The sequence below is a fragment of the Panthera onca genome, chromosome A1 (genome assembly GCF_046562875.1).
Source record: "Panthera onca isolate mPanOnc1 chromosome A1, mPanOnc1 haplotype 2, whole genome shotgun sequence".
NCBI classification, from domain to species: Eukaryota; Metazoa; Chordata; class Mammalia; order Carnivora; family Felidae; genus Panthera; species Panthera onca.
Genome location: NC_138339.1, coordinates 63,718,607 through 63,862,785, shown reverse-complemented (window position 1 = coordinate 63,862,785; position 144,179 = coordinate 63,718,607). Strand labels below are relative to the sequence as shown.

General features: G+C 48.7%; 1 protein-coding gene across 2 annotated transcripts; it reads right to left on the bottom strand.

Annotated features, from left to right (window-relative positions):
* Positions 1–82,127: 82,127 nt before the first annotated feature.
* NSG2 (neuronal vesicle trafficking associated 2) lies at positions 82,128–138,681 on the bottom strand. Of its 2 annotated transcripts, XR_013555645.2 has the most exons (6): positions 138,516–138,681; positions 137,460–137,610; positions 121,187–121,270; positions 84,892–85,002; positions 82,998–83,973; positions 82,128–82,966 (listed from the first exon to the last, which is right to left on the bottom strand). XR_013555645.2 is itself a non-coding variant. In XM_060635057.3 (5 exons), the coding sequence occupies exons 2-5, from the start codon at positions 137,586–137,588 to the stop codon at positions 83,782–83,784; spliced, it is 516 nt and encodes a 171-aa protein (XP_060491040.1). In that variant the 5' UTR covers positions 137,589–137,610; positions 138,516–138,681; the 3' UTR covers positions 82,128–83,781. The 2 variants fall into 2 exon arrangements, 1 of the variants encoding a protein (XP_060491040.1); XM_060635057.3 differs by having other exon boundaries at positions 82,128–83,973.
* Between the last annotated feature and the right edge of the window lie 5,498 nt (positions 138,682–144,179).

Sequence of the window (144,179 nt, the reverse complement as noted above, 5' to 3'; positions counted from 1 at the left end):
CTCACTGGCCGTGGAGAATTTCTGCTGACAACCACCTCCCTCCATCACCTGTACTCTTCACTGCCACTCTCTCCCTTTCCTCCTGAGCTGCTCTGAAAACGCAAAAATCTTCTCCCTCCGGTAAGCAGAATAATTCACTTCTCTCCAGCCCTTGCTTCATCTAACAGGACTCATTCCACTTCTCTCCAGCTTCATTTACCCAGACCCATTCTTTTCCCTTGTTTTCCTTTTCGTTCTCCTTGGAAAGAATGTGTGAATATAAACAGAAAGCAAAGTTCTTTTATATAGTTATTTGTAGTCTCAGAACTTCATTTTAATATCTTCCTTATGGATCTTTGTTTTTGAAGAGAAATGCTATAGGAAAGAGAAATTTGTCCGTGACTTTATCTGCGTATATCTTGGGATCTTAAAACCAAAGGATGAGTGATTATCAAAGGAAAAAGGGTCTTTCCCCTTTTCTAGAGGTTTTGGACCGTTGGATTTGGGAGAGTGTTGGTGGGGAGGAGAATAACCATTAACAATAGATATGAGTTCCTTGCCTAACTGAATTGTTCAGTGTCACCTTCAGGAGAGGCATGATCCAGCCACTCTGATAATGCAGCCTAACATCTTACATTTCTGCCTTCCCAGAATGGTTTCAGTCACATAGGCTCAGGACTGCACGTTGCTTGCCAGCAATTTCCCGGGTCATGTGTTTCCATATTTGAATCCAGTAATTAAGAAAGAAAATCTGCCTTACTAATGAATCGGAGCCAATAACCTAAAGGTAAGCCATGTTGGCTCTGATTGGCCTGAGTTAGGTTATAAGTCTGTCCTTGAACCTATCACCGTGGCCAGACTCAATCCAAGAAGAGCTGAACCTTAGAGCTATGGGTGGAGTCAATCTCACCTAAAATTCAACAGCCAGGAAATTTAGGTGTACCTGGGAAAGGGGATCAGATACTGGAGATTTATCCAATCTATGGGTCTCCACAGAAGATGTGTCTTTGGAATGCATCACACATGGAATTACATGGCCAAAGTCACAGAGGTGAGAAAGCAGAAATCCCGAGGTAAAGGAGGGTTTGGATAATTTGTCTTCTTTCCCAATCCCCTGACTTTTCAGCTCAGTCCCTCCGGTACCCCAAACGCCCAGCCTTCCATCCCACAGGGCCTACAGTCTTATCAACTTGTCATTGTCCCTTACCCCTTCACCTCCCCTCTTCCCTTTGCCTAAATGTCATGGTTAATCATGACCACCCTTCCTTTACAACATCCTCGACCCCCTTGCCTTGAGGTCTGTGGTTCACTTCCGGGTTGTTGCAGCCTGAAGATTACCCAGAAGGCAAAAAACTGCCTGGATTTCATCATGTGGCTGATTCCGTAGTAAAGGCGTTTGTTGGCTTGATGAGTATACCTGTTTCCTATTACTTCTGACATCAATGACCACAACCTCAGTGGCTCAAAACCATCTAACTTTGTTCTGTTACAGTTACAGAAGTATGAGTTCAGTCTCACTGGGCTAAAAGTCAAAATGTCAGCAGAACCTGGTCCTTCCGGAGGGTCTAAGGGGAGAAGCTGGTTCCCGACTTTTCGGCCTGTAGGGGCCACCTGCGTTTCTCAGCGGCTGCCTTCTGGCCGCATCTTCAAAGCACGTCGCTCAGGTCTCCGTTTCTAGCTTCAGCAGGTTTTCTCCTCTGACCAATTCCTCCTGCACCCCTTTTATAAGGAGCACGGGGAGCACGTCAGGCTCCTAGCATCATCTCCCATCTCAAGATCCCTCACTTCTGCAGATCTGCAACACCCTTTTGTCATATAAGGTAATAATCACAGGTTTCAGAGATCAGAGTGTGAACGTCTCTGTGGCGGGGGCGGGGGGGGGGGGCATTTGTCAACCTGCCACGAGGGCCAAACAATCACTAACATTCTTATGGATCAGGAAGTTGCTTTCTAGTCCTCATGCAGTTGCTGGGAAGGCAGATGGTCTGGCCAGCCCCCAGGCTGGGGTCTGCATAGCTGGTTGCTGGACCCTAGGTGGGGTCGATGTAAAGCCCATGCAGCCTAGCGCTTGGGGAAAATGAAGGAAATCTGGCTTTGGCATGCAGCCTTCAGTCCAGATCAGCTAGGTTACACTGATGTCCTTCACAGTGCCCCAAATCTCAGAGATTCAAGACAACAATGCTTTTCGCCAAGTCCAGTGGGATCTGGGCATCTTTCTAGGGGCACTGATCTGCAACTCAGCAGTTCTCGCCTCTTTGAGCTGTGGCTTCCCCATCCTAACGCGAGGTCCCCTCCACGTCTGCTACGTGCCAAGAAGAAAGAGACCGAGAAGGACTTTTCGGTATCTTGGCCCGGAAGTGGTACTGTCACTTGCGTTTAAGTTTCTCTGGCTAAGACTGGTCATATGACCCCAGCCGCCAGCAGGGGACTGAGAAAGGCAGGGTTCTGGGCTTTGAAAGGGAAGCAGAGCCGACATCGGTGAGTGCCGGCCACCATGCTAAGGGTGCTGATCAGTGGACAGGTATTTATGGGAGGCGAATCTGGGCAAGACGCTGAGATGTCCCGAGGGCACTCTAAGAGCAGGTGTAGGTACCCAGCGTTCTCCTGCTCCTCCCCCAACGACCCATTGTTTTGACATCCACCAGGAATGCCAAACTTAGACCCAGGAGGGAGAAAGAGAATTTGCCTTTATCTTCAGATTTCACGGTTCTAATTAAGCTCCTGCCTTCCTCTGCCAGGGGCATGAGCACAAATCAGAATTATCTAAAGAACTCAAAGAGGAATTTAGCCTTCAGACTCTAAATATGTAGCGTTCTTGGATTCCCACTTCAACAAGGCAGAGATGATTAAAAAAAAATGAATTTTGCTTTATGTCAGAAAGTTCAAAACAAGTGAATTCACAGAGAGAGCTCTTGGCAAAGGCTCCAGACTCGGAATTAGACAGACCTAGGGTAGAGAATTTTAGCTCTTGCCCTGCCACTGTGGGATCTCTGTAAGAGGAGCTCCCCCCACCCCCCCCCACCCCCCCGGTCTATAATATGAAGCGATAACACATGTCCTGCAGGGGAGTGAAGACTGGATGAAATGTGCATGTCCCCCCGGCCCCTGCCTGCACCGCTTAAGGTGTATGCCATCTCTCCTCCCTCTTCGGGGAGTTACCAGCCAACGGAGATTGTATTGGTGATACTCCAGACACGTGGGTAGGACACGATGGAACTTGGCAGAATCATACGCCGAAGGATTAACTGAGATTTTTCTTGTCCTTGCATTTCCTTGCAGCCCTGGTCCCCACTCAATCCAAACAGCCCGGGGTGGGGTGGTGTCCTGCGCTCCCCACCTCCTAGAAGGAATGCCAAGCAGAAGCCCTTCGGTTTTAGAAGTTGAGGCCTTACGGAGAACGTGCAAAAATTCCAGACCACACAATAAACGCAGGAGAATACATCGGTATGGATGAACTCGACCCCCACCAGCAAAGCCAGACCCATATTGTCCAGGGGGTGGAAGGAGGAGTTCAGGCAGAAGAGAGGAGAGGTTAGAAGTCAACGGGTCCCTTAGAGGGCTTGCTGTGGGTTCTCTCCGGAGAGGACCAGAAGTAGAATCCCCAAATCTGATAGCGGTGGGTGCCCTGACCGATTTTCCAGGTAGAGCCCTGGGAGGTGATGGCCCCCACGGCTGGGAAGCGATGTGGTGTATTCTCAGGGGTGGCTATGAGTAACTCAGAGATGCGTAGAGCTTTTAATCGAGAGTGGTGGGTGACAGTGGCCGCAGTCTCCCCCCTCGCTGCCGGGTTCAGCCTCTACCATAGGCCAGGCTTGCAAGATGGCACCCATTGTACCCTGCTGATTTGTAGGTGGCAGGGCACCAAAGAAGGCCTTTGGTGGTGGGAGGGCGTACCCAGTGGCAAGAAGGGCTGGGGACGGGTCCGCTTCTTCCAGGGCAGCCGTGAGGAGATTTACAGGTTCCGGTCCCCACACCGCGGGGCCATGTGGCAGGCGGCATGGACAGTCGTCCATTTCCACTGCGTGAGTCCTAGGGTGGTCAGGATTTCTGCTGGCTGTGTTGCACCCGGATGTGAGGCACCTAACTGGGTTCTCAGGTCTTCCTAGAGATCGTGTGCAAAGGTATCCCTTCTGATAAATCCCTCTCGGCTTGAAATGCTAGAGTGGATTCTGTCCCGGGGGGCAACTGGGACCCTGACTGGCACCATGACTAAGCGGGAGCTGATGTGACCGACAGTGAGAACAAGGACGTCCCAGTAAGTGCCAGCAGAGGCCAACGTGAGGACCAGAGGAGCACTTCGTTGTCACACCGTTCCCCCTCTCCGCTGTGACATGACTCCAGGGCGAGGAACGGCTGCTGCATTTCCTGTGGTCGCCTTTCCCCCACCCGTCAGACTGGTAACTCCAAGGAGACAGCAAAGGGTCACACACGATTATAGGAAGCCGTGTTCAGCTACTGCTCCATCAGTGGTCTGAGATCTAGACCCCAAAATGATGCTCGGGTTCACAAAGAACAGGCTAAGTAAAGATTTCTACATCTCTGCCTCACACCCTTAAGGTGGCGTCTATTAAACACAAAAACAAAGCAAAACACAGAACATAAAAGGTAATGGCAAAAAATGGGGAGAAACTGGAATCTTTGGGCATCGCTGGGAGGACCATAAAATGGTGCAGCTGCTGTGGACTTCGGCATCGTCATTCCTCAAACAATTAAAGATAGAACCACCATATGGTCCAGCAACCCCACTTCTGGGTATGTGTCCAAAAGAATTAAAAGCAGGATTTTAAAGAGATGTTCGTACACCCCATGTGCATAGCGGCGTTACGCACAACGGCCAAGAGGTCAAAGCCGCCCAAGCGTCCGGTGACAGAGAACTAGCTAAAGAAAAGGTGGCAGATACGTGCAAAAATGGAATATTATTTAGCATCGAAGAAAAAAAAAAAAAAAGAAGGCATTCTGCCACCTGCCACAGCTTGGATGAACCTTGAGGACGTTATGCTGAGTGAAACAAGCCAGACACAAAGAGGCGGATGTCGCATGATGGCTCTTGGAAGAGAGAGAGGAGCCACACTCAGAGAGGCAGGAAGCACAGCAGTGGTTTCCAGGGCAGGGGGGGTGAGACTGGGGAGACGTTGAACGGGCACAGTTTCCGTTTTACAAGGTGGAGAGTGTGCTGGGGACGGGTGCGGGTGACAGCTGCACAGCAGTGTGAATACACTTAATAACCACTGAACTGGGTACTGAAAAATAGTGAAGATGGTAAGTGTTATGTTACGTGTATTTCCCCACAAATAAAACCGAAAGAAAAAAAGGATATCTAAACTGTCCGTCGAGAGTGGCTAGTTATGGGGCGCCTGGGTGGCTCAGTTGGTTAAGCATCGGACTCTCCTTTTTAATGTTTATTTTTGAGAGAGAGAGAGATCGCACAGGATGGGCAGAGAGAGAGAGACACACACACGGAATCGGAAGCAGGCTCCAGGCTCTGAGCAAGCGGTCAGCACAGAGCCTGATGTGGGGCTCGAACCCACAAACTGTGAGATCATGACCTGAGCCGAGGTCAGACACTTAACCAGCTGAGCCACCCAGGCGCCCCACATGTGACATCTTGATGATGGCTCGGGTCATGATCTCACAGTTCGTGAATTCAAGGCCCCAGGTCAGGCTCTGCACTGAGCATAGAGCCTGCTTGGGATTCCCTCTCTCTCTCTCTCTGACCCCCTCTTGCTCACACACACTCTTTATCTCTCTCTCTCTCTCTCTCTCTCTCTCTCTCAAAATAAATAAATATTCAAAAAGCGAGACAGAGAGAGCCGCTAGCTAGAATCCCAGAGTACTGACACTGACCAAGGCATCAGAGGTCACCTCTATCCCCAGAGGGGAGATCTGAGGCACAGAGAAGGGAGGGGACAGACATTATCATTCAGGCCTGTGCTCCTTCTCCTCTCCCTCTCTCGCCCCTGCAGTGTGACAGACACCCAGGGGACTGACATGCTGTCCCCACCCTGGGATGCTCTCTTCTGCCTTGCCAGGCTCTGCTCTGGCCCCTGGCTGCTGCGTAGTTGACGATGACTCACGGACCAGGCCAGAACTGGAAGCAGCAGGCCCAGGCACTAATTAGATCTTCTCAGTCCTGAAAGGATGGGTCGGAGCCCTGTTCTTCAGACGGTCGCCTGCGAAGACACGCCATCGTGCAAATGAAACAGCCACCTCTACCAAGCTCTTACTGCGTGCCAGATCTGTAGGCCCACTGTCACCTCTACTCCCACCCTGCCCTGTGAAGCAGATGCTGTTATTACGTCATTCCAGAAACATGGAGCAACTCATCCAAAGCCTCACGGCGGGCGTGGAACACGGCCGGGTACTCTGCGGGGTCAGAGCGACTCCCTGTATGGGTGCGATCCCCTGAGACCCACTAGGTGCCTGATAGACATTTGTTGAACTAACTCGACATTTTCAGCTATGCAGGGCTTGAGAGAAATATTGCCGTGTCGTAACCCACCCGCCAGGTAGTAGAATGCAAGGACAGTGGTAGTAAATACAGCAGGTCTAGGTAAGCAACTGATGTATTTTTTTTTTTGGACAGAGCGGTTTATCTATACAGATAAATGTATGGGCTTCTTCTTTCCAAGTCATCCCTCTGGGAATCTCTTTCCGGGGAAGCATCAGCTTTCGGAAAATTTGTGGACTTCTCTGTATGGAACTGTTCGCCGAGAATGAATATATTTGTCTGGTTATCTTCCCCAAAGCAAAGTACAGAATGTTAGAGTCAGAGTATCCTTAGAGATCACTGTATCCACTCTTCTCCCCATTTGAGGCCAAGAAAGGTTGAGAAGCCTCCAATTTATGGCGGAAGTGAGAGAGAACCCAGGCATCAGACCATCCGCTCTGCTGAATGGCCTTGGCCTTAGATATATAAGACACTGGGAAAATCTCCTTGGTGGCTCAAGTCAGTTCCTTCTTAGGATCCAAACTGAGGTCTTCTGGATCTGCCAGGGAATACCCTCAAATCTCTCAGACTTGCCTCAAGCCGCTGACAATAGCTAAGTACTTACAGTCATGTGCGAAGAAGGGCTCATTACCTCTATTTTGCAGATGTGGCAACAGGTCTCTGAGAGGTGACCCCCCCCCCCCTTCCCAGGACGCCAGCCAGTGGACGCGTGTATTTTGCTAGGGCGGCTGTAGCAAAGTACCATAGACTTGGTGGCTGAAAACAACAGAAATTTATCTTATTTATAGTTCTGGAGGTTATAAGTCCAGAATCAAGATGTAGGCAGGTTGTTTCTTCCTGAGGTTTATGATGGAAAATCCATTCCAGACTTCTCTCCTCGGCTTTATAGATGGCTGTCCTCCCTCTGCACATACCTCTGTGTCCAAGTTTCCCCTTTTATAAGGACACCAGACATATTGAATGAGGGTCCACACCGATGGCCCCGTTTTAATTGTATCACCTCTTTAAAAACCCTATCTCCAAATACAGTCCCATTCTGAGATACTGGAGGTTATATGACGTTGAGGAAAACACAATTCAACCCCTAACGGTGAGACCGCTTTGGAGGCCAGGTACGGGAACTGTGAAAGCCTGGGCTCTCTCCTCCACCACCTACAGCCTCCATGCCAAAGTCAAGGCCAGTGGTTGATCTCCCACAAAGGTTTCACCGATGAGTTATGAGCGGAACCTGACCGCTCTTCCCAGAAGCACAGAAAAGGCAACCATCCAAATGGGTGACACCCCATCTACCTCTGCAGCTCCTCTCAAACCTCATCACCAAGTAACAGAGAGATCCACAGAGAAAGGAGCTCAGATAATTCTAAAAAAAAAAAAAAAAAAGGCGAAAACATTCTGGATCTTACTTGTGGTAAAAGACAAAAAAAAGCTCGACAAGCTATTTTCACCAAACAAATTGAAAAAAATCAAGAAGCTAGAAGTTAGATAATACCCGGTGCTGGTGATGCTGGGGGGAGACAGACACACACGTGTATCGCTGGTGGGAGTATATAACGGTACACCCTCTAGGGAGTGACTTTTGGCTCTACCTGCTGACATCACAAATTCATGCTCCAAACGTATCCAGAAATTACACTTGTAAGGATCTATCTACAGCTCTGCCACCGCACTTACACGAAACAAAACGGGTACACGGTGTTGGATTTCAGCATTGTGCTAGCAGAGGGTTCCCCCAACCTAAGTGCCCATTAAGAGGATACCGTTTAAATCAATTGTGGGTACAGCCGTACAATGGACTACAACTTTAAAGGAGAATAAGCAAATTATTTATGAACTGACGTGAACAAAAAAAGTAGAAAAGGAAAAAAGCCACAGCGTAGGAGAGAATGCAAAATATGCTATCATTTGTGTGCAAACCTAATGTATATTTATACGTTTGCACGCACACAGAGCACGTGTGGATTGTCACACACAAAAAGCCAGTGAGAATTGTTACTTTCTGGGAAGGAAGCGGGATGGCTGGGGAGGGGGAGGGGGGGCAGGGAACGGGCCTGAAAGGCACATTTTAAATCCGTTCTGCAGGCAAGAATTAGTTATCTTAAAACATATGCAATCACAAAGAAATGTCTTACCATCAAACTATGGGCCCCATTTGGTGGTTTATTCCTCCAGGCAGGACTTGAGCCTTTTAATAGTTTCCCAAATAAATTCAATTAATTTTTATTCGCATTTAATGAATCCAAATTAAACCAGTACCGGCATGGGGAGAGAGAGGGGGGAAAGCTTAGTACAAAGAAGCCACACAGATCAAAAGTCATTCCCGGCTTACTTTCCTTTTCCCAGCCCTCTCCCTGCAGGAGGCAGAGTTAACCCTTCCATCTCCAGCACACCGCGATCTGGACCATAGAGAGTGACAGCCATTCGTCAGCGGGTCTCAGAGGCAATGTGGCTCTCAGACAGACTTTGGCACTGGACAAACACGGCTTGGAATCCTGGTCTGGTTGTGCCCAAGCTGTGTGCCTCTGGGGGTCTGCCCGCCTCTCTGTTGCTCCCTTTCCTACGTGGTGGGGAGGGGGACATCATCGCTTGCTTTCTGTGCTTGTTGTCAGGTGGAGTCAGGGAAGGGCCAAGTACAAGGCCAGCCACCAACTGGGCCTTCTGTCAGGACTATTTCTGCTCAAAGTTTTCACCTGCTCTGACCACCTGTGCTGTACCAGGTGCTGGGAGACACCAGAGCAAGGCGAGTCCTGGCTGTCACAGAGCTTGCATTTGAGACCCTTGGTGGCTAACCTTACTGCCATCATTGCTTTCTTGTGCATGCACAGCCTCTGCGGCACTCCATTTCCTGCTCTGGCCTTTCTACTGACTCTCTGATGTCAGCACAGGCTCTGGACCTGGCACAGGGTCCCTGCTCAGAAAGGCCTGCTGAGAACAGCGGTAAGAAGCACATGGGACACCTGCTTCCCCCTTGGCCCTCCTCTCCAGGTTGCAAAACGACACAGCAGAACGGAACCCCAGCAAGCTCCCTCCACACCCCATCGGGCAGCTGGAGCAGGAGGCCTGAGAGGTCTGGGGTCATGATTTCTTGGTAAGTGCTGGTGTAGACTCCTCAGATGGAGAAAACTGGCTTCTCAGCCCATGAGCCTCCAGTAAGAGAAGACAAAGGAGCCCCCCCCACCCCCCCCACCCCCGCCCCGGCTTCTGAGCGCCACGGGAGGTCCTGCACCATCCACCATCAGTGCTCTGATGGAGCACTGGGGCTTTTGGCATTTGTAAAAAATCTCCAAAGTCTATAATTCCGTAATTAAGAGTTCCCTCCCACACGTTATGACGTCTCTAAGACAATGCAGACAGAACGGAGACGCTGGGCCCAGTTAGAGGCTCGGTAGACGTCAGGAGGAGTGGTTTGAGTACTGAGCAAACCCCTGTCGGCCCTTCCATATCTATCCACATGGGACTGTGGGGGTCGTAGTCGCAGAACTGGCTGGCCGATCTGCAGAGACTCGGGCCAGAATAATGAAAGCTTTCATATTAATGCAGCTCATATTTACGTGAAAGAAAGAAAAGTGACCATGAGACAGATCGAGAAAAGAAACCTACATTTTGGGTACCTATCATTTGTCAGGTGCGTTATTTATTTATTTATTTAAAAAAATTTTTTTAAATGTTTATTTATTTTTGAGACAGAGAGACAAAGCATGAGCAAGGGAGGGGCAGAGAGAGAGGGAGACACAGAATCTGAAACAGGCTCCAGGCTCTGAGCTGTCAGCACAGAGCCCAACGCGGGGCTCAAACTCACGAACTGTGAGATCATGACCTGAGCCGAAGTCGGACGCTTAACCGACTGAGCCACCCAGGCGCCCCTGTCAGGTGCTTTAAAAGCATCCCTCTCATTGACGCAAAATCACGCTCTCATTTTAGACTTGGGGATACCAAAGCTTGGAAAAATAGGGCAAATGAGCCCAGTTCCACAGGGAGGAATGGAGGTCGCAGCCGAAGGGCCATATCAGCTGCAGGAGCCCAGGATCATCTCAGGGGGACACGGGCAGCTGTGTTCCCTCTGTGCATTCAGACCCCACTGAGGGGTTTGCCTCCTACTGACGAGGACACGGAGTTCTGATGTCCTGGTGGCTCTGAAATTGCTTGTTTTTTGCCTATTCTCCTCCTCCTCCTCTTCTTCCTCCCCCTCCTCCTCCCCTTCTCTTCCTACTTCTTTTCTTCTCCTTGTCTTCTCCTCCTTCTCCTTCTCCTCCTTCTCCTTCTTCTCCTTCTTTTCTTCTCCTTCTTCTCCTTCTCCTCCCCCTTCTCCTCTCCCTTCTCCTTCTTCTTCTTCTTCTTCTTCTTCTTCTTCTTCTTCTTCTTCAAGATTTTATTAAGTAATCTCTACACCCAACATGGGACTCGAACCCACAACCCCGAGATCAAGACTTGCATGTTCTACCGACTGAACCAGCCAGGAACCTCTATTCTTGGATGATAAAGTGCATCTTGCCTGGCAGGCTGTGTCATCCAAGAGGGACAGGACACTCTCTTGTGCCGGGGCCCTGAACCAGGCATCGAGGAGGCAGAGATGAAGAAGCAGCAGCCTCGGCCCTCAATGGACTGGGCGGGTGGGCCGAATTGGTCTCGGAACCAAGAAGACCCAGGTCTGATCCCACCCTGGGCACCAGCGGCCATGTGACCCTGGGCCAACTCCCTTATTCCTTCATGCCCACGTTGCCTACAGACATCGGGTATAATAATATCCTGTGAGGTTGCTTCAAGGGTTAAATGAGATGGTGTACTTAGAGTTCTGGCATACAGTGAGTGCTTAATCTTAATCTTACCATATTGCCGGTGGCCAGTCTTACCATTAAAAAGATATGCTTGCCTAGCCTCCCAACAGTGTCGAACTTTAGAAAATACACTGTGTTATAGGGGAACAGAAATTCAGATTCTGGGCTGGTGACACCCAGGGGTAAGACATTCAACCCAGAGGCAGGGTGGGAAGGAAGAGGGGAGAAATCAGATTATTCCTGTTCTCCCGAATTCATGTGCTGGAACCTCACTCCCAATGTGATGGTTGTAGGGGGTGGAGCTTTGGGAGGTGATGGACGGCAGAGCCCTCCGGAACAGGGTTAGTTCCATTAGGAAATTATAAGCCACCCGGTCTATGGTCTCTGGTACAACAGCTGGAACGGAGACAAGTCTCAACATGTCTTTAATATTTGATTTGACCAATTTGTCTGGAAGCTTGGGATCTGGCGTGTTACGTCGCCTGAAGCTCATGATCATCAGTGAGGTGGGAATCGTTATCTTGTCCATTTGACAGGTGGAGGGACTGAGGCTCGGACACATAAAAGTCACCCAGCCGTCAGCGGCACAATTGTTCAGTGATGCATTCGCCCATTCGATCAACAAATACTGAGTGGGGCCCCTCCTATGTGCCAGGCTCTGTGCTAATGGCCGGTGTGCCAAACTCTCTTCATTACAAGAAAGACCCAGCGCCTGCCCTCAGCATACAGCCTAGTGAGGGAGACAGACGTGTACGGGATACTCATGGAGGATCACATAGTTGCAAACTGTGAGAAGTACCCTAAAAGCAAAGCAGATGTTGGCACTCATCAGAACAGAATTGGAGTCACCAGGGAAAGGGGCCGGGTGGGGAGATACTTCCAAAGAGGAGGGAACCCTGGCACAAGGTCTTATCTGATCAAGAATGAATCTCTTGGGGACGTCTGGGGAGCTCAGTCGGTTAAGCGTTCCACTCTTGACTTCGGCTCAGATCATGATCTCCGGTTTCATGAGATCGAGCCCCACGTCGGGCTCTGCGCTGGGCGTGGAGCCTGCTGGGGATTCTCTCTCTCTTTCTCTCTCTCTCTCTCTATGCCCCTCCCCTGCTTGTGCACGCGCACATGAGCTCGCTCTTGAGAAAAGGAAAAGAATGAATCTTCTGGTTCCCAAGGTGGAACTGATGGCCTCTGCCCACAGGCCTCCCAGCTGCCTGTAAGATCTCATACAGCCTCCCAGCCGCCTCAGACTTCCTGGGGAGGAAGATGGGGGTTCCTAGCCGAAGAGGTGAGTCTCTCCCTCTGCAGGCAGCAAGATGTCTCTCGGCGGCCAGAGTCCCTTGGGGGGACAGGTTTTCCACGTCAGCAAAGAGGTGTGGAGGCCACATTAAGGGGGGTGCGTCTAATTGCTTTAGGCCACGCATGAGTGATGCCATCAGCCAGTGAACATTCTGAGATTTTCACAGAGGCTAGGCGGCGATGAGAGCACAAATGACCTTTCACCCTCGTAAAAACACACGTCAAAAGTCAGTCAACCCCAGCCCCGTGGCCATATTCAAACAGCTGGAGGTGCCTCAGCACCTGAGTTCTGTTGGTTTCAACTACTTTAGAAGCCTGGCAACTGGAGAAAGAAGGTATCATTTACTTGGGGCGGAGGCGGTGCTGGCTCCCAAAGCAAGGAGAAGGTTCCTGAATTCTTGTACCAAGGGGACCAGCGCGGGAGACACCCGAGTTATCTCAGACCGAAAGTCAGGTTCAGGTAGGATCGGGAGACACCAGCAGGAGCCGGCCATGCAGTGAACGGAAGATTCTGATCTTTACCCTAAAACTGCTGGGGCGACTGAAGGCATTTAAGGGGAAGTGACATGGTCCGGTGCCTGCTTTGAGAAGAGATCTCTGCAGCTCTGGGAAGTCGTACCGGGCAGGGGCGTGTGGGGAGCAGAATGTGGGCGCAGGAAGAGGGCACTGGCGGTGAAATGAAGGATCTACGGGAGCGGGGGTGGAAAACACCACGGGCAGGCCACAGGATCTGGCCCGCTTCCTCTCCCAAGCGGGCCGCGCCGAGCCACATTTTCTCATAGGGTCCAAGTATCCGGGCAGAGCATCTTAACTGCTGAGAACAGGACCGAGAGCTTTGTTTGAACACTGGGCACTGACTAGAGGAGCTGATGACCGTGAACAGATTTTGAAACCTAAGTGTCTCCAAGATGAAACAGGCCGGAAGCAGAGACATGGGGGTGGGTGGGGGGCGGGGAGGGAGCCTCCAAGAGGGGCCAAAGCTGCGTGTGTTTCCCTCTGTGCATTATAAACCTCAAGCAGTAGAGTGGAAGTAATAATCAAACTCGGGTTTTATAATCAGAGCGCCCCCTTCTTTCTTCTGTTATGGAGGTGCCTGCCCACCCCCCCCGCCCCGTCATACAATTTGATGTGAACATCCCTTAACTGATCACCGGACAGCTCATCACGAGAGAACAGAGGACACATGCATCCAATTCTTGGCTTTTGAATTTCTAAATAACAAATCTATAAAATAAAGATGAACGGTCAGGGCCCGTTGCCCCCCTCCCAAAGCTTCCACACCAGTGGCAGGAGGTGACAGGCAAGGAAAACAAAGGACACAGGTTGAAAGAGAGACGAGGACAGGAAGGCCAACCCAGGGGTCGCTGGCAGAAGTTGGGTCAGCCTGGGAGGCCACTTACTTGCACTCCCCTGGGGCTTGCTCTCCACGACAGCCTGCCCAGTTTCTGGAGCAGAGGGCACCATTGGAAGTCACCATCAAGAAGCTGCTCATGAGACCGAAAAGTGCCCGTCACCCGCAGCCCTCACAGCGCCCATGAACACCTGCGTCGGCCCCCACCTGACTCGCCTGGGCAGGCCACTACCCCTGCGACCTCCTGGACCCCCCCCCCCCCCGCCGAGCACCCCTCCCAAGATGAAGGAGGTTGTGCTAAGGACCCAAAAGTCCCTCCTTCCATGCACAGGAACCATCAGGGGCCTCCTCTCCACACAGAACTGACTTCCTAACTCATCGGGCTTGGGGGCTTGGGGGTTTTTTGCATCGTGGAGTCAAATTACATCTGTTGACCTGAGACGGGGCTTCCCCCCCCCCCCCCCCCCCCCGCCCCACCTCCTGCTTCACAACACACCTTAGAGGTCTTTCCTTGTCGGGACACAGAAGAGTACTTTGTTCTTTTTAGCAGCCGCAAAAGAATTCATAACATGGAAACAGCGAAAGTTGTGAACACCCTCTACGGTGAACATTGCATTGTTTCTGTTCCCCACTGTTATAAAACGGATCCAAGAACTTGTGCCTTCCTGTGTGTGTGTGTGTGTGTGTGTGTGTGTGTCTTTGTGCTTTTCGAGTGTGGAATTTCTGCATCAAATTTTGATAACTTCTGGCCTTTCGCCTTACAGAAAGGCAGCATCATTAGATCCCCATGTTGTAAATGACTGGACAGAGACTTAGAGGGAAAGAGACGTGGCCCAGATCCCTGACTGCTGGAGTGGAAGAGGCAGGATGTGAATCCAGGTCCGCAACTCCCAGCCCCAGGGAGCAGGTACACGGCAGCCTAGGCTGGAAGAAGTCTCTACTGCCGGGACAAAGTGGGGGCTGCGATGGGTTGGGAGGCACCGGGCATCTTACGGGTCCAGCCAGGTGTGTTCCCGGGCCCAAAGGAACCTGTGCCAGTTGTGTTCCTGTGTTCATCCCTGTCTCTGCCCCAGCCCGAGTGTCACCACCAGCTTCTTGAGGGCAGTCCCAGCCCCAGAGGCGGGAACTGCCAGATCAACATCGGCCTGGAGTCAAGGTTACCAAACAAAACTAATGTGCCGTTGGGCCCCCCTGACAGACGTATGACTGAGCCTGTCTTTCTCTTCCAAGCCCCCTGGCGGATCTATCTGGGTGGCAGATGTGTTGGGGACAAAGTGGCTTCCCCGGCACTCAGCAAATTCTCCGACCCAGCCCCAAACACAATCCCTGTTCGTGAGGTCTAATGAATGTCCCGCTCGGGTTTACTTGGAGACCTCAGTTAATAAAGAGCGAGCCATGACAGATCTTGGGGCTTTATTCCATTTCTCCTTCTGAAGTTGAGAAAAGGGCAATTTCTTTCTCCAAACTGTATTATTTAAGGGCAGTATTTCGAGCGAGAGGGTCAGAGATCAAGAGAAGTTCAGCACTAATTGGCAAGCAGTCCGAGTAATTTCATTAATCTCCCTTCCCCTCAGTAGGCCAGGCATGCAGCCCGTTCCTGGAACCGGTGGTTAATTCACTGTAGTCCACACAGACTTCCATCACTCCTATTCATTTATCAAGCCAGTGGCAGGTGTCTACCTGCCTTTTTTTCCTAGAACGCAAGCTGCTGACCGTCCCTGGATGCAGGCACCGCATCACATTCCCCGCCCCCCTGTGCCCTACACAAGGTCAAACACGGAGTAAGTGTTCCATAACCGTCTGGAGCATGGAGGCCGGATTCATTCATTCACTTGATAAATATTCCACAGCTACGACGTGCCGTGCTCTGTGCTACACTTTGAGTTTGCCTGATTGGGTGGCCAGTTCCTAAGCAAACTACCACTACTGATGGCACAAAGCAAGAGCCCTGGACTAAAAGCCAGAGATATGGGTTCGGCCTTGACCAATCCCTTTCTTGGGTGTTAGCTTCCTGCGCTATGTGGGGAGGGGTCCTGGAGGGCCGCCTTGTCCCTCCAACGAGCCAGCTTTGAGGAGGAATTGATCATCTTTATCGGAGTGCGTCGTTCTTTAAAGAAACAGATGTGCTGCTCACTGAGTACCAGATGTTAGACGAAAGCGATCAGTCCTGGGGAAATTAACCATTTGTCTACACTGTTCATGGATGGAAGGCATGGATCAGTATTGCTGGGTAAGCCTGTGGCCATTGGTAGGCAAATGGCAGAGGCTGAGGCCACGACGGGGCGGGCCAGGAAGGTCTGTGGCCCCGGACTCAGGTAGACCGGGGCTTGAAGCCTTGAGCAACTGCTTCCTAGCTGTGGCCTCTCTTGGCAACTGGAGAGAATCTTTAGACTCCATGCTCGGCAGGGAGCCCAACTCCGGGCTTGGTCCCACGACGCTGCTGTCATGACCTGAGCCCAAATCAAGAGTTGGACGCTCAACTGACCCAGCCACCCAGCCGCCCCTCTATCATAACACCTCTACATGGAGACCTTGGGCAAATCATTCATCGTCAGTTTTTTCATGTAAATAATAAGTTATTATTTAAGACTTTAAAAAAATATTTTATAATTTTATTATTATTTATTAAATTATATAAATTATTTATTAAGAGAATTATTTTATTATTTTATAATAAACTCGCAATCAAGGGCAGCTATTAACACGTAATGCCCTGGTACACAGTAAGTGGTAAATAGAGCCCTTGGTGGGGGGGGGGGGGTTCATTTGAACAATCGACTTTGGTGCTCCCAGTGGCTCAGGAAGAGTCCGTGGGAGCATAACGTGCTGTTCAGCTCTGTAGGCGTGGGTGTGTGGCAACGTGCAGTGAGTGAGGGTCAGTCCGACTCTTAGCGGGCTGGGGGGGGGGGGGGACCCTGGCTTTAGACTTGGGCAGGACCATCCCACTCAGCAGTAGAGTCAGAATCAAGACCCTTCCGGGACCCTAAGGGTCAGAGAAGACCATTTGTATTCAGGTGGGGTTCAAGAACCCCAGCTCCTCGCTCAGAACCTGCTATTTAGGGCAGGGACCCAAGAGGAGCCACTGTGACCCACAAATAGTATTTCAAGGTTTATAATGTGGCTTATGATGCTTGGGGATGTGTTTTGGTTCTGCGTGTGTGTGTGTGTGTGTGTGTGTGTGTGTGTGTGAGGAAAATCAACTAATAGCATGTCAGCCTAGCACCCAGATGTTTCCGACCTGCGCTTGCTGTCCTCGTGGTGATTATTGTCCCAGGTGGGGAAAGGAAGTCTCCTGTCCCCATTATATTAATGCCAACATGAGACCGGATTCGTTCCAGCTTTGGCTTTCCACGCTTTCCCTCGGGAAATCACGTATGACATTTCCCTCTAGGCAGGCAGAAGCTGTTTTCCCACCTTCAGCACTGAAAGGCCATCCGCCAGTGGGAGCCCCTCTGTGGCAAGGGTCCTGCAGGGCCTGCTGACTCGCAGAGGTTCTACAAGCACAACAGGGAACGAGAGGGGAGCAGGAGGGGCTGGGAGCCCCCCAGGCGGCCTCCTTCTCCACCCATGATGCTGCAACGTGTCCCAGCCACGGTGGCATCTCAGCAAGTTCTTGCACAATGGTTTGAAAACTCTGGATTCCTTCCACCTGGAAACGTGCACACCCCTAGCCTGGTCTTGCCCCCCTACCAGCAGACTGGCTTCTGCCTTCAAAGCAGGAGGGAGCAGGCCCAGCTCTCCGACCCCCTTCCTCCCCCTTGGACTTGTGGATCTCTCAGAAATATTAATGGCCATCACAAATCTCCGCCACTTAAACAAAGATAGAACAGCAATGGAGTGCCTGGGGGGCTCAGTCGGTTAAACGTCAGAATCTGGGTTTTGGCTCAGGTCATGATCTCATGGTTCGTGGGTTCGAGCCCCGCGTCAGGCTTGCTTCTGTCAGCGTGGAGCCTGCTTCGGGTCCTCCGTCCCCTCTGTCTGCCCCTCCCTTGCTCACGTGTGCACTCTCTATCTCAAAATAAGTAAACAACAAACTTTAAATAACAGAACAGCGTAGACAGACATATACAGGAAGAGACAACCGCGGTCCAGGGTGGCTTTGGTCAACCAGGAGGAACTAGCCCTCACCTTCGTCTTGCCATCACCACAGCATTCTCTGGGGCCTGTGATCTAGGCTTGGAGGCCAGCTGAGAAGGGTCCCTGTCAATGCTCTGACAACGGTCAAGGACATACAGGGCTGTTGCCTAGGCCCCCGGGGCTCCCACGGTTCATCTGATTCCATATTTTTGGTTTGGGTGAAGTAGAAGGGTACCACCAGGCAAGTCCAAGTGACGAGGGAAACAAAGGCAAGAAAAATGCAGTTTAAATTAAATTCCCATTCAGCCTGCAGCCTGAATGGATAGATGTCAGAGACCCGCAGCCTGTAAGTCTCCCCCAGAAGTTTATGGCTGCCTTAATGCCTTAATGTCTATACTTCCTTAAAAACTAAAAGGAACCTTGGGGCATCTGGGTACCTCAGTCAGTTAAGTGGTTAAGCATCCAACTTGGGCTCAGGTCATGATCTCATGATTCATGAGTTCGGGCCCCGCATCAGGCTCTGTGCTGACAGTTCAGAGCTTGGAAACCGCTTCAGATTCTGTGTGCCCCTCTCTCTCTGCCCCTCTCCGGCTCACGCTCTGTCTCTCCCTCTCTCTCTCTCTCTCTCTCAAATATAAACAAACATTAAAAAAATAATAGTAACAAAAGCAACCTTATCTTGACAGTAGCTAAATCTTCAGGGTCCTGTGAGACTGTGCTTTCAGCATCCAGAAACTCCTTAAAAACGAACTTTATCTCTACTCCCCCCGCCCCCCAGCCTCAAAGTATATAATCAGTCCCTCCTGGAAACCCCAGTGCAGCTCTTTCTGCCCACGGGTCCTGTCCCTGTGCTTTAATAAAATCATCTTTTTGCACCAAAGATGTCTCAAGAATTCCCTCCTAGCCTTTGGCTCGCGTGCCCCATTTCACGTGCCGTCAGAAGCGTGGGACACAGTTGTCCCTCCAATCGCTGGCCTGCCGCTGCGGAGGGGAAGCTGGCTGCGTCTAGAGCTGGGGTTGGCCGCGGCCCCTGCTCCAACACTGGACCGAGAAGGCAAAGCACGGGGTTAACAGAAGGACAGACGTTTTAAAAGAACCATACGGCTTTGATCTTGATCTTTTAGGGAAGCAACTGAGACGGCGCCCATTTTCCTTGCGATAAAAAGCCCACTTCTAAAACCAAGAGCACGATGGGTACGTTCATTTCTTAGAGCGGCTGTAACAAATGACTATAGACCTGGCTGCTTCAAACTCAAATTTATTGTCTCAGCGTTCTGGAGGTCAGAAGTCCAAAGTCAGGGTTCCGGGGCTAACCTCAAGGTGTTGGCAGGGCTGGCTCATCTAGAGGCTCTGGGGGCGAATCTGTTCCCCTCTCTTCAGGCTTCTAGAAGCCACTCTCATTCCTCAGCTTGTGGCCACGTCGCTCCAGTCTGCCTCTGTCACCACACCCCTGTGGGTCCTCCCAAGAATTACCATGGGCCCACCGGGATAACCCAAGGTCCCCTGGGGAAATGGAAGTGAAAACACCCCACCGTATATGATGGGGTTCGGGACATGCTACCACAAAGTATGGGACCTTTGAATATTGAATGTCTTAAGTTGAAGGAGTTTGAGAGACTGGCGGAAGCAAGAAGCTCACTCTGACATCCCCGACCCCCTGCCCTTCTTCCCTGAAACAGGTCATGAAACTCCCCCGGGAGAGGCGGATTCCCTGCTCCAGGAGGAAAGAAGACACACGCCCACCTCCAGAAACAGGGGACTTGGGGCCGAGAAATCTCAACGCTCATCTTCCCTAGCTCCTTCCTCACCATCCACTCCTCTAACCCAAACCCCTTGGTCTTGTCGATTCTTCAGTTGTGCCTTGGTCTAAAAGGCTCTGGTCACGTCTCCGAGTGTCCGTCCTCTTACGAAGGCTCCCGAGTCCATGTGCACGTTCAACACGGTTCGTCTGCTTTTCCCCCGTTGATCTGTGTTTGCCAGCTTACTTTTCAGGGACGCTAAGAGGGTCAAGGAGAACGTCTTCCTCCCCTGCACGGTCTGATATGGGCAGCATCAGGTCAGGTCAACCAGGTAGATCAGGGCCCGTCTGGCGGCTGATACTTTCGGGCTCTGCGAGTGAATCGTGGGCACAAGGGACAACGGCGTGGCGGGGCCCACGGTGTGGTAGGCTTGGGGGCTTCAGGGAGCTAATCCACTCGCCCCCCACACACCCGGCCCTCCAGGTTGCATGCAGATAAGACGGGGTGACATGTGGAAGCGTTTCATGACCCACAGGGCCCTGTGCAAATGGCGGAGACCTGTGGAACCTGGGGCTTCCTCCCCCACCCATGGGCCCACGGCACCTCTTCTTCGCTCTGGTTTCGATCAGTGCAACAGAGGCGATAATCTTGAAGTGACCTCAGGAGGTTGGTGAGGGACAGAGGAAGCAAAGTGACAGGGCTGTGGAAAAAAAAAAAAATTCGTTAAATGCTAACACGTCATCTCATGGTCACTCTCCAGGTTAAAAGCCTCCGGTCGCTGCCATCGCTCTACAACAGAAGCCAAAATCCCTCCTGCGGGGACCCCGGGACCCAGCTCAGGCCCTTGCCACTCGGCTGGAGCTATCTGACTCCTCCAACTCCCTCCCTCACCACCCCCCAAGGCCTCCTTCTCACATGCCCCCCTTCTCTCTGTTCCCTCAAGACCCCAACACGCCCGCCTTAGGCTAGAATTTATAAAGATTTCCAGTACACACGACCTCATTGTTTCTTTCTGTGGTGCCCCCACGTGTGAGCTGATATTTCCTCATTTTATTTTTTTTATTTAAATTTTTTTTAACGTTTATTTATTTTTGAGACAGAGAGAGACAGAGCATGAACAGGGGAGGGGCAGAGAGAGAGGGAGACACAGAATCGGAAACAGGCTCCAGGCTCCGAGCCATCAGCCCAGAGCCTGACGCGGGGCTCGAACTCACGGACCGCGAGATCGTGACCTGGCTGAAGTCGGACGCTTAACCGACTGAGCCACCCAGGCGCCCCTGATATTTCCTCATTTTAACAGAGGCACAGAGAGGCTCAGACTTGCCTGAAACCACACAGCTCAGTCCTGGTGGCCCCAGGCTCCTAGGGAAAACTATGTAAATACCCTACTCGGGGCCCCTGTCTCTGAGAACACTGATATCGGTCTTTTGTTCTGCAAAAAGTTTCTTATTAACACACTCCCTTGGTCCTTCCACATTCGGTGGAACCAAATCCTGTGCTGGGTCCCTAGACTCAGGCACTGCCCTGCGGTATTCACGGCTGGGCGGGGGAAGCGAACTCTGAGGGGCACCTCGTTGTCACGGTTGCTACTGGTGTTCCATTGTGTTCTAGCAATCCCACCCTCCTTCCTTTGGTCACTGCCCTTGATTTCCCATTGAGAAATCTCCCTGGGGTAGGCATGTGTCCTTTGCCTGGCCGGTTCGAGGCATGGTGACTAAGTCCGCTGAGGCACCTGACCCAAGCCAGGATGGCAAGCACACAGTCTTGGGAATTTTCTGGAAGGTTTAGGAAAAAGAGTTTTCTTTTCCCAAAGGCACTGCTTATCTGATGAAAAATGAGCTGAAGGTTACTGATGTTTATGTGAGAATGGACCCAACACGATGAAGCGATTTCTCATCCGTTTCCCATCAGTACCTGGATCAAGCCATGCCTGAAGGTACAACTTTCTTGTTAAGGCCAGTCAGAGCTGGGCTTCTGATGCTGGCAACTGAAAGAATCCTGGCAAATACAAGATGTGTGAATCATTACCATCCCATGCAGTAGGAACACACAGCACCAAGGCTCACCATTTGGTGGCCAGGGAAAGTCTCTTGAAGAGGGGACATTTGAGATGGAACTTGAAGGAAGGGTAGGCGTTCTTGGGCAGAGCTCTAGGTGATGGGAATAGTATGTACAACATTATGGTCATGGGGTCAGGCAGGCCTAGTGTTGCTGGACCACAGAACGAGAGGGTAGCATGGGGAAGGGCAGAAAGGGGATCTGGAGCCCCCTCACAAAGGCTTGGAATGCCACCCCAGAGTTTGAACTTTATTCTGGGGGCAGTAAGTTCTCATCTAAGAACGTTCAAAAGGGGAGGTTGGGTTTCTGAATGAGCAAACTGTTCAGAAACGCTCCCGGAACAGGGGACCCTGGCCTCCTCCTTCCTGGAATCCTGTCATCTCTTCTGTGGGTGGATTAGCCACCCCCGGGCCCACTGCACTTCAACAGCTGAACGGCGTAATTAAGCCAAGCTGGGCATAATTCCAGAAGGGACCCAGCCAAGGCCAACGAAAACTGTGATTCTCTTAGAGTCTCAGATTTCTTTCAGACTCAGAAATTCTGCTTTTCCTCATGTTCGCCTCAGAAACAAACCACAGTCAGCCTGTAAGTGCGCTGGGCGTGTTGTGGGGTGTGGGGTTCTCAGGGGCTACAATGACTTCTCTGGTAGCTTCCTTGCAGGATGCCGCCTGAATGCTTTAAAGAGAGGGTGCTTCCCCCCCACAGCTGTCCCCTCTTTCCAAAGGAAGACTCTGGACAGAGGATGAAGTAGGCAGTGGGCAGGAATGGGGAGGAGGGCTCAGGCCAGATTCCCCTCAAGGCAAACGATGTCTTCCTTAGCATCTTAATGGTGCATGATGGGCAGAGAGAATGAGGGTTCAGCCTCCTGATCTGCCCTTGGGTCAAAGGCCTGGGCTAGCCTTGGCTTCTGTGGGTGGAGGAGACTACCAGTGGGGAGAGTCCCCCTGGATCCTCTGAGGGTGTCAGGATAACCTCGGCCTCTTTGAGCATGATGTCCGCAAAGAGATGCCTGGGAGTTACTTGGCGGGGTCATGATGGCAAAGCCAGAAGCAGGGTGATAATGCAATGCTACCCCGATCCCCCACCTACCTGCTGTTGTCCACCCTTGCTCCCACCGTGCAGGTCCACTGCCCCCTTCACCAGCTCGCTGTGCTGCTCTCTGCACCTGCCAGGGCCCACAGGCTGGCTGGGGGCCCAAGCAGCCACTGAGCTTGCGAAGGAAATTACCCAGGATGCTGGGGCTGGATGTAGCCCCGGGGGCTTGGAGATGGTGCAGGAGGGTCCGGGGAAGATTCCAATCCAATCTGTCAAACCTGGCTACACTACCGTTTCTCAGCTTACTGTTCTCTCTGCCCCAGACCATTCCCTCCCAGAAATCCATACACTTCCTCCTCCCCTCCTCCCCATCTCCTTCCCTATTCCCCATCCTCCCCATTCCTTTCCCTACTCCTACTCCTTCTTCCCTCCCCTCCTCCTCCTCCTCCTCCCCTTCATTCCTCCTGCTCCACTTCCTCTACTCTCCTTCTCTTTCCGATCATGACGCAAATGTTCCCTTCTCGGTAAAATGACCACCCTATTCAAAAATGGACACGCCCCCCACCAAAAAAATGGACACCCCCCTTCACTCACACACACACATGCACACACAAGCATGCACACGCTCCCAAGAACTCTCCATCACTGCCTTTCCTGCTTTAGTTTTCTTCTTGGCACTTATTGGCAATATATGGACACACATATATCATGTATATTTCATGACAAATATCATGTATATTTCTAGCCCCTTTAGGGAGCACTCTGTGTGCAGATTGTTCCCCTAACAACCTCAAGAGGTAGCTACCGTGACTACATTAGCTGTCCACTGCTACATCCCGAATTATTTACAAGTCTGTAGGGCAGAGGTGGGGCCCAGCCTAGCTGGAGATTCTGCTCGGGGTCTCCGTGTAAGCTGGGGTCTGATCAGAGGCCTGTGGCTGTTAAGGCAATTCATTTCCTTGTGACCGTGGGACCAAGGTCCCCATTTCCTTGCTGGCCAGTGGCTGGAGGCTGCTTTCAGCTCCTAGGGGCCATTCTCACATCCTTGCCACGTGACCCTCCACAGATGCTCTCACAACACAAACGTAAACATTGTCAAACTCACTCATGAATGCTACCCACTCCCCCCAACTCCCAGGACACAGATTCTGTGGGGGCAAAGATTTGTGTTGGTTTTGTTCGCTGCCATATTCCCTAGCACTTAAACCAGCACCTGATACATAGTAGAAGCTTAACACATGTTGATTGAATAAATGGCCACAGGGATAAAGAATGTAGACTCTAGTGACAGGCGGGGTTCAAGTTCTAGCCAAAGCGTTTACTAGTTGTATGGCGAGGGTCAGCATGCTTAGCCTCTCTGGGCTCAGCTTTCCCATCTATAGAACAGGGGCAGTTGTAATAACAGTCCTTTCCCCCCAGAATTGGTGAGAGGATTTGAGCACATGACAGGTGCCTTACCCCAAGTGAGCATAGTGTGTTAACCACTGTTGTTATGATTTCCTTCTAGAGTGTTGGACAACTGGCCGTTCTCTTATCGGAGCTCTCAACGTGTAGATAAGGAAAGCAGTACTTCAGAAAGGTCCAGAAGTTTGCTGAAGGTGGGGGAGTGCCCCCAAGAACTTGAACCCAGGACTGTGTTGCTCAGGGAAAGACACCAAGAAGTAGGGAGAGTAGGGAGGTAGGGTGTGAGGGGCAATGGGAAGCAGTGAGGCTGTCGCAAGAGACTGGGGAGGAGAGGTGACCTTGATCCCACAGGCATGGTTCAGGGGATCCTGAAGCTTGGAAGGTGGGCTCTTCCCTCACATCCTCAGTGGGAGAAAGTACACACCAGAATGTTCTTGCACAATTGTCTACACGTGTAACTAACTGTACCAGTTCTGCTTCCATGCACTGTGCGAACATCTGTCTCTGCCTGCCCAGTGTCCACTCCCTTCTCCTCCAGTCCCAGGGGCCTGATTTCACTTTGGAAACCAGCCCTGCCCCGTCCTCAGTCCATGTGGTTCTTGTGACACTGACCACACCTCTCTGCTCTAAGAGTGGACCTTGACAGTGATTGGGTCAAAGACAGTCATGTGATCCAGCCAGTGCAGTGAAAGTCAGTCCTGGGGCTTTTGGCTTGGAGTTTTGAAAAACAGGCTCTCTTAGGGTTGCTAAGCCAACAGGATGTGAGCAGGAGATGTGCAGGGTCCCCATATGGAAAGAATGAGTCCCTGGATCCAGCTGTGCCTGAAGCTAGCACTACCCCTGTGCTTTTCATTGCATAAGTCAGTACATTTCTTCTTTGCTACTTCAGTCGGCATTGAGCTGCTATCACTTACTGCCAAGAACCTTCTGATTAATGCACCTTCTCCTCACCCTGACTTAGCTATTGAGCAGCTTGTAGTGTTTCAGAGGTTTGAGAAGACTAGGGAGAAGAAAACTACCATCTCACCTTTCCCAAACCCTAGGAGCGAGAAATTATCATCCCAACATTACCAATGGAGGGACTGAGGCTCAGGAAAGTGATTTCCAGAGCCAGGCTGCAAAGCAGAGCTTCAAATCCTGCACTTTTCCTCTTTCCAATGCAGGCTTCCATGGATTAGGGAGGAAGAGCCTTTAAAAGATGGACTTTAAAGGCTGGTCATGAAGAATGAACATGGTCCTATTAGGCCAAGACTGAGTAGGAAGGGAGATCTAAGCAGAGGGAGCAACATAAGCCAAGCTCAGAAGCAGGGCCACTGAGAGATGTTTTAGAAAACAGCATGGAGTCCAAATGGACTGGAGGCTGGAGCTCACGTAGGGACCAGGCGGGAGAAGAGATCTGAGAGACGGGCAGTGACCTCATTGTAGAGGCCTGGAATGTTACCTTAAAGTATTTGATTGTAAGATTGTAAAGAAAAACATATCCATACATCTGACAACTGATGGACTGGAAAGAGGAAACAGAGAGACCTCAGGTTTGGAGTTATTTACAGGAAACACAATGAGGTTTTTCAGACATCAGGAAGTCAGGTACGATCAGGCAGCAAAGTTGGTGATCTCCGTACCCCCCACCCCCACCCGCCGGCAGGGCTAAGAGTCTGGGAGTCAGACTGTCAGGCTAGTCGTGGGATGGGTAGCTGGTGAACAGCTGGACCCAGGAAGGAAGGTCAAGGGCCATGGAGACAGTCCTGGGAGACCAATGACATAAACGTGTTCTCATGACCCCTCTCCCATCCCACGTCACTGGCAGACTGAAGAAGACAGTATCGAGAGAGGAACCCGGGGGTACCCTGTCCTCAGGGTCAGGTAGCAGGGAAAGGCTCCAGCCCTCCCACTAGTGAGCACATCTCAATTCCGGTCCTACTGTGTGGTGTCCCAGCTGTATGATTCTGGACAAGTCACTTCCCCTCTGTGAGTCTCAGTTTCCTCCTCTGCAAAATGGGAATCAGAGCCACCACCTCCAAGGGTTGCTCTAAAAAGAGACGAGCACCGAGTGCCTTCACGGCTCTTTGAAGAGGGTTCCTCTTTCACCATTGTCCCTGAGGAAGGAAGGGATGTTTATTCAGGGTCTGAAATTTACCTGCAGACTTAGTCTGGTTGGAACAGCATTTTTATGGCCTCATTCCTCTTGCCGCCAGGACAGGAAAGGCACTTTATGGTGCAAGAACATTTTTGCTCAGTTCTTTTAAATCTTCCTTGCAACGCTCTGCACAAAATCACTCAGACCGTAAACAGAATGGGACAAATGACTGAGGTGATTTCCTCTGACACCCTGGGCCTCCCACCTACCTCTGCACGGTGTTCACATTTCTCTGACAACCCATGGAGTACTGTTTCTGGAAGCCCGAGGTCCTGGATGGTCCATCCCATGGGGACTGATGCATATCTGGTAAGAAAAAAAAAAATCACCAATAATTTGCACAGGGTTTGTTTCTTTTGTCTTTTATTTTAAGATTTATTTATTTTTGAGAGACAGAGAGAGTCAGAGCACAAGCAGGGGAGGGGCAGAGAGAGAGGGAGACACAGAATCCGAAGCCGGCTCCAGGCTCCGAGCTGTCAGCACAGAGCCCGACGAGGGGCTCGAACCCATGAACCGCAAGATCATGACCTGAGCTGAAGTCGGACGCTTCACCCAGGCCCCCCGCACAGGGTTTGTTTCTGACCAAATAGTTATCGGTCAGTGTGGCTTTAACCTTCCAAGGAGCTGCTGTATGTGGCCAGCTCTGCCCACTTAATATGTCAATTTCAAAATACGTTTCTTATTGTCCTTGCGATTTAAGCCCTAAAGCAGGAGTCACAAATTCCAATTTCTGCGGCGACCACGTGGAGAAGTGAACAGTGAAGCTTGCTGGGTGTGAGATGATAGGGCAGAGTGGGGCCTCTGGTGAAGTACTGAGCCCAGGCCTCCCTAAAGGGCACGACTGCCCTTTGGCATCACCTTATCGCCACGTGCAAAAGTACTTCCAGCTTCCCCAGGGTGTTCCAGTTTTCCAGAGAAACTGGAAACCAGTGTTTTCACTTGACTAAGTGCTGCTCGGTTCTGCGTCAGGTTAAATTCATGCTTATAACAGCCCTAGGAAGTGACTGCTATCATTAAGCCCATTGGACAGGTAAGGAAACTGAGGCTTAAGGAAGTGAAGTGACTGGACTCGCCCACCGGGAAGCAGAGGGACCAGGATTCAAACCTAGGATGTCTGGTTAAAGGGTGGGGGGGGGGGGGGGGGGAGTGCTCTCAGCCACCACATTTGACAGACTCCCAGGACCAAGGCCTAAGCCAAAGGAGACCGGAATAGCCCTGGGAGGCCTACAGAAGAGCAGCAGTGTGGCTCTGATGTCAGCAGATCTGTGTTTGAGTCCCCGGGGTGGGGCCTCGAGCCAGTCACTACACCTCTCTGATGTTCAGGTGTCTCTTCTAAGAGATGGGAAAACGCTGTCAATGCTGTTTGAGAGATTCAGCCAGTCAGGGCGCACCTAGTCCCGTTTCTGGAACATAGGACGCCCCCAGAAAAGGGCAGCCGTTGTCACACATCGAGAGAATGTAGCCATTCAGCCTGTGTGACTTGAGTAAGTCCTTCCTTCCCAGGTGGGAAGTCAGCCTTCAGAGCTTTCACTAAGAGCCACCCCGATCTTTTAGAGCCTTGGAAGGACGTTAGATAGATCCTCTGCCGCGCAGGGGTCGTCTGTCAGCCGTGAAAGGTCTTTCTTTCCTCCTGACTTTGTGCTTGCAGGACGGACAGCTGGCGAGGAGCTGGGTCTGTCAGATGTAAGCAGTTCAAGTGAAAGCCTTGTCTACCCTAAACCCGAATCCCTCGTCCTCATCTGGGGATGCCTGCGCAAGGGAGCTACCGAAAGTAAATTCGCAGAACGCGTTTTCTTTTCATCGTATAGCTGTTTCCTTTTGGCTTCTGTCGGAGTTGGCAGAATCGCCTCGGGTTTCCGGGCCAGAATCGTAGAGCAGTTATCACGCACGAGCATACACATATACGGCTTTAGCTGCTGGGTCGTTTTAACCACTCTGCTTATAAGTGTCCCCTCCTTTTAACTCTGTACCACCTGCTCCCTTCCCACCCACAAGTAAGCTCTGAGTCCAGCTGAGTTCAATGGATGCTCCGAGCACCTATCCAAACGTGGTCTCTGGGTGGCACAGGCAATTTCAGGGGCATCTCTGAACAAGCCCACCCTTGAGGAGTGACCAGTTCTGGGGGGAGGGGGGCAGGTCAGATCCGGTCACTCTTCTGCTTGAAACCTCCCAGGGTGTAATGGAGGCAGCTGACTGTGGACGAAGCCAGTTTCTTGGTTTTGCGGGCACACAACTGAACCACATTTCCCAGCCTCCTTTGCAATTAGGTATTACTTTGTGCTAAGTGTTGAACTGCATCCCAGAAAAATTCATATGTGGAAGTCTTAACTCCCAGTATCTCGGAGTGTGACCTTATTTGGAAATAGGGTCTTTACAGGGGTGCCTGGGTGGCTCAGTCGGTTGAGCGTCTGACTTCAGCTCAGGTCATGATCTCGTGGTTTGTGAGTTCGAGCCCCGCGTCGGGTGCTGTGCTGACAGCTCAGGGCCTGGAGCCTGTTTCGGATTCTGTGTCTCCCTCTGTCTCTGCCCCTCCCCCGTTCATGTGGCGTCTCTCTCTTTCTCTGTCTCTTAAAACGAAATAAACATTAAAAAAAATTTTTTTTAAGGAAATAGGGTCCTTACCGATGTAAGTAGTTAAAATGATGACGTCAGACTGAAGTAGGGTGGATCCCTAATACGATCCGACAGGTGTCCTTATGAAAAGGGGAAATTTGGACACATCACACTTGGGGAGAAGGCCACATAGAGATGAGGGCAGGGACTGGGTGGTGCTTCCACAGGGAAGGCAATGCCAAGGATGCCGGTGAACCACCGGAAGCTAGGAAACAGGAGCTGTGGCCCACAAGTCATGGAACATGGACAGGGGCATGGAAGACATCCTCCATCAGAGCCTGAGGAAGACCCAACATGCCAACTCCTTGGCCTTGGACTTCCAGGCTCTGCAAGACAGTACTCTTCCTCCTCCTCCTTCTTCTTCTTCTTCTTCTTCTTCTTCTTCTTCTTCTTCTTCATCTTCTTCTTCTTCTTCCTCTTCTTCTTTTAATTTTTTAATGTTTATTTTTGAGAGAGAGAGACAGACAGACAGAGCGTGAGTGGGGAAGGGGCAGAGAGAGAGGGAGACACCGAATCCAAAGCAGACTCCAGGCTCCGAGCTGTCAGCACAGAGCCTGACGCGGGGCTTGAGCTCATGAACCGCGAGGTCATGACCTGAGCTGAAGTCAGGTGCTTAACCGACTGAGCCACCCAGGCGCCCCCAAAATATCTTGTACTTTTGATTCTATCCCATACTATGTATTTTTAAATGTGGATCTCAGGACACCTGGGTGGCTCAATCGGTTGGGCGTCCTACTTCGGCTCAGGTCATGATCTCCCGGTTCGTGGATTCCAGCCCCTCCTCGGGCTCTGTGCTGACAGCTGGGAGCCGGGAGCCTGCTTCAGATTCTGTGTCTCCCTCTGTCTCTGCCCCTCCCCTGCTCACGCTCTGTCTCTCTCTCTCTTTCAAAAATGAATAAACATTTAAAAACATAAAAATAAACTGCTGATCTCTTATGCTAAATGGATTTCATGGTAACTGTTGGGTTGTGACCTAGAACTTGAACATCTCTGCTGCCAGGGCATGCCATTCAGAGCCAGGGAGGGGGCCGTTGAGAGGACAGAGCAAGAGAGGGAGGGCAGGGCAGCCAGCGTCGCAGCAGAGGGCAGCGGCCCAGGCCAAGGGGGCTCTGCACAGGGCAGTGGTTATAGCAGGTGGGATGGCGGGTGAGATCTCATAAGCAGATGGGTGCTTGGGGATTGGCAGGAACCCAAGTACAGGAGACGGCACTAGCTCTTTCCAAGGGCTTGGCGGAGCACTGAGGAGTGAGTCCCAGACCAAGGTGGGGGCCTTGCTGGCTGATGCTTGGACGGCTTATTTGGAGAGGAGGGTCTTCAGAGGGGCTGGGAGTTAGAGCCAGAGGGGCACGGAGAAAGGAGGGTGTCCAGGGGGTGTGGGCGCATACGAACCTCAAGAGTGGCCGGGAAGCCTCAGGGCCACCGTCAGCACCACGGGCAAACCCAAACAGGGCTGCGTGTGTGAGTGGGTGAGCGAGGTGTGCATGAGCATGAGTATGTATGTACAAGAGCGCTGTGAGAGTTGTATGCGAGCGTGTAGGAGTGCACACGTATGAACGTGTGTGTGTGCGTGCGCGTGCATGAGAGAGCGTGAGAGTGTATGAGAGTGTGCGTGAGAGACGGAGTGCTGGCGTGCAGGGGTCCCCCTCCGGTCACAGGGTGTCAGCCTCGGGTCTCCCCTCTTCACCCCTCGGGTGGTGGCCTATACCCAGGGTGTAGAGTCAGACAGAACCCTCAGTCACATCTGGACTGCTCCTGCTCCCAGGTTCCGTGAGCCAAATTGCTTCTCTGGGCCTCAGTTCCCACCCCTGTAAAGTGGGTATAGAAAACCCATCCCTGGGGCGCCTGGGTGGCTCAGTCGCTTAAGCGTCTGACTTCGGCTCAGATCATGGTCTCGCGGTCCGTGAGTTCGAGCCCCGCGTCGGGCTCTGTGCTGACAGCTTAGAGCCTGGAGCCTGTTTCAGATTCTGTGTCTCCCCCTCTCTGACCCTCCCCCGTTCATGCTCTGTCTCTCTCTGTCTCAAAAATAAATAAACGTTAAAAAAAAAAAAGAAAGAAAGAAAACCTATCCCTGCCAGGTGGTTTTGTGAGGCCTTTCAAGGTGACATGTGGAGACTTCCTGGCACGGGGCTCGCATGTAAAGCATAATCGCTCATTTCAGGTGGCAGAGCGTTCTGGACTTTACTTCATCTCCCCTGGGAACTTCTGGTCAAATACCCGAGGCAATTTGCCTCCTTCTAAACCTCTCTCACTGTGGAGGCTGCTGCGTTATTTGCTACCTTATAAGCCTTTCTCCGCTCTCCCTGTGGCCCCCACCCCCCTACCCTGGAGACTGACGGATCCCTGAGCGACCGGGACTAAGGGCTCACCTCTGCGTTCCTGAGCAAGGCTTCTCTAAGCCTTCCCGTCTGTATCGGTGCAATGGGCGCACGACTCAACCCTCCCTTTGCGGGGCTGTTTTGAAAAGCTGATGAATTACACATTTGAAAGGGCTTTGTCAACTGCGAAGACGCTTAGGTGGTGATGAGATAATCGGCGATCGTGGGGATGTTGGCATCTCAGACAAGCCCCTGGCAAAGTCCCCGTGGAGAGCTGGGAGCCCAGAACAATCTGGGTCTGCTCAGGATGCCGGGTGTGGGTGCAGGCTGCCAGAGGCTGTACAGAGAATTCCCTCCTTCCTCCCCTCCTCCCTGCTCCTCCCCCATCTCCTGCTTATATTTGGGTTTGGATGGGATTCAAAGGAAGGGGAGCAGAGATGGCTCCGAAGAGGGTCCTGGGTCCTCCCAGACTACAGCTTGGGCCTCCTAGTACCTCCACTGCCCCACGGGGGCCCTGTGGAAAGACCTAAAGCATCATCTCCACCGCCCCCACCCCCAATCTTCGCAGCCAGCCCTGCTTCCTGGGCAACAGGGATAAATGTGCAGCCTTCAAGGGCTAGAATTCTCGGGTTCTCACTGGCACCCGGTTCCCATGGCAACCCGAAGCTCTCCTTTGCCACCCTCAGGAATGCAATTAGGCTGCGAGGGGGAGCAGCAAACAAAGGGAGACATGTCAGGCTTCCACTGAGTCTGCGAGGGCCCTGCTGCTGAGCACAAGCCCTTTGTGTAACAGGGGCGTTTTCTTCCCTCGCAAATAAAACACACACACCGTTTCATGACATCAAATCCACGAAGGCTTTGCTTTTCTAAGGGGAAAAGGCAACAAAACTAATAAAACGTCCCTCACGGCCTAGGTGGAGCATTGGAAAATCTATACTGATGCTCGAACCACAACGACAGCGCGGTAACAGTAAGGACTTCACATTCAACGCACCGAACCGCCTCTTGGCAGATGGGGAAACTGAGCTCAAGACAGGAGGGGCAGGGATGCAGGCCCCGTCTGGGGAGGGGCCCTGCTCAGCACTAGATGACTCGCCCCCCCCCCCCAACAAGCCCTCCTGGGCCAAAGCAATTATGTCATCAGCATCTGTTTTAGGAGCCAGGGGGCTGTGGCAGAAGGGAAGGGTTGGAGGATGCCTTCTTTGCTCTCCACCCCCAGGGGTGCTGATGCAAACCTGGCATTAGCCCAGATTCCAGAGGTCTCTGGAGTCCACTTTCCTGCCCTCTTCCAGCTGGGCCACTTGAGTGCTTTGGTCTACCTAACTTCCGCCTCTTCATCCCGATCCCCCCTTCCCCGAGGCCTCAGAATCTATGCAAACACGCTCAGGCCTTGTCCTCCCACCTCTGCCCGGACAGCACAAGATGAAATCCAATCTCCTTAGCGTCAGCCTGTGGGCCCAGTATCAGCCCTCCGAAATGAGCCCAATGCTCCAGCCAGACTGACTCCGTCTGGCTGACCAAACAGTCCCTGTTCCTTTTGACCTCTTTTCCCCTACGTACGTTGACTCCCCTGCCTGGAACAGTACCCTTCCCTGTGAACCGCATGAACTCCTGTTTGAATATGCAGTTTCAGCCTGTGTCATCTCCCCCTGGAAGGTCTTTCCTAATTTCTGGTCTCCTCCACCTCCATGCAGACTGAAGTCCATCCCCCCCCCACTGAGCCCTTAAAATATTTATTTTTTTTTTTAATTTTTTTTAACGTTTTATTTATTTTTGAGACAGAGAGAGACAGAGCATGAACGGGGGAGGGGCAGAGAGAGAGGGAGACACAGAATCAGAAGCAGGCTCCAGGCTCTGAGCCGTCAGCCCAGAGCCCGACGCAGGGCTCGAACTCACGGACCGTGAGATCGTGACCTGAGCCGAAGTCGGACGCCCAACCGACTGAGCCACCCAGGCGCCCCAAAATATTTAGACTTCTAGCACTTTCTTGGTTTGCTGAGATTACCTACTCAGATATCTACCCCCTTGCCCCTGGACTGTGAACACTTCGAGGACAGGGACTACAGCTGGTGCGTGACTGTGGTCTCAGCACGCGGGACCTGCTCAGGGATTTTTAGGTGGCTCACTGGCTCGTGCACACACAAACACACAGACGGACGGTGGAAAGAGGCGAGTGGGCAGATGTGACTAAAACGTGTTTTGAACTAAACCAGCAAGAGGCGGTCCTGGAATGAGCTACTTTCCCGTATGAAACTCTCTTTGGAGTTGTTGGAACACGATTTGCGTGACATAAACAAGTCTGATCTAATGTTGGACCAATGACCAGGCTCCCGGCATGGTTATCCAGTCAGGCTCAAAAATTAGCAGGATTAGTCTTATCTTGTTTGGGATCATTGACATCTCCGGCCAGTCGACCCACTTAAAGAAAAATCTATGGCTAAAGCACTTTTATTAAGAACCACAAAGGTTGACAGGAAAAGCTTACATCTAAAAAAGGCAGAAAAGAACAAAATAACCCACTCTCTAAACTGGATAAAGCAATTAAGAAAGATGACAGCAGAAATTAATAAAATAGAATACAAGCAAAACAAGCTCAGTAGATTTGATCAATACAACCCAACACCATCTTTTGAAAAGACCAATATAGTAGACAAATTTCTGGCAACTCTTATCGAGAAAATCAGAGAGAAGATATTACAAAATATCTTTGGAAATGAAAGAAGTCAAAGAACTATAAATGAGAGTGATCATAAAAATGTATTTAAGAATGCTAGGAAGGGGAGCTCGGGTGGCTCAGTTGGTTGAGTGTCTGACTTCGGCTCGGGTCATGATTCATGATTCATGAGTTCAAGCCCTGCGTTAGGCTCTGTGCTGACAGCTCAGAGCCTGGAGCCTGCTTCAGATTCTGTGTCTCCCTCTCTCTGCCTCTGCCCCACTCATGCTCTCTCTCTCTCTCTCTCTCTTTCAAAAATAAACATTAAAAAAAATGAATACTAGGAAAAGTTCATGGCAATGAAGGTAAGTATCTCCATGAAATGAATGACTTTTTAGGAAAATATAGATTATTAAAATTGATTCAAGAAGAGTTAGAAAACCTAAATAGATCAATAAACAGAAGAAAATTTTAATGTAACCAAAGATCTGTCCCTTAAAAAGAAAATAAACTCAAGTGTTTATGATGAGTATTGCCAAATTTTCAAAAAACCAAAAATTATCTATGATCTATAAACTGTTCCAAAACATAGACTAAGATAGAAATTATTTCTCCTTAGTCTCTGAGCAAATCCTGACCATATTAAAAAAAGAAATAGTAGGCCATGCTGAATACTTATAGATGTGCTGAATGAAATATTAACAAGTCAAATCTAGTATATTAGTATCATAATTCCAAGGATACTTTTACTATTCAATACTTATTCAATGCTAGAAACATCTGTTAATATATTTTACCAGTTTAACAGATAAGAGAAGAAAAGCACATATGACTATTTTAATAGGTGCCACAAAAGCACAATAAAATTAAATACCTGTTTCTGCTGAAATAAAACAATAACGGAATAGTTGATATTTAACAAACATCAAAATTCTAAACAAAGAAAATTGTCATCATTTGTAGGCAATATTATTATCTCCCTAGAAAATTAGCCAACAAAATAAGAGAACAACAAGACACATCAAAGAAGGGGGAGTAGGTAGAGATTAGACAACACTTAAAAATTAAGAATTTCCTTTACTTACATAAAAATCAACTCTAAAATGTAACTAAGGTTTCCATTCATAACAAAAAAAAACAAAAAAATATACATACAACATCTAAGAATAAACCTGACAAGACTGTGCAAAACCTACATGAAGAAAATTATTAACCCTACTTAAATGAATGCTAGCAACTGCGAAATGTCCTATATAAGGGAGATTCATGCCATAATCCTGGATGGCAGACAAATGATAAGATGTCTTTTCTCTCCACATAATCTTCGGATGTAATGTAATCTCAATCATAAATTCAGCCTGATGTTTAATGAAACTTGGGAAGTAGATTCTGAACTTGACATCAAAACTGTCATAAGAATTATAAGGAACCTTCCAAAAAGAACAATGAGATAGAACTTTTGCTATACCACATATTAAAACATACTGTAAAGCTACAGTAGTTAAAACAATGAGTTCAGCACCTCTGAAATAGACAACCCATTACTACAACAAAATAGAGAATATGAAAACCAACCAATAGAGCCTTTAGAATTTATTTCATGATAACACGTGGACGACTCAATAAACAAGAGGTCTTTCTCAGTAGGTGAAAGGGAGGATGGTATTTAAAAATTTACAGGTGGTAATCATTTAAAAATAATGAAAAACATACTCACAAACATGGAAGATTTCCAATACATATTGTAAAGTGAAACAAGGTAAGTCATGGAACAATATGCCTACTGTAATTCCATTTCTGATTTAAGGTGCAGGACATTTTGGAACATAAAAGCACAGCAGAGTTCAGAAGATGGATGTGAGCCTGTTCGCAGTGGATACTTCAGGGGAGGAAATTAGAATGGGGAGGGCGGGTGAGAAAATTTAGCATTTTGTTCTGTATTCTAGATTACTTTAATCTTTCATGCTGAAAATGTATTTGTGCATTTCTTGATTTTACGCATTCAATAATAATTGTTCAGGAAAAAAAAAGAAGAATTCCATCGTCCACCATAGAAAAGACCTTGGATGCCAGTAAAATAGATGTGGAGCTATGGGGAGTTAAACAAGCTGTCCCCACCCCAGCCTGTCTGTTGTGCCCGGGCACAGTCCATTCCCTCAGGAGACAGTTCCAAGTCTCTGTCTGGCCCCCTTGAACTTGGTCCTCACTCCGATGACCCCCGTCTCTGGGATAGCCTTCACCTCTGGGCTCTAGTCTTCTGATATTCCTTAGCTGTATTTACCACTGCTCCTGATTCATCCAGCCCAACTGGGGAATCAGAACACCCCCCCCCACCTAAAGTGTGTGCAAAGTGCATACCGAGGCCACTGAACCTCAGGCACCATCCCCCCCAGGGAAAAGCAAAAGGCACACAGCAAGCTCTGAGCACCCATTTACTGTGTCCTTCCCGCTCCTCGGTTCTTAAGGCATTATTTTATACACCAAACTCTCTGCTGCTGGAATGGGGGAGGGCAAGGACCACACTTTGTTCCCTGTCGGTCCTGTCCGCAGCACCTAGAAGCCTGCCTGGTCCCACAGGCACTCATTAGTCACCGGATGACTATTCCTGGTTAAGATGGCCGTTGTGGACACTTCCTTCTGATTTGTGACCTCCCAGGGTCAGGGGCAGACTCCCTTCTCCCTCCTGTGAGACAAGTCTCATTTCTTCTCCCCGGAAGTTTTCAACAATTCAGCCACCTTGCTGGTGGGCCTTGGGCCATTTTTCTCCTCTGGGCCTTCAGTTGGCATTTCCTGAATAATGTAATCCGCCAACTGCCATGTCAAGGACAAGTCAGGCCTCTTCCGCCAGCACTGTTTGTGGCTTCTGGGACAGCAGTCACGGAATTTGCATTTTTTCCGCAAGCTTGATCTCATACATTCCCCCTGCACACCCTTGGCTGAAGATTCGTCAGACTAAAGATTTTCTCTATCTCTGTTCCACAACCAAACTCAAGGAGAATTTCTAATTTCCTGCAGAGTTCCAGGGCTCAGGGAGTTTCTTCCCCGGGGTTTGGTCTCACCAAAAGTATTGATTTTGATTTCTTGAGGAAAAGCCACGGTTGCTCCAGCCTTCCCAAAGGTGCTAATGAGAAGTGCTTCTGCCAACCTGAGTCACTGTCATCCTGTGTCCCAGCAGGAATTTAGGAGAACTTTGTCACAGGATCTGACCAAATACAGTCGCCCAGGAGGGAGACTGATTAATTGGCCCCCTTTGCACTGAGGTGACAACTCTGGTCAAGGCGGCTTTGAAGCATGGAAAACAAAGTGTGTGTAAGAAGAAGAAAAGAAAAGCAGTCCCTGCGTGATCGGTGGGATCCAGGGAACAAGAACTAACTTTCCCGGGCCTCGGTCTCCTCATCTTTGAAATGGCCATAACCACGCCCTGCGGCTGCAATTCTGGGATGGTGAGGAGACATGAGTCAGCCTGCCCAGCAAAGCCCGGGTGCCCATCAACCGTCCTTTCCCTCTGGACTTCTAGAACCCTGTGACTAATCCCTCCACTAAGGAAACAAGCCTCGCCGACAGTTTTTGGTAATTGTGTGGAAACATCAATGCAAAGGCTCGTTTTGAGCATGGGTTTTGTGCTTAGTACTAGGTCAAAGCAGCTTGGGGATGATAAAGACATGCTTGGGAGAGTCTATCATTTGCCTGATGATTTAAAAAGGGGAATATTTGCTGGAGATGGACGCTCCAGTTGAGGCCCCAGTTTGGCTTTCAGGCCAAAGCCCTGGGGACAGAGACCAGGGGAGACCAGCACTCAGGCCCACGGCCACCAGCTGTGCCACATGGACCCTTACTTAGCGCCGCGGAGCCTCCTTCTCTATCTGTACAATTGGCTCTTTAACATCCACCTTCTGAGGTTGTTGTGGGATTTTACAAAAGCAGATATTTTTTTAACGGTTTTTTTTTTTTTGAGACAGAGAGAGACAGAGCATGAACGGGGGAGGGTCAGAGAAAGGGAGACACAGAATCCGAAACAGGCTCCAGGCTCCAAGCGGTCAGCACAGAGCCCGACGCGGGGCTCGAACTCACGGACTGCGAGATCATGACCTGAGCCGAGGTCGGCCGCTTAACCGACTGAGCCACCCAGGCGCCCCCTAAAGCAGACGTTAAATGAGGTAGGTAAAACATTTAGTTTTGTGCCAGGCGTGTCGCCGACACTCCAAAAATGCTTTTGGAATTTTACAACCAGCTAATCAGGGAATAATGAAGTGCGATGCAGCCGACATCCAGTGGAGCTGCCGGAGATGAAAGGGAATGGAAAACGGTTGAGTCAGTATGGACACCGGCTCCCATGTCTTGATTCACTGTGGCTGTTACTGTGGCCCTAGATTCCTTCCCAGCCGGGAGGCAGGGTGCATGGGTAAGCAGGTGGATGTGTGCTGGGAGCAGGACAGGTTCAAAGTCACCTGCTGGGCGACCCTGGCTATGTCTTCCTAGAAATAGATCTCCTAGATCTCAGGCTTCCATGTCTGTAGGATGGCAGTGATGTCCGTCCCTCCCGCACGGGGTGGAACAGGATGAAACAGTGCAGGCTGCACGGGACTGGACCATGGTGAGGGACAGCAGATGGGAGCCAGTCCCAATCCCAGGAGAGGCTCCGATCCTGTCTCTCTTTAGGGTTGGGGCTTCCTGGGGTGCTGGGGAGGAGCAGGGGAGAAAGGCAGGGAGGGAAGGAAGGGAGAGAGATACAGGACCCTTGCACATGCAGTATGAAAGGGTCTGGGAAGGGAGTCAGCATCACACCAGGAAGAAAGAGAAGGGAAATGAGGTCCTGTGAACCCCAGAGACCCCTCAGTCCCAGATAAGCCAGGGCAGTTGGTCACCCTAAAAGTGTGACTGAAGGAGTGGCACAGGGAGAAGCTGGGCCCAGCCAAGAGGATGGTACAGGAGAAAAAGGGGAGCCCTCCGGGGGTCCAGGCATGAGGGCTAAGCCCCAAGCAGAGCGTTTCGCAGATGTCCCAGCCACTGCTCAGAGCAGGAGCTCAATAGAGGAATATTCACCTGTAAGGACACCTTGTCAAGTACCTCCCTTGCCCTACACACCCCCCAGCACCCCACCTGCTGGCCGGCTTGCATGGACATTGTTTCCCCAAATGGTGAATGCCCTTCACGGCACTGTCAGCACGAGAGGAGGACGCTGGGAAAGCCACTGGCCCTTTAGCCCAACTTGTGAGAGGCTGAAGGAAAACGGACACTGAGAAGAAGGCCAGGCACTACGATTAGAGGACAGAATGAGGAGGCTGAGGCATGCACCCAGCCCCCAGGCAAGGAGCACTGATGGCTGAAATCTTCAGAGGGGTTCGTAAGAACCTACGTGCGTCTAACAGTTTCAAGAATAGGCCTTAATTTCATAAACCATGCTAAGCGGTAAAAATCATGATCATAGCTACCATTTCTGAGCATTTGCTGCATGCCGGGCGTTGACGAGTTTTATCATTCTTAGCCCTCCCAGTAGTTCCGCTGTGCGGGCATGATCACCTTGCCCACTGCATGGATTCAGAACCTGAGGCCAGCTTGCTTGCCCAGATCACCTGCTATGTCCCAGGCTCTTCACACCCAAAGAACTTTGAGTAGGGGAGGGGTGTGCCCCCACATGAAGCTCTATTACCTGAAGAAGGTGGGGCACCTGCTGGGGAGAGCAGCACCCAGGCCCACAGCCCAGTGTACCCCGAGCCACAGTGTAACCCAACGCCTGCCTTTAGCACCAAACTGGATTCGGTGAAATCCAGTCTAAAATTAAGCCTCGCCGAAGCCTTTTTGTGTTTCAGTTATAGTCACTAAACGTGAAAAAAACAAACAAAAAAAACCCAGCAACGACAAAGAAAACAACCTTCTAGATGTAAAATCATTGGCCACACGCTCCCGGTACTCCAGCCCTCGAAGGCATATTTTCACATTTTGCATCTTCCCAGTTTGGTTAAAATAGTTGTTTCTGACAATGGGTAAAGAGCTTTCCCTCAGCCTAAGAGACCCATTTTGTTTCCCCCTTTGTATCTCCGTGAAAACAGGGTGTGTAATTACAGCAACGTAATTATCAGCTCTTTCAAAAAGTGGGGCTGCTTGGGCTGTGTTTATGGTGTCGGACTTGACTGCCCTGAAAACTTAACTTGCACAATATTATAATTATCATAATCAATACTCTCGAAGCACTAAGTGGGGAGGGACCTCTTTCTGGAAGAAAACAAAGCAAAGTCTTTCTCAGCCACAAATATGTAGCAGAACGAGAGGCAGTAGCCTAGCGGTCTGGGTCACCCAGATGACAGTTCCAGTCCAGTCCTGTCCTGACTAGCTTTGTGACCTCGGACAAGTCACCTAACATCTGAGTCTCAGTTTCCTCATCTGTAGAATGGGGATGAAATGGCTTCTCTCCCACCATCCGATGAGGTTAACGACAACAACAAAATAAAAATGCACGGCAAAGCAGGTCCCAGAGAGTCTGGCACAAAATAGACAGTCACTAAATGGTAGCATGATTTCAATTTCATGTCTTTGTATTTGTATTATTTCATCAAATTAAGATGATAAATTATGCATGCTCTTTGTCCATTGTCAACTCCTCTCCGTGTGTTCTCGCTCATTGTCCAGATAGGAAGGTCACCCCCTCAGGCCTGGAAGTCACTCCCCTTGCCTGGGAGAAGCCCAGATCAGAAAGCTCAAAGAGATAAGAAAAGGCCATCAGCCTAGGCTCCCGGGCCTCAGTTTTCCATCGTAAAATTGGCCGGTCGTCTCTACCTCACTGGTTTGTTGTGCCTATTGATGAAAGTATATGAAATGTCCTCCTCGATGCCCAGCACATGGTAACTGTTCCATAAATGAATTTTCTCCCTTCCAGTCCCCACTAAGCCATGCACTGTGCACTTCTAGGAGGGAAGCAGGGGAAGGATCTGTGTTCCCATTGGAGCAGAGAGAGAAACTGGCCTGTGTGAGGTCATTCGGCCAGAGAAGGCTGGAGTATAAACTCAGTCTCTGGTTCCACTCCGGTACTCTTTCCAATGTTCCACATTGAGCCATCGCATTCATTCACCCAATAAAAGTCTGCTGAGAGCTTCCCCTGGGCCAGGCCGTGGGCTGGGCTACTGCACCAGTCCAGGCTTGATGTAAACAGGGCCTGCTCGAGGCCAGAGCAGGAGAGAAGGATGGGGGGATGGGCCATTTCTGTGCCTCTCCACTTCTCTTTTCCTCATTTATTCCCCTCTTATTTTCTTCTCTCCAGGGATTCGCCACCCACACAGGCAGCCACATTCTGATGAAGTTAATAATCAGGGTGTCAGCTTTAAATACCAGTTAACTCAAGGGAGAGAGCCTATTTGCCAGAAAAAAAAAAATCCAAAAACTTAACAAGAGGAAAATTCCGGTTAAGCTAACCCATTACCACAGTCCATGGTGCCCAAGCTATAGGATATGGTTATATTGCATTCGTTCATTCGTTCATTCATTCATTCTTTTTTTTTTATTTTTTTAATGTTTATTTATTTCTGAGACAGAGAGAGACAGAGCATGAGTGGGGGAGGGGCAGAGAGAGAGGGAGACACAGATTCAGAAGCAGGCTGTAGGCTCTGAGCTGTCAGCACACAGCCCGATGCAGGGCTCGAAATCCCGAACCGCGAGATCATGACCTGAGCCGAAGTCGGCCGCTCAACCGACTGAGCCACCCAGGCGCCCCCATTCATTCTTTTTTTTAATATTTTTTATGTTTATTTTTATTTTGGGGAGAGAGAGAGAGAGAGAGGGAAGTGGGGAGAGAGGGGAAGAGAGAAGGAGACACAGAATCTGAAGCAGGCTCCAGGCTCCGAGCCGTCAGCACAGAGCCCGACGCGGGGCTCGAACCCACGGAATGCGAGATCATGACCTGAGCCAAAAAGTAGGACGCCCAGCCAACTGAGCCACCCAGGCACCCCCATTTATTCACTCTTGAAAAGTATTTATGAGCACCTAGCTATTAGGTGTTAGCATTGTTCTGGGACAGAAGTCAGCAAACTTTTCCTGTAAATGGCAAGACTGTGAATAATATTTAAGGCTTTGTGGGTCGTACGGTTTCTGCTACAACTACTCAATGCTGCTGTTGTGGCAGAGACAACACATACACAAACGGGGGTGGCCGTGTTCCGGTGAAACTTTATTTGTAGAAACCGGAGGCAGGCTGGAGAGTGTTCCCTCCTGCTCCGGACATCGGGCCACGATGCAGAAGACCCAAGTACCCTCTTGGGGGCCCGGGTGTGGACGTGAAGACCGAAGGTGGTAGCACACTGTGAGAAGAAGGAGCACAAAGGAGGCGATCGTAATAACGAGGACTGGTCCATTATATATGGAGCACCTACCGTGTGCCAGAAACTTCGCCTAACTTATTTCCTGTCTTTCCCAACAGCCCCGAGAAGGAGGCGTTTGTGCCTGTTCAGCTGCACAAAACGAGGCTCTGATGGGCGGGACCGCAGGGCAGTGACCAAGCAGGGGGCCAAGAATTGAAGGCAAACACATCTGACTCCCAAGCTGGCACTCCTGGGTGCTGCCTTTCTGTGGAGGGTCCAAGGACACAGGAAGCTGCTTGATTTGGGGAGGTCATGGGAAGCTCAGCCGGAGAGGTGATGCTTCACATTTTCAAGGAGTTGTTGAATGTCCCCAGACAGGAGGGCACAGTGGGTAGGGAGAGTGGACAGGGCCTCCATTACTGAGGTATTTTTCTCAATGTCACCTACACGTACCAGGCATTGTTCAAAGGACAATACAGCAGTGAGCCAGACGAAGTCCCTGCCCTCGTGGAGCTAATGTTCTTGTGGGGAGAGACATACAATGAACAAATAAAAATAAAATAGGTCACAGGTTGACAAGTGCTTGGAAGGCGAAACAAAACTGGGAAGGAGGGAGAAAGTAGTCAGGAGAGGGCCTCCATGAAGAGCTGACACTGGAGAGATGAGATGAGAGGATGAGACTCCTAACCCAAGGCAGTGAAGACAGCATGTGCAAATGTCCTGAGGTAGAAGCATGCTTGGGTACTTGAGTGGCCAAGAAGGGTCAGAGATGAGCCTGAACTTCGCAGCCCAGAGTGTTACCACTAAACAATGCCGCATCCACCTCACAGACCCGGGGACACGCTGGCTGAAATGGACACAGCCAGGAACGGCATGTGGCCCCAACACCTCCATGCCCATCCCTCCACTGCCCACAGGGTGCCGAGAGGGGAGCAGCCTCCATGGAAGCCCACGGAGTACCCTGTGTACCTTGCCTTCAGGGCCGAAGGCCACATGCTGGGCTCCTGTTGAGAGAGAGAGGCCAGGAGCCGGGCATGTAACCTACGTAGGTCTCTGCAGTCTTAGTACCAGCTGTCACAGGAAGAGGTTAGGGAGGGAAAGGAGACACACACACACACACACACACACACACACACACACACACACCCCACTCATCTCCTAGGAAATCCTAACTGGTAAAAGCAAAGTCAGCCAACACTTCCATAAATAAAACATCACGTTCGTCTTCTGTGAATCCATTCTGACTTCACTCGTCCCCAATACTACAGGCGGATGTGTGTGGAGTAGAAACAACCAGCTAGGTTTACTTCTTCCTTTACTTTTAAAAAAATGAGCAGAAAGAGTAACCCATTTTTTTTTTTTACCCATTAAAAATTTAGCCTTCAGAAGTATTTTAATGAAGGTCAGAAATGCATGAGTCAGGTGAAATTAACTGGTTTTTTTATTTCTGCTTTTCACTCTGCCGTGGCACGTTTGCGAGCTTTCTGGGGATGAAATATAACAGCCTCTGGTCACATTTCCAGCCCACGGCATCGATTACGGGGGAGACCGCTTTCCTGAGGCGGGTGCCATGTTGGGGTGGGTGGAGAGATGTGGGGGAGGGGGGTGGTCCAAAGAGGGCCGCATTTTCATCTCAATCATTGACTTTGAGCTTGCCGCCATCCTGTTTCTGGATAAACGCGTGTACATGTCACGGGAGTCTGCAAGGAATTTTAAAGAGACAGAAAACGATGTATTCCTTTTGATAGTATCCGGGTGCCAGAAATAAATTTCTGGACCTTGTCTCAAGCGATGGGCCCGGAACGCATCATTACCCTGCAGGGCTCCCGGCTAACAGACTGTGCACAAGAGCGTGCATGCGGTGGAACGGAGAAGAATTTAATGCATTCATTATCTCAATTCTTCTCTCTAGGGGAAAAGCAGGCTGTAGTGATGCCAAAACCTAGCTGTATCTGCTTGGGAGCCTTTTCTCTTGTATGTGGATCCAAGGAAAGCCGTTGTAAGGGAGACCTGAGCCCGTCACATTTGCTACCTCCGTCCCTTTGTACCTGCGGACGCTTTTCCCTTCAATGTCCTTTCCCTCTACTTGTCCATAAGGAACTTTTTCTTTCCCTTTAAAACGCAGCTCATTAGCCTGTTTAGAGTATGGTGAGTTAACTGCTAGCGGGCGTCAGTCCTCTGGCTCAGTCGGTTAAGTGTCCAACTTCGGCTCAGGTCACGAACTTGCGGTTCAGGAGTTTGAGCCCCACGTCGGGCTCTGTGCTGACAGCTCGGAGCCTGGAGTCTGCTGCGGGTTCTGTGTCTCCCTCTCTTCTGTTCCTCCCCCCCTTGCACTCTGTCTCTCTCTCTGTCTAAAAAATAAATAAAGATTTAAAACAATTTAAAAAGAAAAGAAACAATAAGCACAGACAAGGGACACAAGACGAAAGGGACTCTCCACCGAAGGTAAAGCCGCTCCCAGGACTCTGGAGGTGGGGTGGCGGGGGGGGGGGGGTGGGGGGTCAAGGCAGCCAGTTTGGGAGGGAGCCAAACCGTAGAAAGGACTAGCACACCGTCACGTCTGCAGCCTTGGTCTGAAGACGGGCTGTGAACTTGGAGTGGTCTGAGGTAACCATAGCTCTGATTCAAAGAAGCAAGCAAACAAAAAACACCATCTTCATGGCCTGAGGAACGAGAGGGCAGAACCCAGGGCGGCCACAGCCACCAGGAAGTGAGGGGAGAAGGCTAGAAATGCAGGGAGCCAGGGAAGGGGGGGGGGTCCCAGGTTCCGTGTGTAACTGGATCAACCAAGTGCCCGCCCAACCCCGTGGGAGCACGGGGAAGAGTCGAAGCAGCCCAGATGAGGATCGAATCCTAACCCGAGGATCCAGCAACCTCTGCTCCGGACAAGCCCCCCCCGAATCCCCCCACACACCCCCGTGTGTGTGTGTGCACACGTGTATGCACAGGTCAGAGGCCTTGCCTCAGCTTGGCAAGACCAGAAGCACGAGCTGGTGAGGACACCTGCAGCTGCCTGGGCTGGAATCCGCCAGACTCACCAGGGCTGGATGCGTAGACCACAAGCCACTCCTGTCGTTCCCTGAGGCAGAGGGGCTGGGCCACTTGTGAGGAGACTCTTGGGGGCCATCAGAAGCCCACTTAAGGCAGAGCAGGGCCAGGGAACGGACCGATCTCAGCCGCAGAGCAAGGGGAGCGAAGGGACGAGAAGAGTAGACAGGCGTTGAAGCTGTCCCGTGGCCGGAGCGTGCTGCATAGACTTTCTCGTTGTACCCTCACTACGACCGCGGGAGGCGATGCTGTTTTTGTCAATGTCCCCGTGCACAGGTGAGGAGTCCGGGGCTCCGAGAGCTATGTCATGCTTCCCACCAAGTGGCCCAGGTGGGGTCGGGGTGTGCCGAGACGGCACCCACGCCCTCAGTGCTGGCGATAGTCCGAGTCCGTGACCGGGCGCAAACTCATCTGTCCTCTCCAGGATGACAGACACATCGGAGATTTCTCTGCGTGGCCTCGCTACGGAAACGGTAGAAAGAGGCAGTTTGCTCATTCGAGGCCACTCACTGGGCAGGGGTGGAGGGGATTCAAACCCTGCAGCTGGGCTCCCAGGTCCCCCCTCCAGGTGCACACCCCCAACCCCGGGCTCTCCCCCCACGACCACCCAAGCCTCCTCGCCTCCCACAGGATACGGTCAGCCATGACCCCCTCAACCCTCCCACAGGCAGCAGATATGAGCCCCCCAACTGCGCAGACAAGGAAACTGGGGTGAGGGCATCCCCTCTTTCCACACGTAGAACCTTGTCCTGTGCCTTGTCTGCCTCCCTGGGGCAGGGGCGGTGGGGTTGGGATAGCGGATGCTTGGTTCCAGAACTTTCTGGGGCCTTCAGGCAGCAGCTCCTTTGTAGTCAGTGACCACCTCCTCACCCAGTCTTCCAGGTGAGGCTCAAATATCACCCCTTTGTCCCACCCCAGAAAGAGCTAGTCAGTCTCTCCTCATGCCCACGGGCCCCCTTCCAGCAGCTCCTCCTGGAGTCATAGCTGGCTCACCCCCTCGAAGGAACTTTGGAGGGAAAGGCCTGCAGGACGGGGGCCATGCGCAGGGCTGGGCTTTACTGGGAGACATTTGCTCAGATGAGATAGAAGAAGGCAGCTGGGACATCATGGAGGGAGGGGATGATTAGAAGTCCCCTGAAAGCAGGAGCCTAGCATCAGTGCCGATAATCTCACCGCAGAGAGAACTTCACGAGTACTTGAAGCCTTTGGAGGCAGAGTCACGTAACTGTCCTCTTTCTCTTAAGTGCCAGCTATTACCTTTGGAGGACCCTTATGTAAATGGTGGAAACCCCTGGAAAGAAATGGAAACAGGGCTTATGAGAACCCTCAGCAGGGCTCAAATCGCTGGAAAATCACCCTCCTTTTGATCCCCCCCCCCCCCCCGCCCCGATGTCTGATGAGAGCCCAGGAGGGTGGGGAGATGCATATTTAAAGCGCCCGGGGTCCTGGGCGAAGCAAACGCCCGGCCTGGATGTCAGGGGGTCTGGGCGCTGGCCCAGTGCCACTTCTAATGATGGCCACTACCCTGGAGCTCACTTCTCCAGGCCCGTCCCCTGGAGGGCCACCAGCTCACCTGGAGGCTCTGCTCGTTTTGAGGCCATTTTCTGCCACTCTTGTCCTACTCTGAGCAGAGGTGGACATTTTCCTCGTCGCTCCTTAGCTCGTTCCTCGGTTACAGCAACTGCCACGGTTAATTGTGGTCACTTCCGGTCAGCACCACAAAGGAGAAGGAAGTAGGAGATCAGACAATCTGGGGCTCCCTTTCCTAATGCTACCGCTCACTATGCGTGACCTTGGGCAAGTCCCCTTTCCTCTTTGGGTCTCTGTCCCCAGTGCCGTGAGGTTTCAAACATGAGAAGAAAATGCACATCCACTGCTGCTTGTCATCACGATGGGCACGTGCAAACTCCACAGTCAAGATTAGCCGCCCCCCTCCCCCGAGACGATGGCGAGCTCTGTGAGGACAGTGACCCTCTAGCTTGTGCGTTTCGAAGGACCAGGACTGCCACCAGATTGAAGTCTGTTCGTGTCCTGGCTCTGTCCTTTATTAGACAGGTGGCCTTTTTTTTTTTTTTAATCCTTTATTTATTTATTTATTTATTTAGATATAATTTATTGTCAAGTTGGCTAACATTCAGTGTGTGAAGTGTGCTCTTGGTTTCAGGGGTAGATTTCTGTGGCTCATCGCTTCCAGACAATACCCAGTGCTCATCCTGACAAGTGCCCTCCTCAATGCCCATCATCCTTTGTCCCCTCTCCCCCACCCCTCACCAACCCTCAGTTTGTTCTCCGTATTTAAGCGTCTCTTAGGGTTTGCCTCCCTCCCTCTCTGTTTGTGACTATTTTTTCCCCTTCCCCTCCCCCACGGTCTCCTGTTAAGTTTCCCGAGTTCCACATATGACTGATAGACAGGTGACCTTAAAGCAGACCTTTTGACTTCTCTGAGCCTCAGTTTCTTAATCTGTAAGACAGCGGCTTCTGTTAAGAAAATGTGGTTTATAAATGTGAACTGTCTGTTAGTGACCGGCACTTACTATTATAAAAGGCTCTGCTTGTTGAAATCGGCCCCTTAAATTGTAGGGTCTTTGAGATCGGGAACTATTTCTTTCTTGTTCACTAGCATATATACCCAGGGCTGCCAAATACAATTGCCTAAGTTGTGCACTGCACTATTCCAGAGCATCCTTCCTATAGACTATGATGTGAATCATGCTCCCTGAGGTTATAGAGTACATCAGCCCTGCCTGCATAGTGCCTGATGTTGTCCTAGGTGCTGTAATCAGGACCTATTCCTACTCTCAGAGAGCTTATATCATAGTTGGGAGGGGGGACAGCAAAGACAATAAGGAAGATTCCAATAAATAGGGTGATGTAACAGTTACTAGAAGAGGAAAGTCCTCACGGCTACCATGACACGTGCTGAGGCATGAATGCCAGCTGTGCAAAGACTGGATGGGGTGTTACAGGAAGAATCCAAAAGCAAGGGCCCTGGGGCAGGCATGAGTGTGCCAAGAAGTAGCTGGAAGGCAAACCATCGTGGACAGACAGCCCCTCTAAGTGCTCTGTCTCAGAGCCTTCCGGATGCTTCGCCAGGCTCCAGGCAGCTCCTGCTCCACATTCTGAGAATACCTGCTGCAGCCCAGGGCTGGCTGAGGCCCCTTCTCGGCCGGGGAGGCCTTGTCCCGCTGCTAGGGTGGCAGGGTCGGAGTGCCCGGAGCCGCTGAGGGTGCAGAGGCAAGGACAGCGGCACCAGGCCCATTGACCCATCGTTGCGCAGCGCATTTTGGTTGGGGTCCCGCTGAGCACGGTGGGTGGGAGGCGCAGGGTGTTCCCGGTGTCCCCGGGGAGGGCCGAGCCGGATGCGGGACAAGGCTGCCCTCGCTGTGTTTTGCCCGTAGGCCCTCACCCTGCTATTCTCCACGCTCCTCTGCTCCCACCCTCTGTTGGCCTTTTCATTCTCTGGCAGGTGTCGTCTCCGAGCGGAAGATATCCGCGAGCACCGTGGATGTGTGGAAACGTCAGGGCTCATCTTTCTGTGCCACTTCTTTACAAACGCTCTTCAGAGACCCAGAACCTCACAGCAGAGCTGTGAGACCAGATCGACTCGAGCTGGGATCCCGGCGCTGTTAGTTACAAGCTGTGCTGTCTTGGGCAAGTTGCTTCCTGTCTCTGAGCCTCTGGTTCCTTATCTGCAAAATGGGCCACTCGTGAGGCGTGAGTGTTTACCTAGGGACGGAGTCTGGCACAAAACAGAGGCAGATTAACATCAATGCTCTGCTTTTTCCCAAATGAACGTGAGACCAAAGACCCCAGGAATGTCATTTCACAGATTCAAACGTCTACCTTTCAGACGTTCATTCATTCGGAAGCTACGTAGTCGAGTCAGGTGTTAGAGTCGACAAGGTGGGGAGGAAGCTAGGAAATCCCAGGGCCTGCTGGAGAAGAGTCACGCGAGTGGCAGAGAGGGGTAAGCAGGGTGACCTGGGAGCAGAAGGGCCCTGCACTTGGCCGTGGGGAAGGCCGCTGGGGAGGGGAGAGGGTTCAAGCTAACACCCGAAGGAGGAAGAACTCCCGAGGTCTGGAGGGGGGGATGTCACCTGCTCTGAGGCAACAGAACATGAAGCTTCGAGAAGAGGCACGCACAAAAAAGAAGGAGCAGGAGGCATGAGTGAGCAAGGGAAGCGATGCCGTGGGAGGGCTGGGCCACGTGAGGCCACACGCAACAATACTATTTCATGTCAGGAGTGTGTTGGGGGCCCTGGGCAGCACGGGGGGACCGTAGCAGGAGCATTCGATGTGATTTCTGGCTGCTTCGCAGAGAAAGAATTGCAGGGACGGTGGATGAAGCAGGGAGTGCTGAAAATAAGTCAGGTGAGAAATCAAAGCTGAATCTCACGTCCTCTCTTGAGCCCTGGAATCAGACGGACCCGGGTTCAAATCTCAGCCCCGCCGCTGAGCATTTGGGTGGATTCGAGCAAGCCGCTCTCCCTCTCTAACTTTTGGGTTTCTCATCTGTAAAGTGGGACTGGTTAGAACCTGCATCCTGGGGCTGTTATACAAATTAAATGAGCTAATTCGTGGACAGAGGCGACCGTAGGACAAGCATTCGATAAACGGAAACTGTTTCCCGTCGCTGCCTTTTTTGTCCCTACCGTGCACATAAACACCCACTGCCCTGAATTACCCTTGGACTTGCGGGTGAGCCCCTCCCCGTTCTTACAGCCAGTTGCAAATTAGCCACCGTCAGCAGCTCTGGGTTGAGGGGTGAGGGGCACATCGGCCTCAGAGGATTTGTGCCGCAGCTCAGTTGCCTAGCGACAGCATCAGCATCTGCATCAAGGGATACGCCCAGAATCTGGCTCTAGGCGGGGCCCAGCCCCCAATTCTAGCTCCCTCCTTCTCTCCGCGGAGACCTGCCCCCTCACAATCCCCCGGGGCCTTCCGGAGCAAGGAGGGGGCTTGGGGTTGGCTGTGCGCCAACCGTATGCCAGAACACTCTGCCGTGCGCTGCGTGTTCACAGTCTTGAGAGCAATGTTTGTCCCCCACTCACGGCTGAGGACACAGAGGCCCCGAGAGGACTACCATCCAAAGTTCAAGTCTGTGTCCTCAAGATCGTGCCCTTGACTATGTCACAGAGGGACTCCTAGATCCTGCTCGCCACCCTCACCTTTCCACAGGGCTCCAGAGCCAAATGGGCAAGCGTTCCTGGCCCACCCGTAGGTGAGCTGTGGGCCCCTTGCTCGGGATGATCAGGGCTGGCCTCCTCATTCTCTCTCATCTTTTTCCTCCTGGGCCTTCTTCTCAGTGATGACACAGATGCCCCCATGCAGTGTCTAATAAAGTCATTGCCATCCTGGGCCCTTCCCATCCGCCCCCCACCCCCCGACCTCCAGGCCAACGGGTCACAAAATCCAAGCAACCTTTCCCTTCCCTTGTTGTCCTCCCAACTCTTATGTCCAGCCCAGTCCTGGCCATGGCTTCCTCACCCCAGCATAACCCACACTCCCCCACGCAGTTCCTTCCAAAGGCCCCATGGGACCTCGGCACGGCACTCTTGGCTTTGACCCCTATATGGCTCCACCTACCAAAGCCGAAGCCCAAACTCAGCCAGGGCCTGCAAGGCCTCACACAATCTAGTCCCCGTGTCTGCTGCTCATCACATGCACGCACACACACACACACACACACACACACAGAGTACACCCTCACCCCCAAAGACACATGCACGCACACAGGCACACCCTTCCCTCTTGACTGTGGGTGACAGAGCTTCTCCCCGCTCGCTGGTGACAGATGAGCCGAGCACAGCTGGGCACCTTCGTGACTGCAACCCAGCAGTCTTCCAGGAAAAACACATCCTGGGTTTTAGGTCAGGGGCAGCCCTTCCCTGATTCTGGACCCTCCAGTCACGTTCAGATCACTCAATCCTCAATTACCCCAGTGAGACCGACCACCAGTGTCACGTTAGTCCTGAAGGGGTGGACGTGATCGGAGAGGAAGAAGGACCCCAGGCTTGCGGACCGTGATGACTTAGGCTCGCGTCCCAGTGAAGCAACTTAGCCAGTGCTGTAACTGCGGTGGTTTTAAGGCATGGGCACAAATTCTTTGATGGTCCCTCCCAAGCTGGAACCAAATGCCCCTCTTCCAGCACGTGGGAGGGACCTGGTGATTTGCTCTAAGAAATAGGGGAATAAAAATAAAGGGGAAATGACAAGGGGTGGCTTCTGAGACCAGGTCCTAAGAGGTGCCCCAGCTTTGCCTTGTCCTCTGTCTTGGGTCACTCATTCTGGAGAAAGACAGCTGTCATGTGATGAGGATGCTCAAGTGTCCTAGCACAGGTCCTGTGAGGAGGCAATGAGGCCACCTACCAGCAGCCATGTGAGTGAGCCATCGTGGAAGTGGGTCCCCTGCTCCGCCGGTCCCTCAGATGCTGGAAGCACCTGCCAACACCTTGATCATGGCCTCGGGAGAGACCCGACCTAGAACCAGCCAGCTAATCCAGTCTGGGCATCCTGCCCCACAGACACTGAGATAGTAGACATTTGTTTTCAGCCATCAAGTCGGGACAAGGGGAGGCAATTTGTCACACAGCGATGGATAACTAATCTAGTATCCTGGAGTCAATCTCTTCACCTCACTCTGCCGCCATTTCCTCGGCTAGAAGATGGTTCGATACCAACAGGTGCATGGTGTTGTTGAAAAGATGAAATGAGTTCATGATTAAAAAGTGTTTAGCACAAGGCCTGGCATGTACTAAGCATTCAGTACATAGCAGCTATTTATTATTATTATTATTATTATTATTATTATTATTTATTTCTCATAAAAGATTTCTTTTTCATTTCCAAAACCTTGAGGTGAGACCCAAACATCAAAGGCTTGCCCCGTACCCGGCTGATTACGCCTGCCACAAGAAGCTGGTTGCTGGGTTCACTGAAAGTCAATGCCATTGCTTTGTTAGGGAGGCGTTTCAGCCTAGTGATTCCCGGCCTTTTCCTTCCAAGTGATACGGTCCGGAATCACAATAATCATAAAGAACGACAGTAATAATAACAGGCAGCCACTCTCAGGACCAAGCTCTTATTCTGCTGAGTGCCTAACGTACACAGATCCTCACATGTAAGAATGCTGGGTCCGGTGACAGATAAGGAACCGAAGCCCAGAGGGCAGAGTGCTATGGCCAAGGTCCCCAGGGAGCCAGCAGTGGGGTCAGGACACAAACCCGCTCTGTCTGACGTAACAGCCGCTGCGACGAGGAGCTTTGAGAGTGGACACCCTCCTCCCACCTCCCACCTCCCACCTCAAGAGCTTCCAGAAGGGCGAATGCTGGCTGTGGCAGGAGCTGAACGCCTGCCCTAAAGTCAGAGGCACTCCTTTTGGACATCTTGAGAACACTCTCTTACCTGCACTTCAGGGACATGGGGACTCAAGGATCCCCCAGAAGCCAGGGGTCCCGTTTTGCTGTGGGATGCTAGCACATGGGGCAGCTGACAAGCTCCCCGATCCCCACACCGTCCACTGCCCTGTATTTGTGGTAAGGCCTCCCAATCAGAGCAAGGTCAAAGACCCTGGCGTGAGAGAAAGTGCCACTCAGTTATCTCGGGGGGCACTGGTGCCCACCTCGCTGAGATGTCACCTCACTGAGATGTCACGATGGTCCGCGGTACTGGGAAGCCGAAGAGGGGCCGCCTCCGTGGCTCTGCTCTCCCGATTCAAAGTACTGCCCCCAACACCCTCCTCGGACACGTCTGTTTGACCAGTTCCTGCGCCAACACCATTCCAGATGTCCCAAGAGGTGGCTGTCTGTGGCTGGGACCCAAATAGTGGCCTCTCAAATGGGTACCAAGACACCCGTCTCTTCTGGCCCTTTGTCCTGGGTCTTATCAATGCAAGGATGCCAGAAGGTGCTAGACTAACATTCCATTATCTGTGTGAGGCACATCAAACTGGAAAATTCAAAGGCTTTGGGTTCAAATGCCAAAATGTGGGCTACTTTTCAGACGTTCCTCCTAACCCCACAGAAGTCTCAAGGACCCCTCAGTTAGGGCAGGCTTGCTTTTTGGTTGATCTCCAAGAGGCAAGGAAGGGGGGCTATGCTTCAAGTGCCTGGTGATACATTCTCGGTGCTGTCTTAGGCTGAAAAGATCGGCCTCTGAGCAGGGGCACAAGAAGCCACATGTCCCACCTCTTCTGTCTCCTCGCCGAGGAGCTCAGCCTCTCTCTGCACACCTCTCCTGACGGAGAGCTTACCGCTTCCCAAGACGGCCCTTTCTGGAACCCAGATTTTGGGATTAGAGCCCTGGGTTGGACATCCAGTTCACATATGACCCTGGGAAGGCTGCTTCCCTCCTCTGGGTTTCCGCTTCCTTTTCCATAAATAGGGCTTGTGATCTCACAGGTCTGCGGAGAGATCCAAATATGATATCGGCTGTGGATGTAATTTTGAAATGGCAAGCTGCATGCGGATGGTGAGGGTTATTTTTATCATAATTGCCATTATGATGAGGATGTCACGCTAACCGTTCCGGAGCTTTCTCTGAAATTGAGCCCACATTTGCTCCCCTCCAGCACCTGTGCCTCGGTCTTCCCACCCGGGGGTTAATCACAGTGGTTATGGTGAGAAAGAGAAGGTTCCGTCAGCTTTATTACGACTCAGGTCCAACCTGAGAATTTTCATTCTGGAAAAATATTGACCAGGAGCACACTTGAAGTCCATGACTCCCCACTAAGGAACTTGCCACTAGTCACGAGGCCACGTGCATCAGAAAGAGGGACGTGCTCCCATCCTCCCTCCCCATCCTCCTTGTGTCTGTCAACAAGCATTCCAGTGCCTTCTATGAAGGATACTGAGAAACAACCAGATCTCTCAACACACCCCTCCCCTCTACTCTGTCTCCTGCCGAAATAATTCTTTCTCCAGTGCTTATCACCATCAGACACTTCTTATCCATTTGTCTACTATCCGTCCTTTCCTGCTAGAACGGGCACCTTGTCTGTCTTGTTCCCACCCGCTTCTCGGTGCCAGCCTGGGGCCTGGGCTATGAGAGATTGAATACACGTCTATTGACTGAATTTATAAATAAATGGTGAGTAAGTGCAGCTTCTTATTTATTTTTTTTTTAATTTTTTTTTAATGTTTATTTATTTCTGAGACAGAGAGAGACAGAGCATGAGTGGGGGAAGGGCAGAGACAGAGAGAGAGAGAGAGAGAGAGAGGGGGAGACACAGAATCTGAAGCAGGCTCCAGGCTCTGAGCTGTCAGCACGGAGCCCAACGCAGGGCTCGAACTCACGGACTGTGAGATCATGACCTGGGCCGAAGTCGGTCACTCAACCGACTGAGCCACCCAGGCACCCCGCGTGCAGCTTCCTATTGGTGGGGAACAACAGACAAGTCTGGGCATGGTCCCGGTTCAGTGCTCTCAGTGCCGTGACAACAGGTGAGCAGGGAATAGTAAGGACGAAACAAGAAGAGGTAGGAATGTTGCTTCAGTGGTGTCGAGGAAGGCTTCCCTCGGGAGAGATTTGAAATGGGCCTTGAGGGATGAGTAGGAGTTAGCCAGGTGGACAAGGAAGCTGTGGGTACAAAGGACCTGAGTGTTGAATGACAGGTTGCCTTTGTAGTAGGATACGTTCTGGAGCACAGGGTTCCCAGGGTTCCACCGGGAGAGGCAGGTGGGGCTGGGGAGGGGGAGCGGTATCTGAAATCAGGTCAGGACCCGTGTATTTCATTGTCAAAGCAGTGGGGAGCTCTGAGAGCTTCTGGGCAGAAGTGTGAAGGGGTCAGATGGCAGGAAGGCCACTTCTGTGAAAAATCTATAGAAGTTTTCACATGTAAGGCAAAGCCAGGAATCAATCCCGGTCCTTCTGACATCAAAAGCCAATTTCCTTGCCTTATATCACCGACCTCCCAGAAGCCTCAAGGGGAACAGGTACTAAGAGGAGGGGAAGAGCAGAAAATAGCAGAGGGCAAAATCATGCTGCCTGCTGTGGTCTGAATGTGTTCCCCCAAATTCATACGTTGAGTTCCTGACCCTCCAAAATGATAGTATTAGAAAGTGAGGCCTTTTGCCTACGTCAAGTGGGTGGAGCCCTCAGGAATGAGACGGGTGCCTTATAAAAGCTCCAGAAAGATCCCTGTCTCTTCCGCCGCATGAGAACATAACAAAAAGGCACACGCGATGCACCTTTGCCAAAAAGTGACCATACCAGCACCTTGAACTTGGCCTTCTAGCCTTCGGAATTGTCAGTAGTAAGTCACTATTGCTAATAAGCCACCCACTCAGTGATATTCCGGTAGTGCAGCTCAGAAGGACCAAGCTTGGAGCTCACCTTCTGGGGTTCTTCTTTCTCGTGGCCAAGTCCAATTTTGCCTAAATGTCAATAGTAAAGAGAACAAGTCGTCCTTTTTCTTCCATACTGATTATGTTGACATCAAAGATCTTAAATCCTTCTTCAGTCCTAGGTTCAGACACTGTTTCCCTTTTTGTGAATGCAAAGTGAGTTTGTGGACACCTAAACTCTGGCCCGCTTTGCTCCCTCTCTTGTGGTTTGCTACAAAACCTTGGGATTCCAAACGAGAATTCCAGAGCAGATAGTCTAAACTCTTAAATGAAAGGGAAAGTCCAGTAACTGAACACCCAAGAGAGAGCTACTACTCTAGGGGCCTTTGTGTGCAAGATTGTTGAATCGTGACGTAAGATTATCTTCATTTTACAGATGAGAGAGCTGAGAGTCAGAGGGGACGTTGTCACACAAGCGTCACGCTAGGAAGTGAAGACTGAGCTTATCGTATCCATCGTTTGGGCTCATGCCACCATGTGGATGGCCCGTGGCCATTTCTTCATCACTGGGCGCAGCATGGATACTCAACAAATGTTCGCAAGACGCATGTTGGTAGACAGAGGAGTGGGATCCTGTTCCCTGTGACATCAACTTCTAGACTTGTATTTTCATTCCAAGTTTAGTGTCTGATTACCTCACGTTTGCTCCGTCTCAGTTTGTTGACCAATCATGCCCTCACAGTGAGTCCCGTGCTTGCATTCAAAAATATACCCAGAAAACAGAGTTGTCCCCACCTAGCAGAACACAGAGGGTCAACGCTGTGAAGGTGGGTTGGCATAAGGCCACCATGAAGAAGACAGGCTTGTATGCTCACCAGACCCTCCCCGGGCACGTACGGAGATAGATTCTATTTGCACCGAGGCAGGGTCATGTGACTGGACGAGAGGGCGACAGGGACAAAGATCTTGAGGCAGACATTGGCAAGATGTCTGAGGTACAACAAGAAGGAAAGTGTGGCCGGAGTCTGCCATGTAGACGTGATTTTTTTTTTTACCTGACGAGGCTTTTGTGAGGGTCATACAGAGGCAGAAAAGAGAAAAAGCAGCAGGTCTCTCTTTGCTTCCTTCTTGGACCTCTCACAGAAGGATGGGCTGGCTATAAGGATGGACAAGAACTTGAGCCTAATGAGAAGTTGAAAATGATGCCACTCAAGATCACTCACAACAAGCGTGCAACTGGGTGGCCTTCAGCCGAAGTGACAGAAAAGCCCATTGGCTGTGACTCCCACACAAAGACCATTTATTTCTGTCGCATTGGAAGAAGTCAGGAGGTAAGTGGCTCAGGGTTGGTGTATCAACTCCACAACGTGAGCGAGCTACATCACTCTCCTGTCCTTCTTTGACTCTCTTGTCCTTCTCATGGTTGCAAGATGGCTGCCACAGCACCAGGCATCATGGCCTCACTTGACCACATTCATAGACAGAGGGCAGAGAGCAGCGGTGGGAGGAAGCAAAGAGTTTACCGCCACATGCCTCCTTCTTACCGTGGCAAATATACTTTCCAGGAACTCCCCAGCAGATTGAAAATGTCTGGACCACCGGTCAGACACAGGGAAGGGGTAAGGTGAAGCTGCAGTGGTCACCATGCCCATGAGGTCACTGCTCAGCCTCTAAAGTAATTGGTTGATCCAGGAGAAGCAAACAAATGAACACATCGAACTAATCAACCCGTTCTCAGGAGTAACAACTCACCTTTGAATGGCACCTTCCAATTACAAAGGTTTGCAAGCATTGGCTCATTATACCCTCACAGCTGACTTTTCAAGGAGAGAGTTTTATCCCCATTTTATAGGTGAGAATACAGAGGCTCATAGAGACAGAGTGACTAGCATGTGGCAGGGCTAGGTTAGTCTGTTTTCCAATTCCCCCACAGAATCTCCCCTTCCTCCGGCCAAGCCAACTTGGCCCTGGTTGACTAAAGGAAGCTCACGTTCCCCAGAAATCTCCTTTGGAAAGAAGGGGAAGGGGAAGGGGTCACCGGCTGGCGGTGTGCAGGCAGCAGGTACGCTAGGATCAGAGTGACATGTCTAAATGGTCATTTGGGGGGTAGCACAGACTCGGGCCTCTACTGACCCTCCCCTAGACAGGGAGACGTCTCCACGTTGCTCCAGGGGAATTGGGATTGTAGAGGAGGACACAGCTGGCATGCACTTGTCTGACTCCCAAAATAGGCTCCGGGGAACCAATCGGGTGGCCCTTGCAGGAAGCTTGGTGCAGTGTTTATGGACCAAGATTGGGGGCAGAGAAAGGAGAGACAGCTAAGCCTCTGGTGCCTCTGCCTGAGCCCCAAGCACAGAGGGAAGGCGGCCGGGGTGTGGAAGTCAAGGTCGAGGGCGGTATTAAAAGGCTCCAAACGGGGGAAGATACGGAGGCTCGTCTGTTAAGTTTTCTTCCCTCGAAAAGCCTGTTCTCAGATCATCCATTTTACTTATTTACCATTGTTTTCATCAATTATATATTATTACTACTCCAGCCTTTTCACTTTACAGAGTATCATTCTTCCCGCAGGAATTCGGATACTCCAAAAAAGGAAAGATACGAGGGACAATGAACCAGCCTGCCTGCCTTCACCCTAAATAAGCTCTCAATCCTCAGTCTTGTAGACCTCTGTCTACGGCTGCCTCACCATTTGATTCCTGCCCTTTTCAACCTCTTCCTCCGAGGCAACGGCACGAACAGTCTATTTTCTTCCAAAACAGAAAAGCACAACAGCCTCGTGGCAAAACGCTGGAGGGTATTTTAGCCAATAACCAAGTGGATGAGCATAGCCGCTTCAGAACGTGCATGCTCAGATCCAAACCAGACTCCTCCTCTTGCTTCTCAGCTGGATAATCTTTGGAAACTCTGTAGCTGATATCCGTCCCTCCACCCCCACCCCCACCCCCCTCCACCTCCCACCCCTGTCACTTTCCCTGCTCCCAGCCCTCCCCTCCCCTGCCTCAAGAACAGAACAGGGTGCCTAAAGCAGAGAAAAGGGGCTTTCTGCTGGTTTTTAGCTTCCAACTTTTGACAACCTAAACCCTCAGGAGAAGGAAGTGTCACCCACCGATGAAATATTTAGGAGGAAACATGAGGCTGCAGGAACAAGGTCTCTCCTTCCTTTGCAGCTTGCTACCCCTCGGATCAGAACTGATTTCTTCAGACTGGGCATGTGTCTCCCTGGAGAGAGGATCTGAGAGGAGAAACAAGATACCTTGGCTGGGTCCTAAAGAAAGAGCCCTGATCTCTCTCCAGGCTGAGCCCGCCCCCCTCCCCCCATAAGGATGACAAAATCCCTAAGAGGTTTGTGGATCCCAGAGAGAGAACACCCGCCCCTGGCTTCCCACAGGGAGACCAGGAAAGGGATGCATGTGTCCTGAAAACAAGGCTGTGGACAGCCTCACACGGACGTGCTGGTGAACTGGGGGCTGCGGAAGCAATGAAATAATTTTTAGGCATCCGATGAGGAGACACCAAATCAGGGGTCCGGCAGATTCATCACAACTGAAAGAAAGCAGCCTTAACTCCCTCTTTCTGCCTCCCTTATCTCTCCCTTCCTCTCTCTCTCTCTCTCTCTCTCTCTCTCTCACACACACACACACACACACACACGCCCCATCAGCAAATCTTGCATTGATCTTTCAAAACATGAGTACGAAAGGGATTGTCTCACCAGGATTCCTATTTCTGTTACTTCTCTCACCCTCCTCATACCCTGGATTCAACCACCACCATCTCTTACCTGACCTACTACAATAGTCTCCTAACTGACTTCCATCCTTACCCCACCATGGTTCTTTCTGCCCACGGCGCCAGGGTGATCCCTTAAAAACACAGTCCCTTCTGCTCACAATCCTAAAGCAAGCGCTCAGTTCACCTGGTGCCGAATGCAGATTCCCTCTGTGACCTGCAAGGTCTTACCTGTGCCTCTCTTGGACTTCATCCCCCCATCATCTCCTTCTGGCTGTTCCTCTGACCTCACAGGCCACCTCAAAGCCTTTGCGCATGACTGGGAATGTTTCCAGCTGACATGGGACCTACTCCTTTCATTCATTCCAGCTCCAACACTACCTGAGTACCTGATGTGAGGGTATGACTTTGTTTCTTTCATGTCTGTATCTCCAGTACTTAGGACAGCACCTGACATTTCACGTATGATGGATGGATATTTATTGAAGAAATAAATTTCCCATGTTGGCAGCTAACCAAGGGTCCATTGAGGGGAATCCTGAGTCCTGATGGGTGTGAGCAAAGACCAGAGGAGTATCTCCTTTATCCTTGTGCAATATCTGAGTTCTCCAGATCTTAGGTACCGCCCTAGGAAAACGTGAGGGAATATCGATTGCACCTACCACTCTAGAAAGGAGTCTCAAAATAGGATTGATACAAACGACTGAAAGCGAGGCTGTATTTTTTTGCACCAGGTTTGTGGACTGGGATTCACAGTAGGCACACTGTCCTGAAAGCAGAAACCCCTGCTCGTCGGAGGTGACCTTTCAATGGCTTTACTGCTGGCCCAGATTACCTGCTTCCTTCGTTCCTGGGCATTCTTAAACGGCCTTTCATCCTTTGTCTGTGTCGCACCTGGGTGGGCAGACACTTGGTTACCATCAATAATAACAACTAACGTTTATTGAGCATTTACGAGTTCCAGAAACTGTGCTAAAGGCTTCATATGGATGATATCCTTAATCTCCCCAACGACCTTGTGTGGTTTGTAAGGCTTGCAACTATTACCAAGCACATGTTACAGATGGTCCCTGACCTAGAGGCACTCCGAGGGCTGTGGGGCGGGAGGGTGGGGGCAGCAGACAGAGACACGAAAGAGACCTGAGTCAATAATTACCATATGGCACAAACTCCAACCGAAGCAAGGACAATGCTGTGGGAACACAGATGGAGAGCTGGTTAATTCCCTTTCGGCTGGGGGCGGGGGGGGGGGGGGGGTCAATGAATTCTGCCTTCTGCAGCTACCAGAACCCTCTCTGCCTCTTCTTGTTGGGGACCTCCAAACCTGTGGTTCCCCTCTCTGAGACGCCCTGCCCTTAGCTCTTCACATGGCTGGTCCCTCCTCCTCCAGCTCCAGGCACCCTCTAAAACCTCCTCCAAAAGTCGAGTCCCCTTTCCCCCTGCTAGAATGTAAGCTCCCTGAGGGCAGGAACCCAGTCTCTCTTGTTCATGGCTGCATGCCCAAACGTGGGTGAACTTTGACACAGCAGAGGTGCTCGGTAGATCTTTATTGAACAAATGCCTGTATGAGCGTGTGAGCGAATTAAGTAACTGAAATTGAAAGAGGCTCAGGCTGGAAGGGAGGAAGGGAGAAAAAGAGCATTCCAGACAGAAGACATGTCACGGGCAAAGCCGGAGGGGGGTTGCCAGAACCCGTGGCAGGGAGGAGCACAGAGACCATCAGAGACGTCCTCTGCCTCACTCTGCTTAGGGAAGCTCATGGTCAGGATCTCTTGAACCCTCTCCTGCACCCCCCCCCCAGATCACCCCCGCCCCAGCAGAGTTCTTGGAGCACACTGGGAATCACCCCCGCTGTGCAAATATGTAGCTGTGCCTGCGGTACTGCCTCTCCCTGCTGTCCCATCCTCAGAGGGCTGGGGCCAGGTCACCGTTTATCTCAAGGGCCCATTCATTGAAAGTGCTCATGTCAAGCAGACCTGGATTGGAACCCCACCTCCACCACCCTGGATGAGCTTCTAAGCCCCCGAACCCTCGCGTCTGCACCTGTAAATGGAGATACCGATACCTACAAGCGGGCTGTGAGGACTGCACGAGATGACGTCTCCAAAGCCCTCTGTATGACGGTCGGTACATAGTAAGCGCTCAATAAATAACCGATCAACGAGCGAGTGACTTAGCGGATGAGTGAATGAATGAATGACTGACAAAACAAACAGGTATGTTTGGTGAGATCTTGGAACTTCATAGATTTCGTGAATTGGAGACAGCTGGGTGCAAGAGAGGCTGAAAATTCTCTTCTCCAAACATCCAGAGAATTCACGACGCGAGCCCTGCTGGAGCCTGACTCCTTTCACCCACCCCAGCAGTGGCTTTGAGGGGGTGGACCAGAGATGCCTGTGTGATCGTCTCCATTGACCTGTCCTGTCCTGTCCTATGCCCAGGCGGGAGTAGCCAATACAGCTGGAGGGCTTCCCCTGGTACGTGGAGAAAGGGCCCCCACAGAGGGGGCTGGGGGCTTGAGACAGGTCCCAGACAGCTTGTTGCACCTTTGCAAACACAGCTCAGTAGCTGCGAGCGTGGGCTCTGGAACCCAACTGTCCGGGTTCAAAAGTCAACCCTGCTTCTCATTAATCGAGTGGCCCTAGGCAAGACCCATGGCCTCTGCATGGCTCGGTTTCGGAATCCACAAGCCAAAAATGATAACAGCACCTGCCTCCCTGGGCTGTGGCGAGGATGACAGAGTTCCAACTGGAATAGTCCCGGTCAGACAGAGGCAGTTGGCCATCCTGCTTCTCAGCTGTGTCGCGCTGGGGCGTGGTTTCCCTTTTCTGAGCCTTGTCTAAAAACCCTTTCCTGAGCCACTATCTGAGTCACCCCTTCCTGACCACTTGCCACCATACTAGACTTTTTTTTTTTGGTTTCTAGCCTAGCACTCACCCCTAGCACGCGTTTCCTTGTTCATTTGTTTGTATACTCACTGCCTGTCTTCCCCCACCAGAATGCAAGATGGGTGCCTTACACTTTCTTCCCTTAGAAAGTGAGCCGTAGCCCTATACGCTCTGCCTTACAGATACGTGACGAGGAATCCAAGGAGGTCGTGACAAGGAAAGTCTTCATAACGGACGGCGCACATGGGAGTGAATTTTGGACACAGCTGTAGCACGCAGAAGATTGGGGTACAGCAGAAAGGGCTGGAGTCAAGTGTTGAAGAGGCTCATCCCGTATACGAGGCAACATGAGACTCAGGGACAGTAGGTGGGAGGTGCCTGGCCCCAGGCCCCCCCGGGGGTTTGTGGCAGAACTGGAACCTGGGCCTCTTAGCAGCGAGCTCAGCCCCCTTTCCCTGCTTCTCACGCAACTTCCTCTCTGCTACCCGCCAACATCTAGCAAGACCCTTGTGGAGTCCAGGATATCACCCAAGGATGAATCCTCCTCAAAGCAATTCTTGCGGGGGGGATTCCTTGCAAACGGTCAAATTCATGTCCCCCCCGAGCCCTCATCCCAGGCTGTTGCCAACTTCCGCATGGCTTGGGAATTTGGGAACTGAACTTTTGATCACCGGCATGAGCATTTATTTCCTTCAGTAAACTCAGGCATTACACTATGAAAGCTCTAAAATATTATTCTTCACGATTTGGAGTCCGCGGGGAATAAAATATTTTGCACAAATCTCAAACCCTAAGATTTAAAAATGAGCCCTGGCATTTTGGTTTCAACTTCAAATGAAAATCTCTTAGTCGGTCTGGGCCTGTCCAATTTCCAACCTTCACTGGAGTATAAATATTATTTTCTTTCTTCTCGAGTCCAGAAATTTGTTTTACTAAGTCATCCTAAACATTTTTTTTTTAAAGGCTAATTTAGTACGGCAACATGTGTAGTATTAGGCAGGGAATCTGTTCACATGTGCTGCCCAAATGTTTAGCCATAATAAAACATTTAGACACTTCGTCGTGGACCATCATGTATTGACAACCAGAAAGGAACGCGTTATTTTCACTCCAAACCTGGTTCTCCTTCTGGTTTCCCTGTCCTAGTAAGGCCAGGGTAGTTCACTTAGGTGTCTGGAAACAAAGAACTATTCTAGACTCTTCCCTCTCTCTCATCCCCCACGTCCAATTTGTCACATGCCCCATCATTTCTGCCTCCTCCCATATCTCTCTTAAATCAGTTGCCATAAATGAGAAAGAATGAAATCATGCCATTTGCAACAACGTGGATGCAACTGGAAGGTATTATGCTGAGTAAAATAAGTCAGCCAGAGAAGGACAGATATCATATGTTTTCACTCATATGTGGATCTTAAGAAACTTAACAGTAGACCATGGCAGGGGGGAGGAAGGCAGGGGGGAGTTACAGACAGGGAGGGAGGAAGGCAAACCATAAGAGACTCTTAAATACTGAGAACAAACTGAGGGTGGATGGGGGCTGGGGGAGAGGGGAAAGTGGATGATGGGCATTGAGGAGGGCACCTGTTGGGATGAGCACTGGGTGTTGTATGGAAGCCAACTTGACAATAAATTATATTCATAAAAAGTCAGTTGCCATCGCTCCAGCCTTACTATTTACTTAGTTCAAGTCTTCTTTTCCTTCATCTGGACTATTATCATGGTGCCCTAACTGGGTCCTCTGTCCCAGCCGTGTCCCATACACCACCTAACTTATACACCACCCAGGCCAGTGGTCAGACATCTTGCTGATTGTTTACTTTTTCTTTATTTTACATTTCTGTCTTTCCTCCCGATTCTTTGTTAACATTACTCCTCTTGGCCCCCAGTCTGATGTGTCTCATATGGCCTTAACTGTGCATTGATTCTTGCCAGCCAAGTCATGTTGCTTTGGAGGGAACGCGTTTCAACTTAAATTAATAGTATTGTGCTGGGGCGCCTGGGTGGCTCAGTCGGTTAAGCGGCTGACCTCGGCTCAGGTCATGATCTCGCGGTCCGTGAGTTCGAGCCCCGCGTCGGGTTCTGTGCTGGCAGCTCGGAGCCTGGAGCCTGTTTCAGATTCTGTGTCTCCCTCTCTCTGACCCTCCCCCGTTCAGGCTCTGTCTCTCTCTGTCTCAAAAATAAATAAACGTTAAAAAAAAAATAGCATTGTGCTGTGAACCCCATCGGGTTTCCCTTCTCTCTCTCAGTTTCATTGCAGGGAGATCTTTCCATGCAGCGGGATGTGCACCTGTCTTGCGGCACCTGGCTCCTGTGTAGTATTTTGCAGTGTGCACCCACCGCGCTTCTGACTTGTGTTTGCCCCTAATGGGCACCCAGGTTGCCTTAGATCCTCGCCTCCCCTTCCACACAGATCCTAGCAATGACTATCCTCGTACATGTTTCCCCTGCAGACCTTGGAAAGAACCAAGCTGAGCTATATACCCAGCGACGTACTAACTGCCAACACATGGCACAGGCATCCTTAACTTTGCTACGTGCTACAGATCACTCTCCAGGACTCCGCCGAGGTGGGATCTTGTTTCTAAGCCCATGCGCTCTGGTCGCCCACATCCTCACCAGCACTTGGAATTACTCGCTTACTGATGTTTGCCACACTAATCCATACAAACTGATCGTCATGGTGTTGTTCTCATTTCCGTTTCCCCCATTGATGGTGAGACTGAGCCCTTCTTCGCATATGGCACGGCCATTGGGATTCCCCATCTATGAAGGAAATGTTCATCTCGTTGCCCTATATCCTGAGTTCTGTATTTTCTTTCATTGGTTTGTAGGATTTCTTTACATAGCACATGTTCCAGTGATTGGTTGAAATGGAATACGGCAAAAAATCTTTACTCAGCCTGTCATTTGTTTTTTTTTTATTGTTTGTTTTTTAATGTTTTATTCATTTTTAAGAGTGAGAGAGAGAGAGACAGAGTATAAGCGGGAAGGGCAGAGAGAGAGAGAGGCAAATACAGAACTGGCAAATACAGAGAGGCAAATACAGAACTGCCAAAGCAGGCTCCAGGCTCTGAGATGTCAGCACAGAGCCCAATGAGGGGCTCGAACTCATGAACCATAAGATGATAACCTGAACCGAAGTCGGACACTCAACCGACAGAGCCACCCAGGCACCCCAAGACTTCCTTATTAATGTAATCAGGATTTATAGAGATATACAAAAACAGTAACCTTTTCTTAGCGTGATTCAATGCTATTTAATACCTTTTCTCCGATCTCCTAAAACACCTCCCTGTATCAGCGGTATTTTTAAAAGCCAGAGTTCTAATGAATCCCTTCTCTGTCCCCTGATAGGCTTTTTCTTTTCTTTCTCCTTAATCTATGTCTGATAATAGGTTTCCGATCATTGCAACTAAAAGCATCATAACAAAGTGAAGTATCTGCAAGTTAAGGGACAGTTGTTCTAATTTATTAAGAACTGAGCTCACGCTGATGGACATAGGGAAAGGGAAGAAAAATAGGACAAAACCAGAGAGGGAGGCAAACCATAAGAGACTCTTCAATACAGAGAACAAACAATGTTGCTGGTAGGGAGGCGGGTGGGGGGGATGGGCTAAATGGGTGATGGGTGTTAAGGAGGTTACTTGTTGGGATAAGCGCTGGGTGGTTTTGTAAGTGATGGATCACTAAACTCTACTCCTGAAACCAATACTACACCACATATTAACTAACTTAAATTTAAATAAAATAAAATAAAATAAAATAAAATAAAATAAAATAATACAATACAATACAATACAATACAATAAAATAAATAAAATAAAATAAAATAAAATAAAATAAAATAAAATAAAATAAAATTAGAACCGAGCTCACAGGAAATTGGCATACATCACTTCCTCCCATATTCTGTTGTCCAGAACTCAATCATATGAACCCTTCCTAGAAACAAGGGGGTCTGGGAAATGTAGTCCAGAGCTCAATGCCTGCTTTCTTGCACCAGGGAATGGATACATGAATCTTGTGTGGACAGAGTCTTCCATATACCGTCACGAGCAGCTAGCACAGGGCTGGACATGTTATAGGACCTGGGCTGAGGAAGGGAAAGAAGGAAGCAAAAGAGGACAGAGGAAAAGAATGTGACTTATCCTTTCCCTTTAGGTGGGGGAAAAAATGCCATTCACCTTTTAAGCCTCACTGTTTTAAATGAGCATGAACTACTTTTTCCACAGACATGTTGAGATGTAGCATAATGTAGAGACAATTTTGTAGTTTTATTAAGCAGTTTCATTTTCAGTCCCAGCAACTTTCTGGGAGGACATCATATACAGATGGATCCCTGAAAGGTCACCTGGAAAATACATCTCTATAAATTAAATCTGGTCTTCCCTTGGCCCTCATTACGCTATCAGTCAAGTTTCTCCGGGAGCATATTTCTAAGCCATATCGTCTTTAAGGACTCAGCTAAACGTACAGTATTGCACCCTGGAGTGCGTGTGAGAGATGGCTCTCAAAACAAGTCACAGAATAAAATGGCCTGGGACTAAGAATGCGATGTGAGTTTGCCAAGGCTGCTGTAACCGCATACCACAGAAGGGTGGCTTAAGCCACAGAAATTTATTGTCTTGTAGTTCCGGAGGCCAGAAGTCTGAGGTCAAGGCGGGTGGGTTCCATCTGTTGACTCTGAGGAAGAACGTATTCCCCGCCTCTCTCCCGGCTTCTGGGCGATTTGCCGGTAATCTTCGGCATTCCTAGACTTGTAGGCGCATCTTTCTGATCTCTGTTGCACGTTCACGTGGCGATCTTCCTGTGGGCATGTCTGTCTCTGTGTCCGCATTTCCCACCTTTATTGGGAAACTAGTCACCTTGGATTAGAGCCCACCTTAAATGACCTCCTCGTAAGTTGGTCATTGGTAAAGACCCTATTTCCGAATAAGGTCTGAGATTCTAAGCGTTAGGACTTAAGCCCATGAACTCGTGGGGGACACAAGTCAATCCGTTAGAGTCACTGTCTGAAAGTCAAAATGTTTAGGAGAGAAAGAGCAGGTGGCAGGTCAGGGCGCTAAGCTACTACACCAAGGTCAGCCAGCCTCTGTGAAGTCCTCGTGGTCCGTGGCTGGAGAACAGGAAACACTTTTGGACGTGGCCAGCAGAACTTAAAACAGCTACTGCCCTCTGAAAGAATGGGCTCGAGGAGATGATTAGAATATGCATGCTGGGGGCGGAGCCCCGGGCTGCAACCCAGGCTTACCTCTAACCAACTATCTGACTTGACAGGTGAAACTTTGTTTTCTCATCTGTAACCTCGGGTGACCCAAGCCTCATCAGATTGTTATGGTGACCCAATGAGCAAAATGCCTGAGAAGCCGCTCAAAGCAGGCGCTGCGCTGAGCCCTGGGCATAGAATGACATTTGAGACAAGCCTACCTTAAAGGACCCATACGGGGAGGAGCCACGCCCACCACCCAGACGTAACCAGCACTTGGCCACGGTTCCTTAATCACGTATCTCTCCACCCTTCATCCGGTCCCTATCCTACCTTAGCTTTCATGCATTTCAAAGTACACTCCCTCCTAAACGTTTCAGCGTGCGTGTCATCAACCAGTGTTCAATACCCATTTACAGTTCTTTTATGTATTGTGAGGTAGAATTTCATATGGCGAAATGCACAAATCTTCCAAGTACCTGCTGACGGATTTTGACAAATGACGCCCCTGTGAAACGCAAGCAAGCGTCAAGACAGAAAACTCACATCACCCCAGAACCTTCCTCTGCTCCTTGCCCCTCGATCTCCACACCCACCCACCCTCAGGGGCAGCCACTGTCTTTTTGTTTTGTTTTGTTTGGTTTGGTTTGGTTTTGGTTTTTCACTATTTATATATTTATTAATATATTTCCCATTAATTGATATAAATAGAAAAATCATATGTTTATGTCTATGAGTGCTATAAAGGCTTTCTTTTTCTTTTCTTCCCCCCACTGTCTTAACTTCTATCGTTACAGATTAGTTTGGGCTGTTGAAAAACTTTATGTAAATGAATCTGATAGTCTGCACTCTTTTTGTTTTTTTTTTTTTTTTTTGAGGGAGAGAGAGGGCACAGGTGAGTGGGGGGATGGGCAGAGAGAGCGAGAATCCCAAGCAGGCTATGTGCTAATGGTGTTGGAACTCGCAAACTGTGAGATCATGACTTGAGCCAACATCAAGAGCGGGACACTTAACTGACTGAGCCACCCAGGTGCCCCATATAGCCTGTACTCTCGGAGGGAAGCTACTTTCACACACTATCATGCTTCTGGGTCTCATCGACGTTATTGTATAGACCAGCGTTCCTTCCTTTGGTTTCCTGGTGGTGTTCCATCATGTGGAGACGTCACGGTTCCGCTACCCAGTCTCCCACTGACGCACATCTGGGCTCTTTCCCGTGTTTTGGCCATTGTGCAAAATGCTGCTATGGAGGGTCTTACACGAGTCTTTGTGTAGACATGTGCCTTCATATTGAAGAGTGCCATTGCCGACCGCGCAGTAGGGTTATGTTTCGGTGTCATTAAAAAAAAAAAAAAACTTCCATAACTTTTTCCAAAGTAGTTGCATCAGTGTATATTCCCACCAACAATTTCTTAAGATTCCGAAAAAGGAAGATCGCTCTGGTGGCCTCTGAGGAAGACGGGCTGGAAGAAGAAAACGAGACCGACCGGGAGGCAGGTGACTGACTGGGAGGACTTTGCAATATTCTGGGGCAGGGCGACAGAGGCTGGACAAGTACCTCCCAAATCACAAACATGTCTCTTCTAAGAAAAATTATAATGCAGCCTAACCTTGATCCTCCGTGTCTGTCTCGAATAACCCGAAACTCTGACCAGGACACAAGACGGAGCTCAGAGAGAGAGGGCTCCATTCTTTAGACAGTCATTTCTTGGAACCAAAAAGACTTACAAATGTGGACTATTTTAACGGTCATGCCAGTGCATTCTTTTCTTAACTCTGAAAATGTCTGAACTCTTTTCATACCGGGTGGGGGGTGGGGGGGATAGTACGGGCTGAGAGAGGAGACTCTTACAACACTGCTTCTCCGTTCCTTCCCTGCCCTACAGCTGTTGCCGTGAATGGAATCCTTGCATTTGGCCTCCTTATCGGGACTCCCTTCAACATGGTTTTGAGCGCTGGCCAGGGAGCTAAGCCTGGAGTTGGGGTCTCCAGCCCTCTCCATGCGTCTGTGAACCTCTTCGCGAATTGTCATCAATCCCTTTTTCTCCTTATACTAGCTGGGAATCTTCCAACTGGGGGAGCGGACAGACTTGGATGTGCTTTAGGGAACCGGTTGCCAGATCTTCGGCTTGCAAAAGCACATCCTTCCAAAATGGGCTCCCCACCAGCTTATAGGGTCTCTCTTCTCCTTTCCCACCTCCCCTTTTACAAAACCCTGTCCTGCACCTAACAGAAGAAAGGCTTGCTTCCCTTCCATCATAATTAGTACTGTAATGCTTTGTCACAGGGGGCCAGGGTTGCCAGGCCCAAATAAAGGGAAAGATTTGAGACGAACAGCTCTAGGGGGGAGAGCCCCTTAGCAAAGCAAAGACCTTCAGTGAAGAAATTCCTTACGGGGCTTCCTTCTGACTTTATTCAACTGTTTATTGGTCTATTTCCGTCTGTATATCTACCTGTCTTTCTCTCTGTGTGTCTGTCTGTCCAACTTAGAACTGGAGTTCAGAAGGGCGATTGTGTCAGGGGTTCAGTTTTTTTAACGAAGTGGTGAAGTCAGATGCTTCCTGACAGTTTGATTCGGCTGATAGTTTAAATAAATGGCCTTGCCATTTAGACAAGGCAGCAGACGGGTTTTCAAAACTGAAAAAGCTTAAATGTGCAGCTTCAAGGTTCCAAAGGAAATATATTTAAAGCAGATACTTAGCATACAATAAATAGTAAGCGGCATCTTTTACAACTATTTAAACTTGTGATTTACATATCAACCTGAAAAGGTACAGGGGAAAACGAAGTTTTTTAAATTATTATTGTTTTCAGGGGACTTGGAGTGAAATATTTTGAAGCCCTGTGTCTTGGAATGTCACCTGTCATCCATCCAAGCTGCTTGCTCAAGGTGTTTCTTCCACATAAACACCGTGCCCTTCTGAGAAGGAAATCTGGCGTGTTGACTTCTCCCTACCTCATTGTTGCAGGGAAAAAAAATAAAATAAAACTAACAAAACTGTCCCTTCGCTTTGGGAAAAAGAAATGTATTTGCAAAAGATTCAGTCGGCCACAGTAAAGCTGTCTAATAGGCCTGGATCAAAGACAGACCTATCACAGAGGAGCAGACTCTCAGGCCCACCTCTTGGGCATACATAACTTCCAGGCCTCAGTTGAAAGAGGCTTTCTTCCCAGAGTTGTAAGAAGGTGCTGCAGGCCGAAGCCCAAGCCAATGGCAAATGCTGAGTCCCCAACGCCCTTGTCGTCCTTCCCTTGGAAGGCCTGCTCTCCCCCTCCGGCAGCAACCAGGGCCCTTGTCATCTTTCCCTTGGAAGGCCTGCTCTCCCCCTACGGCAGCAGCCAGCCGGGCATCGCCGGGCAAGGGCGGAGGAGACCGCCCGGCCTAGGGCTGGCCTGAACCGGGCCCCACCGGGCTTCCCCCGGGGTTGCTGAGGAAAGGGGTCAGAGAACAACTAATGAAAAGCACCACCTCTCACTGGGGAGAAAATGACAACAATGACTTTAAAAGCACAACAATGACTTCAAAAACTTTCCTTCCGTGTTCCTTCCAAAGGCAATTATGTGCCAAGTACCTTTGCTGATGCCAAGCCCAAATTGCTGATGCTATTTTATCTAGCTCCTGATTGCAAAGGCGTTGGAGAGCTAACAGCAAAGACGTGAGCGAGAGAGTTTGTTGCCAGCTCATCCAGTCCAAATGAAGTTTTGTTTCGCTCCTATGTTCTTTCTCCTGGCCAGTTCAGGGCTGGCGGCCGTGGATGTGTGCCTGTGGACGCGAGGAGGTTGTTAGTATCTGGGGGTGCTTGTCCCCACCACCACGCTGTGAAACGCCTGACACCAGAGGCTGGGGCGGAGGCCGGGGGCTCCCCTCTGCAAGTCCCCAGCAGCTGCTCCAGGCCTGGGCACTGCCCCAGTGGTTGCGGGAAATTTAAAAGAATGGAGGGCATCGCTTTGGAGCTGTGCTTGGCATCCGTCGCTATCACCTTGAAGGTGGTGGGGGTCTGCATTTCGGGAGTCACTGGCTCCCCAGTTCCTAGCAGAGACCTGGCACATGGCTCAGGGGACTGACGCTGAATCGGATAGATGTACTCAAACCCGTGTTCATTTATTAGAACAAGCACACAGCGAACGGTTGTGGCGTGCAGCTTAGAGAAAGAGCACAGCCTCCGGGGCCTCGATGAGTCAGCCAGGGCCGCTGTTGACCCAAACCGCAGGCCGAGGGGCTGAAAATCACCGCTCTGGAGCTAGAAGTCTAAGGTCAAGGAGCTGGCGAGGTCGTTGCCTTCTGAGGGCCATGAGAGAGAAGGTGCCCAGGCCTCTCTCTGGCTTCTGCCGCTTTGCTGGCAGCTCTGGTTTCCAGATGCATGACTCTGTTCCTCTGTCTTTACCAGGTGTTTTCCCTGCGCCCATGTTTCTGCATCTAAATTTCCCCATTTTTAGAAGGACACCAGTCATACAGGATTAGGGCCTGCTTTTTTTCTTTTTTTAATATTTATTTATTTTTGAGACAGAGACAGAGACAGAGCATGAGTGGGGGGAGGGGAAGAGAGCGAGGGAGACACAGAATCCGAAGCAGGTTCCAAGCTCGGAGCTGTCAGCACAGAGCCCCACGCGGGGCTTGAACTCATAGACCGCGAGATCATGACCTGAGCTGAAGTCAGACACTTAACCGACTGAGCCACCCAGGCGCCCCCTAATGACCTCATTTTAACTTGATTACCTCTGTACGGACCCTATTTCCTAATAACGCATCCTGAGGTGCCAAGGGCTGAGATTTCAGCATACCTTTTTGGTGGCGGACACACTTCAGCCGCAACAGAGTCTACGAGACCTGAGTACGGTCACGACTCCCTGAGTTTCCGGCGGTGTTGACCGTATGCTCTATAGACTTGAAGAGAATGCAAAGACCCCTGACGGGCTTTTCTGCAATTGCATGTCAAGAACTTTTCCCTCCCATACTGCTCCTTCCATAGCATCTTGGAGTTCCCAAACCATTTGGATACTTTCTTAAATGACCTTCCCACAGCCCTGTGAAGTAGGGATTAGCACGCTCCCTTCATAGATGAGGAAAGTGAGACTCAGACTGGCGATATGACCTGCCCGAGGTCCCAAGAGCAGAAGCCAGTGGAGCTGGGATTCAGACTCAAGCCCAGGACTATTTGGATGCCACTGATTTGCTGACAGCTCCTTCATTTTCTCTTTCAAAAGCTCACTGGTCCGAATTGCGTTGTTTTTTCTTTATCAATTAGTTGGACAATTTGCATAGAAGGGAATAAATTGCCAACATGGGGAGATACATCCTCCTAATCACATGTGTTTGTTTAAAGCTGCAGGGGGAGGGATGCCTGGGTGGCTCAGTCCGTTAAGTGTCTGATTCCTGGTCTCAGCTCAGGTCTTGATCTCACAGTCGCGAGGTCAAACCCCGTGTTGCGCTCTGAGTTGGACGTGACGTCTATTTAAAAACATAAAAATAAAAAATAAAAAAAGCTGCCAGGGGAAAAGCTCAGCCCCACAGACAGTCAGTGGACGCTCTCTGTCCTGCAGGAGAGGAGGACCTGGGAGCCTCCAACCCAGAGGGCAGAGGCTGTGAGGAGGGTGGAGGACGGCGGATGGCGAGGGCAGACACAAATGACAGCACACAGGGGTTCAAAGGTCCGAACCCAGGAGCTGGAGCAGCAGGGCAGGTTCAAACCCCATCTTTACCTCTCTGAGCCTCCATTTCTTCATCTGTAAAATGAAATGATAATGATAACACCTAGCACATATTCTACTGAGTGAATCAACAATTCTAAAATAAGTAATACAGTAGAAGGATAGACGAGATGCAGTGAGGGCCCAGGAGACGGGCTAACTCGGAGAAAATCTCCTGCAGAGTGAGCACATAAACACTGAAGAGATGGAAATGGCGAGAAGGGCAGAAGGAGCGCGAACCTTGGGGCACCTGAGTGGCTCAGCTGGTTTAGAGTCTGGCTCCTGATTTCGGCTCAGGTCATGATCTCATGGTTCATGGGTACAAGCCCCACACTGGGCTCTGTGCTGGCAGCATGGGGCCTGCTTGAGATTCTCTCTCTCTCTCTCTCTCTCTGTGTGTCTTCCCTGCTTGCTGTCTTTCAAAATAAATCAATAAATATTTTTAAAAATTGTTTAAAAAGAGTGTGAACCTCACTCTGTAAATTCAAGTGGACAAGATCTCCCTCTTTTTTTCCCCCAAACTCAGTTACATTCTTATCTGAGCCCCCAGTCTGCTAGGCTAGCAAGAGACATAACCTCAGTCCTTTGAGGCATTTGGTTCTGGAATCTTAGGCATCTCTTAGCAGCAAGTGTGCCTGTCTCCATGGCCTCTTTCAGGTGTCTTCTGAGCTGCCTCCAGTCTTTGGAGGCCCATCCATCCTCCTGGACGTGCCACCATAGCCATTCCTCTGGGAGGGGGTCACCCTTGGTGGGGGTAAGCGGTACACAGGGCTCCCTCCTCTCCATGACCCACAGAACTATCTCCTCTATCGTCTGCTCCCTTCAGCTCAGAGGATCCTTTTTTTCTGGAATAAGACAAATCTTGCTCCATGTTTCTTCGAGACACTTCATCTGTATGCAGGAACTATCTCCCCTCGGCGGTATAGATTTTGGAAACAAAAGCAAGAAGGTCAGGAAGGCGCTTTCTGCTTTACTCCCTGCTATATCCCTTTCCCACACAATGAACACAAAGACAATTGCCTGTCTCACTCAGGCGTGGTGAGAAGGATGGAGAAAGGGGAAAAAAATCAAATCAAAACATTATCCCAGGTGAAAGGGCATTTGAGGCTGTGGGTGCCATCCACGAAGGGCCAGTTTGGTGGGATTGAATGTGGGTAGGAAGGGCGGGTCATCCACAGAAGACACGAGGGGGTAGGAGGAGCCAGGGTTAAGACTGCGATGGGCTTTCGGAGGCTGGATTTGATCCTGAGGGCCAGGAAGAGCCAAAAAGAGACTGGAGGCAGGTGAATGATAGGGTCAATGCAAGCCCTTGAGAGGGTGGAGGGAGACAGGCTGTGCGACAAGAGGTGAGGAGGTCATGATCTCAGGTTCTGGCAGGTGAAGGGGCATACTCGAGTCATACTTTGAAAGTGGAATGGGCAGAACTTAGCAGCTGACCAAATGTTGGTGGATTTGGGCGGCGGCGGAGGCGGGGTGGGGAGGACGCTTCTAAAGTGATACCTCGGTTTCCAGTCTGGAAAGCTAAGTAGTTGATGAAGTCATCACCCAGTTCAAGGGCTGTGAAAAGCGAAGCGTATTTGGGTAAAATACAATGAAGGTTTTGAGGGACATACTGAGTTTGACGTGCAGGCAAGGGTATTCAGTTAGAGATCAGCAGGAAGAGGTGTATGTGAGTGTGATTCTCAGGGAGAAGATGTGCACCGGGGACCGACACTTAGAGGAGTAATTGACACAGAGACTTTTTTCATCCATTGATTTAATCATCCGCCCAGGAGTTCACAGACAAGTCATTTGATCATAAAAACAGATTGTGTACCTCTGTGATGCAGGGGAGGATTCAACCCAGTTTGGGAGAGATGGGAAGACTCCACAGAACAATTGATGCCTGAACTGCATCCTGAAGCATGAACTAGAATATGCATGATGGGTGAGAGAGGTCAGAGGCTGAGGAGTTTTCTGGAGACTGCTCATCTGAAGGATCACGGAGCTGGTCATGAGCCCAGCCCCGTGTAAGGCCTAACCACGGTTACAATCAACCTGAAACAAGATATGGTGTCCAGGTGGAAAATGGACTTCTTTTGCGTATTGGTCTGGACAATGCTGTCTATAATAAAACCTAAAATTCCATTAATAACATCATAAAAGTTGGTTTTCGTTCATGTAATAACCCGGTATAGGCAGGTGGCTCTCCTCCCCATGGAGATTCAGGAATCCAGGCTCCTTCCATTATTCCAAAGCCCGAGAGTCCTTGGCTTCAAGATGTTGCAGAGGAGGGGGGAACGGGAGGGAAGAGAGTAGAGAAGCCCCATCACCTGCTTCTACGTGCCAACCTAGAAGTGGCACACATCACTTTCACTCACATTTGAATGGTGAACACCAGTCTGCCATCAAGCTTGGAAACAAGGTGGGCTGGGAGAGACGATCCCTCCTCAGTCCGTCAGGGCCCTCTTAGGGATAACTCCACGCTCCACAATGGGGTCAGGGCATGTTTTAGAGAGCCAGCAATGTCTGTCACCAACAATAACAAATTGAGCAATAGAGGAAGTATGGAAAACTGGTATAAGGAGAGATTCCTTGGCTGCAACAGGGCCCAGGGAGAAAGAGAGATGCAATTGATTGACAGCCTGCCATAGGTGCAGATAGGAGGAGTTAGGGTGGTGGTCATCTCCTTCCCACCCAAGCATGTTACTCCCATTTGTCTTTCAGTGCAATCCCTGTGGATTCACACAGTGGTCCCATGTAAGGCACAGAGGAGGTAGGAATGCTGAGGGTACAATAAAGGAATAAAGAAAGCTCTATAGGGCTCTAGAGGCACAAGCAGTCGTGCGCTGGGCCCCTGGTGATAGAGTGAAATTCAAAGGAACACTGTCTTCCCTTACCTCACCAGAGCCTGAGGAAACGAAACCACATGGACTCTAGGGTATCTGTGACATTGTCCAGCCGTGTCTAAGAACGTCTGGGGCATCCGTGGGGCTCAGCAGACCAGCAGAACCCAGCAGGTTCACATCTGGTCTCAAGCACATGTGAGACTCCACCTGGGCCAGGGAGGAAGGTCTTTAAGAGGAGTTGGAATCCTCCATGAGCAGATGGAGGCATGTGTTCAGGACATTTAAGCTCACCGGTGAGGCCTTGGGAAACCGAGCTTAAATATAACACAAGGCATTGACCTCCAAAAGTGTTAACGTTCAGAAAACAAATGGCTCTATCTGTGAGTCTTTACAATTAAACACAAAGGAAAGTGACATACTCTCAAACACAAAGTTAACGATTCAAAAACTCTCTAGTGATGTTAGAAATTCTAAGTGTCAAAAAATGCATGTATCTAAAATGAAGTTACCTGTATACTAGAGACAAATAAATAAGTAAATACGTGGTAGCTAATGACACCATATTTTCCACTGTCAGAGATAGCGAGCAAGCAAGTGAAGGGGGGATGCTAGAATGAACCCTTTGGTTCTGCATTAGAAACAGAGTTAGCAAGGGGCGCCTGGGTGGCTCAGTCGGTTGAGCGGCCGACTTCGGCTCAGGTCATGATCTCGCGGTCCGTGAGTTCGAGCCCCGCATCGGGCTCTGGGCTGATGGCTCAGAGCCTGGAGCCTGCTTCCGATTCTGTGTCTCCCTCTCTCTCTGCCCCTCCCCCGTTCATGCTCTGTCTCTCTCTGTCTCAAAAATAAATAAACGTTAAAAAAAATTAAAAAAAAAAAAAAGAAACAGAGTTAGCAAAATAAATGTATGAGTGTTTGATTTTTATAGATGGACAAATGGTAGATGATAGACAAAAAGAGAGACAGAGGTGTATACATAGATAGACAAGAAGAGACAGAGACAGAGGTGTATACATGACTTATGATACATTTATGATTTCCAACCCCTGCCTGCTGAGAAGGTCTGGAAACAATGACACCCCTCTAGCAATAAGCTCACACAACACCCAGGTCTTGGTTTCTAAATACCACTCCTCAAAGAGGGAACCAGGGCTCTTAAGAAACATGGTTGATTCCAGATCTGGGAAAGGGAAAACACACAATGGGCCTGGAAAATCCATGGTGCCAGAAAATAAGGAAGTACCAAAAAAAAAAAAAAAAAAGTATTTCAAGAACATGGGAGCTAACCTGAACGCACTCCCAGAGACAAACCTGAAACAATTTGAGCAGTAAAATAAATAATGATAGTATTTTTTAAAATTATTTTTTTAATGTTTATTAATTTTTGAGAGAGAGAGAGAGAGAGAGGCAGAGTGCGAGCCGGGGAGGGGCAGAGAGAGAGGGAGACACAGAATCCGAAACAGGCTCCAGGCTCCGAGCTGTCGCACAGAGCCCGACGCGGGGCTCGAACTCACGGACCGCGAGATCATGACCTGAGCCGAAGTCGGCCGCTCAACCGACTGAGCCACCCAGGCGCCCCAATAATGATAGTATTTGATGATAACCCAAAGTATAAATAAATATCTGAGTCCATAATAATATAAATAAATGATTGAACCAGCAAATCAATGAGAAGAAGGGACAACAACCCTTTCTTACAGAATTCCAATTCATAAATGTAGAAGAAATGAGGGAAATGAAAAATGACTATTAGAACACTCCAGTAGCAATTGCTGCAGGCAGGATCTACTGATGAAGGCTAAAAATAGTTTGTGCAAGTTTAAGGAGATACAGGGTATTTGTATATTCTCCAAGTACCTTCCCCAAATTTTTACTAATTAAAGAGAAAAATAGTAACATCCCAATGGAGAAACCCGCCAAACAAATACCACCTAAACTTGAAGATCAAGGTTAACATCACCAGGAGTAAGATCACTATCACCCACCCCCTGATGTGATGCTCTGAAAACAGGAGATTTCGTCTGTGCCCTCCCTCCCCCAAATCCATATTCTCCATGAAACCATGGAAAACATCAGACAAACCCAAACTGAAGCACAATCTACAAGATACCTGACCCGCAGTCTTCAAAGTATCAAGGTTGTGAAAGACAGTAAGACTGAGGAACTGTCACAAATCGATGGAGGCTAAGGTACAACTAAATACCACATGGGGTCCTGGAACATATCCTGGCACAGAAAAAGAATTTTAGTAGAAAACCTGTGAAACCTGAATAAAATCTGTAGGATGGTTATTTTTTTTTGATACATGTAAAGAGTTTGATCAAAATTGCCTAAATTAATGTTATCATTAAAATGATATATTCGTGTAACTGAATTTATAAATTAAAAGTTATCGGAGGGGCACCTGGGTGGCTCAGTCGGTTAAGCATCAGCTCAGGTCATGGTCTCACGGTTCATGAGTTCAAGCCCTGCATCAGGCTCTGTGCTGACATTTTAGCGCCTGGAGCCTGTTTTGGATTCTGTGTCTCCCTTTCTCTCTGCTCCTCCCCCACTTGCTCTCTCTCTCTCTCTCTCCCTCGCTCTCAAAAATAAAATAAACATCAAAAATCATTTTAATAAAAAAATTATTGGAAGACATGAGGAAAATGAGGACATGTGGTCTGTGTTAAGGCATCTGGGGTGATCATGTAAAGGATGCCTGGAAGGAGGGGGCGGTGCCCATGAACTTCCTAAGGGCAGGTGGGAGGTAACCAATTTCTGTGTTATGGGCACTTCACGGAACTGCCTTATTTTAAGCCATAGCAATCTTTTAGGGGGAGGGGTTATTTATAAATATTTCCAATTTACAAATGAGCGAACTGAGGCTGAGTGGGGAGGTTATTCCAGATAAAGTAGCTATAATTTGTTGAATGCCCTTCATAGGTAAATTTTTAAATATTTCATTGAGTTCTGGCAAATTAAGTTAGGTACCATTATTGTCTCCATTTTAATGATGGGGAGGCTGAAGATGAGAGGGAGGAAGGCCACAGATCCAGGAAGGGCAGCGCCCCTCCCAGGGACTCCATTTCCCCTCTGCCACATGCCCACCCACACCCAACACAGCACTCACCAGGGACCTTGAGTTGAAATATAAATTACAGCAATTCGGTCCACAGCCTCTGGACATCCTTCCCTTGGAAGGAGACAGAGAGGCAGAGACAGAGAAAGACAAAGAGAGAAGAGAGAGAGAGGTAGAGAGTGTCTGGAGAGGGGGTGGCCATCTTTGAGGGTAACTTTGACTAATGAACTCTGGGTCTGGATTCTCAGAAACAGACCATTTCTGACAAAAGGGCAGAATCAGATAAACACCCGGCTGGCTGTGCCAGATTTGAGTCTGATCTATAGGGAACGACACTGATGTTGCCATGGAAACCAGTCTTTTTTTTTTCCCGCCTCAACTGTTCAGGAGCTCTATTTTTCTAAAGAGATGGTGATGTGTGCTTCTTGGAAAAATTGTCAGGGATTTCTTTCTTCTTCTTCTCCTTCCCTTTCTCCTCCTCCTCCTTCTTCTTCTTCTTCTTCTTCTTCTTCTTCTTCTTCTTCTTCCTCTCTTCCTTCTCCTCCTCCTCCTCCTCCTCCTCCTCCTCCCCCTCCTCCTCCTCCTCTTCCTTCCACGTGATGCCCCAGTCAGATTAGAACACAATGTAGGGGTGAGGGGAGCAGGATAAGTTGATCAACAGCAGTTCTGACAGGTAGTCTTTCGATTTTCCAGAAGAATGTATGTCTCCCTAAATGTCTCCTGAAGTGACTGACAGCTGGGAATATCCTGGTGCCATCACTGCCTCTCCCCAAGGTGCAGCAATTGTCTCTTCATGCCTGTCCCTTCCCCTCCCCCCGCCCCAGCCTGGGTTGGGAGCCCCAGGGGAGCAGTCCCTACTTCCTGTGCGTGTTTAATCTTTGCATCCGGCACCGGCAAGGAGGAGACATCCCAGGAGCATTTGTGAGGAGCAGCCCAGAGCTGTCTCTCCCTTACACCTCTGTGGTGCTCTTCCTATTACTGGGGAGCACTCTGCTCAGTGGTGTCTTCTCTCCACACTCATAAATTCTCACCATCAAAATGCAACTCGTCCTTCAAGGCTTACTTCTAAAGCCAGTTCCCCCAAAGACCCCTGACTGACACCCACACTGTCACGCTCTCCCCTCCACCTTTCCTTCACACCTTCCCTTCTGTCTTATCTCCCTGTCAACTGTGTGCCTCTCTAGGGAGCGGTTCCCAATGTCGGTGAGTAGGTTAAAAAGTGTGCAAAAGCCACAAACGGAGCCTATTCTGTGAACCGAGGTGCTGTTTTGTCATGACTTCCTGTCTTCCCCTAACTCTCCATCAGCTAGCAGTGCTCAAAACCCCATCCTCCAAAACCCAGAGCTGCTTTTCCCTGACAAACCCCTCTGGTTAACTGTTCTAGAACTAATCTCCCCATTCCTTAGGTATTGTGGGAGGAGTTAGGTAGCCTCCTTTTTTGTTCTGCTGGGAAAGCTGTGACTCCAACAAGAATAGCACATGGCCCCAGGGTTGCCCCTAAAACCAGAAGTGTCTGTCCCCCGTCTCCTCTCTCTCATCCTCTCCCTTCTTTCCAGTCACACACTCACAGTCTCTTCATTCCAGAAAAAAGATGACTTTGGCTTATTTTTTGAGGCGATGGAGTGGCAAATCCATTTATGACAGAATGTTTGAATATGTGTTCATTAAGTCTTCAGTTGACTTTGTGTAATTGAAAAAAATAGTGGGTGTTTACACGTTGGCCATATGGTCAGCCTGCCTCGATGAGTGGGATGCCAGCCCAGATCCCTGCCCTGGCTTCACGGTGCCCTCAACAGAGGCTGAATTCCAGGGCTCTGTGGGTGCAGGTAGGGTTGTCTAATGCCGGAGCTCAGCAGCCTGTGCAGCCCCAAAGGCAGGAGGCCTGCTATCTTCCTTCTCCTTCCCACCAGGCATGCATGAATGGCCCCAATCCCCAATGTTAGCAATGGGCTTGGAGCCTCAGCTTCCAACTCTGCCCAGAGTCAATCCCGGTCTCTCCCTCCGATATCTGGTCATCCAAGTTTGAGAAGAGCCGTGAACACAAACCACGAACCACCAAGCAAAGTACAGGGATGAGCAGTTACTGCCGAGGGGCACCGTGGTTAAGACCCCGGTACCAAAACCTGTGGGTCAGAATCGTGGCCCGGTCATTTCTTAACCCCATGGCCTGGTACAGGGTGCTGCACAGCTCCGTGCCTCCACATTCCTCCATCCCAAAGTGGGGAGGACGATGTCAGCATGGTGACAGTGACATCAATGATGGGGGGTCCTTACCTCATGGAGCTGGTGGAGGGTTATATGACATGCTTAGCACCCGGCACGCAGCAAGGGGCATCCATGTGCTGGCTATTCTTTTATTTTTCCTTAAGATTTTTTGTTTTTAAGTAATCTTGACACCCTACGTGGGGGTCCAACTGACAGCCCTGATGTCAAGATTTGCATGTTCTACCAGGTGAACCAGCCAGGAGCCCCACGTGTTGGCTGTTCTTAACCTTACCCACTGATGCCAAGCCCCAGTGGAGAATGAGCCGGTTTGCTTTTGTGAGAGCTGTGACTTGACTTTGGGGGGAATGAACTATAACCTTGACAGGGCTGCTCAAGGTCTTACAAAAGCGGGCTGCGGGGGACAAAGGAATCACACGCACCTGGGTTCGGATCCCAGCTCATCTGCTATGGCCCTAGGGTCTTTATCCCTCGGAGCGAGCCTCAGTCGCTTTCTCTGTAAAATGGGGGTCACCAGCTCCTCCCTGCCGTGGTTATAATAAACCCTAAAGCTAATTAGGCAAAGGACCCCAGTGATCGCTCATCACCTTCTTCCTCAAGCTGTTGGCTAACAGCCAATGGTATTATCTTAGTGGCATCCTCAAACTCGCCTTGTGCCATATCTGTGTCCATGTCCGGGTCTGTCTCCAGACGTCAGGGTGGTGACTATGCATCATTCATCATTGAATGCCCTGTGCCGGGCACAGCCTGGCCCTCCATGGGTGCTCAGCTGATACTGAAGGGGTGAAGGACGCTGCACTGTAAGACAAGGGACCAGGTGTATCTCTTAGCCCCAGCTTCTGACCATAGCATCATTTCCGGGCCCGCCTGCTGGAGATTTCCCCCCACAGCCCATTTACAGCCTCGGCCTAACAGGATACTCTGCCCCCAGAGCCCACTCTGCCCCCAGCATCTTCCCTCCCCCAACCAGGCTCACCGAGCCAGAAGACAAAGAAAGTTGCAAAGGGAGGTCAAGACTTTTCAGACACATCTATCTTTATTTGTTTCCTGTCAGAAAAGTTCAAGAGTTACACCAAAAAATACTTCAGCCTCTGCTGCCTACTGACAAAAATACACCACAAAATTATAAAGCGCTCAGCGGTGTTGCTAGGGACAATTTGTTATTCCGCTTCGATGACAAATGAATTTACAGGTGACTGGAGGGGATGTGGTGGGAGGAGGAACGTCAGATGATCGCGTTTGGCAGGATAGTTTGAGCTACGCCAGTCTTATTCCCCGGCTGTTGGGTACGAAAATTTCGGCAACATAGCAAGCCAGGAGAAAATGCCCGTTAAACGGCCTGTCACCGCTTCATGGGGAAACGGTACTGCATCTCGAATAACCAACTCTCCCAGCCGGTTCTGGCCCTGGAGCCACCTCCCACAGCATGGGCCTCTCGGAACCCTTTGCAGGAGAGCTGGGTGGGAGTAGGCACAGGCTGATGTGGTCCCAGGCAGCAGGAGGCCCGGCCAATGCCAGATGCTGCCCCCCTAGCCAGGAGCTTCTGAAACTAGATCGGGGACTTTGGGTGCTTTTCCAACGGCTGTCAGTGCAACAGGTGGGCAAAAGACTGTCCACATTTTTCAGCTTCTCTGAGGACTGATTTGGCATTGCTGCAGCCCCCATCTTTAAGCCTCCCTGGCTGTCACCTGAGGCTCCTGGTTATGACCCTTATCATAAGAAGAACAAACACAAATTTTAAAATGTGGTCTAGGTTGGCCGAATGTTATATCTGCCTGTCCTGTGCCTTCTTTTTTCCCGCAGCCTCTCCTCTCCTCTCTTCTCCTCTCCTCTCCTCTCCTCTCCTCTCCTCTCCTCTCCTCTCCTCTCCTCTCTTCTCCTCTCCACCCTTGCTGTCTCTTAAACATAGGCAGTACCCACGTGTAGATCTAGAAACACTAGAAAAAGACAGAGAACGTCTGCCTGCTGCTCAGAGTTTGCTTGTATCCATCCCCGGGCTCCCTGGGTCAGCCCGAGCCCTAGCTTAGATTCCCATATGGACAATTTGTGCTAATTTGGCCAAACACACCAGTGGTGGGAGCTCCTCACTTTGGGTCGTGTGTGTTCCGGGCTTACCAATGCCGAAATCAGCCCTTCTCTCCAGCTAGGCCGGTCCTAACTTCCCATAGTCCTCTCCTGCAGACCAGAGGCCAGCCACACAGCCCCAGCCTGCATCACTCACATTTTCGGTACCTTCCAAACCCCATGCTGAAACTACAGTTTCTCTGCTAAGAAGCCCAGAGTCTGTGCTCTTTACGGCCCGTCAGCGTCTTCCAGATCCAGCCAGTTGACTCTTTTTCTGTTCATTTTGTTTCCCTTCCTGTTTTTAAATTTTCCTAACAAGTAATAAGCAGTGGCTTTGAAAATATCTTACATGGGAACAATCAACACGAAACATGCCTTTGTACATAATCCTGACTTGGGGACGAATCAACAATACCAAAAGACAAAAAGAAATATCGATTCAGACAACTCCAGTGCACGATATTTTCGGTGAGTTCCCCCCCCTACCCACCCCGGCCCCGCCCCCACCCCCATATCCCAGGAGTACAGTGGTGTCTTGTAACTGGAGCTTGGCTTAGCCAATGGGGGGTCCCCCTCCGCACCCCCCATTCTGGCTGGGGGTGGGCCTCTAATGGCCCTGGGTCTTGGGCGGCTTGGGCTCATGGATGACAGCAGCCGCCGACAGCCACGGCCCGATGGCCCGAGCAGTGCTCTGCTTGGCCACACTGTAGTGGCTGATGACCGTGTAGAAGCGGCTTCTGGAATTGGGGTCCTGGGATGAGTAGTAAGCATCCAGAGAGGCCGGGATACAGCGCTTGTGCTGAGGACGAGAGACACAGAGTCAGGGGGAGCTCAGCAGACTGCTTCCAACCCAACCTATGCCGGGGTCCCCCCATCTGGGGGCCATCGCCACATAGGGTTCTCAGCCAGAGGGCAAGCGATGTCACCTGGCCTGGGCCAGGCCACATTACAACTCAGGTAATGTTTATGCAAATAGCTAAGAAAGGGTGTGACTTATAATAGGTACTCGGTAAATGGCAATTTATAAATATTTCTATCACCTGATTTTGCTGTAAAGCAGATTCTGTCTTTAGTGCAACTAATATTTGTCGAGAGCCCATCATCTAACAGGTCCTTTGCTAACTGGTTTTACCTAAATTCTCTCCTTTAAGGCCTCACAAAAATCCTGGGGGCAGGTATTCCCGGAGCCCATTTTGCAGGTAAGAGAACTGAGGCTCAGAGGGGCGAGGAGATGCCCTAAAGCCACGTAGCTGGTTCGATTTTTCAAGGGAAGGAGCCCAGAGCGGGGTGCAGGGCAAAGGGCCCACCAGTAGGACTCAGGGAGACCTCAAAAGCACCCACCCCCTGTGCTCACATCTCTACGGGGCCACCACGGGACCTGGGAATCAGACATCAAACCGGGAAGACTGGTGCCAGGGCCGAGCTTTCTGTAGAGGGACCAGCCTATCTCAAGCAGGAGTGAGCTCTCCCTGACCGCCGGCCTGCACCCCAAAGTTGGACCACCTCCGGACTCCTGACTCTGGAGAGCACTATCTGGGAGGAAGAACTCTACGGCCTGCCGGAAGGAAGCCAAGTCCTTCGTGAAACTCCTTGTGTGACGCATCTTCCATTTTAAACAGTCTGCAGGGAGGTTGCCTGAATTTGGGTGAGCTTGATTAACCCTCTGACTGAAGCTGGCAGTCACCTGGGGGCCACTCACCTGCCAGAAGCCCCTTACCTTATAGACAAATCCCTCTGGGCAGCTGTGGTCATAGGTGAAGGCTTTGTAAACCACCAGGAACACGATGCAGGCGAGGAAAGCGAGGGCCAGGCTGACGAGAATGGTGACCTGGAGGAACACAAAACTGGGAGTCATCCAGCCTCAGCCCACCCTGCCTTCCGTCCACCGCACAGCCGCCTTCGAATTCCGGAGCTGTAGGCCACGTGGCGCGTCAGAAAGAGCAGGGGCCTGGGGCCCAGAGAACGCGCTCTGTCTCACTCCGTCACTAACCTGCAGGGTGACCTGGAGAAAAGCGCCTGTACTCTTTGGGCCTCAGTTTCCCCCGTCTGCTAGATACTCTCCGAAGCCCCTTCTCGGCCCAAGCGTGATTCTCCCCGTTTGCTTTTCCTGTTAATTGTGTGCACGTGCACGGAGGGTAGGGGGGTGGTGATCCTTAAGCCACCTGTCCCTTCCGGCGCTCCCGCCTTCCACCACCACCACCCTCCCTACCACTACTGAATTCCCATCTCAAGACACAACGGCCTCTTCCACCTCCACTTGGACATGCCATAGGCACCACAGACACACCGTGGACGCGTTACCAAACCAACCCCCTGCTCCTCCTGCCTTTTTTCCCCAGCTCCACTCAGGCCAAAACTCTGGGAGTCATCCTTGCCTCCTTTTCTCATATTCGACATCCAATCTACAGCGGAACTTACTGTTTCTGCCTTCCGACATACCCGTAATCCGACAGCTTCTTACCACCCCGGCCATCTCCAACCCGGCCAAGCCAGCAACAATTCTCTCGCGTGCAGTTCCAAAGCAGCCCGTGACTAGCAGCCTCCTCAACCCAGGCGACGCAGTCACGCACAGCAACCTGAGAGGTCCTTTCAAAATCTAAGTCAGGGCACATCTTCTCTGCTCAGAAGCATCTAACGGTCTCTAAATTACTCACACTGAAAGCCCAGCTCCTAACCATTATCTACAAGCAAGCTTTAAAAAAATAACACAACGCTAAACAGACTGAAGGCACCATGAGGATTTATCAGAAAGGAGTAAATGTCTACTTTCGGGGTTCCCTCCAGGCTTGCGCTGACCCCATCCCACTCCGTTTACAAAGTGGTAGGGTAACCCCCACGACATTGGGTGCCTAGTGTCACAAGCAGAATGTTTTTTCATGTTATTTTTAAATTTTTTTTTTTTAACGTTTATTTTTGAGACAGAGAGAGACAGAGCATGAACGGGGGAAGGGCAGAGAGAGAGGGAGACACAGAATCGGAAGCAGGCTCCAGGCTCTGAGCCATCAGCCCAGAGCCCGACGCGGGGCTCGAACTCACGGAACGTGAGATCGTGACCTGAGCTGAAGTCGGATGCTTAACCGACTGAGCCACCCAGGCGCCCCGTTATTTTTAAAAGCTGGTGGCCTTTTGAGTCAGTTGGCCCAGAAATAGGGCAGAATTCCTCTCACGGAGAGAAGATTTCTTTGATTCAGGATAAAAATCAAATCAACCTAAGGGGTCCCCAATCCTATCTCCTTCCCAAACCAGGAAGGACAGAGGGGATGGAAGTCTATGTGGCTGCATGTGTATATAAAGTTTTAGGACAGTGTGCTATGATGATATAAGAAAAATATATAGTTGGGTCTTGTTCCCAGTTCCTGGCACAGAACTCCTAAAACCCTTGTAATTTCCTAAATGATAGAGTACTAGAAGCATCTTCTGTTCTAATATTTGGGTTTTGTGCCCAGTTCCTGAAATAACCCAGATCCATAAAGATGAGTGTTTTTTAGGATTCATAACAAGTCCCTTTCGACCACACCTGAGTTTATGTTAATGACGGGACTTTTGGAAAATCCCTACGGATACGGGTCAGTTGCCAGGGAGCCGACCAAGTGATTAGAGGGTTGGAACTTTCGACCCCATCCCCTCACCCCTAGGGGAGGGGAGAGATTGAGTTCAATCACTGATGGCCAGTGAGTTCATCGATAACGCCTATGTAACGAAACCTCTATAAAAGTCTTGACTGAAGAGATTCAGAGAACGTCCATGTTGGTGAACAAGAACGCGTCCATATGGGGGGGAGTGCAACTCATCTTGTATTCTACACGGGGACAGATGCCCTGTGCTCAGGACTCTTCCAGACTTTGCCCTGTGTATCTCCTCTGGGGGCTGTTCGTTTGTGTCCTTCGTAACAAATCAGTAATACTAAGTAAAGCACTTTAGTGAGTTCTGTAAGCCGTTCTAGCAAATTATCAAAACCGGAGAGGAGGTTGTAGGAACCCCCAGTGAACAGCGAGTCGGTGAGGAGTACAGATGCAACCTGGGACTTGGGACCCGCATCTGAACTGGGGCAGCCTTGTGGGACTGAGCCCTTAACCTTGGGCGGGGGGGGGGGGGGGGGAGGTCTGCACTAACTCCAGCAGCCAGCGTTAGAGTCCAGCTAAATTCTAGGATGTCTACTCAGCGTCCACCGAGAATTGGAGAATTACTTGGTATGGGAACACCACCGCACATCTGATGTCAGAAGTGGTGAAAGGATGGAGGAAAAGGTAGCTCTAGATGGTGACATGTGAAAGTCGCTTCTAAACTCTCGTCAGCACAGGGCACTGTGCACCCCCTCCGTGTGCATGCTGAACCCTCAGCAGCCTCCTGCCCAAGGTTGGCGTGGGGGAGCGCAGAGATCAGACCAGAATCACTCGGGTAAGATGTGGAGAGGGCTGGAGATACCAGCAGAGGCTGGAACCTGAAGCAAGCGAGAGATGCCCCAAACCCGCATACACCCCCTTATACACTCTGAAGATAGTACTTGATGAGTACAAGGCCACTAGCTAATGTTAAGGACCTAGGAATACCTGGTCAGCGGATGTGTGAAGTAGACGGAAAGAATTTTCAATGCCCAGATTTCCCAATAGCCAAAGGCAGAAACAGCCCCAATGTCCATCAAGTGATGGATGCAGAAGCACATCGTCTGTCCATACACATAGAGATGGAATGCAGACCGGTGGTTGCCAGGGCCTGGGGGTAAGGGGAGTGGCAAGTGACAGCTCATGGGAACCAAGTTTCCTTCTGGGGTGACGAAAATGTTTTGGAACTAGGGAGAGGTGGGAGCTTGCCCAATACTGTGAATGCATTGAATGACCCCGAGTTCTTTGCTTCAGTTAATATTGTATGCGAATTTTACCCCGATTGAAAGACATATGCCCAGAGTTCAGGTTGATTCTGTCCCTCAAAAGGACCTTAAGGTCCTGCTAGCATCCCCTCACCAGAGCTGCGCGTGAGACAGACCCAGACATGCTTGCAGACGCAGCCACCCACAAAGGGCAGCTGTAGACGTCATGCGTGGCAAGGTGCAGCACCCCCCCCCGCCACAACTGCTGACCCAATGCGGGGTCTTGGGGAGCCCCCAGAAAGCCCCCATCCTAATGTGACCATGTGCGATCCCCAGCCCTGACTGGGCAGAGACAGTCTCTTTGCCTAACCCATCATGCGCGTCCCCAAGTCAGCAGCAGGTCGGTGAGGAGGAGGAAGCACCGGGAGCTGGAGCAGGGCCCAGCACACCTGCCCATGGGACACGTTTCCCTTAAGGGGACGGAGGCCCTTCCCTTCCTAATGTCCCTGAGTGAACAGCCCCCATCTAGGAGGGGCAGGGTGTGATTTACCATAGCGGTCCCAGAGCTGGACCGGTTAAGCACAACAAGTGTTTCTGGAACAAGAAGAGAGAAGGAGGGAGGGGAGGAGGGCGGGAGGGAAGATCCTGTAGGAATCAGTGCTGAGGCCAGGATTGTGCTGTATTGGGTCAGGGACGGTGGGTCCAGGACATGGGCAATCTTATGAACTCTCTGGGTGATTGTAACGCACAACCAGGGACGAGGACCGCCACTGTAGCATGACTAGGTGTGAGTGGCTCTCAAGCTGGCTACCCATTCTTAGAATCACCTGGGCAGTGTTTTAAATAATGCTAATGCTCTGGACCTGCCCCAGACCAATCACTCCAGCGTCTCTGATGGTCGAGTCCAAGCCCCAAGGTGGTTGTCGTGCACAAGAAGTGTAGGGAAGAGTGTGGCACGTAGGCGCTGGGCAGGGTGCCCTATGTCACTGCCAGAGACAAGGGTCTGGCGCTGAGAAGGACGCCAGAAGTGCCACCCACCCAAGGGGCTTTGCTGAGCGAGTCTAACTCCTTCCACATGTTCCATAGCCCCGGAACTAGGGTGAGAAGAGGCCATTTGAACCAACCTGTCCTGAATCTTGGTAACCTCTGCAGCTGGAAGCCAGTCATTTCCTAAAAGCCTGTCAGGGAACACAGGGCTGTGAATGAAGCACAGGCCCTCCCTCGGAGCCTCACAGCCTACTGGGTGAGGGAGAGGTGGGCAGATGGGGGCGGGCACGTGCAACACAAGGGCTGGCACCGTGAGGGCAGCAGCACAGGGGACTCCTGGGCCTAACCAGTCTGGAAGTGGGGGGCCGGGGAGAGGATCAGGGAAGGCCTCCTGGAGAAGGCAACGTTGGAAGTGACTCCAGGGAGGAACGCCAGGATAGGGAAGGAAGAAGGTTCTGAGCAGAGAAGTCGTATCTGCCACGGGGTAGAAGCTGGGACTGTTCTGGAAGCATCACATGGTTCACCGTGGCTGGCCCAGAGGATGCAAATGAGGAAGAGAGAGGTCTGGCGCAACGGGATGGCGGCAAGAGAACAGATAAGGAAGGGCCAGGCTACACCCTGGGCTTTATCTCCAGGGGAACAGGGAGCCCCTGAAGGTCTTAAGGAGGGAAGTGACAGGATACAAATTATGTTTTGGAATGATGCCTCTGTGAGCAACACGGAGGCAGGTTTGCAGGGGCTGGAGGCAGAGAGGCCAGCAAGAGCTGATGCGTGAGGCCATGCCCCCAGCGCTGAGACCGGACCTGGGGCCGTGAGGGTGGAGGGGTGGATGTTTTGAGAAGCTCCTGGGAGGTAAGCAGAGTGAGGAGAAAGGGAAGGAGGGAGGGGACTCTGGGGACGAAGGGTGACATTAGGGCTGGTCTGGATTCTTGTGAGCTGAGCAGCATTGGTTGTCGGAAGGGAAATGGGGAGTAGGAGTAGACCAAGGTTCCCGTTGTGGTACCTGGATGAGCTACTCCCTGAGGAGGGGTCTCCACGGGGCATCTGGGGGAGCCGGCCATCCTCAGCTGGCCTATCCCTTTCTGGCAGATTCGTTAGTGCTTTGGTCCCTACAGTAAAACTCCCAGCACAGAGGGGGATCCCCAGAGAGGACCCCAGAGAGAAGCTCCCACCTCCCCACGAGCACCTCGGAATGCGAAAACCTAACTACACGCCAGGAGTCACTGACTCGATCATCTAGCCTCAGAGAGGCTGGCCCCAAAGCCCTCGGCCCCACTTCTCGATGCAACAACCTGGGACTAGAAATAAATCCAGGCCTGATTTGGGTTTCTGCAGAGATGCTCACTGCTGGGAATACCCGCCTCTCCCCGTCTCCGGGCCCGCCCCTCGCACGTTCATCCGAGCATCCGCTCAACACACATTGATGCAGGGCCCACAGCGGGCCAGCTGCTGCCATACGGTCATCGCCTCCAGAGCTTATGGCAGAGACGGGATCAGATGCTGAACAAGCAAATCACAAAGAAATAATTATGAAACGAGCCCTGAGCAGGACCCGGAACTGTGCGGACCAGGGATAAGGTGGGCCAGGGTGGGAGAAGGGGCTCCACCTAAGAGAGTGGCCCAGGATGAGGTGCCAGCCCAAAGACCCACAGAGAGAGTCTAGGGTCCCAGTGGGCCTGGAAGGAGCAGTGTAGCTGAGACAGGGGACAAGAGGAGAGGCCCCTGAGATGAGGCACCATAGGGCTTTGAGACCAAGGTCACCCTTGTTCTGTCCAGGAGAGGCACTTCCCACGACATCCGTCCCCGTGCTTTCAGCTAACAACCTGCTCAGCCTCGCCTCCCAGGGCCAGTCTGGCCCGTCTCTGCCAGCCTCCAGCTCCGGCCACCACTCCCTGGCTCCACACGGTCCCCTCCAGCCATGCCCAGCCCCACAGAGTTCTCCTGTCCTTGTGCTTCTCAGCCCGGAACTCCCGTGTGTCCTTCCTCGTCAGGGAGAATGGCTCCTCAGCTTTTTCGTCCAGCCCCACTGTCCCCTCTCTGCCCGGCTCTGGACAGGGTCTTCTGAGGCTGCTCTGAGGGTGCTTACTCTGTCATCATGACCTCTTCATACCTCTGAACCCTCCGTTTCCCAGGGAATGCTTCAGGCAGTGAGTATATCTCATCTTTTCCTCTGTGCCCAGCACCATGACTCCTACACAGGGGGACGAGTAAACATCTCCTGAACTGGAATGCTGAATCAAATGAAGACCGTGCAATGCACGGGTGCACACACACACACGCACACACATACACACACACACACACTCTTCCCCAGACATACACAAGCAGACAGACGTGCAACCTGGTCCAAACCACGTTGCGTGTATCCTGGATGGAGCACTGAATTACCTGCACTTGGCCTTCTGGTCTTTTCTATCCCCTATTCTCAATCCCATCCACTACAGCCCCCCAACACGCGCTCAAACAAAAGCACCTTAACCTTGAAAAGGATCAGGATTTGGGTTGGGATCCGCTAAAACCTGCCTGAGATTTCTCCTCAAACTTTCGAGCGTAGGTCAGAGAGAGAGAAGACAAAGAACTCAACACGGGGTATGCAGCTCGCAGTTCTGGCAAAGCCGTGCCAAGACGGGGGCCATAACGACCACCCACCATGAGCCGTATGTCTGTACAATGACAGTAACAGTGGTAGGAATAGCACTACTAATCATAGGTGCTAAGAGTTATTGGGAACTCACTATATATGAATATTGGCACAATTGTAGGCAACAGGTAGCATTATTATCCCCACTTAGCCAACGGATAAACTGAGGCTCTGAGAGGTTATGTGACTTGCCCAAGTTCCCACAGTTGGTAGCAGCTAGGTGCAGACAATACACTGAGGCGCCTAAACGGCACCTTGACCTCTCCATTCCAGAACCAGCCCGCTATCTTCCGCCTCAGTCAGAAGACAAGGCCTTTCCTGATTTGTCTTCAACATCCCCCCCGGGGCTCAGCCCCCTTCCTCCCACTGCCTGATGCACCCTGACTCCCCCACCTCTACACTCTTGCACCTGCTGGCCCTGTATGACCCGGATCAGGTAGCTCCTCTTCCCCAAAGTCTTCCCCAAAAGTCTTCTTAGCCCCTCCCCTGGCTGCTCACAGCTCCCTGGCACTTTTCTCAGTGCGCCATAATTAACCACCCCTGGTCTGCTTCCCCTCTTGAGTGGCAGTGTGGAATAACACTTCACATTTCTATTTACTAAGCACTGGTTATGTGCCAGGCTCTGTTTTGGGCACTGGATATGGATTTATCCTTGTAAGCCGCCCAACAGCCCTATGAGGTAGATACATCTTCATTTTTTTGGATGAGGAAACTAAGGCACAGAGAGGCTACGTCATTTTCGGACTCATACAGTTAATTAAACAATACAGACTGGAGTCTAACTCAATAAAGTATTGGCCCAGGCTCTTCAGCCCATGCGATATTCCCCATAAGGCATTTATTCACTAAATATCAGCTGACCAACTACAATGTGCCAAAAATAATTCTACACATTGGGCATCCAACGCCAAGGACAGGGGAGGTCCCTGCTCTCATAAAGGTTACCCTTTTAGCGAGTTTCCTCTTGCGTAAAAAGGGAACAACAATAGTTTCTGCCTCTCAGAGTCTGGAGGATTACATCAGATAATGTGAAGCCTTGGAGTGAGTTGAGCAGTGGCCCCCCCAAGAGATACGTGCATGTCCTAATCTCTGGAACCTGTCAATGTGACCTTATTCGGAAATGAAGTCTTTGTAGGTACAATTAAGTCAAAGATCTTAAGATGAAATCATCCTGGACTATGCAGGCCGGCTCTAAATCCAAGAGTAAGTGCCCTTCTACGGGACACACAGAGGAAGACGAACACCCAAGGAGAAGAGGAGTCATTTGAATACAGAGGCAGACACTGGAATGATACCCTGGTGAGCCGAGGGACAGCTGAAGCCACCAGAATCCAGAAGAGGCAGGGAAAGACCCTTCAGGGGGTGCGCAAGCCTGCGTTGATTTTGAACTTCTGGTCTCCAGAACCGTGAGACTAAATTTCTATTGCATTAAGCCACACGGTTTGCGGTAATATGTTCTGCCACGGCCACTGTAGTGCCCTCCCACAGTGGCCGGCCATGCTGCACCTGGGAGAGCTCCTTGATTTTTCCCTGTCACCCGCCACGTTCCTCGGCGTGTTCTTCAGAAGCTCCGACCACTCGGGAAGACCGTCACTTTTCTCAACGTGTGTGGCTCTGGTGCGCTTTCTCAGCCTTTCCCCCTTTAGTGAACTCCTAGTCATGCTTCAAAACCCAACTCACAGCACGTTGCCTTTGCTGGCAAGCCTTCCCTTGCCTACTTGTGCCCTCACTACATTTTTTTTTTTCCTGCACCACTTAGCGCTCAGCTCCCGTACCACGGTTGTCTGTTCTCTTGAGTGTGTGTCACGGGGGCAGGGACCTGATCTTGTTTGTCTCTTTGGCCCCAGCTTCCAGCTCACGAGCTGGCACGGGGTAGGGGGCCAGGCGGATGCGAATGCATATCCCACATTCCCTACCCCACAACCCCTTTCTCATTTTTTGGCACAAAGCACTGCCAGCAGCAAATTTTCAGGGCCCTTCTTAACTGTTCCGCAGCCTTGCAGGGTGACCGGATACAATCATTGCACGAGGTCGTCTGCAGTCGTTTGCCTGCTGCTGGAAGAATTCTTGGTTGCCCCTGAAGTGATTTCCTTGTCTGTCTGCTGTGCCTGTCAAAGATGAGAGGCTTCCTTCAGATGGCTGGGAGGACAGACCCGCCATTCTGGGCAGTGTCCACGAAGTTCTTTGGAGGGGGTGGGGGACCCCAACCCAATAGGGTTCTCACCCTGCGTCTGTCTCTGGTGAGCTGTGTGATCTGGGCAAACACTTCACCTCTCTGAGCCCATTTCCTCATCTGTTCAATGGGGACAAAAATCCCAGCCCACAGGACCCCTGGGAGGATTAAATGAGATGACGCCTGTAACGTTGCCTGGGGCTGTCCTGGTGTGCAGGGAGGGCAGGGAGGGGGGAGCTTAACCAATAACAGCAATCACTTACCGCCTGTGCAGTACTGTGCCGGGTACTGTGTCGAGCACTTTTTGTGTGTTGTCTTTTAAAATCTTTCACGGTAAACCTACAAGCCCAATTATTACCCACACTTGACAGCTGTGCAAACAAAGGCACAGAGGCACAATGTAGCCGACCCCAGGCCACCTGGTTATTGAGTAGCGGAGCCGGATTGGAAGTCTGGAATATTTGATCCTGCAGTTCCCCACCCCCCCCTCACCCCCCCCACCCGCCCTAACCACTGCCTTTTGGTAAACATGTTTCTGTCCTGCTGCTGCCTTGGCTTGGAATAGCGCAACGAAACAAGACAGCGCGGACTCTAAACTTGCTAGGGGTATGTCACCTAGACGTGGAAATCCCAGGAGTTAGGAAGACAGAGGAGAAAAACAGAACCCTTCCACCGACTGCCAAGGATCTAAGATCCTCATTATGGCAGGAACCATGAATTTCATTAACATTCATGTACTAGAGCCTCGCGGCATCACAATGCCCAATAAACCGCCCTTTTTATGAAAAATGCAAACCCTGGAAACCTCAAAGCAATCCAAGCACTCACATCGGGGAAATTAAACTTTGTGGGGACATAAAAACGGAGCTGCCCGACACACATTCATCTTTTTTGCGTGTGACAGCTGGAACCTCCAGAGATGGAATTAGGCCACCCGGTGCCTTGCTCCTGGCTCGGTCCCAAAGATCCTGACAATAGGCCTTGAGTGGAAAGTGCGAGGGGATGGTAGCTTCCATAAATTCTGCCCCAGTGACATTCTGGTTCCCCTAGCCCTCTCCCTAGCACCAAGCTCTTAACTGGAGTAGAGCTTTAGAGCCAGATTGTCTGGACCGAAAGCCCAGCTCTGTCACTAACTTGCTGTGTGACCCTGGGCAAGTTGCTTGCCCTTGGGAATCCCTGACCTACTTCTCTCTAAAATGGGGGTGATGGGGCGCCTGGGTGGCTCAGTTGGTTAAGCGTCCGACTTCAGCTCAGGTCACGATCTCACGGTCCGTGAGTTCGAGCCCCGCGTCAGGCTCTGGGCTGATGGCTCAGAGCCTGGAGCCTGTTTCCGATTCTGTGTCTCCCTCTCTCTCTGCCCCTCCCCCGTTCATGCTCTGTCTCTCTCTGTCTCAAAAATAAATAAACGTTAAAAAAAATTTTTTTTAAAAATAAATAAAATAAAATGGGGGTGATACTGATGGCTACCTCATACTGGCTATTGTAAGACAGCATGTGGTAATGCATGAAGCCTTCGGGATGGGCCCCGCCTGTGATAATGACCTTAGTTAGCACCCATGGAGCACATACATTTCATGTCCTCAAAACTCGGTGGGGAAGGTATTATCAATGTGCCCATTTCACAGATGGCAATGACTTTACATATGTGAAGGCAGAGTGAAGAGTTAAACTCAGGTCTGCCTAACTCAGAAACACAGCTGCCTTACCATATGTTATACTGCTGATAAATCTATAACTTTGTTACAGTTTATTTTTATTCAAAGCGCATGGCACCATTATAATAAGAACAACATTGGAAATCCAAGAGGAAAACACCCATTACAATCGCGCCATCATCTCAAGTCTGTTTTTACACACTTGCTATTTATTCTTATCAACACGCATCCCCGCATAAATCTCGATTCCTTCCACTTCTTCCCATTTTCCCCATTTGTGGCCCATCCAACTTCCTGTGATCACATAGAAAGCATCCTCACATACCAAGTCTGACTCCTCCTTGCCCAAGGCAGACCTCCACTGTATCACCTGCCGAAGGGCTCTGAGTCATTACCCTAATCCACACAAAACCGTCACGAGGTACGACCAAGATGAATAATGCAAAAGGCAAAAGCACCATGTAAATGCTAACACTGCTTGTGGCCGTCACTGTTACTGTTATAATCGTGCAGGATTAGAGCTGATTTCCGTCCGGGTGTTTCCTCGGCTTGAGGACCGTCGGGTGTTCCCCTGTGCTGCCCTCACCTGTGGCCCGTACTCCCTGACTGACACACCCTTCAGGGCAATGGCATCTGTCTTTGGGCTTCCAAGGGCCTGAGGGTCCTACTGGTGATTCTTGTTGATGGGGCAGAAAGGCACCTCTGATGGGGGGCATCCCTTCTCTGGTTTTTCCTGCCTTCCCCTCCCAATCCACCATCCCAGCTGGCCCCCAAAAGGATCTTCCTAAATTATCCCTCAGCGCATTTTATAGTGGAGCTGAAGATCTCATCTCAGCCCACGGCGGGCCTGACCTCCTGTCCCGACACAGTGCGTCTACGATTTACTGAGCATCAGAACCGTCTAAGGAGACTGACCGGCTGCAGGCTTCTGGGCCTCACACCCAGAGACTCTGGTTCCCTCCATCTTCCCTGACACCCAGAAACCAGCATTTCCACGCAAGTCCAACAGGTTGGGATGCAGATGGCCTGGAAACTGTAGTTAGAGCAAGGCAAAGACCAAAACTTTGTCCGGCCTCTAGGAGAAGAGAGCAAGAACCTCACTCACATCCTCGATTGGTAAGTACTCGACACGTTACGCATACGAGCTCGCTCAGTCCCAGCCGGCATCCTAGAGAGTGCGTATGGTTAATGCTTTTCAGGCGATGAGCCTGAGGATTGCAGGCATTGGGTAAGTTGCCAGAATTTTCCAGCCCATCAGTAGTGGAGCAAGATCTAGAAACCGGATCTGTTGAGATCCAAAACACATTTTCTTTCTTTAGCACTGCACTGGCCCCTGTGTTCCTGGCCCACATCACCAACTGCTACGGCCCCAGGAACCCTCTCTCTCTCACACACACACACACACACACACACACACACACACATGCACACACGCACACACTGACGCACGCAGGCAAACACACACACACACACCAACACAGACACACATATGCACACAAACACAGAGATTCACAAAGACCTACACACGGACACACACACACTCCCTCTCTCCCCCTCTCTCTCCCCCTCTCTCTCACCCTCCCCATTTCCCTCCCTAGTTCCTGAAAGTTTTAGATTTCCTGCTACTGGCATGACTTTCCACTCCCTTCCCCCTGGAGGGTATCTCACAACACACACCAGGAAGCCTTCCTGGACCTATCCCTCCGGAGGGACACCTCTCTGAAGCTCCATGTGCTGGGTCCTGGCCACAGTCACTTACTGCTCTGTGTTTGTACGACTTCTTGTCCCAAAAACCCACCCCACAGGAACCATGAGCTTCTCCAGGGCAGGGGCTGTGCCTCAGTGACCTGCCCAGTTCTTGTTCCGGCCCTGCCACAAAGAACATACGCGTCAGCTTTGAAGCACTCACACCCATTTGCTTCAGCCACAGCCAGAGCCAGACCCCAGAGCAGGGCGGGTCTCCTCCACCCAGGAAGCCCTCCGTGCACATCACGGCCACCCTCAGATGCACACAGCTGTCTCCCTGCATCCCAGCCGACCGTGTCTAGACGCAGCCTGCAGCCGTATCTCCATGGAAACACCAGCCCTGCAGCCCAAATAGCCCATTCCATTAAGCTACTTTCATTCCTCAATCCCCTTTCTTGGCGGAAGAGTTGATTTTTAAAAAAAGGAGAGAGAGAATCAGGTCAGCAAAACTGGCTTGGGAAATTAGAAATCATCCTCCGAGCTCCGAAGTGTGGCATTGCTGGGAACGCCAGTAGGGTTTCTAAGCCACATAAGCTACCCCACGTCTTCCTATAAATCTTGCAAGGGTGCGAAAGCAGGCCTGCCATTGCTACAACAGCCACATGGCAGAGGGTCCTCGGGCGGGGGTCAGCTGTGCTTGGGGGAGGCAGCAGCTCGGCTCCTCTCCTCCATTTGTCACCTCAGTCCGCAAGGAGGAAGGAATCCGTACCCCATCTTCTACCTGTTCGCCCCTCCCGCCCCCCACACATACACATGTACCCATCCGGCCCAGAGGAGTCTTGGAGGAATCTTTACAGAGACCATCACCCTTGGAAAGGTCTACTTGCAAGGCTGGTGCTTGGCTGGTGTCTGGGAGCCTGCGCATAAGGAGGGCCCCGCCATTCCCAGAGCTAAGAAGAGTGGCTCACTGTGCCTTAACTGTACACATCACATGGGTTGTGCTGAACACCGGCCTTCCTTCGGGGGCTCTGGAACTTGGGTACGTGCTGGGCGAGGGGTGCCGACGCGACCAGCTCCTAGGAAAAACCCTGGGCGCTGAGTCTCTAACGAGTTGCCTGGTAGACACCATCTCACGCATGTCACAACTCATTGCTGGGGGAATTGGGTGTGTCCAGTGTGACTCCGAGAGGAGAGGACGCTGGAAGCTCGTGCTTGGCTTTGAACTTTGGGCTTTATCCCATGTGCCTCCTTCCTTTACCAACAGCGTTTTGTATCCTTTCACTATAATAAAGCATAGTGCCGAATACAGCCATACCCTGGGCCCTGCGAGCCCTTCAAATGAATCTAGAGGTGGTCCCGGGGACCTCTGATACAGCGCCCCTCACTGTCCCCCTTTCTGGTTCCCCTAAAGGAGAGGCATCGTGGATCTTATTTTTCAGAGCCCAGCAGGCAAATCTATGGATGCTATGTCTTTAGCCCCAGGTTCCAGCCCGTAATCTTGCCCTCCCTGCCCCTCTGAGTTCAGGCCCCACGAATATCTCTTCTTTTCTTGCTTCGTGGATCATGACAGGGTAAGGGTCTCCTCCTTCCTGCACAGGAGGAGTCTGAGCCATCTCTTCTCCGGTCTATACCTCCTCTCCCTGTGGGTGATCACTGGGTCAGCCTGACGTTAGGATTTGGGAGCAAACTCTCTCTCTCTCCTATCTTCCAGCTCATGTTTCCTCCCTCTGGTGAAGCATCTTCCCTCAGATGCTTTCGATTGCCCTTTCCTCCGACTGTAGTATGAGATCCCTCTTTGGGGTGAGGGTGGGCAAACCAAGAGGAGAAGCCAGTGACTCTCTAGGCCTCCCACCAATAGATACAAGCCCACTCTGCTCATGGAAGAAGCTGTCTCTCAGGTTATCGGGTGTTCACCAGGAGTACTTTGCCTCCTAATGTACAGACATCCGTGGCAGGGAGCCTCGGAAGGAAAGAATGGAAAGATTCTGGCACCCAAAACTCTTCCTAGCTCTGGTCAATCTACAGATGTGGGTATGTGCACTGACTCCACAGCCTTTCGGCCCATTCAAGATGCTCACCATTGTCAACTCCAGGTAATACCTAGAAGCTGAGCCTTCCCTCAAGGCCCAAATATTCTCAGGTCAGCCGGATATGTTTCAGTGTGGCCTCAGGTGGAATATTTTTCCATCAGTCTGTTCTGTCCTGATGAAGAGAGAAAAGTGGAATGGTGGTCCCATTTACACTTCCCCGGCCTCAGCTTTCTCATCTGGAAATTGGGATCATAATAACTACCTTGAAGCCCTGGGGTAAGGGTAAAATGAGATCACTATGTGAAAATACTGAGTACAGTGCCTGTCACGGAGTCAGTGCCCAGAGATGTCCATCCCATTCTTAGTCCTCGCCAAGGATCTGGGAGGAATAAACATACCTCAGGATCTAAAATCTTATTTCCTCTGACTGTCCCACAGTTCCATGTTTTGAATGATGGTTTGTCTGTTTGTTTGTCATGCCAAACAAACTGCACTCATTGAATGCTAATGAATTCATTCTCTTATTTTTAGATTCCTTGGACTGAAGGACAGACCTGTGAAGGAGAGATAACCAGAGTGACCAAAACAAAGACCCATGATGTTTTTGTAGGTCTGTTTGCCTAGTCAGAAGGAAAGAAATTGTTTGGGTCTTATGAAATACCTGGCCAAGACTGAAGACAGCCATCACTACAGGCCAGGGCTGGTCTGAAGCCAGTGCAGACTCAGAACAGACGTGCTCTCTACTTTCAGCTCCTCCCCCTGCTTTTTGCATGACTTTGGACAAGTTCTGCGATGTCTCTAAGCCTCAGTTTCTTCATCTCTAAGACGGGAGTTACAATGATTCCTAGCCCACAGAAGCACTGAAAGGTGCCGTGAAGTGATCCAGATCGTATTAGCTTTGCTCTGAAGCAGTACACGTTCAGCAGATGGCAGAATGATTTCTGTCACATTACCTCTTGGACAGAACTGCTGACCCTAAAATGATGTGATGGGCCTCGAGAGTGAGCATTCGTTTTGTTCACGCCCATATTCTGTTTAATTCCTCTGCTGGGGTCAGTTCCTGGAGAAGGAGTTGGCTTTGTTTATAGGCTGTGCTTCCATATCCAAGATGATTGCATTGCAACGGTTTAAGAGGGACAGTATGAATTATTAAACACAGTATAGTCGTTTTAACTTTATTTCTTATTTGTAACTTTTAAAACCAACCCTATAAGGTAGGTCTTATCATTTATAAATGAGGAACATAAGGGGCGCCTGGGTGGCTCAGTCAGTTGAGCGTCCGACTTTGGCTCAGGTCATGATCTCGTATTTCGTGGGTTCGAGCCCTGCGTCGGGCTGTGTGCTGACAGCTCAGGGCCTGGAGCCTGCTTCGGATTCTGTGTCTCCCTGTCTCTCTGGCCCTCCCCCACTCATGCTCTGTCTCTCTCTCATGCTCTCTCAAAAATAAATAAACATTTAAAAAATTTTTTTAAATAAAATACATGAGGAACATAAGACCCAAAGACATTAAGTCACTCTCCTAAGTAAACTCAAATAATGAACTGAGAAGCAGAATTTGAACTCAGGTATGATCCCAAAGGCTGGGATCTTCCACTCACTCTACTTCCTCTGGAATGGCTACTATTAGAGTGGCTGTTTGGAATACAAAGGTCTTCTCCATCCCTAAACCAAAAGGATTGTATTATTACACTATTTGGCCAGCTCCCCATGGAAGCCCCCAAAAACCCATTTAAAAAGCCTATTCTCCTGGGCCCCAATGAATCCCACTAAGTAAATTGCTTTTTGAAAGGAAAAGGAAAATGAAACATCTGTGGCCTGAAACTTTATATGAGCAATAATTCAAGGGTCTTTCTCAGAACCCGGAAAGGGAAACCCCCTACAGAAGGGGTGTAGAAGTGTGGACCCAAGTAGAGGCAGGAATTCATTAACGTTTGTAGAGCCCTTGAAAGAGAAAAAGCACAATTTAAACTGGAACATTCCAAAGCAATTCTTTTCTCAGCTTAATTTGCTATTGGCATAATCATGAGAAAGAAGAAATGAGGGTCTGGGGGCCCAGCTTATGTGGGAGACAAACCTCTGGCCTCCTGAAGTATTTTTCATTTCCAAAGTACAAACCATTGTTCGACTTGGGCCAGAGGACGTGAAGACCTCTGACAGGGAGGCTGTTACAGGATGGAGAGGCAGAGGGCTTACTTCACAAGGTTGTGCCTTTCTAAGTTGACGAATGAAACACAAACACAGAATAGAGATATAAGCAAGTGCATCCTTGATCCAAACAACCTATTAAGATGCAAGGAGTCAGCATTTCCTGGTCACCTACTATGTGCAAGTACAGAACAGCCAAGCAACATAAATGAGGGAAGAGGGTTGGTGGTGAGGCAATAGGACTGGGGTAACTGAGGGGGGCGGGGGGGGGGGGGAAGGCCACATCTACAGGGGACAGCGGCAGCTCAGACCCAGGCAAATGCCGCCAAGGACAGGAATGAGGACTTATTACAGCTGATTTTCTGCTTTTTCAAGAAAAGACGGAGATTCTGAACTTCAAGTGAAACATCCCAATTTTCAAATTAGGGGCCGCAGGTGCAAAATTATGTTTTCTTTCATTACTCATCTTAAATGTTTCAAAGACCTTATAAAATTGGTCTTTTCAGCCCTACTTTATAGGAAATAAGTTTCCAAAAGTGGTTGGGTCAAGGTCAGGTAGCAACAAAGGTTGAAACGAGGACTTGGCCCCTGGAAGGATTCTAGGAGGGAAGGGATGAGGTCCAAGGTGAGGCGACGCATGTGAGCGGTTTGGAGCTGAGTGGAAAGCCAGCTCCCAGGTGGCACCATGAGCACGTATGACCAATTACTGGACAGGGCAGGGGGGTGGTATTAAAGGGCTCTGGAGCATGTGTCCACAAAACATCTCCAAAGAGGCCTAGCACCTTCTACCACAGTGGATGCGGGGGATGTGGGGGTGTGGAGAAGAAGGACCTGACATTTATCGAGTATCTGCTACGAGCCAGGCACTGGGTTTTGCATGCATCACTCTACTGAGTCCACACAGCAACTGTTTGATGAAGATATGACTGTCCCTGTTTTACCGAGGTGAGGTGAGGGGACTTACCCGGGTCACACGGCAAGGCCAGGTCAAGGCCTTCTTTCTAACATGTGCTGGGCTGGGCTTTCTTCCTGTCTGGGCTGCTGAGCAAGGTGAGTCCCCTGCAACCTTGTCACTCACCAGCATTTTGTAAATATGGTCCAGACAAGGAGACGCTCACAAATCTGGCCAGGGCTCTTTTGCACAAGGTGAAACTCAGTAAATTAAGATGTCACACAAGCCTTGCTGTTTCCACAAGGAGTGATTGTAGCTACAAATCTGACCCAACATGCAGGCAAAATGGGCTGTGAGCAGGTAGGTAGGTCAGGCACTTTATTTACTGCTGCCATGATAATGATTTTAATTTGGTGTGAAGGAAACAAAAGGCTCCTAAGGGATCAACATACAGGTGGCACGGAAGTTCAGTGTTGGCTTCGCAGAGACGGGGAAGCATGGGCTTAAAAGGGAAGCAGTGGAAGGTGGGAGAAGGAGGTAGGCTCAAGCACCAGACTGGCCTGGGATCCGGTCTCTGCTCCACCATCTCCTGGCTGTGTGACCTTAACCAAGTAGCGCCACCTCTCAGAGCCTCAATCTCCCATCTGCAAAAATGGGATTATCATGCCAGCTACCTACCAGCCACATTGGAAGGACTCGCAAAGACACTGGAGGTAAAGCTTCCAACAACGCTGAGTATCATCACTGTCATTATTACTGAAATACATTCCTGAAGCGGTCACCCATAGAAGCAACTGCTTCACTTCCTGTCACTGAAATCGTCGACGCTTAGCTGTACCTCTTAATTTCATCAGAAATGGTCTGGTGAGTCAGAGCCTTAATTAACTTTTGCATGGTGTTTTTGGGGCAGGGATCGCGCCCTTGCATTTCGCCCTTTCTCCCTGGCTCCCAATAATGGAAGTGCATGTCCCTCATAAATTGTTCTGACTCTACAAACACGAGCCCATCACCCAGTAGACAAAGTAGTGCACACAGCCAGCCTGCAAGGCCGCAGAGAGACCTCTCCCCAGCAGCACACTAAAGCAAGGGCTTGGAATCTAATGAAATTACCTTCCCTCTGCCGAGTTCCCTGCAGGGATTGCAGTGTGGGCTCCTGTTTGTGTGCTTATTCGGCTGTGACCTCAGGCTTTCCCCTCTCGGCAGTCCCTCGAGGTAGGATGAGTTGGGCATTGTGACCCAGAGCGAAGGGTCATGTCCTTTCCTATCCGCTGCTCTTTGCAGGATTGCAGAAAACCAAAGGGTTGGGAGTGAGGTTCAGATCAGGGCTGCTTCCCAGACGTGGAAATCAAGCAGGGCAAAAGATGCAGAGAGTAGAACGTTGTTAACAACAGGCTCCGTGGCTGAGATAGTCAGTGCGACATTCGCCTGTGCCGTCTTCTCCTTGAGAGTCCCCAGCCTTGAGGATTCATCTTGGCAGCCCCTGTATCTGGCCAGGGCTTGGCTGCAGTAGGTGTTCAATAAATCCGTATGGAGTAAGTAAATGCCACCTAACTAGTTTCATTCATCTTATTTTTATGGCACCCCTCCCCCGCCCATCTTTTCCCAGAAATGATCGAAAGCAACCTACATGCTATGTGATCTAGTAATCACTAACATTCACTGAGGGCTCACGGTGTGCCAAGTTCTGCCCTGAGTCCATTATAGGGCTTCTCCACTGTGTCTTCATAACAATCCTTTGTGACAGGTATTGTTAGGATTATCCACATTTCACAGATGAGGAAAATAGTAAGGAAGTAAGTGGAAGGAACAAAGATGGGATAAATGGGAGGCAGGTGTTATCACAGTGCCCATACTTGGAGCAGAGGGGCAAAAATCAACTCAGGGTTTATAGCAGCCTGACCAAAGAAAGGAAGTAGATCTCTTAGAGTCCAGAAGATAAAAACAAACTGCTCGGAAGATGCACAAATGGTTTTCGTTTGACTTGTGTGGCCTTGGGCAGATCAGCTGTGTCTCACCCTCTGTGTTTTCCTCTGTACAAAGGCAGTGCTTACAGTACTCTCCCCCTACCGGGGCAGTTATGAAGGTCCAGGCGATGATGAAGACGGCAAGCCCAGTGCCTGGAGCCCAGAAGACACTCCATCAATATTCACCCTCCTATATTTTCTCTGGCCTTTTTCCCCATCCACTTATTGAAGGAGGCATCTTGGAGTGTGGGTGTTTAACTGTAAAATCATCGGCAAGGCTGCCCAGCCAGCTCATTATTACTTAAAAAGAAGAAAGGAGCTGTGCAAGGCGTCTCGGGGCTTTTCAAACACGCCTGCTCCTGAATTTCATGAACAGTGGGTGGCTGAATGGTTTGGTGAGTTCCAGCCTGGGCCCTGCTTGAGATCCACGTTAAATGAAAGGTGCCTCCAACTCCCCATTATGGTGCCGTGCCCTGGGAGGCTCGGGAAAGTCACGCTTTTCCGACATCTCCTGCAGCCGAGAAATGCAATTGATTTTCCTGGCCTCATTTTCCTGTTTTAAAGAACTATTTCCTCAGGGCTCCTCTGAGAGCTGAAACGGAGAAAAATCTCATTCATATGTTACCATGTAACCTAAAGACTAATCATGCACCTGACAATAGATATGGGCGGAACACCTAGTCCATGGCAGACCCAGGGCCAAGCACATGGGACGCAGGGACGTGGACAGCTACATGGTCTCTACCATCAAAAGAGCCCTTTAGAAGGAAAGCTGTGAGGAAGACAGCACCACGCAACGAAGCCAGCCTGGAAGGAGAGCGGGAAGAGTGACGTGGGCAGAGAGAATAGCGTGTATAAAGGCGTGGGGATGTGGATGTTACCAGACGGTGAAAGAGGAAGTTTGATGGGTAAATAGAGGCAAGCTCAAGAAGGAGTATGGGGTCAGACTAGAGTTTATTGGGAAGACAGGAGAGCTAACATGTGTGTAATATCTGGTGTCCACTGACATCCTTCCATTTGAACATTAAATCTTGCTCTGGCAGTTTGGATGGAGATTCAATTGGAGGGGGTAATATTGGGAGGTGGGAAGACCAGTCAAGGGCTCTAAAAATAGTCCAGCCCTGAACACATATTCCACGAGTGGCTTCTTCAGGGCCTAGTACGGAGCTAGGTATCTGGGGAAATAAACCTAGGTCTGCTGGTTGCCCACTGCATTTTGATGCTTTACAAATGTTTTCTCATCTAAGTATTACTAAACAAGATTGGTGTCTCCATTTTACAGATAAAAAAAAAAAAACCTAGCTCAGGGAAGTAAAAAGAGGTGAATCACACTGGGAGCTCCACGGCTGAAAATAAGTGTGGCCCTACTCTGCAGACCAGCGTCAGAGATGACAGCAGGCTCCAACACGAAAGGAGAGACAATTTGCTGTCTCTTTGGAGTGAGATGCTGTAATCTAGAGCCAAAAATAATTCATGTGTGCCTAAAGGGTAAACTGTAAATACAGAGCCCCGAGCTCTATTAATATTCAATGATAAGTGATGTTGCTTTAAAATCAAATAAATATACACAAATGGAGGTTTTAGCTGTATGCCATCATCTCCGGAACATTAGATTGTGGTACTTCCATGAATCACCCGTACCACCTACCCCAAGGCTTGGGTCACGGTGGCTATTTGGTAAATACTTATTGACTGAATGGGGCCACTTAGAAAAAAATTGCTGAAGGGGGTTACAATTAAGAGAATGACAATGGGTGCATTTCAAAAAAAAAAAGCTTTCAAAGCTTTAGAGAGGCATCAGGGAAATACAAATCAAAACCACACTCAGATATCACCTCACGCCAGTCAGAGTGGCCAAAATGAACAAATCAGGAGACTATAGATGCTGGAGAGGATGTGGAGAAATGGGAACCCTCTTGCACTGTTGGTGGGAATGCAAATTGGTGCAGCCACTCTGGAAAACAGTGTGGAGGTTCCTCAAAAAATTAAAAATAGACCTACCCTATGACCCAGTAATAGCACTGCTAGGCATTTACCCAAGGGATACAGGAGTGCCGATGCATAGGGGCACTTGTACCCCAATGTTTATAGCAGCACTCTCAATAATAGCCAAATTATGGAAAGAGCCTAAATATCCATCAACGGATGAATGGATAAAGAAATTGTGGTTTATATATTCAATGAAGTATTATGTGGCAATGAGAAAGAATGAAATATGGTCCTTTGTAGCAATGTGGATGGAACTGGAGAGTGTTATGCTAAGTGAAATAAGCCATACAGAGAAAGACAGATACCATATGTTTTCACTCTTATGTGGATCCTGAGAAACTTAACAGAAACCCATGGGGGAGGGGAAGGAAAAAAAAAAAAGAGGTTAGAGTGGGAGAGAGCCAAAGCATAAGAGACTTAAAAACTGAGAACAAACTGTGGGCTGATGGGGGGTGGGTGATGGGTATTGAGGTGGGCACCTTTTGGGATGAGCACTGGGTGTTGTATGGAAACCAATTTGACAATAAATTTCATATATTGAAAAAAAAAGCTTTAGAGAGGTAGCTGGGTACAAATAAATTTTGTTTATTAATTTTTCACATATTTACTGAAAACTACCTACACCCTCCTAATAATACTAAGCCAGATGACTTTATGTTTTAATTCTTTTTTTAAAAAAATTCAAAGAAACAGATGATTTCCCTGTTCTTTCAAATTTTCTAGAGCACTGAGAAAGAAAAAGCCATGTTCATTCTCTTTACAAAGACAACATAATAATAATACCATACCTGACAAAGACAGCACACACACAAAATCACTCAACGTAACCTCACAACATTATTAAAGCCAAATTTCCAAATAATATATTATCAGACAGAATTCAGTAGTATACCGTGACCAAATGTGGACCTGTGAGAATGGCTTAGTATTTAAAAATCTGTTTGCATAATTTACCATAATGCCAGGCCAAAGAAGACAAACCATACATGCAGAAAAGGCATTTGGGGAGAAAAAAAAATCCATCAAAATATAAATGGCGAAATGTTAGGAATAGCAGACCTGAAGGTATTGGCCAATGCAATTAGACAAGAAAATGACATGAGGAGTCTAAAAACAAACTACAGGGGAAAGAGCACAAGAAGACTAAATATCAGATAGGAGAGCAATATTAGCATTAGTGGCAGATGGTACAATTACATATGTAGAGAACACAAAGGGTTACATTTTTAAACAAAGTATTAAAAACAGGAGAAGTTAGTAACAACTACCCCCCCCCCCCCCCGTGGGCAAAGAAATGTACAAAATTCAAAAAGATTTTTATTAAGTGTAAATAACAACCAGTTAGCAAATATAATGGAAGGAAAGTTCCCTTTTACAATATCAACAAAAAAATAGATAAAATACTTTGGAATAAACTTAATCAGAACTGTAAAGATGATTTTAAAGTTCAGCTAGAACCTCTAAAAAAGACTTTGGCAGATGCAAGGTTAAATTTGTAGCTACATAGACCCAATACTTTACAGATGTAGCTTCTCCTCAAATGAATCTATTAATTCTTGTAACTAATATGAAAAAGTAGTGTGAGTTTTTTTGGAACCTAAACATTATATTAGTATTTATCTGGAAAAGGAAACGCACTAGAAGGGGGTAAGGTGTCTCTGAAAAATCAAAGGAATGAGGGAAGCACAGTTTACACAGATTGTAAGATGTGTCATAAAATTATGTAATGGAGACAACTTGGTATTGTCTCAATTTTCAATACCAAACAATTATAAGATCAATGAAAGAAGAGAGAGCCCAGCAGTAAATTCAAATATATACGGGAATGCAGTATCTAAAAACAGTGGCATGACAAGTCCGGGAGAGGAAAGGTTAACTAATGAATGTGGAACAAGAGGCAAAGTGCCATTCACAAAGAGAGAAAGCTGGATTCCTACCTTACTCATTGCAAATTCCAGATGGGTCAAGATTTTAACATAGAAAATAAAATCATAAAAGTGTCAGAAGAAAACATGAGTTCAGGGTGGGAGAAGGCCTTGATTTTTATAGAATCAAATGTATCAGTATTTTCCCTTATGCCTTCTGGAATTGGTGATTCATTTAAGTTAAAGCAAAAGTAGGAAATCCTGCAGGCTTAATAAATAAGTTACACCATACACAAAACCAAAAGGCAAAGGTCAACTGAGAAAGTACCAAATAAGTGAGAATGACTAAGTTCTCAGCTTTGGGAAGAGGCCACGCCCATCAGTAGGAAGGAACAGCAAGTGGTCCAACCAAATAGGATGTTTTCCAGGAAGGAAACAAAGGTCAAACAGTCAATTAGTAAACAGAAAGGGGCTCCATCCCACTGATAATGAAAGATACACAAACCTAAACAAAGGTGAGGTGCCATTTACTATGTATCAGATTGGTAAAGCTTTTAAAGATTGTTAAAATCAGCAATGTGGGGAAGAACACACTTTCAGGCATGATGGAGGAAGAATACACTGGTGGAAACATTTTAGTAGATAACTTGGCCAAACCTATTAAAATTGAAGACCCAAAGACTCTTTGGCAAAGCTTGTAAGATAAAGATTCTCATATTCTACAAATATACTTGAAAAATATATGAAAGATGTGTGTGTGTGTGTGTGTGTGGACACGCACACTAGGAGGTTCACTGCAGCAGAGTTTCTCACGACAAAAGACTGAAAGCTAGAACAACAATAGGGCACTGATTTTGAAAGATTATGAAAACCCTCAGTCGACAGTCATTAACAAGAACAAAAAAGGATCTCAATGTGCTGATGTGGAAAGATCTCTGAGACATATTATTAAGAGAAATCAAGCAAGGTGCCAGAGAATATATATAAAATGGTCCCATTTGAGAAAACAAAAAGGATATCAAATGTATATATGCATATGTAAATCTATATATGCTGACATGTAGAAAAAGTCTCTAGATGGGAACATAAACCATTCTTGGACCATCCAATAGAGCTTTCTGCAATGATGGAAATGTCCGATAAATTCGAGCCATCCAATATGGTAGCCACTAGACTCCTGTGGCTATTAAACACTTGAAATGTAGCTTGTGTGACTGAGGAATTAAATTTTGAATTTTATTTCATTTTGATTAATTTAAGTGAGTATAGCCACATCTGGCTAGAGGCTTCCAATTTGGACAGCATAGACATAGACAATGGCTATTTGAGGTGGGAAGGATTAGGAAGGGAGAGAAAAGGAGACATTTTTCAGTTTATGCTTCTTATACTGTAGGAACTTTGCACATGTAGATGTGTTACTCTTATTTAAAGAGAAAAGTGACTGAGCACCTAGTGTTTTCAAGGCCACAGGGGATGTAGAACTCAGGCAGGGGTGACATCTGTCTTCAAGAGCCCAGGCTTTCACAGGGCATTGGAAAATTGCGGTTAAGAAAATAGCTGCACAAAGGAGGTGAAGTTGACCAGCTCTCTCCAGTGAGGAAAATCCCAGAGGAAACAGTTCCACATCTGACAGAGGGGAAGGGAGGACAAGCTACTAGGATGGTCTTCATCCAGGAGGTGATGTTTGAGCCAGGTCAATGAGATAAATAGGTGGGCACTAGACCCTGGGGGAGAGAAAAGTATTCAGGGTGCAGGAAACAGCTAAGCTGAGGAGTGGAGGAGATAGGCCAGAGTGTGCCCAGGATTCTGTGAGTAATACAGGTTGGCGGGAGGAACTTGAAGGCAGGAAGGAGGGGAGATTGAAGAGATGAGCAAAAGACAGGTCATGAGGACCACGTGCAATGAACTAAGCAGTTCAGATATCGCTGTGAATGAAGGCCAGGGAAAGCCCCAAAATGATTTCAAGCAAGAGTAAAAAGTGATCACAATGATTTTGAGAAGAGACACACATTGGCTGTGACATGGAAAGTCAGAATCAAAGGTTGAAGCTGGAAGTGAGGGTGCAGTTGAAATATATACAAGACTTATTTTTATCCTCTATAGAGAAATAATAAGAAAGCTATTTATGGGTCTAAAATTGCATTCTGCTCATGAAACAATCACATTTGGTCTGTTTAGAGTTATGCAGTACCAAGGGAAAAGAAAATTCAAAGGGCAGTATTTTTCCCAGCTCCCAAGGCCATCTCATTTTTATTGAACCCCTAGGACCTTGAGAAGTCTTTTGTCTTTACCTTAACTAATTTTTCCAGGGCTTCAAATCTCCAGGAGATGGCTAGGATAAGAAACTGAATAACTCAACAAATCTGACACATCTCAGTGGGGCAAGAGGGGCATGATTCCTGTTTTTCAACCAATAAACATGGTGGCAAATCCTAGACCAATGCTTCTTATCCTTGGCACCCATGACATTTGGTGCAGGATAATACTTTGTAGGGGTCATCCAGTGCGATACAGGCTGTTTAGCAGCATCCCTGGCCTCTACCTACTAAATGCCAATAGTATACACACACGGGTGCACACACAAACACACGCACGGGCCACAGCCGAGACAGCCATAAATGTCTCCATCCATTGCCAAGTGTCCCCCGGATGCGAAATCATCCCTGGTCGAGAACCACTGTAAGAACATCAAAGACGGAGGAGCCCTTGGAGACAATCCTACCCCACTTCCTCATTTTACAGATGGGAAAACTGAGGTCCAGAGACTGAGCCTAGAAGTCAGGCATCCTCACCCAGGTTAGAGATTTTTTTTGGACACTAGAGATCTTTTTCTTAGCTTCAAAGAAATGCAGTTAAAAACAAATCAGCAGAATTTTCATTCAAGTCAGCTTCATCTACGTGTGTATTCATTTATACTTTCTCTCTCTCCTCTCTTTGCCTTCTCTCTTTCTTTCCCTGATATACATGATTCATCCTAGAATTTCTATTTACTGATTTGGTTTTCTAGCCACAAATGCGACCAAAATTATTATTATTATTATTATTATTGTTGTTATCTAAAAATATTTTAAGTTTGTTTATTTACTTATGGAAAGAGAGAGCAAGAGAATGCAAGCAGGGGAGGGGAAGAGAGAGAGAATCCCAAGCAGTCTTGGTGCTGTCAGTACAGAACCCAACCTGGGGCTCGAACTCACGAACTGTGAAATCACGACCTGAATCAAAATCAAGAGTCAGACGCTCAACGGACTGAGCCACCCAGGTGCCCCTATTATAATTATGTTATTAGTAAAACATCCACTCTCTCTAATTCGGCATTTTTGTTTGCTTGTTTTCCCCTTGTTCACAGTGAAGAGGGTAAGCGGAAGATATCTAATATATACCAGGGGCTACTGTGTGCCAGAGCCTCTGACAGGCACATCACAAACATAATCAGGGGCTCCTGGGTGGCTCAGTCGGTTGAGCGTCCGACTTCGGCTCAGGTCATGATCTCGCGGTTTGTGAGTTCGAGCCCCGCGTCGGGCGCTGTGCTGACAGCTCAGAGCCTGTTTCAGATTCTGTGTCTTCCTCTCTCTCTGCCCCTCCCCTGCTGGTGCCCTGTCTCTCTCTCTCCCTCAAAATAAACACTAAAAAAACAAAAATTTAAAAAAAAAACCATAAACGTTACAACAATCCTTGGAAGTGGGCATGGGTATCCCCATTTTGCAAAAGAGGAAACTGAGGCCCATGGAGGTGAGGTGACTTGCCCAAGGTCAAACAGCCAATGAGTGTTCTAGAACTAAGTTCAAACCAGCACCCGTCAGATTGCATAACGCGACTGAGTTCAAGTTGTGGAGAATTAGAATGAGCTCACGATTAACACCCAAGTAAGAGTTCACTGTTCCCAGAGAACTGAATTGTCTCCCAGTTTCTCAGATCGTGGAGCTGAGGGGCTTGTCAGCACCTCCAGGAGGAAGCTAGGCCTGTGTAGCAGTTGCTATGACAACTAATTCTCTTATAATTATAGAACATGGTGGTGACACATGAGCTGCACATACAGTCACTTTGTTAGGACCTGTCTACCTCTGACAGTTCCAGGAGCTTAAACATCACAAATTTTTTTAAATCACATTTAATATAATCACGCATTGTGGCAACGGAGGCCCAGAGAGCAAGAAACTCATGAGATGAACCCTCCCACCATGTGATGGGACCGAGAGGCAAAGCCACATGACAAGCAGTGAGGAAAATGGCATTTCTCCCTTGGGAACTTCTGCTTCTCTTTTTCCTTCTTGGATCAATGCATTTCAGGGCTTGGCCAAACAGTGTATTCAAAGAAAAGAAAGAAGAAAAGAGCCAAAGCAAAATTAGACTAATGCTTGGCAAACAGCAAGGATAGGCAGCAAAATTTAGCATTCTAACAGAACAACACTTCTCAGTTTAGTTTAATTTAGCCAATTCCCAAAATGTGTAGGTTTTCCCAATTTGGAAGATGGGTATAGACAAAAGACCACATACAGACACTCACACATACACTCAAGAACACCCATAGAGGGGTGCCTGGGTGGCTCAGTCAGTTAAGCGTCTGACTCTTGATTTTGTCTCAGGTCATGATCTCAGGGTCGTGACATTGAGCCCCGACTTGGGTTCTGCATTGGGCGTGGAGCCTGCTTAAGATTCTCTCCCTCCCCCCCCCCTCTCTCTCTCTCTCTCTCCCTCTGCCCCTCCCCCACTTTCTCTCTCTCTCAAAACAAAAAAAAGAAAGAAAGAAGGAAAACATCCATAGACACACACATCACAGTGGGTCAGAAAAGCCTGATTCTACCCTTTATTGGCTGTGTGATCTTGAGTATCTTAACTAACATCTCTGATCCTCAGTTTTCTCCTCTGCACGTTGAAAATTGATCTCTCCTTCGTGAGTTATCGTGAAGATGGCATGGAAAGTGACTAGCAAACTACGTGACACATACAGAAGCTCAATAAAATGGAAGTTATTGTTATTAATTAATTAATTGCAAACAATAATTTTTAAATATTGTTTTACTTTCCACAAACACCTTCCTCTTATGACCCCAGTGTGGGACTGGAGAAAACATCATGAAGTCCTGCCTTCGGTGGCACGTTCAGCAACCTAGCCAGGTAGCAAGAGATCTCTGCCGAAGCAGAGACGGGCACAGGGGCCGAGGGAAATGTTGGGACCGTGGGGCTCCCAGGTGAAGAATTAACGTGGGGGATCGAGGACTGGTTTCTGGAGGAGGTGACAGTTGAGCTGGGTCACAAGGCAGAGCACGTGGGGTAGAGTCGAGGGAAAAGTTCACGGGCAAAGACGTGGAGGTGAGAACGGGCATACGGCAGACTTGCAGAACTATGTGAAAGTTGAAGCCCTGGGCGTGCAGGAGGTCAGTGGCAGAGGGACAGGAACTAGCAGCAAGGACCACCTCTGGACAAGCCTGCAATGCAATGCTGTTGGCCTGTAGGAAGTAGGGAGCCACTGAAGATTCCTCAAGCAAGATATAGTGATCTGATGCGATTTTGCTCATGCTGGATGGAAGGAGGTGAGATGGAGACAGAAGTTCAAAAGCCGGCACTGTGGACAGGGTGAGGGAGGAGGGACAGGTGTGCCAAGACAACGTCCGTTGAGACGGAGGGCCAACCGAGATGGAACGAGGCACGGCTTTGCCTTGGAGGCCCAGCCTAGGCGGATGCATCCCATCGGGTCACGTGACCGACTCCCCAGAAATATATTATTGCGTAAGTACAAGGGCGCCCACGGTACGGTGTTAGTTTACATTAACTCCGTCCTCACACCAGGCTTAGATTGTGGACATCACTAGCCCATTTTACAGATAGGGAAACAGAGGTTCAGAAAGGTGAAATGACCTGCTTTAGTCACACAAATCCCCAACCCATGTATTCATTCCCCCTTCTTCCGTGTGGCCTTTCGTCACGCTCTTGGGGACGGGGCGTGATTCGTCATGTTTGCCCATTTCCATGGTTCGTTAGGAGCTTCCAACAGTTTAACAACTGGTTTGCAGACTTTTCATAACTGGCTCTCCGGACAGGGTGTGAGCCAGCTCCAGCCCACCCTGCAGGAGTCCCATAGGAAAGAAGAATGTTCACAACACTCTAGCAGTCTTCTTGGCCATCAGATGTCTTCACCCAGTCACTTGCTTTCTTGTAGCACTTACTTACCAATGCTTGTTTGCATCGACGAGAATGAGAAGCCAGCACTAAAAGCAGCTTCAGTTATTTGACTATGGAGTGGTCACTGAGTCGCCCCGGCCCTCCCTGAAACCCTGAGCACATTCCTTCTGAGACAGCACCATGGATGTTGTTGTTAAAAACAAAACAAAACAGAAAAGCCACATTTGGTTTTCAACGATCAATTAACAACAACATGCATTTCTGAAAGCTACCCTAACAGTACAATTCCATCAGGCTCAGAGAAAGTGCCCAGACAAAAGCATAGGCCAGCATCTTTATTCTGATTTTCAGTAACACCCTAGCCAAAAATGCAAGCATAAACATCAAATACTATCATGGCCTTTCTCCACCGAGTACTCATATGCAGATTCTTCCCGTGCCAGATAATGACTCTGCTCTTAACCCAGCAGGCAGTGTTTTTAATAACTCACCTATGACATTCCTCACAATAAAAAAATAGGAGAGCCATAAAAACCAAGACAACAGATAATAAAATAAAGCATCTTATCTCCATTCGCCCCTGTCAGCAAAGATTAGAATCCCTCCGGAGGAAAGCAGCCCCTGGGGTTTTGATGAAAAATTGGCAGAAGCAAATGGCAAAGGTAGAAATGGGGTCTCACCTCCCTCGGAATGTGGCGTCAAAAAGAGACATTTATAAGAATGTGTCATTGTCAAGGAGCTTAGAAGCAAAGATGAGGCCCTGATTTTAAATAAAGATATTGAAGATGAGGCAGGCAGAGCTCTGGTGTTATTAATAAATGCAGAATTTCTTGGTCAGCCAGGGGGATTTTTTTTTTCTTTTTTGGTCTACTCATTCATCTGTTCACTCAGTTATCGAAGCCATCTTTTGGTTCCTAAGGTGGCCAGACACTGGCTAGGCTCGTGGGGTCCGAAGATGAAGAAGATACCATTGTGGTCCCCAGTGAGTGCAAGACGCGGCAGGTAACTCGATGACGTCCACACCATGTTACTGGTGCTAGAACAGAGGCTCGTACAGCAGGTGCAGGAAACCCAAAAGGAAGGATAGACCATGCGGGCAAGCTGGCAGAACCACACGGGCCAGGGGCCACTCGGGTTGGGTGTTGAGGGATGAGTAGGGAATGTGTGCAATGGTGAAGGCAGCAAAGGCATTCTGGCTGGAAGGGACAGCACGAACAGACAGGAAGGCAGGCAGTGGGGGGAGTGCTTTGGGCAGTCGGAGCTTGTGGGAGAGGCAGGCGAGCAGCGGAACTGCAGACGGGTTTTAAAGGTGGCAAAGCCCTCATGGGATGGGCTCCTTCGGAAGAGTCCTTCTCTGGGGCGGTGAGGACAGGAGCCTGAGAAAGGAGGCAGGGGGACCCAGGACAAGGCCGGGCCTTGAGAGGACGGGTGAACGGAGAAGAGAGTACAGTTATTGGAGCCTTTCAGGAGGGAAAGAGGCCTGGACTCTTCCAGCTTTTAGACGTGGCCGCCGACCCTGGCAGGCTGGTTCTGGCACGGCAATATGTCCTTTCTTATGTTGGTGCACGAGCGGAGCAGAGGCCTGAGACAGAGGGCCGAGACCCCGTCCCTTGGTCACACAGAAGAGAAGGAGAAGGAGGAAAGGAAAACCTGGCAGGCAAATTGGCTTAGCAGCGTCCCCGGGGAGCTACTCACTGGTAGCTCAGTTCCCTTCCCCTGTAAGCAGCCTGGAGAACTGAGTGGGTCAAAGAATTGAGTGGATCAGTGGATGGATTTTTGTTTATTTTGTGTTGTTTCTTTGTTGTTGTTTGCTTTTAGTAATAACCCACAGGCCCCTGTTCTCTAAGAATTACTAGCCCTCCCACTCCCAGCGCTCCCCCACCCTACATCTTGTTAATGTGCCCATTTGTCTGACAGGAACGTTGAGTTCTGGTCCTTTGCACTAATGCATTCCTCCCATTCCGTCTTCTCCCACTGATCATGCTCTGGGTGTCCTACAGATATCCCCAGGATCTTTCCCCACGCACTTGGACGGCCCCCAATCCGCGCTTGCCTAGGCCATGGCCACCAGAGTCAGACTTTCTGGACCCTGAATCAGGATGTGGTCAGACACGAATACTGAGGCAGTTCCAAAAGACTGGGATTCCAGTTGCCACACACCAGACCCCCAGTCTATGCAAGGCCCTGTGCTGGGAACGGGAGACGTGGGGGTAGGCCCTCCAGGGATCAGAGGCTGGGGGCCAGGCTGCGGATGCCAGAGCAGCCAATTACCCTACAGCGGCATTCAAGGCCCCCATGTTACTTGCAGAACCAAGAGGAGGCACCAAACCCAGCTGAGAGGATCAGGGGAAGCAGCCCAGAGTTGCTGATCTGACAGGGACAATACAGCTGAGAAGGTGGCCAGAATGTTCTCGACTAATCCACATTTGTGAGCTCCTTCCAGAGCGAGAGAATTCCGTCTCATGCACTCTTTGTCTCCCGGCAACAGGCCTTTGGCCCCAGCTTGGAGCAAATACTGATAAAGACCAAAAAAAAGGGGGGGGGGGGGGGAGGAAGAACAAGGAAGGAAAGAAGGCAAGCCAGCCACAGAATTGGCAAGGGCAATCCCAGGGTGGCACGAAAGTGTGGCAGAGGGAGTAGGATAGGGTTGGGTTCTTATTTTGTTCTAACACATCCGGGCTGAATGGCCTTTGGAGCCACTTCACTTCTCTGACCATCAGTTTCCGCATCTGCAAAATGGGGATAACAATAGGCGTACCTCTTGGTTGTTATTAGGCTGAAAAGTGGATTAAAAGCATATTTTAACAAATACTAGGATTATTCCTATTATAACCGATCTATTGAGGAACAGCCTACCAAAAAATTTGCCTACACTCCTCAGTAGGCAAAAAGGTGGTTCCAGAGGTGACTGTAGATAGCCAGAGAGACTGCCCATGAATCCAGACATTGAACTGGCTTCTCCTTGAACAATTCCTGCACTTTCCCAAGGGGGAAAGCTGGAAAGGGAGGCCCAGATTTGCCTCAGCCAGCAGACAAAAGCTGGCTAATTAGGCAGGAAGCTAAGAACCCAGGAGGAAGAAAGGGGATCTGAACAGGAAGGAGATAAAATGATCATTCATTAAGATCTAGAGGGTACCAAGGACTTACACTATTTGTTATGTCAACGGTGTGGCCTGGTTTATTACTGAGGAATCAGGAGCTCAGAAAGGTGAAGGGACTTTCCCAAGGTCACGGAGCCAAGAGGGGACAGGGACGTGATCTCAGTTGCCCAGGTCATCCTAGCCCCAAAGACCCAGAACACCTCTCATTAACCTGACACGCTGGCCTCCAAATGCAACACTCAGTTCCTTCTCACACCAGCCTGGGGGACAACCAGGTCTGACAGCGTGGCCAGATGCACCAGCACTTTCCACAACACCAACATCCTCCCCAGCACCAGCACCTTGCACGGTGCCAGCACCCTCCATAGCACCTTTCATGGCAAAATCAGCTTTAGAAGAACACCTAGGTCCCAGCACTAAGAAAGAAGGAAGGGCTCCTCTCTGCATGCTCCTGTTGTCTCAAATAGCCTGATGAACAGTTTCTCAAGTCTGTGACCCCTCGCAAGAGCCTTCTTGGTTTTAGAAAAGACAAACATTCCAGGTGATTCTTTCAGCCAGTCTTTTTCGGTTCATCTCCCCCGCCCGGTTCTGTCCTCTCATTCTCTCATGTTGCCTCCAGCTGCTCTGTCCGGGTCAGTTTTGAAATGTGAAGCAGGGAGCTGTTCCTCCCCTGTGAAGGTCCTGGAATGAGGGGCAGGTGTCTCCTGGCCAGCCCCACAGTCACCCCTGCCGGTGAGCAAGACCGCGGGGAGGCAGCCCAGCCACTGTTTACCAGCACCACACTCTCTAAGACTAGCTGGGAACTCTCTGACTTGCGGCACCAGTTCTCCAGCACAAAACTCCATCCTGAGTTCCAGGCCATTTACATCCAAGGGCAACCAGACCACCATCCTTAGCCATCTCCCCCAGGCACCTCTCACTCCAGGCATCCCCCCAGCCTAGATCTCCCAGCTCCTGCTCCAGTGGACAGCATGCCCCTGCCCAGCCAGCCAAACGAGACACCAAGGAATGTCCCCAATAGCCCTTTGTTCTACCAGGAAAAAGTCCTATAAATCCCATCTTCAGAACAGCCCACCGGATCCCTGAGCCCTGCTGCAGCCAACAGCTCAGACCCTAGACTCTTCCTAATTGCCTTCAAAGCCTCCTCCCAGGCCCCTGAGATACAGGCCCCCTCACCCCTACAGATATACCCTCCACACCGCCCAGGGCAGCTCTCTTTGAGAAAGCAGAGAGGCTTGTGAATGCTCACTGCTTTACGTAAACAAACGGGGCTCCCACCCACACCCGACAGTCAGTGCTGACGAAGGACAGGTGCCCCCAAACCCAATACCTTCCTTCCTGACTCCCAGGACCAATCGAGTCAAGCTGCATGGTGAGCTTCCGCAGGCCCAGACCCTGACTGAGCCCCTCCTTTTCTTTTAGTTGACCCACTTCTGTTTGAGCGGGAAGTGACCACCGTGAGCAACCTGGCTGAACAGAGAGGCCAGTCTGGCCCAGCTCTGAGCCCTGGCCCTGCCACCTGCTGGCTAGAGGAGCAGGTCACGGTCACTGTCCTGAGCCATGGTTCCCCTTTGAGACACGGAGGGATACATCAGTCTCTCGGGGGCTTATGGACGTTAAATAAGATTAAATGGCAACATACCAAAAGTGCTCAAAGAAGAGGAAAAAAAAATCATCCAGCACCACCCCAGATAACACGGCCACAGACGGCATATGTTGATACATTTCCTTCCACGTTTTTCCCCCCTCTGTTTACTTGTGTGTGTGTGTGTGTGTGTTTTTTCCATAGTTCCAATCCTGGAAAACACACAATTTTAATCTCTGCTTTTTTCACTTAACTTTCTCTCTGAAGTATTTGCCCAAATTATTGTGTGTCTTCATCACCATCATTTTAAAATGACTGCCAAATAAAGAATAATTCCACCAGAAGCTTGTAACACTCTATTTGGTAAAAATAAATAAATAAATAAATAAATAAATAAATAAATAAATAATAAATAATAAATAATAAATAAATAAATAATAATTCTACTTCTTTTCTGATTACTGAAATAATGCATGCTCATATCAAATTTGGAAAGCAGGGAAAAGTCAAAAGAAGACGAAAATATCTCATGGGTAATTCGGAGTTAACTAACAACTCTCTCAGAAAAAGGAAACCTTGAGAAAGTGCCAAAATAGCCCATCATAGGGACACGGGGCTTGTTTACAGAATCCTGAGGAAGTTGGTGACAATGTAGCATTGCTTCAAATATTTTGATTTTATAAATAACACGGCAGTGCACATTGTGGTTCCTGAATCCGGGCATATTTCTGATGGTCTCCGCTGCGGGGGGGCACAGGTCAGCTCACTCTCTGGCCCAGTGCGTCCTTATGCTCCAGGATGGCCCCGGCCTCCCCTGGAAGCTCAGTGCTCATTCTTTTAAGGTCTGCAGTTCAGGCCACGCCCATATTCACCGGGCCCACGCTGAGCCAGACAGGAAAGCTACAGCCCAAAGTAAGAGAACCCGGCCCTCAGAGGTGGGGGAGGTGGTCAGCATCCAAGGAATTCTCACCCTCCCGAGGGATGCATACAGAGGGGCCGCATTCCCTCCCGGGCTCACACACCCAGCTGCGCTAACACAGATTTAGCAGGGAGATGGGGAACGGCTTGTTCACCATATACACACTCCAGTCCCAGGTAACCAACCAAGAGCTGTTTTTACTTTCAAAATCCCCAGTCACGGTTGACACTAAATAGCTACGGTTTGTTGGGTACTTACCATGAACAGATCCAAGGGCTCTGCATGTCTTCTGTACTTCACCCTCCCAGCAACCCTAGTATCACCTCCGTTCGATAAATGAGGTTTGCTGGCTGGGCGCAGCCCCTTGACTGGTCTAAGCTGGAGACAGGGCTCCTACCCAGTCAGACTGCTCCCATATCCATTGTCAGAACCACTGGTCCTAGTAAAATCATGGCTGATTTTGCTTCCTAGATATCTTTTAGGTCTTCCTGTGTCTCTCTATCTGCTTGCTATCCTTGTTCAAGCCACCGTCTCTTTCTACTCGGACGATTGCCGTAGCCTAATAGTCTCCCCACGCTCCCTCTTGCCTGCTGCAGTCCATCAGCCACATAAAAGCCAGCGTGCTTTATTTAAAACCCACTTAAATCATGTCTCTCCCCTCCTTGAAGTCCTTCAGAGGCTTCCTTTATGCTTCTAGCATAAAACCCAAATTCCCGCATATAGTCTACAAGGCCTAGAACTGTCTGCCTTCTGCCCCCTTCTCCTGTCTCATATCTGCCTGATCCCTACCCGCTGCCGACAGTCTCGCCTCGTTGCCCTTATTCCTATTCGAGAGTTGGGACCAGCCTCAGGGCCTTTGCACAAGCTGTGCTCTTCCCAGCTACCTAAGTGACTTCTCCAGGTTATTTCCCTGAGGTCCTCCTTGCACAGCGTGCTTCATGGCTCCTTCACGCAACTTATCACAGTGGTATATACTTATCAGTCCTCCGAGTGAGGAGGACCAAGAAATAGAAAGTCATCCATTTGGTTTTTTCCACTAAGAAGTCAGCTTGTCTTTCCTTTTGTCTTTTTTGCATTTTGTTGCAACCATCCACTGACTGAAATTTGAGGGTTTGGTAAAAATACATTTCCATCATAATTCCCGGGGATTGTGATGGAAAGATAGAGAGACAGGGACAGGCGGAAAAAGAGGAAAGGAGACACATGTATCAATTATCAAATTATCTGAGCATTCCAGTGCAGAAGAGAGCGTAAGTAGTGTTCGAGAGGCAGAGCTTTTGTTATTTGATTAGATTCTGTGCCCCCGGACAGCGTGGCCTCGAGAAATCCTCTAGAAAAAGCCTATGCCATTTCCCACTCTTCAGTAGCAGCAACTCCACTGGCACGAAGAAACTTGAGCTGGCGGAAGCCAGCCTTACCTTTACAGTTTGTGTCACCCAGTCAAGAAACTAACCGTAAATTCAGCGATTTTCGGCACCCGGAACTTTCCTTTGTTCTTCTGTTCAGGCTGATATTCCGTTCTTGTCTTCACAATCACCTGAAATGTTCAGCCAGTGTTAGCACACGTGGAGACTTCGAACACTTCTCTGCTTTTCTTTTTCTCAGTAACTAGAATTTTTATACATCGCACAAAGAACAGAAAATAAAGAACTTCCCTCTCAAACACACAAGAGCGTAGAAAATTCGAGTTATCCGTACTTCCCCATTGCAACAGGGGCAACCATAGGTGACGATTTTGGTCATACCTTTCCAGATGTATTTATATGTGTCTATATGCGTCTATGATGTATATGTGTGCTATTTATGCAAACATATATTTTTCTATGTAACAGGTTCGTGCTTTGTGAATCATAACCTACTTTTATCATACAACAATATACTAACATTTTTTAACCTAGACAAATACGCAATTGTATTTTGCCTTTTGATGGAGCATAATGTCACGGATGCGTACTCTACAATTAGTCCGATGGGTCTCTATTGTTGAACATTTAGGTGGTTTCCACAGTTTGGGTGATGTAAATAAGTTATGATGAACAACCTGAAGCTCAACCTTTCTACATACACTTCACTGCAATTTGATTTAAGGGCTTGCACCAAGAAAAACATAAAGGTCTTTGAATCTCTTGGATCATATTTTTCTGAAGTCTGAATATTTTGCAGAGGTGGTTAATATCTTATCAAGATACGCTGTCAACCTGCCAAGGCATTTATGGAACTGCGTCCCACTGTGTAGGCAAAGCAGAAGAAAAAAGAACCTGACTGATAATCAATAATGATGGCTGAGTGCCATAGCATCAGGAAGAACACCGAAGCTGTCCGAGACTCAGGGCCTCACCTGTAAAACATAGGCAATAGCCATAATCGTCATCCCTATTGAACAAGGTTGTTTTGAGGGTTAAATGAGATGATAATGGGTAATATTTTTGGAATTATTTATTATGTGCCAGAACTGGATCGAGCACTTCATATGCATTTATCTACATACCACTACTATTTCCATTCTTCTGACAAGGAAACTGAAGCTCAGAGATACTAAGTCACTTGCCCAAGGTCACACAGCTAAAAGGAAGCTGTCTTTTAACCATGATCACTCTTACTTCTCGCTGGAGCTTAGATTAACTGCATCTTCACTGAAAACTCCCACCGCGTTTTCCCGGAGACAGCAGTCGATTGTACTGACTCGAGCAAAAATTTCTCCTGTGAAGCATGTTAAGTCTGTGAGGCATGCCATTGACTAAATGTAGCTCAAAAAGGAAAAGGTGGGGAAAGGACTACTTTACTGAACATCTCCCGTGTGGATAACTTCAATATGTTAGTTAAGGAGGCTCGGGGCCCCGCCCATCTAGCCCCTCTCTTCCTCCCCATCATCGAGAACCCATTGACAGATGTCAGTTCTCCTCTTGTATCTCACCTCTCTCCAAACAGCAGAAGCAAGCCCTGGCTCCTTCAGATAGGGAAGTGGGGCAGTCAAATAAAGGTGAGGGCTACTGGGGAGATGGAGTGGATCGTTCTGTTAATTTTTTATTTTCTTTCAGCCTCCTATTCCAAAGGACAGGAAAGCAGACGCCTCTTTGCCCACAGGTAATAAAAGCAGGTCTCCTTCTTTGCAAATTGACTATATAGCAGATAGCAGGCACTGAATATTTGACGTCTGTATCTCAATTCTATCCTGTGGGGTAGATACTGGTACTGTCGGTATTGTAGGGAGGGTATTCACACCCTTTGAATACTAGCTCCGCTAAGCCTTCTGTATCTTTGTTTTCTCATATATAAAATGGGGCAATGAGCATAAACACCTCATTAGGTTGTTATAAGGTTTAAATGAGTTAGTAGAGGATAAGCACTCAGAGCATTCATTCAATAGCAAATGTTTATTTGAACACTGCCTCTGAGAGCTGACAAAGTTTCTTCCCTAGATGTTTGAAGCAGATGTGGAATTGAGCTGTCCTGTACCTGTCAGCCCGTAGGTCCTCCCTACCCAGCCCATCGAGAGCAATGCAAGGACTTCTCAAGAGGAATGCTGTTCAAGCATGCTCCTCCTGACCTCCTTGTCTGGAAAAGAAAAAAAAAAAAAAGGTAGGGGGTGATAGATGAACAGAAGTTTACTGGGTGAGCAAGCCAAGGAAAGACATTTTCTGCAAAGTGAACCATGTGGCCAGAGAAAGAAAAGTGTGAAATACCACGTGGTCTACACAGTTTGCTGTTTGCTTTCATGGGAACTTCAATGGATACATGAGAGTCGGGAGCTAATGTAACTAAGGAAGCAACTGCTTAAAGCATAGCTCATATGCTAGGTGTTTCTATTATTACCTAACTCAATGTTCTGGGTATGTGCAGGTGCTTTGTGAACTTAGAGGCTATTCTACAAATGTTAATGATTCAAAATATTTTGGATATCACTAGATCAACTGTCAGGTTATAAAGTGGTGTGGAAAACGTAGATGTCTGCTCATTCTGATCCACGTTTTTAGAAATATTCACAAGCTGGGAATTATAATGTCTTTTCCCTATTCTCATGTTGTATGTACGTATATATACATACGTGTGTGTGTGTGTGTGTGTGTGTGTGTGTGTGTATTATGATGCATCTTGGTATCTATTTCTAGACATAGTGAATTTCCTGGGCATTGTGTCATGTGAACCATAAGGCTTGGGGCAATAAATGCCTTTGCCTTTTCTGGTAAGTAGTATTCTCAGATGGCCCTCTAGCTTCCTAACCCCACCGTTCCCCACCGCAGTGTATGTGTGCAGGATGGTTTCCTCCCTCTAGAGTGTGGATAGGATGATGGCCTCTGATGGCATAGTTACTCCTCTGGTGATATTCTGCCGTTATAAAACTCCATCACAGCAGACTGGAGAGAGATTCTCCTGCCGGCCTTGAAGAAGTAAGCTGACATGTTACAGGAAGGCCATGCAGCTGGAACCTGAGGGCAGATTCTAGATGCTGAAAGTGACCCAGGCGGACATCCAGGTCATTCAAGAAGATGGGGACCTCAGTCCTACAAGTACAAGTAACTAAATTCTGCCAACAACCTCAGGGGGCTTGGAAGGGGATCCCAAACTCCAGACAAGAAGGCAGAGTGGCAAACACCTTGACTTCAGACCGGTGGGACCCCAAGCAGAGAGCCCAGCTGACCTGTGCCTGGACTTCTGACATACAAAAACTGTGAGATAATAAAATGGTGTTGTTTTAAGCCATTTCCTTTTTGAAAATTTGTTGTCCAACACTAGAAAACTGATGTGCCTTCCCACATGGCCAAGTCCATCTCAACAATCAACCACCTCTTGGGTTGATCCCTTTGCTGCTAGATTTTTAGCCATCAGATCTCGGCCATCTACACATCACGCATCAAACGTGAAGAAGCATTTGTTTCTTCATCCTTTCTTCTGCCCCACTATTTCTACAAACATCTTTTCCAAAGCTCAAAAAGCCCAAAACCATTTTCATCATTCCACATTAATTTAGAAGACCCTATGCATAGCTGACATCTTGAGAAAGATGTCTTCTGATGCCTCAAGATGGGTGACAGAACCTTAAAAATATTACTGTTGGACTGAGATAATGAATAATCATTATAGGCCCTGTCATTCTAATTATCATAATAAACATTTTGTGGTTGCATCTCTGGCATCCATTTAGATCAAAAGTTTCCAGATATCCTTTTGGGAATTCACCCTTGCCCCAGTGCGTGGCAGCCATGTGGTCTGGTCGGGCCGATGCCTCCCTCATGGTAGGAACGGTCCCTTAATTAGGTTAAGCCAATCAGGGCATACCATCCTATTGATCATAGACTTTGATTGGCTCACAAATGGGCATGTTACCCAATTTGGACCAATAGTATAGGAGGCAGTATTGACTAGGGACTTGGGGAAAGAAGCCTCCTTGCTTTTTATGGGTGTTCCTCAAAGAGCATGCTCTTCCTCTGGTTGGTGTATTGAGGACTTGAGTTCTGAAACTTCTGTAGAGATTGTTGTCCCAATGAGGAGGACCCAAGATGAAGACAAAGGTAGCAGGTGAAGGAGGGCAGAGCCCGGAGGAACCTAGGGAAACGGAGATGGGCCTTGATCACATGCTGCCCTCTGGATCATACCTTGTCTGAAGTCCACTTTGGACTCTGCAGTTATAGGGACAAATATATACTCCTTGGACCTTAATCCAATGTGGGTTAGGTTTTCTGTTACTTGAGGTAAACAGCTCTATCTGATGAAAATGTGTTCCAAGAAAAATGAACTGAAAACTGTTAGAATTTAGCAAGATAGCCAAATAAGCATCACAAAATCAATAGGGGTTTTTTTGAGGGGGGTCACCAGCAAAAAAAAAAATCACCTAAAAATATAATGCGTCCACCAAAAGATACAATAAAAATGTTCATGGCCACTTTTTTCATAATATCTCCAAACTGAAAACAATCTAAATGCCCATTAATAGGAGAATGCATAAAGTGCGGTTTATTCATAATAAAATGGAATTCCACACACGTGGGTGAATCTTAGAGACATTACATTGAACAAAAGAAATCAGACACAAATGTTTTCTATATATTATATGATTGATTTCACATATATCAAGTTCAAAATATATATTAAAAATTTATATATTATTTATTTATATAATTTATATATAATATTTACAATAAATACATAAATAATAATAGTATTTATAATTATATACCATATTTCTTCTTAAAGTATCTCATTTACCACTTGCAGTAATGGGAGGTGCTGAGTTTGACAGAGTGGGGGTCATAGGCCTCCTTAAAAACCGTGTCCTGCTTTTTCCCTGAACCTCTATGACTGGCTACTTATGCCCTGAATGACTTTCTTTTTTTGTTTTTAATTTTTTAAATGTTTGTTCATTTTTGACAGAGAGAGACAGAGCATGAGCAGAGAGAGAGAGGGAGACACAGAATCCGAAGCAGGCTCCAGGCTCTGAGCTGTCAGCACAGAGCCTGACGCGGGGCTCGAACTCACAAACCGTGAGATCATGACCTGAGCTGTAGCTGGATGCTTAACTGACTAAGACACCCAGGCACCCCTGCTCTGAGTGGCTTGTTAATGTAAACAGTTATTTTGGTTTTGGAATCCCATTCCTCAAGCCACTGAGTTCAAGCACAGGCCAAGGGTCACACTGGTGACCCATGCTGGTCCTCAGTCATCTCCTCTCTTTAACTAAGCTACCTTTTCTCTAAAAGTAACCCAGGTTATCATGTAATATTTTACCTTGGCCCCTAAGAAAGTGTTAGCTCATTAGAACTCCATATCCACATCAAAAGCAGGTCTTGGCCCATGTACCTAGGCCAAGTAGACAGTCCTCTGCTCTCTTCTTTGACCTCTCAGTATTCTTGTTCACTCCTTCCCCTTGAAACGCCCTTCTCTTTTGGGACCATGGCAGTATCGCTCTTGGTTTTTTTCCCATTCACTGACCAGTTCTCCTCAGTTCCCTCTTCAAGATCCTCCCCCTCTGCTTGACCTCTCAGTGTTAGAATCTCTCAGGGTGAGGTCATGGCCGTGCTTCCCTCCTACAAGTCCCCTCTGAGTATTTGCTCTCCTATTACTTCCAAGTCCATCCTTATCCTTATAACTTAATCCAGACCTCATCTAGAACTCAGTTTACCCTACTGGACATTTGCCCTTGGGCCAACATGCCTAAATGTACCACGTCCACAGCAAAGCTCTTTGTGGATCCACCTGCCTCTCAACATTTCTTCCTCAAGTCATCTCCCCCAAACAGCAGTATTATCCAGGCTAGTGCTCATGTCAAACCAAATACAGGAATTCTCCCATGACTCCTCCCTTGCCTTCACTCCCCAAATCCATTTCAGCACCAGCTCCGGCTTCTCAAGCATTTCTCTGAAATCAATCCACCTGTCCAGTTACATTGCCGCCACCCTAGTCCAGAGCATCATCATCTCTCCATGAATGGTTTCTCTGGCCAGCTTCTTGTTTCCATGCTTGCCTCCCCAAACTTAGGGAAAAGAGTTTTCTAGATCGAGGGAACAGAAGATACCACTATACATTCAGAAAACACTCAGGAGGCTGGCACATGGAGCAGTCACAATGAGTGGTTTTGAGTGGCCAGAACATAGAGCAGGTGAAGTGAGGGGTAAACAGAGCTCTGAATGCCACCAAGCATCTTGAAGATTAACTTGAAAGCAGTGAAAAGCCAAGGAAGGATTATAAACCAGAGAGTGGCTTTCCAGATGTGTCATACAAATAATGGAGAAGCCTCTGCACAGTGAGATACACTAAAAAGATGTGGAGAACAAGAGAAATACAACCCTACAGAGTTATTGGAATCAACTGGCTATTGGGCGTGTCATGAAATTTGATGTTCTGTTCCCGTGGAGGGAAGCCAGAAACACTTCCCTTCTATAAAAGAAGATATGGCAACAGTCGCCTTTTTTTTTTTAGTACTATGAAGGGGAAAGCATAAGAAATGTGAGCCAATCATTAATTGTACCTTGGAGGAATCAGCCTACATAAGCAAAGAAAGAGAGAAGAGAAAATAAATTTGCAAAGAAAGGCTCTATTCTCTGCAGTTGAAAAAAAAAATGGTAAAAAAAACCCCGGAGCCCTGAGCTCCTTGATTAATAACAGAAATGGGGAGGGGAGGGTGGGGAAATGGAGAGAGAAGAGGACACATTCTTTCTTATTATTTAAAGTAGGGTTTTAACAAATATTTGGGAAAAAATGAACCTCCATATTTTCAAATACCATTGTGGATTTGGGCACCGATACAAGTTTGTTTTCTTTTCATATTTTACATCAGTCCCCATTGTCCTGTCAGCGGCTGATATGAAGAACATAATTTAACATAATTGGCATTGTGAAAACGGGATAAATTATTCATCCCGAAAGGACCCCTCGTCTGGATATATTCCCCCTTCACTGGCAAGACCAGATAATACATGGTGGTTCAGATGGCACAAAGTACAGATCATAAAAATTTTAAATACTACTTCCTGGGATTATCAATAATGAAGAGGTTCCCACATGGAGAGGCCCCAGGATTGGCAAGAACAATAAATTAAAGTGCAGAAGTGCTGACAAGGAGCAAGATTGTATTTTTATGAGCTGGACTTGCACGGGCTGAAAATAGATCTAAGCTGCACCCTGAAGCTCGTCTCTGCAGCTAAGAGAGAAGTTCAGAGCAGGACAATGAATCTGCTGAGCACCTACTGTGTGCCGGGCACTATTGCTAGGGACCCTAGTGATGTGTTGTTGTTGGTTAATTCTCCTAACTCTCCTTACAACGTTCTCCCCAATCTTCATGTAACCCCTTTAAAGTCATTAGTGTTCCCATTTATTTTCAGATGAGAGAATTTAGCCTCAGAGACGTCAGCCACTTGCCTATGACCAAATGACTGGTAAGTGGCTGAACTGGTGGTTCAAACTCAAGATCCCCGTGCTCTTTCCTATCGTTGACTTAAAGTGGGTACCCTCTGCCACTGTGCCAAAAGCTTTACAGCCTATTTCTCAGGAAACCCTCTCAGTCAGTCTGAAGTAGGAGTGATTATCCCCATTCTACAGATGAGGGACCTGAGTCCTGGAGAGCAGAAATGACCTCACCACCTCACACACGGCTACTAAAAAGCAGGGCCAGACCTTGAATGTAAGCTTTTGGCTCAGCGCCAAGTACCACCCACTAAGAATGTCACCTTTCAAGAATTATCACCTTCTGATTCTGCTTTCATGGCACCTGACACACATTAGGAGCTCCATGAATTACTGTTGAATGAATGAGTCCTATCTCTAAAGAGACAAGGTGAAGTTGATCAGATGGGGCCTGAGTACTTCGCTGGGAACCTTTTCCCAGCTCCCCCGCTCACCTCTTAACCCATACTCCGTCTTTTGGGCTTTGAGTCTCTTTCTCTGGGCCCTCAAAGCTTGGCGAGGGCTCAGAACAGAGTAAAATGTTAGTGCTCAGAGGACATTAGTGGTAGTATTGTCCAACCCCCTCTCTCACAGGGGAGATGGGAGCCCAGAGGGGGGAAAGGGATTTGCTGCCCTTTCTGACACAGAAAGATTGGGTCAGAAGCAGGACTCTAGTATGGGTCTCGTCACTCCCAGTCTAGGGCTCTTTCCACGGGATCAGGTCTCCTTTCCTTGCTCAGAGGCAGAATGGAGGCTGGGCCACTTGGGCATCAGATGCACCAGCTGTAGTCCAATAAGACTACGTGTGTCCAACTCCGTGGCAGTGCATAGCATGTGGCCAGATGACGGACCCTCCACCCAGTCTTCTGCGGGGAAGGGGGAGGCTTCCAGCTCCTGTTATGAGCAGAAACTAGATGCCTGGGCCAGAATCCTTAGACTAGAGGTCCGCAGGTTTGCCTCTGAGCCTGTCCTCTGTGGTCCAGAGGCCCAGCCCACTTCACCGCTCAGCACTGCTTGTGGTCTGAGGCCAGCCCTGTGCTCTCCACAATGATCCTGATTCTGGGACTCAGCTGCTGAGAATGGTAAGAATAGCAACAGCAACAAGAAAAATAGCCTTGCATTAGCATTTACTCCGCGCTGGACAGCCGGGTGAACATTCGACTTACATTGGCTCATTTCGCCCTTAAAACAGTTCTCACGGGAAGAGATGATTGTCCTCATTTTTAACAGCGAGGAAACAGAGGTACGGAGTGGCTAATAAACTTGCCCAGGGTTGCACAGCAAGTAGGTGACAGAGTTAGGTTTCCGATTCAAAGCGCACTGCTATAATGCCTTCCTCCACATGCTGGGACACCGGTTTGTTCCTTGTGTGAGTGTGCGAGTCACTTCCATGCTCCAAGACTGTCTCACCATCTGGGAGAATGGGGGTGACTTTTTAGAAGCAGAAAATCTGGTACATGCTCATGGTAAAAAAAAAAAAAAGAGTATGAAAAATAGAGAATGAAAGCCTTCAAACGGGCCACCTTCCAACCCCTATCCCTACTCCCTCAACATTGAAGGGTGTCTTGTGAGTCTCTCCAAACCTGTTTTGTGAAATTAAGGACAAAACATACACACAGATGTGTTTCCACAAATAGGATGACTCCATATCATGCTCCTTAAAGCTGTTTTAACGGAGCGATGTCTGTCACTCCTTCCACATCACACAAGCAAGAATGCTTCGTTCTCACAACAGCCACTTAGCCTTCCACAGCCGTGCACTCAAGTTCATCCCACCCGTCCAAGCGCGTCGAACATTCCAATTGTTCACAGGCCTTTTTTTAATACATAAGCCTTGGCGTACTTGAAAAAAATATACCCCTAAGGTCACTACCTTCCAGTAAGAAGCATACCAATCAAGTGGTATCTATAGTTTAAATTTTATAAGCGATGTCAACACACCCTCTGCAGAACACTGCACCACATTATGTAACCAACAAGAGTGTGCCGAGAAGCTCTGCTTAGCTCCAGACATTAGCTCTGCTAACAGCACCAGACGTTACCAAACGTCATTTGGGGATTTTTTTCTTTTTTGCCAATCTAATAGGTAAAAAGTTATATTTTGCTTAAAATTATTTTTTTTTCATTTTTTAATGTTTATTTTTGAGAGACAGAGCACGAGTGGGGGAGGGGCAGAGAGCCAGGGAGACACAGAATCCCAAGCAGGCTCCAGGCTCTGAGCCGTCAGCACAGAGTCCGACGCGGGGCTCGAACCCAAGGACCGTGAGATCGTGACCTGAGCCGAAGTCGGACGCTTAACCGACCGAGCCACCCAGGCGCCCCTAAAATTATATTTTTAAATTGTAATTTCATATATGCTTAGTGGTCATTTTATGTCTATTTGATGGAATTGCCTGGTCAGAGCCTTTGCCCCAATTCGGGGTGATTTATAAACTGTTTCTTGAGAGTGTCTGAAGAATAGAATAAGGGGGCTCTGTGAATCTCAAATCTGCAGAGACGTGCACTTCTGCTGCTCTCTAAGGAAAGGCTGATGGTTCTGTGATCCTGTGTTGCAGAGAGAAGAACCCTCTGATAAAGCCACAAGAGAGGCCAAGAAAGCACACAGGACTCAGTGACAGGAGAGGCATTTTCTTGGGCCACATTCGTCCAGGTCCACCCTGTTGGGCCCCCCTGTACCCTCACCTTGAAAACCCCATCCTTCTCAGCATCTTTTATTTTTAGAGTCATCGTCCAAAAATGTGAACTTCAGGAAACACAGTCAGGATGTCCAGTGAAAGGTAGGAAGCTATACTAGTATATCACCATCTGTGTGCCATTAGACCATTTTCATGCTTTTTCCCCACAATAGCCCTGTTAGGTAGGTATTATGCTCATTTTACTGTAGGACACACACACACACACACACACACACACACACACACACACATACACAGCCCAGAGATGCTAAGCAACTTGCCTAAAGCCACACAGTAAGTAAATAGCTTAGCTGAGACCCAAACCCAGGCCTCTGGGGCTACAAAGCACCTGTGGTTTACCACGCAAAATACAAAGTGTACCAAACATCAATACTGGATCTCCAAAAGTCTGCATTCCTTTCCTCCCACAAGCAGGTGAGCCAGCCTCGTCCAGGACATAAAAGACTACTGATTACTAAATCAGTAGAAAGGAAAGGAACGTTTGCCCACAGCCTGGTTGCTAGCTTGCCAAATACATGATTCATCTGGGGCTTTGCCAAGGTGGAGTTGTGTTCATTTGTGGCTTGCTTTCTGCAGACCTGCCGCCCATTCGTTGGCATCTCTTAGCGCACCTGTGTGCAGGTCTTGGTGCATTGATCCTTTGGGTGTCCTAGGACAGCATTTCACCTCTCTGAGTCTGTTTTTGCATCTGTAAAATGGCCATAATGCTTGCAACCTCACAGATGGGTTGTGGGGACATCCGAGTTACTGTGGTCACTTAGATACACCAAAGGCAGCAGGGCCCTAAAGGCATGTCCTACAATATGGTATCTGCAGACGGATGTTCCAGCCTCTAGAAAGCTTGTGCTCATGGGCTGCAGAAGCCACCCAACTGCTTGGATTCAAGTCTATTCCTACATCTGTCAAGGGGAGAAACTAAAGCCCAGCTTTAGGCTATGCAAGGGACAGGGGACCTTACTCGGCCAGCATTTCCCACTGCCCGTTGCATGCCAGGCTGCACGATGAGGCACAGCCAGGGCCCTCAGGCCCTAGTGGGCAAGTACCCTCAGTGCCAACCAGACACCAAGTCAACCTAAGTCCGCCCCCCTCCCCATTCCCACTGTCACTGCCCTAGTGCGTGCCACCACCACCTCCCTCATGAACATGGCAGTGGCCTTCTAGCTGACTTCCTGCCTGCCACTCACTTCTCTTCTTCACCACTCATGGGAGGCATGGTGTAGGAAACCCAGTCACCTCTGTCGTGGGAAAACTACTCTGGTTTTGTAAGAGGGATACATGAGAAGGAACAAGGAAGAGGAGACCAGGAGACCCAGCATGGGTCCCTCGTCCTTAGGGTGGCCCACAGCAGCCAGAGGAATCTTCCTCAAATAGAAACCTGATCCTATTATTCTCCTACTTTAAACCCCTTCAGAATGTACACTGAGCCCCCCATGAACTTGGGCCCACCTCACCTCATCTCTCAAATCTCTCTCTCTCACTCAGAATGCCCAGCCAACCGGGCCTCCTGCCTATTCTTCCAACTCCCTCAGTGCCTATCCACATGCATGACCCTCTGCCTCTACTCCCCTTACCACCCATCCCCCAGGTGTCAAGGAGGGACCTTCCCCAGGAGGACGTCCCTTGACCAGCCTGCGTCACAATCAGGTCTCTTGCGCCTTATCCTTTCTCACATCACAGCCCCATATTCCTTCCTTAAGAGCCCTTCCTGCAGCTTGCGTCCCTGTACAGCTGTTTGTATGATGGCTTGCTTGAAGTCTGCCCCATTGGACTGGAGACTCCGTGAAAGCAGTGGTCCTGCCTGACTTTTCATGGTTGGCTATGCGTAGCTTAGCACAGTGCCTGGCACATGGAAGGCGCCCAAGAAGATCTGCTGGATGAGGGAGTGACTGAGTGAGTGAATACCTTCTATGTTGATAAGTAAAACCATAGCTATAAGTATGGGTGGTTAGGCAAGGTGCCCAGAAGAGCTGCCATCTGAGCTGGGTTTAGGAAGATGAGTTCTGGCTTATTAGGCAAAGCGGTGAGAAGGGCATTCTGGGCAGAAAGAATGGCCTGTGCAAGGAGGAGGAAGCAGGAACCACTCTGGAGAGTGTGGAAAACTCGAGGGTAGTGTTTCTCAACCCTGCCACTGTTGACATTTGGGGGGTGCATCGTATGCACTGTAGGATACTTAGCAGCAGTCTTGGCCCCCACCCACTAGATGCCAATAGTGTCCCCCCACCTACAGTTGTCACAACCAAAAATGTCTCCAGACATTGCCAAATGTTCCACTGAGGGGAAAATCACCCTCCACTGCTCTAGGTAGGTCTGACCTGCTGGTGTTCAAAGTACAAAGTAGGAGTGGTGGGAATGGAAGCCAGTGGGCAGAGAAGGATTTGCCAAGGCCAGGATTTGAGGACTGTAGACTGTGCAGGTGACTGAAAAGGGTTTTCATGAGAGAAGGGCCCGGTCCCATCTCCAGGGAGGCTTCCTCAGGTGCAGTGTGGAGGTGGGATGCTGGCCTCTCTCCCCTCCTGAGGCAGGCACCAATCCCTCCAGTATTGGGCAGGGAGGGAGCACTGGAGGCCGGGATGTTCTCTCTGGAGGATGGTGCCCAGGCCTCACCTGCTGATCCAGGGAGCTCAAGGAGGAGCAGGGCCACAGATGAGAGTTTGAGGAAGCATTCTTGGGGGTGGGAGGCTTCTTGTTATTGAGGGCAGCACAGTGCAGAGGGAAAAATCGGGGTTTCAGGTGCACTGGGATTCCAACCCCAGCTCTCCCACTCCGTCTTTGAGGCTTGGGCAAGTCACTCTATTGACCTGAACCTCAGTTTCCCCATCAGTGAAATGGGTGCACTATCCACCCCCCAACAGAGCCATTGGGACGATTAACTGAAATAATGGATGTGAATGCCTTGTGAGACCCATTCCCAGCCCAGAGACAGGGCTTCAGACATGCTCATTTCTCCAGTTAGCTTCCGAAAGGTTTCCCCCTGAAACTCCGTCTTCATACTAAAGCACATTTAGTGAACAAACCTAAAGACGATTGTCACTATCACACACCAAGCACACTCTGCATTTTACATTTTCAAAAAAAAAAAAAACAACAACATTATTCAACATGAGGGTTAAATATACTTCCTTCTGATGTGCCCATTTTCGAACACTCACCATCTGACTGGAACCTAACCAAAGAACTAAAAACTGCATCAGGACTCACTTCACCTTCCCTACAGTCCTGTGACTTGAGTCCCGATACCAGTATCCCCACTTTACAATGAAGAGGCTGAGGGAGCTTAAGAAACTTGCTGCAAGACATCAGCCAGGGCAAAATAGTGAAAGGTGGGGCAGGGCCAGGCTTCAGCATCTCTGCTGCCAGCTAAGCACGTGGAGGACCCCAAGTGCAAGTTCACTTCTAACGCATCCGTTGTCACGTCGGGGGGAAATGTGTTTACTCCTGTGAATATTATAAAATCAAAGCGCTAGCATGGAAAACCGCTACGATAATTTCCTGCTCAGACAAGAGGTCTAAGGGAGGAGAAAAAAGTCACATGAGTCACATTGTTAGATGGGCAACTGAGCTCAAGCCAAAGCCCAAGTCGGTGGACTCTCAGGCCAGCTGGCTCCTTGTTTCTGCTGAAGTGGAAGCTTCTGGAACAACACTACTTGGGTTCTGGGTTCTCTAGACATTGCCAGGATGCTCCCTTAACTATGTGCTTTGGGAAGTTACTTTACCACTCCATGCTTGAATTTTGTCATCTTCAAAAATTAGATTAAAGTAACAATTCCCTTATTTAGTCCTATGAACTATTGAAAGGGTGAAAGAAAAGTGTGTGTGTGTGTGTGTGTGTGTGTGTGTGTGTGTTAGTGTGTTTACATACAGCTTAGAACAGAATCTACTTTTTAGGAAGCACTTGAAAATTATTATTATTATTCTTGTATAGTTACTTTTGTGCCAGGTATCTTACATATGAGGCCATATCTAACTTTGTTCTGACAATTGTGAGGTAGGGATGATCCTCCCCACTTCACAAAGGAGGAAATTGAGGCGCCTGGTAGGAAAACTTTGTCATGAATGTCTGTGACGAGCCCCTGTTAGGATGTGTCCCTCTAGGGATTTGCATCTTCCAGAATGCATTGCTTTCCCTTTCCATGCATTCAGGTCCCCAATGTATTTGTCCTTCAGGCTTTGGGACAGCTTTTCGGTACATCTGGATTGGACACTCAATGGTTATTATGCCTTTTCCTCTCTAAACCAGAGAAGAAAGTCCCCAAAAGTGAGAGGATGGAATGGTGTTGGAGTAAAGGGAGACAGAGGCCATGGTATCTCTGGATGATTTGCAGGTGTTTATAGGCATTGGGGGAGGGGTGACCTCACCACAATCCGTTTTCCTTGCACACCTTTAAGGGACATACAGGTCTTCCAGGCTATAGCTGTTGGCAGAAGGGTAAAGATTCTTCCCAAAGCCTCACAAAACCTTGAGAAAATATCTCCTTTTCCTTCTCCAATTTCCATTATATCTGGGTTCAGATTCCAGCATTGCTGCTTACTCCTGTCTGTAAGGTTGGATGACTAACCAAATTTCTCTGATCCTTCACCTTTTCACCTATAAATTTGTGTGCATAATCCCTGACTCCCATGGGGAGATGTGCACCTACCACAGTGATGCTCAACTTTGGCTGCACACAGGAGTCACTTGGGGAGATTTCATGAATACTGATGCCTGGGTCTCACGCCCAGAGCTTCTGATATAATTGTTCTGGTATGTAGCCCAGGTATCAGGATTTTCAAAGCCCCCCCCCCCCCGCCCAGATGATTCTAATACGCAGTCAAAAACTGAGAACCTCTGCTATTCCTGTAGCAGATACCTAGCTAATACTGTTCTTTCACATTTCTTTAGTGTTAAGTGCCTGTTCACATTTTATTTTTAAAAGCCTTATCAGTCTCTCATGATGGCTCAAGGATCCTTTATCTCTGCCACCCCCATGTACATTCTCAGATTGACAACCTCTGCACTTTCAAAACAGATGACTCAACCCCCAGCCAATCAGCCAGGCCCTTTATCTAGCTTTGGCTCCTCTTCTGTTCATTGGCTAGAGCCAATTGGTTAAGACACACAATGCCCTCCTGGAGATGCCAATGAGAAAATCAAACAGATGGAATGATCCATTGTTTGCTCTTCAGCCAGGGAACTATATCATTTACCTCCAAATCTAACTCTCACAGTGTGCAAAAGCTCGCATTGCAAAACCCCAAGTTCTCTCAACTGGATCTTAAACAATAATGTTTCTCCCACCTCTGTCCACGGAATGACTTTTGTATCAGTGCCCACCTTTGTACAAATGCCCACCTCCATTCTTCATGGACTACTCCCATGTCAGGAGATGTGCCATCAGCCAGTCATTCATTTCCAGCCACGCCTCCCCCAAAGATGCTCTACTCTAGTCATGCTATTTCTCCAAAGCTCTCCATGCTTTGCCTATGTCTTAAATGTCTTTTCCTCCTGTAGTCTATCTGGAAGATTTTTACTCACCTTTACAAGCCAAATTCAAATGTTCTCCTCTGCAGTTTACCTAATCTGTCCTTCCAGCCCCCTTCCTCCCCAACAGAATTTAATTGTTTCCACCCCTGTGCTCTCACAACCTGTGATATTCTCAGGTATAGCATTTACCCTGATGCATTATATTAAGTATTTTACTAGATGGGGATTTTGTCATTTGTCTTTTCGTAACCAACTTGTAGCGCAGGGATAGGGCCTCAGCAGGTGCAAACTAAATGCTTGTTGGACTGCATCCAATTCTCTGTCCTCAAATCTATACCAGTGAATTTTTGAAACACCTCCCCCAAATAATCAAGACAATTTTCTCTGCCACCATCTACAAGCTTATTAGCCCTCATCTGCTACGATAAAACTTTAAAAAAGAAAGATTAATTTTCTTGCCCATGTATGTATATGTGAACAAAAAATGAGTAAACACTTACCATAAACCTGAAATAACATGAGAAATGTCATGTCTCTGAAAGGAATAACTACATTTTACAAGAAAGGGGACATATTGGGCTGAGGGAATGAAAGGTTTGGAGAGGTGGGATTTTTTTTTTTTTTTTTGCTGCTTTATTTCCTGAGGTGGGGGAAGCATGAGGGACCGATGGAGAGAGGAGTATCTGCTTTACCTTTTCCGGAGCAGGCAGCTGTAAGTGGTTAACCTCCAAGGGAGTGATGAGAGGGACGGTCTGGAAGCCATCCTCAACCGAAGGCGGCTTGGTTCCCTTCTCACTGGGGTTACTGTTCAGCTTCACCATCCTTACACCTTTCTTCCCAGACCTAAGGCAAGCAGTGGGGTTCTAGTTACAGTAGGAGGTGAGGCAGGGAAAAAGAAGGCTGACGACAGAGAAAAAGCGCTGTCCTCAACAGCTCACTCGGCTTTCAATATAGAGATCAGTCATCTATCTATCTTTTGCTAGATTTCCTGACATGATTCTCATTATCCAGTAAAACTTCTTTAATCATCAAAATCTGCCACCCACCCATGGGGTTCAACAGCCTTAAAATTCGGGAAACTCAAGGAAAATCCCAGACTTACACAAACAATATACAAGCTTTTAAAAAAAAATCCAAGACACTAGAGCTAATACAGTCATATAATCTCAGTGAAAAGCTTATTTGTACTGCAAAATTAAATCCCATTATTCTGGGTCACTCTGCAGTATGATAAATTTCACCTTACCACCACACCTTACCACCTTGCTATTTTATTATGTTGGCTTTGCTTCAGCAATCTCCCTAAAATACAATAAGTACATTCAATGTCTCTATGTATACTGCACCCTTTCACATGATATGTAGGTTGTACAGGAGGTACAATTTCCTAAAACAAAAAAGGACTGGCTTGAACCTGATCCTCTTATTCAGCCATGGAATTCCTCCATTTCCTCAATAGCGAAGGGCCATTTTTTTTTTTTTTTTTTTGCTTCCATGGAAAGTTAGCAACCCCCACATTGCAAGATTGCCAACTAAATAAACAAATCGCATATATTTCTCTCAAGCTCCTTTGGAAGTCAAACGGTACTCCCACCCCAACCCTAGAAGCCCAGACAACTGAATTTCTCTTGTCAATCCTGATGATGGAACATTATTAGACAAAATAGGGTTGTTGTGGAGGTGAAAGGGATGGTAAAGGGTCGGAGGATATTGAGCAGTGGTTATAGCAAAAACAAATGCCTACTTACTGTGATGCACTCTTGGGGGGTCAGAGCAGATTCAAGCCAATTTGAAGAGGAGGAGGACGGCCAGGAGTCCTCCCTCCTCAGCCCGAGCTCGTGGTGCTGAAAGGACAGCGCCTTGCCTGTGTCTGGATTGGGAGTTTCTGAGAGCGAGGCGCGAGCGAGAGGGGAAGAGCTCCTGGCAGCTGCCTGCCTGCTCCCTCACTCGCGCCCCCTCCCACCGGGGAACGGGCTCCCACACCATCTGTCATCTGGCACCACCTGCTGTTTCTCATGCATGGCCACAACCAGGGCATGGGACAAAATGGTTTCAAGAAGTGGGAGGGATTCTGGCCATAATAATAGTAGTAATAATAATAATAACCATATAACAAGCAATCCTTGAGTCTTTAGAAAAACGAAAGGAGACATATTCATTAGGAGGAGGGACCACCTTTTAAAATCTTCCAGAGCAATATTCTGAAAACCCAAATGGTACAGGACCTACACTGTGCTCTGACCTGGGGTAAGGAGTGAAGGGGAACTAATATTTATTGGGTATTTCCCATGCAGTGGGCACTTTTCCAGTCTCTTTCAGACTCTTTCCCTCATTTGCAAAACGTGATGGGGTTAGTATGAGGTGTGAATGTGATAACAACAGGAAGGGAGCTCAGAGCAGGTAACATGGTGAGCACTGCATGTGAGAAGCTACTATACTCACAATGCCACTATAAACACACAGGTCAGCTAAGGTCGCATAGCTGGTATAGTACCAGGAACTGAAAGTTGAGCCCTGATCCATGGCCACAGATGTTTGTATGCAGTCCACACGTATACTTTCCAGGTTGGTGTCTGGAATCAGGGAAGGCAAAGTCCTAGACTTCAAGGTCTCTAAAGTTCTGACTGTGAGGATCTTGGACATTTGTATTCACTCCCCGCCTCCATTTCTTTATCTCGGATGTGGGAATAATAATTCCTCCCTTGCAGAGTAGTTGTGAATAAGAAAAGATTGTGCTCAAGGAAACCCTTTAATATAACTCTATTAGTCTATAGACTATAGACTATTACTGTAATAGTCTATAGACTATTATTCTCCTATTGAGTTCTGAAAAATATGTTTGACAGTTGAAAGCAAAAATATGACATCTTTATGAGGTTTTCCATATGTATAGATGTAATATATAAGATAAATGCAACATAAAGAAGGGAGGATAAAGGGACCACTATGGTGGTAACGTTTCTATACTCTAAGTGGTAAAGTATTGATCCCCACTAAACAGTGAAGTTAGCTATGTCTATTTTAATCCCCAGCATTACCAAAAATATACAAAGGTCAAAACTGCAATAAGGAAATTTAAATGGAATACTAAAAAATTCAAATAACCCCAAAAAAGGCAGGAAAGAAAAAAAGAGGAACAACAACAACAAAAACAAAGAAAACAAGAAACAAATAATGAAATAATAGTCTTAAATCCAAACTTAGCATTGTCATCCAGAGTTGACAGTTTAGAGTTTAATCTTGGTGTTGTATATTCTATGGATTATGGACAAATGTGTAATGACATGTATCTACCATCAAACTATCATCCAGAATAGTTTCACTACCCTAAAAATTCTCTGTGCTACACCTATTTATCCCTCCCTCTCCCCTAATGCTTGGCAACCACTGATCTTTTTACTGTCTCCGTGATTTTGCCTTTCCAGAATGTCATATAGTTGGAATCAATAAGTTGACTTTTTAGATTGGTCCTTTCACATCATAAAATGCATTTATGTGTCTTCCATGTCTTTTCATGGCTAGATAGATCATCTTTTTTTTTTTTTTTTTTTTTTGGCACTGTGTAAGATTCCACTGTCTGGGTGTACCACAGTTTATCCATTCACCTACTAAAGGACATTATGGTTGCCTCCGCATTTTAGCAATTATGAATGTGGCTGCTCTACACGCTTCTGTGTGGGCATGAGTTTTCAACTTCTTTAGGTAAAAACCAACAAGTGCAATTCCTGGATCATGAGATAAGAGTACGTTTAGTTTGGTAAGAAACTGCCAAACTAACTTCCAAAGTGTCTGTACCATTGTCCATTCCCAGGAGGAATGAATGAGAGTTTTCCTATTGTTCAGTTTTTTTTCTTTGTTTTATTGTTGAGTTTTCTTTTCTTATTTCTTACTGTTGTTATTCTTATTCTATTGTCATTCTTATTCTATTGCTATTCTTATTGTTTTTATTTTTTATTATTGTTTTCTTATTGTTGAGTTTTGAGGATTCCTGTATATATTGGATAACAGTTCCTTATCAAATATATCTTTTGCAAATATTTTCTCCCAGTCTGTGGCCTATCTTTTCATTCTCTTGACAGTATCTTCTGCAAAGCAGAATTTTTTAGTTTTGCTGATGTCCAGCTTATCAATTATTTCTTCCATGGTTCATGCCTTTGGTGTTGTATTTAAAACATTACCACCAAACCCAACATCATCTAGATTTTCTCCTATGCTAACTTCCAGAGATTTTATAGTTTTGTGTTTTACATTTACGTCTGTGATCCATTTTGAGTTCATCTTTGGGAAGTGTGTAAGGTCTTCATCTAGATTAATTATTTTGCATATGGACATCCAGTTGTTCCAGCACCATTATCAAAGATCAGTTGACTATATTTATTTAAGCTTACTTCTGGGCTCTCTATTTTGTTTTATTGGTCTATTTGCCTATTCTTTCTCCAGTAAAACACTGTTTAGATTACTGTAGATTTATAGTAAGTCTTGAAGTCATATAGTGTCAGTCTTCCAACTTTGTTCTTCTTTTTCAATATTGTATTGGCTATTCTGGATCTTTTGTCCCTCCACACAAACTTAAGAGTTAGTTCATTGATATCCAGAAAATAACTTGCTAGGATTTTGATTGAGATTGCATTGAATCTATAGATCAATAGAAAATCTGGCATCTTGGGAAAAACTGAGACATTTATAATATTGAGTCTTTCTATCCATAAACATGGAATATCTCTCCATTTATTTAGATCTCCTTTGATTTCATTCATTATATTTTTATTTTTCTCATACATTCCATATATTTTGTTAGTTTATATCTAAGCATTTCATTTTTTGGTGATACTCTAAATGATATTGTGGGTTTCTTTAAAAATGTTTATTTTGAGAGAGAGAGAGAGAGAGAGAGAGAGAAAGGGAGAGAGAGAGCACAAGTGGGGAAGGGGCAGAGAGAGAGAATCTTGAGTAGGCTTCATGCTGTCAGCACAGAGCCTGATGAGGGGCTCGATCTCATGAACCGTGAGATCATGACCTGAGCCAAAACCAAGAGGTGGATGCTAAATCAACTGAGCCACCCAGGCACCCTGGTATTGTGTTTTTAATTTCAAATTCTACTTGTTAATTGGTGGTGTATAGGAAAACAATTAAGTTTTGTATACTAACCTTGTATCCTGCAACTTTGCTATAACTGCTTATTAGATCTAGGAGTTTTGTTGCTGATTCTCTCAGGTTTTCTACGGAGACTATCAAGTCATCTATAAATAAATATAGTTTTATTTCTTCCTTCCCAATCTGTATACCTTTTATTGCCTTTCATGCCTTATTGCATTTTATAGGACTTATAGTATGATGTTGAAAACACAGTAATAAGACATCCTTGCCTTGTTCTTGGTCTTAGTGGGCAGTTTTCTAACATTAGGTATGATATTACCTGTAGGTTTTTGTGATGATGTTCTTTATGAAGTTAAGAAGTTCCCTCCCCTCTTACTAAAAGTTTTTATCATAAATGAATGATGGATTTTGTCAAATGCTTTTTCTGCATCTGTTGAAATGAACATGCAATTTTTCCTCTTTAGCCTGTTGATCTCCAAATGTTGAACCAGTTTTGCATACCTGGGATAAATGGTTGTGTGTATAATTGGTTGTGTGTATAATTATTTTTATACATTATTGGATTCAATCTGCTAATAATTTGTTGAGGATTTTTACATCTATGTTCATGAAAGATATTCATCTGTAGTTTTCTTCTTTTGTAAACTCTTTGTCTGATTTTGGTATCAGGGCAATGTTGGACTCACAGAATAAGTTAGGAAGTATTCTCTCTGTTCCTATCTTCTGGAAAAGATTGCAGTTAATTGGTATAATTTCTTCCTTTACTGTTTGGTAGAAACCACCATTGAATCCATCTGGGCCTGGTGCTTTCTGTTTTGAAAGGGATGGGCTACATGGGCGATGGGCATTAAGGAAGGCACTTGTTGGGATGAGCCCTCGGTGTAATATGTAAGTGATGAATCACTAAATTCTGCTCCTGAAATCAATACTACAGTATATGTTAACTAACTTGAATTTAAATTAAAAAAAAAAAAAGGTTATTATTGATTCTATTTCTTTAACAGATATAGATCACTTAGACTATTTCTTCTCGTGTGAATTTTGGTAGAGTGTGTCTTTCAAGGAATTGGTCCATTTTATCTACATGATTAAATTTGCGGGCATAGAGCTGTTCATAGTATGTTTTATTATACTTTTAGGGTATATGGAATTGTAATGATGTCTCATTTTTTATTTCTGATATTAGTAATTTGTGTCCTTCATTTTCTTTTCAGGTAGCCTGGTCAGAAGCTTATTAATTTTATTAATCTTTTCAAGAACCAGCTTTTGGTTTTGTTGATTTTCTCTATTGATTTCCTTTTACTTACTTCTTCAGATATGTATTGGCCCTGTTTTCCTTCTTCTTATTTTCTGGGATGCTAATTACATGTATGTCAGACCTTTTCCCAACATCTCTTAAGGGAAAGTGTCCATTTGTTTTCTCTATTGTCCATGTGTTTTTCTTTTTCCTCTTCATGCTTTAATCTAGATATTTTCTGTTTGAACTATCTTCCACTTCTCTAATTGGCTCATAGGATTTTTATGGGCTTTTTTGTTTAACTTGCCCAATTCCCTGGCAAATTGTCTATTGAGTTTTAATTTTAGTTATTTAAAGATAGTCTTTATAGTTCCTTTTGTAGATGTCAGGTCTTTGACATTTTGCATTTTATCACCTGTTTTCTTAATTACACTATTCACAAATATTTCAAAGTCCATGTTTGATCATTCTAGTATCCAGATCACATATGGACCTGGGTCTATTACCTTTTTATTATCCCTTGGTTGACCCTGACATGCCTATTAATTTTTTATTGATTATTTTACACTGTGTATGAAAAATATATGTAGGCTCTAGATTCTATTATTTTCCTAAAAAGACCATTTCATTTTATTCTGACAGGTAGTTAAATAGGGGCAAATTCATTTGGATCCAATTAGGGATTGAGTTAGAGGCCAGGTTTCAGTTCTTGTAAAATCTGATCTACTTTTGGTTTGAACAGTCCCTTGGGGGTCTCAAATGATAACCCAGGGTGTTCATCAAAACTCCTCCTCCATGGCAGACACTGAACTCCAATTGTTGTTTCTCTGTGGCACCATGAAACATCAAAGGTTCAATTTAAGTCTCTTCATATCCATTCCCTATTTGGGTTATCAGCTTCAAGGATGACGTTGAAATCAGAAAACACCTTGAGTGAAAATATGGTAGAGAAGTTTGGGCTCACTTTCCAGCAGTTCCCTTTTCTCTAGGATCTTGTCCCTTCCAGTCCTGGATAGCTTGGTAGCCATGAATTCCAAAGTTTGGCTCTCTAGCCCCAAGAGACTGATGAAAGTTCTTG

Excerpts from the sequence above, each read along its gene's own strand:
- NSG2 (XM_060635057.3), bottom strand. The coding sequence starts at position 137,588 with ATGGTGAAGCTGAACAGTAACCCCAGTGAGAAGGGAACCAAGCCGCCT. Across the intron at positions 85,003-121,186 it reads CGAAAATCGCTGAATTTACG|GTCACCATTCTCGTCAGCCT; the intron begins GTTAGTTTCTTG and ends GTGTTCCTCCAG. Across the intron at positions 83,974-84,891 it reads CAGAGGGATTTGTCTATAAG|CACAAGCGCTGTATCCCGGC; the intron begins GTAAGGGGCTTC and ends TCTCGTCCTCAG.